Source organism: Nuphar pumila, chromosome 9 (assembly GCF_984573655.1).
Source record: "Nuphar pumila chromosome 9, dmNupPumi1.hap1.1, whole genome shotgun sequence".
Taxonomy (NCBI): domain Eukaryota; kingdom Viridiplantae; phylum Streptophyta; class Magnoliopsida; order Nymphaeales; family Nymphaeaceae; genus Nuphar; species Nuphar pumila.
Genome location: NC_143257.1, coordinates 104,084,580 through 104,228,758, shown reverse-complemented (window position 1 = coordinate 104,228,758; position 144,179 = coordinate 104,084,580). Strand labels below are relative to the sequence as shown.

The 144,179-nt window shown below is 36.0% G+C and overlaps 3 protein-coding genes across 13 annotated transcripts; 1 reads left to right on the top strand and 2 right to left on the bottom strand.

Moving 5' to 3' along the window:
- Positions 1–20,172: 20,172 nt before the first annotated feature.
- LOC149828777 (uncharacterized) lies at positions 20,173–20,933 on the bottom strand. Its single transcript, XM_090016967.1, has one exon. It carries the CDS (start codon positions 20,921–20,923, stop codon positions 20,504–20,506), a length of 420 nt encoding a protein of 139 aa, XP_089873093.1. The 5' UTR covers positions 20,924–20,933; the 3' UTR covers positions 20,173–20,503.
- Positions 20,934–65,398: 44,465 nt separating this feature from the next.
- Positions 65,399–66,253, bottom strand: LOC149828776 (uncharacterized). The gene is made up of 2 exons (XM_090017138.1): positions 65,792–66,253; positions 65,399–65,683 (listed from the first exon to the last, which is right to left on the bottom strand). The coding sequence occupies exons 1-2, from the start codon at positions 66,251–66,253 to the stop codon at positions 65,399–65,401; spliced, it is 747 nt and encodes a 248-aa protein (XP_089873264.1).
- An 8,742-nt stretch (positions 66,254–74,995) lies between these two features.
- LOC149828775 (casein kinase 1-like protein 4) lies at positions 74,996–133,988 on the top strand. Of its 11 annotated transcripts, XR_016434326.1 has the most exons (20): positions 74,996–75,240; positions 75,337–75,377; positions 76,432–76,501; positions 76,588–76,736; positions 77,150–77,245; positions 77,350–77,420; positions 78,467–78,528; positions 78,620–78,683; positions 81,049–81,133; positions 81,230–81,356; positions 82,561–82,643; positions 82,772–82,829; positions 83,002–83,144; positions 84,199–84,381; positions 84,502–84,615; positions 84,891–84,994; positions 85,126–85,347; positions 89,380–89,430; positions 97,025–97,104; positions 133,825–133,988. XR_016434326.1 is itself a non-coding variant. In XM_090017719.1 (15 exons), the coding sequence occupies exons 1-15, from the start codon at positions 75,165–75,167 to the stop codon at positions 84,505–84,507; spliced, it is 1,314 nt and encodes a 437-aa protein (XP_089873845.1). In that variant the 5' UTR covers positions 74,996–75,164; the 3' UTR covers positions 84,508–84,815. The 11 variants fall into 11 exon arrangements, 1 of the variants encoding a protein (XP_089873845.1); XR_016434332.1 differs by lacking the exon at positions 97,025–97,104 and having other exon boundaries at positions 84,910–84,994; positions 85,126–85,170; XR_016434327.1 differs by lacking the exon at positions 97,025–97,104.
- The last annotated feature ends 10,191 nt before the right edge of the window (positions 133,989–144,179 follow it).

Here is a 144,179-nt window from a genome sequence, read left to right as displayed (position 1 = left end):
ACTGACTAGGAATAACTAACTCGGAGACAATTGACTTGGATTTGAGTGAGAAATGAGCTCATTTCTGAAGAAATGATCCCATTTTGGCAGGAATGATCAGAAATAGAAATTGTATGTTTATTGTGAGCTCAGATGAGCTTGAAATGACTGATATTCTAACTGTTCTGAACTGACCAATGAGCTTGGTTGACTCCGACTGACTGGGGTCTGGGATGACCTAGGGGTAAAGTGGTAACTTTCCTAATAAAAGTGGGTAAAATGGTAGTTTTTTTACACAAACTTGGGGTTGGACTCCTACACAGATCTAACAGGGTTGGCACTGCACGAGGGGGATTGTCTGAGAATGGATGAGAAAAAATTGAGGTGTTTAGAGATTCCCCTCTTTGCTACTAAGCCGGTTTAGGGCCAAGCTTAGTGGCAAAGGAAAACACACCAAATTTGGGCTATAAAAATGCCCCAGTTAGAAGGATCTGACTGAGTATAAAGAAATTAACCCTGATGAAAATGGTAGGTGTGAAATTGAGAATGAGGAAGAAAGATTTACTTCAAAGAAGTGAGATTCAGGTTTTACCCTTAACCTGGATGGGACAAGAAATACCTCATGTAGAAATGAGGCTCAGGTGTAACCCTTAACCTGATTGAGAAGTGGAAATGGTAAGTTGGATGGTAAATAAGTCAATTTTCTTGAAAAGGTATAAGGTGACTTTTTTGACAACGTGAAAGATAAATTCTTTCGACCACGCGAAAGATAACAAAGGTGATCCAAAGGAGCAAGGCGATTCTTTCGACAACGCAAAAGATGAATAAGGTGATCCAAAGGTGCAAGGCGATTCTTTTGACAACACAAAAGATGAATAAGGTGATCCAAAAGAGCAAGGCGATTCTTTTGACAACGTAAAAAATGAATTCTTTCGACAACGTGAAAGATGACAAAGGAGATCCAAAGGAACAAGGTGATTCTTTTAACAACGCGAAAGATGACAAGGCGATCCAAAGGAACAAGGTGATTCTTTTGACAACGCGAAAGATGAATTCTTTTGACAACGCGAAAGATGAACAAGGCGATTCTTTCGACAATGCAAAAGATGACAAAGACGATCCAAGAGAACAAGGTGATTCTTTCGACAACGTGAAAGATGAATTCTTTCGACAACGCGAAAGATGACAAAGGCTATCCTTTCGAAGAGAAGGCTAATCTTTCAACAACGCAAAAGATGACAAAGGCTATTCTTTCGAAGAGAAGGCTAATCTTTTAACAACGCAAAAGATGACAAAGGCTATCATTTTGGAGAGAAGGCTAATATTTCAACAACGCGAAAGACGACAAAGGCTATCCTTTCGGGGAGAAGGCTAATATTTCAACAATACGAAAGATGACAAAGGCTATCCTTTCAGAGAGAAGGCTAATCTTTCAAAAACGCGAAAGACGACAAAGGCTATTCTTTCGGAGAGAAGGCTAATCTTTCAACAACGCGAAAGACGACAAAGGCTATCCTTTCGGAGAGAAGGCTAATCATTCAACAACGCGAAAGACGACAAAGACTACTCTTCCAAGGAGGCAAAAGGTGATGCCAGAATGTGTCAAGATGGACATCGAGCTCTTCACTTCATGTCAAAATAGTAAGAAAATATTGCCAAAATGTTAAAAATTGTTTCTTGATTCAAAATACTCAAAAATGATGTATATCGGTACGAAAATATTTCCTCTTTTCTACCCAAAGTATTACCTCCAATTAGGCTAACTCTGTAGAATCAAGATTCAAATTCAAATTGCTTGCGATTGGCTTTCTTTCAATGAAGCTATCAATTTCCTTGATATGAACAAAAAAGAAGATATTCTTGATATTATGAAAGTGATTGGTGAAAGGACATTGATAAAAGAATTTCACATAATTAAAGAAGATTCTTGGCAGATTCGGCAGTTTGATATCCTAAGATTCTTTTCTCATGATGATCTTTCTGCACTCTTTTTTTTGTGATAGAATTGAAGCTTTCTTGGGTTTTTGGGGATTATATCATCCTTCATTTTAGAGATGTCCTGACTTTTCTCTCTTTTTGGGGAAGGGTACGTCACAAACTCCTTCAACTTGGAGATGTTCTGATCCTTCTTTGCCTCAAGGATTATCTTGATGGTATTGGCTCATTGGTTGGGAATCTCTTGATGATTGCAGAAATTAAATATCTTTTAGGGTTTGTCAGGAGGTCCATCGCATTCGCCTTCAACTTGGCGGTGATCTGAACTTTCCCTAGAAGGATCTGTCACAAACTCCTTCATCTTGGAGATTATCCAAATCTTCTTTGGCCCCGGGGGTCTAACTCGCATAATTTGTCTTCAACTTGACGACAATTGAGAGATCTCTTTTGCAGATATTTAATTGCAGCTTAAATAATCGAGGAGATATGGAAATTGAGTGGATTTTCTTTCTTACCCAGGATATTTTCACTACCTTATTTTCCACAAGAATGTTCTTTAAAAATGTGTCATTGACTACGATCAATATCAATCACTTACATCTTTGCAACAACATTGAACTTTATTTGTTGTCCATATTGGGGATCTATTCTTCATCCTTTTGGTTGGCTCATAGAAAGATTTTAAATTTTGAATCTTTTTTTGCAAAAGCTTTGTCCTTTTGGAAGTAATACTGAAGGTAATTTTGAGGTAATTCTTTGTGCAATAAAGGTTTTGAGATCGACAACTGTTCTTCATGACAAATTGGCAAAATATTCTTGAAATCTTTGGTGAAAGAAATTGCTTGATAATCGAGTTGACACATCAGTGGGATTCTGGATGAAAGCCCAACACGAACCTGAACTTTGAAGGTAAATTGAACATGAAATTGGAATTCTGAAGGTAAGTCCTAGCACAATGCAAGATTTTGAAGGTAAGTCCAACTCAGAGGTTGATTTTGAAAGAATGAGCGAGTCGAAACTCAGATCCTGTAAGGAAAACTGAAAAGTTTGAGTCAAAACCTGAGCCTTCAACGAAAAACTAGAAAGTTTGGTTTTGAAAGAAAGAAAATTTGAATCGGAACTCAAATCTTTGAAGGAAAAAATAGACCCATTTAGATTTTAAAGGAGAGGAAATTCGAGTATAAACTCGAATTCTAAAGGAAAGACTGGGAAATTCAAAAGAAAAGAAAATTTGAGTCAAAACTCGTACCCTAAAGAAAAAACTAGACCAATTTGGTTTTAAGGAAAAGAAATTCGAGTCAGAACTCGAATCCTGAAGGAAAACTAGATCAATTTGGAAGAAAAAGAAATTCGAGTCGGAACTCGAATCCTGAAGGAAAAGTAGATCAATTTGGAAGAAAAAGAAATTTGAGTCAGAACTCAAATCCTGAAGGAAAACTAGATCAGTTAGAAGGAAAGAAAATTCAAGTCCGAACTCGAATCCTGAAGAAAAACTAGATCAGTGCGGACTAGGTTTAGAAGGACCAATTCAAAGATTGGACTTTGGGAAGGACCGATGCTAAACCAGATTTGGAAGGACCTGTGCTAAGTTGGGTTTAAAAGGACCAATTCAAAGATTAGACTTTGGGAAGGACCGATGCTAAACCGAATTTGGAAGGACCAATTCGAAGATTGCTTTTTGGAAAGGACTGATTGCTAAACCGGATTTGGAAGGACCAGTGCTAAGCTTGGTTTAGAAGGACCAAGTGCTAAACTGGGTTTAGAATGACCAGTGCTAAACTGAGTTTGGAAGGACCAGGTGCTAAACTGGGTTTAGAAGGACCAGTGCTAAACTGGGTTTGGAAGGACCAAGTGCTAAAATGGGTTTAGAAGGACCAATTCAAATATTGGACTTTGGGAAGGACCGATGCTAAACCGGATTTGGAAGGACCAGGTGCTAAACTGGGTTTATAAGGAAGATTCGAATCGGAATTCAAATCTTCAAGGAAAAACTAAATGAATTGGATTTTGAAAGAAAATTTGAGTCGGAACTTGGATCTTCTAGATCAATTACTAAAATGCAGAAAGTTTAAGTAGAAACTCAAACCTCTAAAGGAAAGCTAAGCGAATTAGATTTGGAAGAAAATTCAAGTCGGAACTTTAATCTTCTAGACTGATTCTAGACATTTAAATTAGATTTGAAAAAAAATTCGAGTCGAAACTCTAATTTTCTAGACCGATTCTAGATATTTGAATTGGATTTGAAAGAATATTTGAGTCGAAACTCTAATTTTCTAGACCGATTCTAGACATTTGAATTGGATTTGGAAGAAAATTCAAGTCGAAACTTGGATCTTCTAGACCAATTACTAAATTGTAGAAAAGTTTGAGTAGAAACTCAAACCTCTAAAGGAAAGCTAAGCAAATTGGATTTGGAAGAAAATTCAAGTCGAAACTCTTATCTTCTAGACCAATTCTAGACATTTTAATTGGATTTGGAAGAAAATTTGAGTCGGAACTCTAATTTTCTAGACCAAATCTAGACATTTGAATTGGATTTAGAAGAAAATTCAAGTCACAACTCTAATTTTCTAGACCAATTCAGAAGGAAAAGAAATTTGGGTCGAAACTCGAATCCTGAAGGAGAATTAAACCGAATTAAGGTTTTAAGGAAAGAATATTTGAATCGGAACTTGAATTTCGAAGGAAAAACTAAACCAGTATGGATTGGATTTTGTTTTGACAGACCAGCTCAAAAGCAGGACTTTGATTTGACTGACCGGCTCGAAACCAGGATTTTATTTTGAGAGGTTTGAAAAATGATTGATGAAGTTGTAACCCGAAGGCTGGAAAATGACTGATATTGGTAGGATTGTAACCGAAGGTTTTGACAGAATTGGTCGACCCGGAGGTCTGTTTGTAGAAATTTGGCATTATATTGAACCATTATAGAGGATTGTGTTACTTCTATGAATGGTCTCAGGATTATCCCCTTATCCTGAATGGGAAGTTCAGGTTTATCCCTTAACCTGAAGAGGAAATGAATTTGATGCATATGGATGCAAATGAATGTGGATGAATGCATGCAAATGCAAATGAATGCAAAATGATGTAAATGGATGCACATGCGTGCAAAATGAGAGATTTATTTGATCCCATCTGCATACAGGATGTTTTGAAGATAATTTTCAAAATAGTGCCCTAGTATAATAGGGGAAGAAAATTTGGATAAAAGGAAGATAATTGATGTTCGAAGAATGCTCTTCGAAGATAACAAAGCAACTGACTTTTGATTGATTCATGAGGGACTCTGAAGAGGATCAATTCTCATGAAAGAATATTTTGCAAGGGAGGAGAACAAGCTTATGAGGAAAATTCATAATTTTATTGAATCATTGAAGGGAAAAAATGATAAATTAAGGAAAGACGAACGAGATTACATCATCCCTTTAAAATGATAAAGCAAGATGAGAAATGAGAAAATGCTAGTGTTGTCAGCTTCTTGAGAGAAAAGCTCAGTCAGGATGACTGGTCCTTCTTTTTATCTTCAACGAGGAGATTCTTATCAATGCAATCTTGAACGATGTTCTTAAAGACGAAACAGTGGTCAGTATCGTATCCTACTGCCAGATGGAATTTGCAGAACTAATCCATGAATCTTCCCATGATCGTGGAAGGATCTGTGGCTCTTGGGAGCTTTACCATTTCTTTGGTCAACATATATTCAAGGATTTCATCGAGAGGCTACTCAAGAGGAGTAAATTGACGATCGTCACCCCAACCATCTCGCTTTATCTTCTCTTTCTGTTGACTCAATTTTTCATTCTTCTTTGAAGACTTTTCTTTATGCCCCGTATGATTGCCTTTGCTATTTTTGTTGTCACTGCAGCCAACATTGGTGGAGAAGGTGAAATTTGCCTTCTTCTTTGAATCTTGATTATTCTTGACGAGGGTGATGCCATCATAGACCCCATTCTCCATTCTCATCTCGAGCCACTCAGCCCATTCAGTAAGCTCAGTGAAAGATTTGGAAGGCGAGGTGAAGATAAGACCTCTCAAAGGCTGTGAGAAATTGTTCAGAATAATTTGGAGTGTGTGCTCCTCTAAGATGGGATTTCTCATTTTATTGCAAGTGCTTCTCCATCTGCAGATGAAGTTTCTAGCTTTCTCATTATCTCTTTGCTTTGTATTGTAGAGATGGTTCAGTGTTAGCAGCGCTTCGGTGTTAAAAAGGAATCGTTCAATGAACAAATTGACCACCTTATTGAATTCCTTTAACTCGATGGGATTGATGTGTTCTGAGTACCATTTAGCAGTCGTTCCCTCCAGGCTGCGAGGGAAACAAAGGAAGAGAGCTCGATTATCCTGCTTGAATCGATTGCATTCAGCAAAGAACATAGCCAGGTGGGCCTTGGGATCGCCAGTCTCATCAAATTTGACAAATTTACGGGAGAAATCCTCCAGGCTGTCATCCTCATCTAAACCATCATAAAAATCTTCGCTTGTGAAAATCCTTTTGCCCTTGTCGCGAGCTTACAGATCCTTAACCATTTTAACCACGTCTCTGAGTTGTGGCTGGTCAGGGTTATTAACAGACTGATCCTTGGAATCGATGGCTAACCTCTGCCCCTGAGTTATCTTCTGAAAAGTTTGTTGAACTTCACACTCTTTATTGGTGTCACCAACCGATTCTGACTCATCAGATGTATCTTCATGCTGGATACGCTTCTTGGATATCTTCAATTATTTCTTCAATGTTCGGCCCTTGATCTTTTTCTTAGTAGGAATCTTGCCAGAACTGGCCCCTGCTTGCTCTGCCATCATCTTACTCATCATCTTTTGAAACATGACATGCATCTGAGGATCAACATCATCATTGGCTTGTTGATTCTGTTTCCTGACAGATCATGGTGAATCCAGTTCTTGCTCGTTGTTACTGCTAAGGTGTTGAAGCGACGCTGTTTTCTTCCTGGATCTGGTATGAATCACTCCACAATGCCAAAATTCTTTGTAGGACAAAGGAATGGTTTTAGATTAAAGGATTTTTGGGAGAAATCAAGATAAGAAGGAGATATTGAGGATGATGAAAGAGATAGAAATTTTGGATAGAATTTGGAAGACAAAATTTAAACATTTGAATAATTGCAGGCAGGATAAAGCTGGAAATTCGAGATCCAGAGGAAAGGTAGGAAAAGGAAAATCGCCTGGACTTTTTGAGGAAAAATATGAGGTTTTTGAAAATCATTCAAGGTTTGATAAAACTGTTGAAAAAATAGATGAAATTTGGAAAATGATGTCAAAGGGAAATAAAAGAGAAATGAGAAATAAAGGAAAATGTATTCAATCACATCCTGCACAAACAATTATACACATACAACATTCCCTAAGAAGCTGATTCTAAATGCATCATTTTTAAAAATGGTTGTAGGACCCTAATCCTAACTCTAGGCTCAGATCAACTGTGTGCAATCATGTTATGCCGATATACTCGAGTCGAGTCTCGATGTACGTGGCATAAAAATTTATCTCCAGTTTTAAGCTTGTATTTTCCCAACATCCTTGAGCGCCTGCTGATATACGTTGGACTATGGCCCTTGGTACGTGGCAGGGAGCGTTAGCCCAAATAAGTGACCCAGTTGTGAGGCTCTGTCCCGAACTATGGTTCTGAAAGAGAGCCCAGCAACGTAAAGACCGGGTAGAGATAGGTGGGATGGTTTTTTGAAAAATGAGCACATGCAAGCAAACTGAGGACTCTAAATCCTAAAGAGATAGAATTTTGAAAATTTTGAAGAAAGAAACATTGTTTTCATACAAATCCTAGATTAAGGAGTGTTGTATTTCAGACCTAAGTCTAAGTGAGCATGCATAATTCTCCTCAATTGGTCCTACCAAACCATACCTAGTCTATATGCAATCCATGTCAGCTGGGTTCAAGCCTAGGCTCCTAGGTTCACATGATATCAGAAAGTAAAAGCTGACATTCCATAAAATACAATTTTGATAATTGAGCTAAGTCAAAGCACATAATTGATCAGACGAAGACAGGTCCCATCTCGGTCGCCAAACCTGTTATCATCGCAAAAATTTTCCCCCTCCCTCTGCGAGAGAGAGAAACGATTTTGTGAGTCAAACTCGACCAAAGTATGAAAATTGGTTCTAAAAATTACTCGCCTTCGTTTTAAAAATTTGTGAGAAAATTCCATGGAATGGAATCCGCCTATCGGTACGAGGTTCAACTGTTCCTGGCGCCTTTACTAGGGGTAATTGAACCAAGGATCAAATGTGTGCTTTGACTAAGTTTAATTATATAAATCATGCTCTATTTTTCTAGAATGCACAAAAAATCAGGCATGTGCTATAAAATTTTAAAAAGATGCAAGTTTGAGAAATATGATGTTTGCTTTAAAAAATTGAGGAAAATGACTGGAAAAGTGTTTGAAAAGGGAATTCTTGAGAAAACCTTTGAATTTCATTGGAAAATAGAAATTTGCATTGAAAAATAGATTCTAGGGAAAACTTAGACTTTGAGAAAATCGATTTTGAGATTTGGATTGCTTTTCTGAGGAAATGGATTTGAGAATTCTGAGAAAATCAGGAAGTTCATTGGAAAATGACTTTTGAAATGGAAAATGGATTCTCAAGAAAATCAGATCTTTGAGAAAATTAATTTTTGAACTTTAAAAATAACATTGAGAATGTCAAAACATTGGAAAATCATGATTTGAACTTGGGAAATACTTTGAAATGTCATTTGAAAACTCAGTGTTCTGAGAAAATCACTTCCTGAGAAAGACTTAGAAAGTTCTGAGAAAATCGATTTCTCTAAAATGGAATTGGGAAATGAGTTTGAAAATGATGCAAATTGAATAAATGAATATAAATTTGAAAGAGAATTCTTTGAGGAATTGAGAAAATTCTTTTGAGTTTTGAGAGATGCAGTGCAGTTTTGAAGTTAGCTTAAGAGTGTAGGCTGAATGTGGCTAATACGAAGATCACAAATCTGGGTTTTCTTCGTATTCTGATTATGGCCATAAATATGAATTTCACCAAGTTTGTCAACTCCCTATGAGCTTGTGCACGTGTCATTCGTATCAATCATAGTGGATTTGAAAAAATATGCATGAATGATACATCAGATATTGAAATTTGCAGAAATTAAACTATATGCAATGCAGTCCTATTCTAAGCAGAAAATATAAATCTTATTTCAAATATTACAACTTTGATATTATATTGAATTGAATAATAAATAAAATAGCTAAGTCTTCTTCTTGAATGTTCCTGCAAAACTAGAAAACATGTTAGCACAGAAATATAGGTTTATCTGGATTTATCTGAAAATATTAGAAATTATCGGATATTATTTAGATATAAACCCAATTCATACCCACTTTGATATAAACATAATAAATAAGTAATCAAATTCGAAAATAAACTTGGAAATTTGAAATTGGAGTAAAAATGACCAAAATACCCCTGATGACCTTAAAATCAGGGTTTTCTGAGAGAATTTTTGTAAAATTTGGAAATTTAAAAATAAAATGAAATAAAATTAAACACAATATAATGCAATATGATGATATGTATGAAAACTTAGAGAATTAAAGGTTGAAATTTTGAAATTGAGGTCAAAATGACCGAAATGCCCCTAATAGCAAGACTATGGCCTTGAAACCAGGGTTTTCTAAAATAAATTTTGCAAAAAGTTGAAATATGAGATACAAATGATATTAAAATTGACCCTAATATGATACTATATGCTTATTCACATGATAAAAACCTTAAAATGGCAAAAATATCTCAAAATATTGAATTTAACTTTATTTTCGCTTGATTTTTTACTTTAAATTTAAAAATAAACTAACACACAAGGCAAATAAACTTGAAATTAAGCCAAATTTTCCATGGACACCTAGACTAACACTAAAAACAGAATGAAGCTCGAAAATATATATTTTTGATATTTTTTTAATATAGAAAATTAACTAAAAATTCTAAAAATCAAAATTTTGCCTAAAATTTTAAATCTAAACTGAATTTTTTGTACTAAACTACCATATAAATTTCTCAAATTTTATAGGGTGACAGAGGACAAATAGGCAAAGATTTTTGCCTTTTACAGATTCTGGTTTTGACCTATGGTCGGGGCTTGACAGCTCCGGCAAGTCGAATCAGAATCCGGTGAGTCTAGGACTTAGGGCAGACTGACAAGTTTTGAGAACAATTATGCGAAAAATAACAAACAGTGAAGAAAATGACTGAAATTTTGGGAGAGTGTTCCTGACAAACAGAGAAACAATTCCTCTTTTTACAGTATTAGGATTCGAGCTATGGTTTGGAAAGGAGCAGAGGATTATCAGAGATCTAAATCTCTGTAATTCTCACACACTGGAATTTGACAGATAGGGAGTTTAATTCTGGAAAAAATACCTAAAATGCTCTTAAAATTCTCAAATTTTGAGGAATGACATAAGGAATAATGAGAAACAATTCCTATGTTAAAAGTTTTGGCATCCAACCTACAGATTGAAGTATCACAGTGGATTAAGATCGGTCTAGACCCTGACAAGGAGAAATTAAGATTTTCACAAGTGTCTGGAAAATCTGATTTTTGACTGAGGTCAAATCTATTTCTAAAAATCCCAAAAAATACAGGAAGTTAGTATATTCCACTGTGGATCTACTATAATTTGTTTAGAGTGAATCGGATCTCCAACGAGGGAGATCTCAGGCCGACGAGACAGATAAAATGAAATCTGAAATTTCCAGAAGGGTAAAATCTTAGTTTGTGATTCGATTTATTCAGTGGGGTTTAGGAACTCCATTTTACTTAAAAATTTTGGCAGAATATCAATAACATGTAAACCTAAATAATATAAAAATTTTAATATTTTTTTGACGAAGATTTTTGCATGAAATAACGATCGGACTCTATGCTTAAAATCAAAACCTATAACAATAGATAAAATTTTAATGGGCTAAACTAAATGAATGAAATAGGCATGAAATCTACATAAATATAATGATACAATTAAAGAAAATGATCAGAGATACAATTTGGATTTAGTGTTAGCCATTGTAAGGGGGGATTCAATCCATCGAAAGGATGAATCGCCTCTTTACGTAGCCTTTTACAATCAAATAAAAACTAATGATAGATTAAAAAAAAAAGAATAGGAAGAGTATGAACCTTACCTTAGGGATCCAGCTACCACGATTGAGGATGAAGATTGCTGCCGGATGGGGGTGCTTCAAGCAATGGCAGCAACAACTGCTATTGAGGGTGTTGAAGGGAGGGCTACGACTGTTGGAGTTATTTGAAGATGGCTTTGGAGGGGCAACTATGGTTGGAGCCAAGGAGGGCGTGCTATGGATTAGAGGAGGTTGGTGTTGCTTCCAGGTGGGCAGCTGCACTTAATGGAGGTGGAAGGTGGCTGGAAGTGGGTAGACCGGTTGAATGAGGAAGGTGGCTGGAGGCACTCCTGTGGTGCTGCAAATGTGGGAGTGGCTGGAGGTGGAGGAGGCCTTTATAGGGCTGAGAGTGGGAAAAGGAGAGAGGGTGAGAGAGACAATGGAGAGAAGGTCTTGAGCTGAGAGGGTTGTCCAAGGGAGAGAGTCTAACATGTCCTCCTTTTTTGGGGAAATAGAAAGGGTTGGGGTCTTATGGTGGCTGGACCAAGGAAAGGGGAAAGAAAGAAAGGAGGGAAAGGAAGAAGGAAAGAAAGGGAAGAGAAGAAAGGAAAGAAGGAAGAAAAGGGAAAAGGAAGAGGAGAAGAAAAAGGTTGTACGTGAATGAGAAGGAGAGGGAGAAAAGAGAAGGAAGAAAGAAAGAAAGAAAGAGCGAAAAAGAAAGAAAGAAAGAAAAGAAGAAAAAAGGGAAAGAAAGAAAAGAAGAAAAGAAAGAAGAGGAAGAGAAGAAAAAGGGAGAAAGGAAAGAAAAGGAGGGAATAAAAGGAAAGAGAGGAGAGGGCTGGTTGACCCCTTTGTGGGTCTCATCTCTCTAAAAACATAAAATAAAAAAAATAAATAAAAAGAAAATAAAAAGAGAATAAAAGAAACACATTTTTTTTTAATAAAAAGGAAATGGAAATGGATAAGCCATCTCAGAGTGAGCCCATTTTTTCAATTTTGAAATTCATTTTGAGGATCATAGGGGTAGAATAGTCTTTTTAGAAAGTTTCTGGATAAAATGAGTTATTTTTGGCAGTTTTTAAAATGAGTTCTGAATTTGAAGTTTCATACCTCGTTGCAAAGCAAATCCAGTTTAAAATTTGAAAATTTTAGTTTGAAAAGAATCCAAATTGTTTTTCTCGGAAAAATATTTCCAAATTTAGAATCTTGTGGGTAAAAATGTCAATTTTAAAAACCAAGGGTTTGAAATTAATTTCTGAAAACTTTTAAAACTCAATCTGGATTGGAATTTATAAAATTGGAGTTCTGGATCTTGAAAATGAAATGGAATGTGATGAAATGTTATGAAATGTTATGAAATGATGAGAAATGACATGAAATGTTATGCGAAATGCAGACCCTGGATGGAGATATTTGGATATTGGACCTTGATTGACACTTGCACCAATTCAAAAAGTGATAATTTTGATAAAAATCATAAAATAGTTCAAGAAATGGTTTTTAGGCTCTATCGTGCTAGAATGACACTGAAAATTAGGGTTTAAGCTGGATTGAATTAAAATGAACTGGATTGAGCTGGGTTTTAGGGTTTCAAAACTCGAACGGACTGACAAGACATTGACTCGACTGAACTCCCAAACTGAATTATCAAGAAAAGCTGTCATTTTTAGAGAAATTGTCACTGGAGTGAAGTGAATCACAGACCAGAGCTAGGTCCGAGCTAGAACAAAGATCAGTAATACTGAAATGAACTAAAACTGAAGCTCGAACACTAGCTCAACTGACTGGACTCAGCTCAATTTCAGCTAAATGAGCTGAAATGGGCTAAAATAGGCTCCTGGACAATTGAAAGTGGTTTTGAACTAGAACTGGAGCACTTAAACTCTTGATGAGCTCAAGCTAGACTCAGAAGAATATGACTGACTGGGAATAACTGACTCAGAGACAATTGACTTGGATTTGAGTGAGAAATGAGCTCATTTCTGAAGAAATGATCCCATTTTGGCAGGAATGATCAGAAATAGAAATTGTATGTTCATTGTGAGCTCAGATGAGCTTGAAATGACTGATATTCTAACTGTTCTGAACTGACCAATGAGCTTGGTTGACTCTGACTGACTAGGGTCTGGGATGACCTAGGGGTAAAGTGGTAACTTTCCTAATAAAAGTGGGTAAAATGGTAGTTTTTTTACACAAACTTGGGGTTACACAGATCTAACAGGGTTGGCACAACACGAGGGGGATTGTTTGAGAATGGATGAGAAATTTTTGGGGTGTTTAGAGTGTATTTGGTGCCGATGAATGCAAAAATTGAGTATCTTTGGAGCTCGATCCTAGACCTTTCTAGTCTTGAGAATGTTGTGTATTTTGAGACTTTCACGTATTCTGAATTTTGACATTTTGTATCTGCGTATTTATAGTTGATCAGATTTTATAAATGGATTGTATATGGATAAACTTTCTTTTGAATTATAAAGAAAAGGTAATTGGTTTTGAATCTTGAGTTTAGTTGAATGTTAAGAATGTTTTTTCTTGATTCAATTTTCACAATCTAAGTTTTCTTTCACTAATTTTTTATATTATTTAAGATAAAATTTCAAAAAAAATAGTCAAAATTTTTGCAAATTTTAGAGCGTCACACAAACAGTGGGCTTGTAGTCGTCCAACCCATCTTCCTTGTCTGAATAGCTACACCTAGTGTCGTCCCATCATGGGATGATGGGTGGTCTAGTTGTCCTACCTTTGGGATGACAGTTTGTTTGGTCGTCCCAATCAGGAATGGCCAAACCGCTTTGTCATCCTGTATATGAGATAGAGGATAAGTCATTTGGCTTATCCTCATCTTATCTGGTGTAAGTTTTATGAAATAGATTTTTAAAATATATTTTTAATAAAACTGGTTTTGTGAAAGACAAACACCAAATAATAAAAACCGGCTCACACTAGGGTGAGATCCGGGTCAAACTCAAGGAACAAGAGAAAACTTTGTGTTTCACACAATAATAAGCTTTATTGCCTTTAAAATAAAAATAAATGAAAATAACTAACTATTACAATTTGTTACCCTCTTGCAGAGGGCTCAAAAAGAATAATAAATGGTTTTATTATAAACCCCAAATTAATGAATTAAATAAACCTAATCTAAAAGAAAAAGAGAAAAAGGGTCTTCAATGCTTGAGCTCTAGTCCCTTTTATCTTCATTGCTTCCTTCTTTTGCTTATTGTTCTTAGACTTTATTGATTGAGGGCTCGAAGGGCCTTTTGAGGAGACCTTTTGGGGACCTCAGAGGGCTCTTTAGGGGTACTTTTGAGGGGCCTAACGCACGTCCGAGCGCTTCCCTGCAAAACAAAAATACAAACCGAGCAGAACAATGTAAAGAAACAATACCAAAATCTAATATTTTAAACAAGAAAAATCAAGAACTAATCTAACAAACTAACTAATAAACTTGTAACAAATAACTAACATGTAACAAACTATGTAACTGACATGTAACAACTAAACTAACTAAATAACAAACTATGTAATCTTGAAATGAATCAAAATAAACAAACTAAGAAAGCAAGAAAACAAGCTAACCGAATTCAAGAAACTCAACTAATTAGTGAACTAACAAACAAGAAAGGAATAAAGACTGACTAAATTTACTTTCAAGAAGTCAAACATACAAACAGCTAACTAATTCAAGAAATTTAATTTACTTAACAAGAAACACTCTAACCGACTAATCAAAGAATTCAAGAGTTTTAAAAATATAACTAACGTGACTACTAACTAATAGAATTAGCTAAGCTACTGTACGGATTGTAAAGCTAACTTTAACTAAATCTAAAACTAAATAATAATAAAAACTAACCTATGCTATCTACCACTAACTAATTAATAATGAATTAAAAGAAACAAGAATTGACGCTAGGTGTTTAATTAACAACTATTCAAACAAGCAAACATCACATCTATGCTAAATCTAAGTGACGTGAATTCAATTAAAACCACACTAACCAATACCTTAATCTAACCCTAATCTGCAGAAAATACGATAAAAATTTTTTAATATTGATTAAACTAAGCAAATCCTCAATTGGTTAAGAAAAGGAAATCAGCTAACTAATTGAGCTAAACTAATGTCAATTAATCTAATGAAATTAACTAAATTAATTTTGATATAATTAACGTGAAAACAGGAATTAAAATGTGAAATTAAAATTGCTAATAAAAGAATATAATTAAAAACTATCTAAATCAGCTAGAATTAAATACGCTAAATATGAAATATTGATTATCAATTAAAATAACTAAATTATAAGTTAAATACTAGAATTTAAAATAAACTTAACTAACTACTACTTAACAGAAATTTAAACTATCGTATTCAGCTAAAAAATTTAAAATAATCAAATAACTAATTATTCTATCTACTGATTATCTAATTTAAGCTATTAATTGAATAACTAATTAAAATAATCAAGAAAATGAATTAAAAATTAACTAACTAACCTAATACTGAAAATAAATAGAAAGTATTCAGATCTACTTATGAAAATTAAAAAGAACTAAAAGAAACTGCAAAAACCCTAATTAGGTTATTAACAAACTAATTAATTAATATAATAAATACTAAATTACCAAAAACCTAATCTAAATTAAATCTATGCTAAATCTGAATCTAAACTAGCTTAAAATCACGAAAATCATAAAAATAAACTACTTTAAACCTAACGATCTATGTTAATTCACATGCGATGACATGACAAAAACTAAACTACACTATACGCGATGCTAGTTATGCGATCTATTTTTCTTTTCTTTTCTTTTTTGCAATGAATGAAAGCACACAATCTAAACTAAATGCAATGAGTATACGAAGATTAAACTATTCTATATGCCATGATAAAATATGATGCATATATTCTACAAGATAAATAAAAACTAAATAATAATAATCTATGGAGAGACAGGGGGAAGAAGCAAACCTCATGATTTACCTTCGATTGAGGGGTTGAGAAGAAGAACGTGGTCTTCCTCTGGACTGCACGTAGCTCTGACGATGGGGACAATAAGAAGCCAATGAAAGCAAAGATTAGAAGCAAGATGAAACAAGGAGGGAAAGAAGAACCGAGGGAGGAACCAGCCAAGAGTGAAACAAGGAAATAAGAGAAGAGGGGGAGGGAGATAGAGGTTGTGTAAAATCCAAGGGGAAAGATGCCCTTTATGGCTAAAAATTAGGTTTTTATATTACAAATTTTAGGTCACATGATTTTCTGAAGAAGTTCAATTAAATTTTGAAAAGCCTCCTTCTGGAAAAATGTCTTTCCCTAAAGAGCACTTCTAAACAAACTAAAAAAAATCATTATTAAAACTCTTAATTTAATTAAACTACATATTAAAAAGTTCTAAACTAAGCAAAACACTGAAAAATACAGAGAAGAGCTTAAAATATGTGATTTTACCTTTATTTTTTAATTTAAAGTATTTTCTCAAAAATAATGATAAGAATGGGTTTTTAATACAATTTTTCGACGGATCATGCATAAAAATATATGTATAAAATGCAAAATATATGCATGATCATAATTTTCATGAGAGGAAGATTATTTTGGATGAGTCTTATCCCCATTTGGGATAGACTTTGATCCATTTGGACTGGATCCAAATCTGAAAGAACCCGATGAACCATGACCCATTTGAAAAACTATAAATAGAGGTCTCCCTTTAGAACCTGATCATCTGAAATTTTCCTGTTCGAGCCTTGACACTAGGGATAATGAACCAAGTCTTCTTCCTCTCTCAAATTGTCGTACCTACACTGATGTGCTTTCAAAGCTGCAATCATTTCCATGCCCGTGCAGGAGCATTGTCAGGATAAAAGAAAAACTAAAAGCTAAACGGACCCTCAAGTTTGAGAAAGGTAAATTTTTCAGATCATTCATTTGTATTCATTTATTTATTTCGATTTTCATTATTCTAAGAATGGATATTAATACACTTTGATCTTTATTGCATATTCGAGCGTCTTGATGGTGCAATTCGGGATACAAAGATTGGAGAACTTGCCTGGATCCTACATTTTCGTCAGGCGAAGGATGATCAAGGCTCATATATGGCATCCCCATAATTTCAAAAAGTATTTTAACATATCCGAGTAAATCCCCTCTTTCCCACATTAAAAAAATCTATTAACTATATATACACATTTAATAAAATTTTTGCGATGTTATGCCAGGTTTCAGTTAGAGGAAGTTCGTGAATTTTGTTATGCAAATTTCAAACTATATATGCAAATTTAGTGAAATATTTGTGAAGTTTTGATAGGTTTCAATTACAGAATGTTTGTTAATTTGGTTATACAAACATCGTACTATATATGCGAATTTAGTGAAATATTTACGAAGTATTGACAGGTTTGAATTACAAAAAGTTGACAGATTTGGTTATGCAAACTTCATACTATATATATAAAATTAGTAAAATATTTGCGTAGTTTTGACGGGTTTTAATTACAAAAAACTCATAAATTTGGTTATGCAAACTTCATACTATATGTGTGAATTTAGTGAAATATGTGCAAAGTTTTGACAAGTTTTAGTTATAGGAAGTTCATAGATTTGGTTATGCGAATTTCATAAGTTCATAGATTTGGTTATGTGTGAATCTACCTTCTAGGCGAAATTACTCTTTACTGATCAAATATGTAGTTTCATTAACGTCTAACATCACTACCTTTAGCTCCATTATATTGATAATCATTGAACTCATATTGTTGATATATTTAACATTAATGTGGACGTTTCCCTGGTATCTCCCATTGCCATGGTGGCCTATGACTTTCAAGAATCTTTTAAGGAATGTGATATCTTCTATAGGGTATTCAGTGTATTTTTTTCTATTGTCAGATGTTGAAAATTTTAGATTTTTATTTAGGAAGACTCAACATCCTTTGTTTTTTCTCCTCTTAATATCATGGCATAACATGAGTATTGAACTTCTGAAACTTTTTCTCCCCTTCTGTTTCTTCTGCATGAATTGATTCAGTGGTAAACAGTTATAGGTGTTTCCAGTGGGCTGAGGGAAAGGAATGTTATAACAAATTAGTAGTGCTTATGTGTTCTTTCCTTTGTTGGTTGGAACATGTTCCAACTTGATGGGTTACATGATGTTCTTTTAAGGCATATCTTTAACAGTTATATCATCATGGTAGTTGATGTTAGTTTGGGTTTGCATAAACATTATCTTGTTGCACTCTCTTGTTGTATCGGCTTATGCTTAGTTGTACCCATTATACTGTAATAATAAGCCGGTCTGCATTATAAACATATTTAGGCTGCTCATTTGGTCATGTTGGTGTTCTTTGAGTCTTTTTAGAATGAAAGCAAACTAAATGGGCACCCTTTTGTTTTGAACCTTGTTCTTCACAATCATCGTAGCGACAATAAGAAAATGAGCTTGTGTTGGATGCACTCATTTGCAGTTTCGGGCGAGATGAATGGTCTGCACATTTTTCTTGTTTTTCTTCTTCTATAGATACTTTACTTTAGTGTATTACTGTTTATTAATGAATCTCTTACCCATACTAATTGTAGTTTGAGACAACGCATCATTGTCTAAAATTGGCAAGAGAACAAAACTCTAGCTTCTTTAATTATGGTTTCTTTAGTTATGTCTGTTTTGTTTGACTTTGTAAGAAGGATAGTAGTTTGCATCTTCATTTTTGTTTGTGCCAATTTCAAGTCTCTGTTTTGTAGATTATGGTGACTAGTTTGTATCGCTTTATTTACAAATACAGGTAGTTAAGTCAGCTGTCGTCCTGAACAAATTGCACAGGCAGCTGCTTGATTGGCCTTATACCAAGATACTCTGTTTTGTAGATGTATATGGTTACTAGTTTGTACCACTTTATTTACAAATACAGGTAGTTCAGTCAGCTGTCGTCACTGAACAAATTGCACAGGCAGCTGCTTGATTGGCCTTATACCAAGGTACTGGTTATCAATTGCCTGCACATTGATGTTCATGGGTTTGCAATGGACAAACACTTCTAGACAAAAAAATGCATAGAAGGATTGCTTTAGAGATGGATCCACAGTCAACACAACCTTGTTTATTTCTATCATGAGTTTGGCACATGTGAATTGTAGTACAGCAAGGATGGGCCCATTGGTTAGTCTTGTTAGTCGCACAGGGGAGAGTCGATTATGGTGGAGTGATTTTCCACAGCCTGCTAATCTGTAGTTGCATTTATATATCAATTCGAGGGGGAGCTCTAATCCCCCAGCTTTTTCTTCTAAAAAAAAAAAAGGATGGGCCCATTGGAGATTGTTTTCTATGCAGATATCACTATGATTGTGTTGACACACAAGCAATTATTTTGGTTATAAGAATTAGTTCTCTCAGGTGATGATTGGTTATTTAATTGTTTTTCTTTTACCAGATTATCAGATGGGCAGTTGATCCAGTCTACATGGTTTATTAATAAGAAAAAAAACATGTTTTGGATTGTTCGATTATGTTGTGTAAGCAGGCTTTTTAAGAGCTTCAGAAATTAAAGGTTGACAATGCACCAAAATTTTACTGGCTAAAGGAGTTCATACTTTTAGTCAAAACCAACTGCATTATGTGTGGTCTTTAATAAGCAAACCAAGTTGAACGCATCTATGGGTGAGATTAACCAGATAAGGTGCGCACCTATAAAATTTCTACTAGAGAGTACCATAAAGTCGAGCGCCACAAAATATCCACACACAAACACACAAATTCCAATAAAAAATATGCATCGACCCATCAAGAGTGGACTCATTGAGTCTAAAGTGTTGGATCAAGGCTCCAACAATGTCCGATTCTTCCATAAGAAAAGAAGTATGTTATTGGCATTTTGGCTTGTTCAGTTCAGGAGACAAAACCACGGGATGTAGTCTTCTGTTTCTTTTCTTTTTGGTTCTTTTTTTATGACCGTCAACGAAGATTGATTACATAAACGTGTCTGATTTTCCTTCGAGATCATATTCACAGGAAACACTTTCAAAATCTGCTTAAATGCAAACCATTTTATCATGAGAAAATGAATGATTCACTCGTTTGATTAATGGTAAATACCATTAAGTTTTCCATATCTCACAGGAGAAATAGCATGCATTCCCAACAAAATACGAATTCTGGATTTCATACAATATTGTATAACAAAATTGTGCATGGAATAGGCTTTCAAAATCCAGAAACCAACTTATTCAAGTTTTCTGGATAACTGGGTCATTTTGTAATATTGAGTTGCTAAGCACAAGACATCATATCCCAACTTATCCCGGTGTAAGTGAGTACAGGAAAGTAAGAAACAGCCTTTTGTTCATGACATTTCTTCCCAAAACCCCAAACCAGATCGAACAAGAACAGAAACCATGAACAACATCCAAAACAACATCAATTAAATGAAAATTCAGAACAAAGAGAAAGAAAAGGGAACGTGGGAGAAGGAGTGGGATCAAGATTATGCAGAGGGTAATGAGGAATGGATGCAAACCCAAACACCGAGGGCAACGAGGGAGGTGCCGAGGAGGGCGGGGGCTAGGCGGGTGCGCTCGCCGAGGAGGGCGGCGAAGAGGGCGGTGGAGGCGAAGGTGACGGCGTTGGTGACGGGGACAGCGAGAGAGATGGGGGCGCGGCCGAGGGCCACGAAGAATGCGGCGGAGGCAGAGAGGTTGATGAGGAAGGGCAGGGTGTACTGCCACACCAGCAGGAGGGCCGCCCACTCCCTTGCCGTGTCGACGATCGATGGGTGGTGGTGGTGGAGTTGGGATCGGCGGCGGTCCCAGACCAGAGCGCCCTTCCTCATGAGGGCGTTGGTGGCGCCCCAGATCAGGCCCACCCCCAACATCTTCTCGATGCCTCCCGCCATCGGACTTCGCATAAGGAAGAAGAAGTCGAGGAGAATGGGGATCTCTCTCTCGCTCGCTCGTGGACATTTGATTGGGCCTGCCCTTTTCTGGAGCCGGAGCCGGAGCCGGATTCGGACTCGGGTCTCCCGCGTGTTTGTTTTATACTTTTATGCATACAAGCCTGGTTCAAGCCGAGCTTGGGCTGGGCTGGCTCGGCTCGGTTGGAATCGAGCTGAGCTTGAACAGCCTATGCCCAGGATCGGTTCGAGCTGAATACATTTATAAAAAATATTTTAAAGTTTTTTTTTAATTTGTATAAAAACACTTTTCTCAACAACATAACAAGCCAAAAAAAAAAGGTCATCTGTAATTCAGTCCGTGCCCTATCAGATATTCATATTTTGCACATGGTTTTTTGCCTTTTCTGCAATTAATGTAGAATAGTCTCTTTTTTATATAAGTATAATTGTCTTGGGCCCATCTTTCATAATGGGGCATGTGCAGTGCGAAGCTCTACTGAGTGAAAAATGCATCAAATATAGGAACGTGCGGTATGTGTTAGCTTGATTGGTGATGTGTGGTGGTAGCATGACATGTGATAGACATCGGTATCGTCGTTAGTGCATCGTTGTGTGGCGGCATAGACATGGAGTATTGTTCAGTTAAGCAGTACCAGCGGATCAGAGGATGTTGCCTTTGGAGATTTGGTTAAGGACCTCTCGGCTTGCAAGATTTCTCATGTGTAGCGGTTAGACGCACGAGGGTGCGTGTGGGTTAAGGCTAATTTCCCCAGAAATCACCTTAGGTGGTTTCAACCGAGTATGGTGACTTAGGGCTAGGCGAGTGAATGCCTAGGCACCACCGAATGAGTCTAGCTAGTGCTCTTTGCTATGGTGTTCAATCATCAACTGGTCTTTGGACTGGGGGGCACAAAGTCTTGTTCCTTCAGTGACGAGATTTTGCTATGTCGTGTGCATGAAATCGTAATATGTTCCATGACACACAAAGCTAAGACAAAGTTTATTCTTCTTTCGAAAGTGATAGCTAGTATGGGATGACTATACACTATGCAGCATAGACTACATGGAATGCGCATTTTGAAATGTGCTTGATCAACTTTCGCTAGGCAGCTACGCACGAGGTGGTGCGCAGGGCCAATAAAAATGATTCAGCATATAGAAACGTGTTGGTACGCGGCCTTTGGCCATTAGGCTGGTCAGCTTGGCGCATCGCGGGTTTGTGAAGCATTCAATGCCTATGACAGAGTGATAGATAGGCTTACGGTGGTAAGGAAGGACCGTCGTGTTGCACTGGCTTATTGAAAAAGGTAAGCCCGTGACAAATTGGCATCAGAGCAGAAAGATTCATGGAGACCTTGTTCTTTATTATATGCGACAATGAAGAGGACAGCGATGGTTTATCTTGGTTACGTAATTTTGCGTAGCTGAAGTGTGGTTGGCCGAGCACAGAAGCAAGATGTTGGCAGGATGGTAAGGAACATCTTGTTGATGAAAAGCGGAAGTGTAAGGTTGTTGTTCAGTTGGCTAAGAGAACGTAGATAAGCCAAAGATTCCTACCAGTTGTACGTTAGGCTCACAGATGGAGCGTGACGTTTGCCTTGTGCATGCAAAGAATGCACGTTGGATTCGGCTAGATGGATTTGCACCTTTGAGTATGGGAGACTCAACAAAACTTGTAGATTCTCTCCCAAGATTGTGGGTTAGCGAAGTGCCCACGTTGAGTAGAAGGCTCACTGTTTTGGTCCCTTGAGATGGTAGATCTTCAATAGATTGCGTGTGAAGAAAAAGTTGTTGTTTGTGGCTCGTTGGTTCTTGCAGGAACGTTTTGCTGACTCTAAGAGAGAGTACAACGTGCTGAATTTGGGAGTGGAGTGGAGTGCAGCATTGAGGCAAAGTGCCCTTGTGAGGATGAGTGCCTAGGAAGACACTTAGAAGGACCGCATTGGGATGATACGTAAGCAGGTGTCCCCCACTTGAAGACTAGTTTGGACCATTGGAAAATCGTAAGTTGGTGCTTAAGGGAGTTAATATCCCAGCGGCACGCATTGGTGGTCATCTTTCTCTGTGAGGACCACGAAGGGCTTGGACTTGCCCTTGTTGGAGTTGGAAAGCACCCTAGCCATGAGCATCAAGATGACCAGTTTGTCGTGTGGGCAAGGATGACCCGCTTGTGCATGAGACTACACTGGGGTCTCACGAGAAGAGAATGCTCGATGTTGATAAAGCAAGAAACCGTTGTCTAAGTGATCGAAGTTGCATTAAAAGTATGGGACTTGGCGTGTTAAAGGTTGCGGTGATGGTAGATATAAACCAGAACAAGTTGAGTAGGCTAAAGAAAAAGAGTAAACCAAAGATAAGTACAAAGAGAAACTGACATATCAATGAAGACTGTGTTCTTATCTGCACTAGCATTATCGAGGACGACAATGGTTTTATTACAAGAAAAATGTTAATTAGCGACAGAAATTTACTACAGAAATAATTCATCGAAAATTAGCTAAAGAAAATTAGTCATCCCTAAAATTGAAATTAGTTACGGAATTAGCGACAAAAAAAATTGGTCGCAAAATCTATCACTAATTAGCGACGGATTAGCGACGAAAACATTTTGTCTCAAACTCCATCGCAACTTCACGATGGATGAGCGATAGAATTTTGTCGTCATTAATCCATCGCTATTTAGAAATGGATTTTGAAACAAAAATTTTTTGTCGCTACTTGGGCACGAAATTAACTCCTTCCCCTGCTCTCTCTCTCTCTCTCTCTCTCTCTCTCTCTCTCTCTCTCTCTCTCTCTCTTCCCTTTTCTGCCGACCGCCCCCGTGTTGTTCGCCTTCTTTGCCCCCACTCTCTGGTGACCCCTCATCCGACAACTCCCTCTGGAGACCTCACCGGCCACCTCCCGTTCTCCTCCCTCGCTTGTTCCCTCTTTGTCACCCCTTTTCCTCGGGTGAGCCCTCTCTTTCGCTCGTCGTATTCCAGTCACCCAACACCGACGACCCCCACTCTGTGTCTGGCCCTCGCAGGTGATCTCTTCCCCCCTCTCTGTTGTCTTCTTCTTAATCTTTTTTCTTCTCATCTCTCTTCTCCTTCTCTGACCGTTTGCGGCAGAGGGGAGGGCGCCGTTGCGGGCCCCCTCGCTTTCTCCTTCTTCTCGTTTGATAGGGAAGGGTAGTCAATCGCTTATCTACATATGTTAGGGCTTTGCAGTTTTGATTCGTGGCCCTTTGGTTTTGCATGATCTGGGTCACTCAGTGGCTTTTGTAGCAGGATGTAACTGAATGGAAATTTTTTGCGACTACTGAGTTTATATTTATAAAAAAAATTTGCCTCAACTCTGAGTAAAGTTGCAATGAAGATCTTTTATGGCCTATGTCTTTTGCCTACCTTGTTTTTAAAGTTCATACTATTGCAAGAATGTGCATTTGTTAACTACCTGACATCGAGATATACAGAAGCGTTGCTAGGTAAAATATGTGGATCCCAGCTTCTCCCTGCTTTCATGTGAAAACACATTCACACGTTGGTGTTTCATGTGAAAGCCACGGTGACATCTTTTTTCAGAAATTCCTGCCATTTCATAAGAAAGGGCGTTCCCATCCCCCGCTTTGCAATGAAGGGGCCCTTAGAATTAGGATCTTTTTTTGTTTTCTTGCCAATAAATGAGTAGAGGACTAGAGAGGACTTGGTAGCCTAATTCTTTTTTGTTGTTATATTTGTTGTAGCATGCATCATGCTATCCTCTTGGCTCTGATTTGCTCTTTCTTTTAGCATTTGAGTCCCTTATGTGCAATGTATATTCTTTTTGTTAAGAAAACCGACTCACCGAGTGAATCAATATCATAAGACTTCACCTCAACTGATAAGGCAACATCCAAACAACCTCATCAAGATCTTGATAAATCTTATCTCCACGCAACGCCCAATAACCTCAACGAGATTTTAGGAGACTAAAGAGGAAATAATTGATGCCACTTTTTATACGTCTTATTTCTTTCCACATTTAACTATTTTTGTATTCATGTTGTATGATAGGAATCTAAATGTTAGAAATTGCATTGTATTGCCTATATAAATGTGCATTGCAGGTGCGTAGCAGAGCAAAATGGGTGATGCTTAATGTTAAGCATCACATGCGGCATAAAATGCCATGCGAAAAGAAACAAGAAAAATGCAAATGCAAAAGCATGCAAAATGGGTAAATACCCGTGGTGAGTAAGTGATGCAAGCACATCACATTTTATTTACTTTCTTGGATGCAACACTTTCCTGCTCACACACTCACTTAGTTGTGGATATCTAGGATTGTTTTGCTGAAGTTTGGAGATCATGCTGAGCATGATTTGAATGTATGGGAATCGAAGTGCTCTTATTTTTATAGTTCAGATTTCATGCTAGTCATGTAGTAGTTAGCGAGATATTAAAGTATGTTTGTTGCAGGTACATGTTTGACATTGTTGTGATATGAATGTATTGCAATGTTTGACATGACTATCCATGCTTGCATAAAGTTATTTTTTATTTGATTATGCATTTCATGTAAAATTGTATCATGAAAACATGCTTAAATTGAATGTATTGTGTTTGTGAATGTGATTTCATCTTTCTAAATATCCTTGTGATGTGTGTAAATATGATGTGATGGTGTTACACATAAAAATATTGAATTATCAATGCATGTATAATAGTTCATAGAATTGCATTTTATGTTAAGTATGTTTGTGGTAGAGAGGGGAAAAAATTTACGCATTAACTGAAACAAAAAAAATTGATCACCAACAATCACCAAACAAGAATGTCTAATAGATTTGTAAACCACAACAAAGTGTTAACCAACTCAACACAAGCAACAAGCAAAATGAAGACTTTATGACCTACAATATGCAAATTATAGCAAACCAATAAGGAGAAATCAGTCATTATATATATATATGTGTGTGTGTGTGTGTGTGATATATATCAAATCATTACATCCACCATCAATACATGATAAATTAGATATTTTCTTTATTATAGCATTATTATGATTCTCTTTTAACTGGTTAAGATAATATCCGTAACATCATAGGACAAAATGGCTGCAAATCGTGAATGAATATACCGTAGGATAGTAGATAATGAGGTGTTGCTTGAATATATGGATGATGTTGATAGTTTTATTGAATTTGCAACGACAAGTGTCAGTACAGTGGATCTCACCGGTCGGATTAAGTGCCCATGCACGATGTGTAAGAACAATCGATTTGTAGAGCCTCATGACGTTAGACATCACCTATACATGAAGGGTTTTGTTAGTAGTTATCAGAATTGGATGCTTCATGATGAAGAATTTTGATGCACGAATGGATGTGGTGCACAATAATCCATATGTGAATTTGATATTTGATGTTGCAAGACCAGAACTGGGTTCTGTTATAGGTCTCAGTGATGTACCAACTAGGGTAGAGGAAGAAGCAGCAAACGATGCAGCTAGTTGATTTTATGACTTACTTAGAGATGCTGATGAGACATTATGAAATGGTTATGAGAATCACACCATCTTGTCTGCAGTTCTTTAACTATTGAATTTGAAGTCAAAGTATAATTTGAGTCAATCATGTTTTGAACTCCGCCTGTGTAGTTATACACTGCCGGTCCCAAGCCCGGATAAAGGAGGAGGGTTGCGGTAGGCCTGTGACAGCCAGCATAAAAACTTTGTCATATCCTATGAAAATGAACCAATATGAGAATTTCGTTGGGGCGTTCCCTACTGAGCGACGCGCTGTACTCTCTAGGCCCGGAGGCAGTGATAAATGTGCAAGGGTTGCTAGGTCGTCGCCCAGAAGCGACGCGTCACACCGGCGCCCGGGTGTGGTGTCAAATAGGCAAGGGTTCCCTCACTTTGTTAGACGGGTGGGGGTAAAGAAGTTAGTCCAAGACCATAAAATTAGGTTAGCCACTTGGAATATAGGGTCTTTAACTGGTAAGTTGGTAGAGTTAGTAGATGTTATGTGTAGGAGAAATATTGATATTTTATGTCTTCAAGAGACCAAATGGGTAGGTGAGAAAGCTAAAGTGATAGAACCTTGGGGATATAAGATTTGGTATGCAGGAATAAATAGGAATAGGAATGGAGTAGGGATTGTTATGAGTCGTCAGTTTATAGATAATGTAGTTGAGGTCCGTAGGAAGGGTGATAGAATTTTACTTATTAAATTAGTATTAGGTACGGATATTATTAATATTATTAGTGTTTATGCACCTCAAGTAGGTTTAGATGATTCCATTAAGCATCAATTTTGGGAAGATTTAGATGGAGTAGTACAAGAGACATCTTATGGAGAAAAGCTTTTCATCGGCGGTGACCTTAATGGACATGTAGGCATTAGTAGGGATGGATTTGAGAATATCCATGGAGGCTATGGTATAGGAGAAAGAAATGAAAGTGGAGAAAGGATTTTAGATTTTTGTTTGTCCTATGATATGATCTTAGCAAACACTTGGTTTAGGAAGAGGGAGTCTCACCTAGTAACATTTAAAAGTGGGGTTAATACGAGTCAGATAGATTTTTTCCTACTTAGAAAGAGAGATAGGGGTTGTTGCATCGATTGTAAGGTTATACCAGGAGAAAGTGTAGCTACACAACATAGAGTCTTAATTTTAGATCTTAGAATTAGACAATGCCGCAAAAGGGATAGACATAGGATAGATCCTAGAATTAAGTGGTGGGCCACTGAAAGGAGCTAAACAAGGAATGTTTGTAGAGCAGGTAGTTAAGGAAGTTGATTGGTGTCTCGAGGAGGATTCAGAATCAATGTGGAATAAGATAGCGGGTGGTATGAGAAAAGTAGCTAAGGAGGTATTGGGTGAGTCTAAAGGCGGTGCACCACTAGGTAAGGATACATCATGGTGGAACGAGGATGTCAAATTCGCTATTAAGGTTAAAAGAGAGTGTTATAGAAATCTAAGTAAGAGTCGTGATAATGAGAATTTGGAGAAGTATATGATAGCAAAGAAGGAAGCTAAAAAAGTTGTTCGAAACGCGAGGGCTAAGGTATATAAGGAGGTTTATGACAAGTTGGATACCAAAGAAGGCGAGAAGGATATTTATAGGCTTGCAAAGATGAGAGATAGGAAATCGAAGGATTTGGGTATGGTTAGATGTATCAAAGATGAAATGCAAAGGGTTTTAGTCAAAGATGAGGAGATTAAGGAGAGATGGAAAGATTATTTTGATAAGCTATTTAATGATAGTCATGCTCAAGATCTTGGAGACTTCTCCATTCCTTTTCATGAGATAAATTGTGACTTCATGCGCAAGATTCAAAAGAAAGAAATTGCAGAGGCTTTGAAGAAAATGAAATCAAGAAGGGCAGTTGGCCCAGATGGTATACCTATCGAGGCTTGGAAATGCTTGTGAGAGAAAGATTTAGAATGGTTGACAAATCTTTTTAACTTGATTTGGCGAACAAATAAGATGCCTAATGAGTGGAGGAAGAGTACTTTGGTGCCTTTATATAAGAATAAGGGTGATATACAAGATTGCACAAACTATCGTGGTATAAAACTCATGAGTCATACTATGAAACTTTGGGAGAGGGTGATTGAGTCTAGGTTGAGGAAGGTTGTCATGATATCGGAGAATCAATTTGGTTTTATGCCTGGAAGATCAACTATGGAAGCTATACATCTTCTTAGACAACTTATTGAAAGATATAGAGAGAGGAACAAAGATTTGCATATGGTTTTTATTGATTTAGAGAAGGCATACGATAGAGTACCTAGGGACGTTCTCTGGTGGACAATGATGAAGAAAGGTGTTTCTCTCAAGTACATTAGTATAATTAAAGATATGTATGAAGGAGTAGTAACCAATGTCCGCACTTGTGGAGGGGTGACAACCAATTTTCCGATAACGGTTGGGTTACATCAAGGATCTGCTTTAAGCCCTTTCCTATTTGCGATAGTGATGGATGAGCTTACGAGATCAATTCAAGAAAATGTACCGTGGTGTATGTTGTTTGCTGATGATATTGTTTTGATTGATGAGTCTAGAGCTGGGGTTAATGCTAAGTTAGAATTATGGAGACAGACATTGGAAGCTAGAGGTTTTAAGTTGAGTAAGAGTAAGACTGAATATATGGAATGTCGGTTTAGTAAGCAACGAAGTAGTGATGGGAGTGTAGTGAAGCTTGGTGAGTAAGATATACCGGTGAATGATTATTTCAAATATTTGGGATCCATCATTCAAAAGTATGGAGAAATTGATGGAGATGTAAATCATAGGATAAAGGTTGGGTGGATGAAATGGAAAAGTGCTACTGGAGTGCTGTGCGATCGTAGAATGCCATTGCGGTTGAAGGGAAAGTTTTATAGGACGACTATTAGACCCGCTTTACTATATGGTACGGAATGTTGGGCTGCCAAGAGACATCATATTCAAAAAATGAGTGTAGCTGAGATGCGGATGCTTAGATGGATGTGTGGAAATACAATAAAAGATAAGATTCAGAACGAAGAGATACGTAAGAAGGTAGGTGTTGCACCCATTGAGAATAAGATGCGAGAGAATCGTTTACGGTGGTTTGGACATATTCGGCGAAGGCCTAATGATGCTCCAGTTAGAAGGTTGGAGAAATGGGAAAATATATTAGTTAAAAGAGGTAGGGGTAGGCCTAGGAAGACTTGGATGGAGATGATAGGAAAGGATATGAATGCTTTGAACCTCACCGAGGACATGGCGTTGGATAGAAATGATTGGAGGAAAAGGATTCATGTGGAAGACCCAAAATGAATTTCTTTTTTGGTTCATATCACTGACCCCAATTGTTTTGGGATGAAGGCGTAGTTGTTGTTGTTGTTGTTGTTGTATGTTTTGATCGTCTGTGCTCTATTGTGAAGAGTATGTTGCCCAAAGATGAGAAATTGCCATAAAATTTCTACTGTGCAAAGGTTATGGTCAACGCTCTAGGTATGGGGTATCAAAAGATAGATGTTTATCCAAATCACTGCATGTTGTATTTCAAAGATCAAGAAAATTGCAGATCATGTCTGTCATGTGGGCATCCTCGGTTCAAGCCAAAGACAAGGGTCAATGCTAGCACGAGGTCAAAAGAAGTGTCATACAAGTCACTCTGATACTTCTTTCTTACCCTTAGATTACAATGACTTTATATGTCTTCGAGGACAACTAAACACATAAGATGACATGCAAATAAAGTTCGACGTTATGAAGACAAGATCACACATCTTGTTGATGTGGAAGCTTGGAAGCACTTTGATCGTACTCATCAGACTTTCGCAATAGAAGTGAGAAATGTTAGGCTCGGTTTATGTACAGATGAATTTAATCCATTTGAGAGTAGAACCCCATACTCGTGTTGGCCGGTTTTGTCACCCCATACAACCTTCTTCCAAACTTGTGTATAAAGCATCAAAATCCTTTCTTGTCTCTATTGATCTCTAGTCCGACGTCGCCGGGTCAAATTCTTGATGTATATTTAAGGTTATTGAGTGATGAACTGAAAATACTGTGGGATGACGGTGTTCTCACGTACGATGCCCAATAAAAACAAAACTTTAATATGAAGGTTGTTGTTCTATGAACAATTAGTAACTTCCCTGCATATAGTATGTTAGTTGGTCAGAGCATACATGGTAGGTTGGCATGTTCGTACTGTATGGAGGATATAAAATCTTTTAGATTGATGCATGAAAGGAAGCCTTGTTGGTTTGATTGTCACTGTTGATTTTTACCCAACGACCATCTGTTCTGATGACAAAGGAATGTGTTCTGAGTAGACATAATTGAAATAGAAGGTTCACCTACATGGTTGTCTTGCATAAAGATTTTAAGATGATTGTGATATTTTCTATATGGACTGACAGATGCCCGTAGTGTGATGCCCTTCCTTGGATTTGGGAAGGATCACAATTGGACAAAGAAATCTATATTTTGAAAACTACCATATTGGCCGACCTTATTGATATGACATAATTTGGATGTGATGCATGTGAAGAAAAATGTGTTTGATAATGTATTCAATACGATAATGAATGCCAAAGAAAAAATGAAGGATAATCTGAAGGCTCGTATGGATTTAAAAGTAATATGTAAAAGACCAGAATTGGAACCCCAAGAGTACAATGACAAAGTATTGAAACCAAAGGCAAGGTACATGATTGAACCAGATCAAGTAAAACAGGTATGTCAGTGGTTGAGACAGTTGAGATTTCCAGATGGATATGTCTCTAACATTGCTTGGGATGTGAAGATAGACGAGGGATAACTATATGGGTTGAAGAGCCATGATTGTCATGTCATTATGCAACGGTTGATTCCTCTAGCATTTCATGATATGTTAGACAAACCTATATGGGGGGTATTATTCAAGTTGATTCAATTTTTTAGAACATTGTGTAGATCGGAAGTTGTAGTAACTGAGGTAAAGAATTTTGAGGATTCTGTCGTCACTACTATTTGTGAGCTGGAAAAGATATTTCTGCCAGCATTTTTCGACGTTATGAAACATGTGATCATACACTTGACATATGAGCTTAGGGTTGGTGGTCTTGTGCAATATCGGTGGATATACTCATTTGAAAGGTATATTTTTATTTATATTTTTCTCTCTAATGCTATTGATAATTTATTGTATTACGATATGTATATTGTTGACAGATGCATGTTTGATCTCAAAAAAAAGGTTTTGAATAAAGCAAGAGTGGAGGGTTGAATTTGTGAGGCATACACTTTATAAGAGATTTCAAATTTCTCATCTATGTACTTTGAGCCTCACATTTCAACATGTTACACTTGCCCACCTCGTAAAGATGATGGAGAACAAGTTATTGTGGCTGACAAACTATCGATATTTAAACCACTTGGGAATGCCTTTGGCAGTGGCCGGTCAAGACTCTTGGAAGATCGAGAGCAAGACACAACATAAATCTATATCCTTTTTAATTGCTCAGAGATCGACCCCTACATCAAGTAAGTATACATAATATGTTACACTAAGTTCTCTACGTACATGGTTTGGTAATATAATTATTTGTTAAGTGCAAATGATTTGATCTAGAGTTGTGAAGAGAACTTTCACATATCACTGATTCAGAAGTATAGAAAGAATATGAAAATAAGTTTGGGGCATGGTTGAAAGAGTTAGTAAGGATGATGACATGCATTCTTTTCATGTAAACAACAATATGTTACTTAATTGGTCATGTTTACAGTCATTGTTTATGCTTGTAGGTCTGTCACGGTGATGTTAATGACCAAGGAATATGTGATTTACAAAATGGTCCGACCAAAGTTGTGCAATGTTACAATAGGTACATTGTAAATGGTTATTGATTTCATACAAAAGACTACGGTGTAAACAAATCAATGATGAATAGTAGCATGTGTGTCAAGGGTAGCAGTTACAGTGAAAATGAACTTGACTACTATGGTGTTATTGAAGAAATAATTGAGTTGACTTAGGCATAAATAACATGGTAACTTTATTCAAGTGTCATTGGTTTGATTCCACAACAACAAGAGTCGACAAAGCCTCAAGCATTGTAGAGGTGGATCATAAATCAAGGTTTGAAACATATGAACCATTCATATTAGCATTGCAAGCTCAATAAGTTTACTATACTTCATATCTGAATACAAGGAAGTCAGATAGAAATGAATGGTGGGCGGTTTGCAAGGTGAAGTCTAAACTATACCCCGAGTATGATCAGTTACAGGAAGATGAGATTGTTGAAGAGGGTGATTACTATCAATCAGATGTTATGTATGACTTCTCTTATGGTCACGATGTCACACATGGTTTGTATGTCACATCTCCATTGTCTAATGACACATGTATGAAAGAATGTGATCCAAATGATATACCAAGTGGATGGCCGCCCAATGAAGAAGATGACGAAGAGGAGGAGGATGATGAAGAAGAATATAAAAGTCAAATAAGTGATGAGAAAGCATACTCGAGCTAGTGAAATACATCTTGTAATACATACCACATCACTTTCTCATATGCACCATCTATTTTAACATTATATCTTGCATATCATGTAAACTTATATTAATAAACATTGTAATATACAAGTTACCATGAATTACATTATCATAAATATTGTAATTCTTAATTATTAATTCATACTATAATCATTACTTTGTAGGAGTCATACGAGCAACAAATGGTAGAGCGATATGGCGATGACTCCACTCAGCATCCGCCTTTTGATCCTACAGCATGGGTGACTGCAACCGGTGAACCCAAAAAAGGTCATGTGTTTGAATTTGGGAGTAATATGTATACCACACCAGTCGTTGCCCCCTGCAGCCAGGGCTCTCAGAGTTCTCCCGCTAGCATCAACTCCCAGCGTCCGATTGACCCTACTATTTCTTGGGATGTTGTCTGCCAGCTTCTTCAAGACACAATGTGTGACTTTTTACATAAAGTCATTCCCAACCTTGTCCATAATGAGTTATGCAACTTTTTTCGGGACAGAGAAACTTTGTCTGCATTCAACATGAGCTCTGATGCTCGTCAAGTATAAAGTTTCATGTCACTAGTTTCATATCGTTAGATTTCAAGCTAGTATATGCATGACTGAATCACTATAAAATTTTATTTATAACATTAAAACACATTTATGCATGATTGAATCACTATAAAAAAATTTGACAGCCTTAGAACACATATATGCATTACTGAATCACTATGATTTTTTTTTACAGCCTTAGAACACATATATAAATGATTGAATCAATATGAATTTTTTTTACAACCTTAGAACACATATGCATGATTGAATCACTATTAAATTTTTTGACTGCCTTATAACATATATATGCATGATTGAATCACTATGAAAGTTTTTTGACAACCTTAGAACACATATAAGCATGATTTCATCACTATGATTTTTTTTTTACAACCTTAGAACACATATATGCATGATTGAATCACTCTAAATTTTTTTTTGACAAAATTAGAACATATATATGCATGATTGAATCACTATAAAAAAAATTTGACAACCTTACAACACATATATGCATGATCAAATCACTATAAACTTTTAGTGATAGCCTTAGAACACATATATGTATGATTGAATCACTATGAATTTTTTTTATAACCTTGAAACACATATATGCATGATTGAATCACTATAAATTTTTTTGACACCTTTTGAACACATATATACATGATTGAATCACTATAAAAATTTTATGACACCCTTAGAATACATATATGCATGATTGAATCACTATTATTTTTTTTTACAACCTTACAACAACCTTACAACACATATATGCATGATCGAAACACTATAAACTTTTATTGACCACCTTAGAATACTTATATGCATGATTGAATCACTATTATTTTTTTTGACAACCTTACAACACATATATGCATGATCGAATCACTATAAACTTTTATTGACCACCTTAGAACATATATATGCATGATTGAATCACTATGAAATTTATTTGATAGCCTTAAAAAAAATATATGTATGCTTGAATCACTATGACATTTTTTTGACAACCTTAGAACACATATCTGCATGATTGAATCATTATAAATTTTTTGTGTCAGCCTTAGAACAAATATATAAATGATTGAATTAGTATAAAAAAATTTTGATAGCCTTATAACACATATATGCATGATTGAATCACTATAAATTTTTTTTTGACAACCTTAGAACACATATATGCATTATTGAATCACTATAAAATTTGTTTGACAACCTTAGAATACATATAAGCATGATTTCATCACTATGAAATTTTTTTACAACCTCTAAATTTTGTTAATGTCCTTCACTTTATTGCTAGTTTATATGTCATTCAACCATGTTACTTTGATTGTCTTAGATTAGGTGCATTGCATATAATTTATTTCATTATATTTTGTTTATCAATACTAACATTTTGGTTCTCTTGTAGGATGCTGGAGATTATCAGCATAGAGGAGCTGATGGAGGCATGGATGGAGGGGCAGATTGAGACAATGAAGAGGATAATGCTCTGAATCTTGGCGAGGATTAGCTTCATGTGTTGAATTTGTTTCACGTACTTGTTGTTTCAAACGAAACTCTTTGGATATGTTCACTTGTAACTAATTAGAACTTGGCGAGGATTATACTGGGTTGTTAAATTTATTTCACTTATAACTTGTGTTAAATTTGTTTCACCTGCTTTGTATATGTATTTTTTATGTGTACTTTGTTTTTTATACACATGTTATATAAATTGTATAACGAGAAATTTTTTCTCAATATATATATTTCAAATAATTTTTTTTTTAAAAAAAATTGCGACGGATATTATTTGTCGCTAATATCCATCATGAATATAATGACGAATTAGGGATGAATATTTATCTGTCTCACAAACTTAATCAGCAGATGTTTTACAACGAAATATATTCCATCGCTAATCTGTCATTAAATTAGCGACGAATATTAGAGACAGATACGTATTTATTGTTAAATTTTAGTGACGGATTATTGATGGATATGTATCTGTCGCAAAACCAAATCAATGCTTATTTAGAAATGGATTGCGAAGGATCATGAAATTCGCTAATCCATCATGAATTAGCGATGAAAGTAATGACAGATTAGTTCTGTCGCTAATTAGTGACCAGGAAATTGCGATGGATGCTATCCATCATTAAGTCGTCATTGATCTGTTACTAAATAATTCAATGATAGATTTATGATGAATTAGTGTCGGATAGCGTATGTCGCTAATCCACAAAATTTTTGTACTGTTTTGGGTGGGGAAAAATGTCTTGGGTTGATCTTTTAGAATGGGGCATGTGCAGTGCTTGGTATGGGACAACTATGCACTAAGCAACATGGACTACATGGAATGCGCATTTTGAAATACGCTTGATCAGCTTTCGCTAGGTAGTTGCTCACGGGGTGGTGCACAGGGCCAATGAAAATGATTCAGCATATGGAAACGTGTTGGTACGCGGCCTTTGGACGTTAGGCTGGTCAGCTTAGGCAGTTTGGCACGTTGTGAGTTTATGAAGCATTTTATGCCTGTGACAGAGTGATAGATAGGCTTGCGGCGGTAAGGAAGGATCATCGCGTTGCACTGACTTATTTTAAATGGTAAGCCCATGACAATAATAGTCTCTATTTTAAGTTGTTGTCCAGAAATCTCAAAATGCCCCATCAACAACCCAAATACGACCTACCCCTCTTCATAATAAGGATGACAGTGGACTGAGGAAAAATGGCTTTGTCTCGCCTCGCTTCGTTTGGATCATGGATGAAGGTGAGTACAAAGGTTAAAATCAAAACCTTTGTCTATGAAACGAGGATATAGGTTAAAATCAAAACCTGTGCAAGGATGGACGGCAGAATTTTGAGATGGAGTGCAGGCAAAAACCTTGTCCCCCACCCTGGTCCACTGCCATCCCTACTTCACAACCTATCCCTCTTTTGTTACCTTCTCTCCATCTATCCACCAAACTAATCTAGGGAAGCATCCCACAACTTTAGGGGATCATTGTCCAACAAGTCTCAACACTTTTTGATAGTTCTCAAGTGGAAATTTGAAAGCCCTACCCTCTCTCTTTCACTAATGTGTTGATTTCTTGTAAATTGATAGCTATTTTTTTTGTTAACAAAACCAGCAAAGAGAACCGCTGGATGTGATTCTCCAAAATAAGCTTTCAAGGTCGCTAATATTCATGGTGTTAATTCTATTACTATTGTTCCATGCGAATGTAATAATTGGGCTTTTTAGTGGGATGAATTAAAACCATAATTAATACTAGTAGTAAAGATATTTGTTTTCTTGCAATTGATATTGAATATAAAATCACAACAATAGCAACTCAGGATATTTGGAAATATGGAAATGTGTGCGGTGATAAAAATGATAAGTCATTTCATTAGGATAAGAACTTGCTAAAATCAATGGAGGGTTTTGCTAAAATCAAGGAAGGCAATAGCTGGACTTAAGGTGTTCATTAGGATAAGAGCTGGCTAAAATCAAGGGAGGATTTAGCTAAAATCAAGGAAGGCAAGACTTACCTAAGATCAAGGGATCAATTTATCTTCTTTTTTGTTTTGCAATTGTCATTGTATACAATATAGGTACAATTATGTTAATGAAACAATTACTTTTTCCTCCAACATTTTCATCTTGTTATTTTGAGTCTCACCACACTATAAAACTAACCCACAACAAAACTCACTTTTGAATGATGAGGATGATGCAAGTCCCTATTATATTCATCATTCGGATAGTCGCAAGTCTTTATTGGTGACATTTTTTTTATATGGAAGATAGTCATGATGATGGCCTTGAATGTCAAGAACAAAATGATATTCATGGATGAATCTATTACTACAAGAAAATTGACCTTTACTTGTAAGACCCACATTTTTTTAGTGTAAATTATGAATAAATCTAAAAGGTATTTTATGTAAAACTATATGAATTTGAAATGCGAAATGAATAAATTTCAATGAACCAATTATACTTATAACATATATATCCTCAGAGATATATGCTCAAACAGTCAGGAAGCCATAACTCTGTCCCTAAACAAAATTAGGAGATTTCAATGAGCCAACTCACATAGTTTTGTCGATACGAAAAAATAGTATAATCATAATTTTTTACAAAAAAAATATCGACGAAACCCCGAAAATACGTGAGACCAACAAAAATATCTAGTGGACCCTACTAAAATATCTCACCAAAAATATCATGTGGGCCTCACACAAATATCTCATGAAATCAGAAGGTGAGCCCTATAGAGATATAGAAGTCTTTTTATTACTTCACCACTAAGTTTGGATCTTTGGACCAAATGGGCATCTAGATCGAATCCAGACCCCATGGGATCCAAGATTTAAACTTTTGCCTATAAATAAGAGGTGACCTCCTCTTAGAAAATTGTCTAACCCTCGCTCTCCTTTTTCTCTCTCTAGCCACTCTCCTCTCTCTTGGTTCTAGCCTAGACCAAGCTCACTTGCAGTGAACTTGGACCTACTTAGCCTAAGTTGAACCTAGTTAGTCAAAACCACTTGACCTACTATGCTAGTTTTTCTCTCTCCTCTCTTGTCTTGGTCTTAGCCTAGGTCAAACCCACTTGACCTAAACTTAACTTACTTAAGGTAAGCTTAGACCCACTTGACCTAGACTGAACCCAGTTAGGATAAAACTCCTTAGCCCTGACTGCTTGACCTCCTCTATCATTTCCTTGACTAGGTCCAACCCATCTGACCTATCTTAGCTCAGTTAAAGTAGGTTTGAACCCAGTTGAACTTAAACTAGGTCCAATCCAATTTTTGGTTTAGACCTCATTGTATCGTTGTTTCATTGAAAGGTGCAAGAGACACCCTCGGTTGTGATCGTACCAGATATAAAGGACGTGTTGACCATGACTTAGGAGTGCCTCAACTACTTCATTGGAGCATCGCCGCCTCGCTTGGGTAGGTTTGCGCACCAAACTGTGCCAAAGTTCTACTCTTCTCAATATATATGTATTTGCTTATGCTTTTGAGATTGTCATTGCGTCAAACAGTGCCAAGGCTAATGCTTTCCATAATATATACGTATTTGGTTATACTTTTGAGATTGTCATTGTCTCGAAGGGTGCAAAGGCTTATGCTTTTCAAAATATATACGTATTTTCTTATGCTTTTGAGATTGTTGTCGCATCGAATGGTGCCAAGGCTCCTGCTTTTCACAATATATATGTATTTTCTTATGCTTTTGAGATTATCGCCGCACTGAATGGTGTCAAGGCTCCTACTTTTCGTAATATATATGTATTTGCTTATGCATTTGAGATTGTCATCACGTCGAATAGTGTCAAGGCTTCTGCTTTTTGTAAATATATACGTATTTGCTTTCTGTAAGTTATTTAATTCGGTTTCACAAGTCGAACCTTACATATGCTTTACTTACGCCATTGTGCTATATTGTGTATAGGCTCCTTCTTATACTATATATAGTTGCGCATACAAATAGAAATCCACTCATATCGCCAAATGTGATTCCATATACTCATCCTCGATCAAGACTATATTTGGTAAAAAAAAACTTATTGGAAAGGTTTCATTCTTTGTGCAAAACCACTTTTACGTAAATACCTAAGTCACTTGCTCATGGCCTAACTAAGGCCTGGGTTTTCAATGAACCATGGTAGATGTAAAGTACGCACATCTATCCCCGATTAAGCATAGTATTTTCTCCATCAAAGAAAGGAAGTGCGATTGAATTTTCTGAAAAGATGCTCACTTAGCTTAAAAGAGCGCAACGCTTTGTCCGTCAAAAAGAGAAGGTGCTATTAAGTTTACTGAAAGATATTCACCGAGCTTAGAAAGAGGGTAGCACTTTCTCCGTTAAACAAAGGAGGTGATGCCAAAATTTTGATAAGTTACTTTCTATAAGTAAAAAAGATTGTCACACTTTTTCCATCAAACAGATGTATTGCTTACAAAATTTCTAGCAAAATACTTGTCTAAGCTAATTTGATTTGCACGATAATGCCCCTATTGTCAAAATCCTGCCTGAATGGCTTGTTCCACCTTCGCCTGTAAGGGCACCATATTTGTAAGGGCCGATGTGTTAGAGTAGCTATTGTGCCTTGACTAGGCCAATGCTCATTGTGGCTACATACACCGAGCAGTCGATCCAAGGTGATCGTTGCCTATGCATGCTTATGTAAAACATTGTTATACAACAAGACTCGTAAGGGCCGTTGTGCCAGAATTTGTTGTTCACCCAAAAGGAGTGAAGCGCTCGTGAAGGCCGTAGATACCAAGAACGAAATCTTGCATGTATATGAATAAAACTTAACGGTAGTCCCTGAACCACATAGGCAGCCCGTGCATCGGAATACTGAATGGGGTTGGGGTACATATTTTTCTTAATGTAGAATGCACTGGTTTTTCTAAGTGGCATTCAAAGTCCTATAAGAATGATTATGTCGCCAAACCCCTTCAAGACTTATGCTCGCCATGGCAGATAGTGATGGAACAACTGCGTGTGACATGAATTATTTATGAACCAAAGAGTTCACGGGACCTCTCGTCATTCTGGAGGTTGGGTTATCCTTAAGATCTAAGGATTTAACCCCACTATTGCAGTAGAAGGATGCATCTGAAATGGCCTAGTGAAGTTATCCTAGTATGAGCTCTGACTACCACCCCACCATAGACAGGGTCATCAGGCCTCTGGGATATATAAAATACATAGTATAATAAACTCTCAAAATATTGCATTGATGCCGAAGTTCAAACTTTTTTTGCGTACCAAAGGGTGAACGGTTAATATTGAAACAATGTATTAGTTATAGGTTTAACGATGAATGAATGAATAAATTTGTGTTGTTCTAATGATTCATGCATAACCTTGTGAGAGGTGTTGAGATCGGTACACTACTAGGTCGATAAGGAAAAAGACCCAAGTTGTATTTGCACTACTAAGCTAAGCTCGAGGAGCTCGTGCTTATATTCATAGGATACTGATATGCTAAGTCATAGAGACTTGAGTTATGATATTCCAATCGTAGCCCTGAAGAGGCTTTCACGATATACGCTAAATCGTGGAGACTTAAATGACATAGTTCCAAATTGCGACCCTAAGTGCCTCGTATTTTCATAGTTTATACTTGCTTTGAATTTGAATGCTTTTCTATCAGACCATCGATGGTCTGACCCTATTTTATGGTATACATGTACTGAACCTACAATACGATATACGGAGCAAGGTGGCATCGAGTTTTAGGGTTTCTCCATATAGTGTTAAACCTTTTTATTTATAAAATTAGTTTCATAAAATATTGTTTTTTCAAGCAGTGATATTTGTAATAAACAACTCATTTTGATAAATAGAATACTTTGGTGGCCAATGAGTACTTGGCCACATACTTGTGACTTGCCCTATAAAATTTGTATTGGATATTATTAATAAATAAATAATTCATCTTTATCTTCGAGTTAGATATGTGCTTTTATCGTTTAAATCTCATTTATTGGTGTTTAAATGCTCAATTACTTATTTCTAGCTAACAAGGGTAAAATTGATATTTTTAAAACTATTTCAGATATTTAATAATCAATTATATTACTTCTGATCATAAACATATTTTTAAGAGTTTTGTAAAATATTGGTGTGATATCATTGAATTTTAGAATTTACTAGATGAATTTAACAAGTTAAAAATCTTAATTTTTAATAAAAGTGCATTTTGGTTATTTTAATCAAAAGTACTATTTAAAATATTTAATCTATGTTTTGCAGTAACCAAATTTGATGAAATGAAAATGTTGGTGTATGCAGCATTTTTTGCTCAGTAGTTAATATTTATTGGTAGTTCACCTTATCTTTCTGAATTTTTTGGGATTTAATATTTTTAGAGCTTTTGGCATTTTCAACCGTGTACCAAGTGTTCGGTGCATCGTTGCTTGAGCGGTCTTTGCGGATTTCAAAACCCCTCAGTCTTTTGGGTTTCGATTTGTTGTTCTTTACATTATTAAAATGAGTTTCCTTAACTGAACTTGTAGAGAGCATGTTTAGGCACTAATTGTGTAAGCATGATGTTGTGCTAAATACTTCACTGAATTGCAAATACAATTTATGTGCACACACCACACGTATTTGTGAATATCTAGGGGTGCTATGGTTGCCTATATGTTTAATTGATTTGAGTGCAGGATATACAAAAAATATGATACTTATGCTATGTATCAAAATAACTATAAGCCAATGTACATTGAATGCAATGTGAAATGCAAATCGGGTAAATGCCCGTGGTGAGTATATTGTGCAAATGCATTACCCAATACATTTATTTTTATTGTATGCAACACTTTTTTGCCTGCACACACTACTTAGTTGTAGATACAATAAAAATTATGAATAGTGTTGTGATTGTAGTTTGGAGATCATGCTGAGCATGATTTGAATGTATAGAAATAGAAGTGATTCTTTTTTAGTAGTTTGGAGATCATGCTCATCATGATTTTAGATAGTGAAATATTGAGTGTGTTTGTTGCAGGTACATGTTTGAGCATGCATTTATATAAACAAATGTTGCATAAATTGATGTATTTGACATGACCATATTGAATGCTAGTATAAAATAATAATTATGTAATCATGCAGGAAAGCATGAGCAATAGACTCGTGTTCATGATAGGATTATGCAAATGCCATTATGCATGGACTAATATGTCCCATGCTCTCATGAATGAACCATGATTTGTGTGAATGCTATTAATATATATATATATACTATGTGTAAGACACATTATGCATAAAATGCTTGCTTTGCATATTGATTCATGTGGTGAAACAATGCATATATGACTTGAATCATGTGTGCATAACTTGAACTATATAAGAGTTACATATACTGAGGTTTAGTTGCTTCATATTATGAAATATGCATGTTTATGTATACATGCATAGAACTCATATTTTGTTTATGCATGCTTCGAGGTTCAATTTATGAAATGCAATGTTTCTTGTGGCGATGATATGATGTGTATGATAATATGCTTCTATATGATATGATTTAAATGTCACATGATATGAAATTATGAATGCATGCGATAAATGTTTAAGTTTAATAGTAAACTATGGTTCATGAAACCTTATTGGTTAAATGTGTGATTTTATGATTTAAGTGCAATATGAAGTGATGTATGATATGATGCATATTGATTATATACATGCTTGTGCCCATGTTGGTGGCTATCGACCCTGAGAGTGGTCAATTGTGTTGATGCATGTATCATAATAGTTTTCACTAGATATGGTACCCATTAAGGAACTATTCCCAATGGATTCTTTGTGGGGGTGTGCATGACCAGATCAGGTAATTCAGCTATAGTGGTAAGTTTCTATGAGGAATTGCATTGTCCAAGAGCTGGTAGCCCGCAAAGACGGTATATTCTTGTGAGAAAGTGTATTGTCCAAGACTAGGCAGACCATCCATCTAGAATGGTAACTCTTTGTGAGGTTGTAAATTTCTCAGACCAGGCGATCCGGCGTAGATCTTGTAAATATTTATATGATTAAATGAAATGTTATGATGAATTGTGATGATCTTCTGAGTTGATTGAGATTGTCAGTTATGAATCTATATATTTGGCTTTTTTGTTGTAACATGATTATATATTAAACTCAGATGTGAGAATCATATCTTTATTGATTTTAGATCTTAATATGAGGTTATTATTGTGATGCTTATATTAGCGTATAAGTGAATGACACATCATACCTACAAATAACTAGTTTTGACTTATTTACATTGTGCCTATATAGTTTCATTGCAAATTATTGCATTATGATTGTCTGAGTGAATATATCACACCTATGTATCATAAATGATGTGTATCATAAATATCTAACTAAATTACTTAAAAGGTATATGCGTGTGTTTCACATTGGAATGGTCAAATGTGATTTGACTTATTCTTTATAAGAATTATAAATGCATATGAAAATGACAATGATCTGAATGTTTTAGATGCAAATATATTTATGCAATGACTTATATGTCTTGAATGCAGATTATGCTTTATTGTGTGAGTTAAGGTTGAATAAAATATTAAGTGATAAAATACTTTCAAATGCTTTATGTTTGAATGCTTGAAATGAATGACTCATAGGACGTTATTTCATTGTCTATCATATGACGATTGATGAATAATATATCATGTCTTTACCTTTAAATGCTTGATATGTTTTATTTAAGTTTGAGTTTGGGTAGCTTTACCAGACTTTAGCAAGTCTGACCCTGTTTTATGAGAGATATGTAATGTAGGTAAAGTATGATGAGTAGTTGGAGTGAAGGATTGGTCGAGCTGCATCCTCGGGGGTCCACTCTTACATTGCAATCTTGTTATTCATGATCTTTTCATTTTAAGTACTTGATCATATAGAGACTGAAGTATTGTTTTTATATTCTATTTTGAAATAAAATTAAAACTCTTCGTATTTCAGTCTTATATTGTACATGGTTTGAAATGTGTATATCTCGTACACTTTGATTTGATTATTATCTTTAGTGTAACCTCGCCCAAAGTCTTAACCATTTTTTAAAATCGTTTCCACATTATAAGATCTGATTTACTTATACTTATTAAAAAAAAAACAGTCTCAAAAATTCATTATTTGAACAATAATTAAGGTTAAAATTTTGTAGGCATTACATGCCCAATATTTTTTAAAACCGACGATTAATTATCGTCTGTTTTCGCTGCTAAAAATGTTTTCTAATTTTCACTTCAAAGAAAAAATAATTCATGAATTTTTGACCAAGTATTGTTTTGGAAATCTAAGGCATTATATTACTCGTGATAACATAGCATCAGTAAAGGTCCTCTATGAGCCAGTAAAAGACCTTTATTGGCTCTAAAATAACACCAATATATGGTGTTGCCAATAAAGGTTTTATTCACATAGTTTTTTAGCGACAGTAAATAGGCCTTTTTGGCGCTAATTTTTGTAACGCCCCGGATTTTCAAAACAAAGCTAAGTTAAAATTTTCATGAATTTCTTTTTTTTTCTTTGCAGCGAAACTTAGAAAAGCTTTTAGCAGCGGAATCATACGATAATGAGTCGTCAGTTTTAGAAAACTCCGAGCACGTTGCAGGTATGTGGCCAAACAACTCATTGACCACCGAAGTGTTCCATTTTATCGAAAACCACATGTTTATTACAACATCACTGCTTGGAAATGCAGTATAGGTTCAATAAAAGGAAGCAGTACAACTCTGTCTAGAGAAACCCTGGAACTTGATGCTGCTTTGCTCTGCATATCGCTACGTAGGTACAACACCTGAAATCCCCATTAAACGGGGTCAAAACCACTGATGGTCTGGTAAGCAAGCAAGCGTATAACCATTTAACTCAAGCAACGCGTTGACCACTCAGCGTCGCAGTTCGTAATAACGACGCTCAAGCCTCCAAGACTTAGCGTATATCGCAAGAGCCTCCTCAGGGCTATGATTTGAACATCTGCTCAAGTCTCCACGACTTAGCCTTGACCTCTTTTGGGTCCCAAAGGACGTCTAGCTCAAGTTTTTATACTTGGCACATCTGTATCCCACGCATCTAAGGACAGCTCCTCGAGCTTCGCTTAGCCGTGCGGATACAACACGGGTCTTTGCCCAGTCGGTCCAGTCGTATACCGATCATGACACCTTCACAAAGGTTATGCAGGACTGACTCAACACGTCCATCCACTCATACATTCAAGCATCGTTGTACCAAAGCTAATCATTGTTTCGATATTTAACCTCTTCCACCCTTGGTACGCGGGCGAAGCAATTGTCCGGGTATCAACTTGACGTTCTGGGGGTTGATTATTCTATGTATTTTAGATACCCCAGAGGCCTGTGTACCCTATCCATAGTAGGGCTGTGTGTTTCAACTGAGAGAATCCTACTAGGCCCATATTCGGATGCATCCTCTACTTGCAGTAGTTGGGTTCAATCCTTACATCTTAAGGATAACCACGACCTCAAAACCCATGAGTGACCGAGGCCATCGTGGACTCTATCAGGTCCAAAGTAAAATATGTGTCACTCAAGATTGTACCATCACTGTCATTCCACCAATAAGCATAATTCCTGAAGGGGTCTGTCAGTCTTACAATTACTTGGACAGATATTTGCAAGCCATTTAGGCAGCCCGTGCCTCAGCACTACGGGAGTATGTACCCGACCCCATTTAGTCCGCCCCAACACAGTCATTAACTGAGGTGGTACCCCTAACACGATTTTCAACCACAGAGTATGTGCGACCTTAAGTCTTATTCATATGCATACAGAACACCACTCTTGGCATTGCGGCCACCACGAGCATCACACCTCTTTGGGTGGAAACAATACACTCTGGCTCTTTGGCGCTTACGAGTCTGGTTGAGTAACCGTTCTCAATGAGCATGCATATGACTCGGTCTAAATAAATCGGCTACTCGACGTATTTTTATGCAACGAGTCCAAACCTAGCCAAGGCGCAACCTCTACTCTGGCTCAGCGGCCCTTACGAGTAAGGTGTTTTTGCAGGCACAAGGATACGAGTCGTTCTTGCATCATTCCATCAACAAACATCATTATGCCATTCAACTGGTTTCAGCAGCTCTTCTGTCAACCATTTCATCAGCACCTCCCCTGCTCTATCGGCAGCGGTGCGACAAACTCTTCTACGTTGTAGAAGGCATTCCATGAACTGGGTAGCACTCTGTTGTATGACAGAGTATCCTGCTACGTTCTTTCTGAGCCATTCTTGGCTTCTTCAAAAATTTTAGCAGCACTTCCTCTCTTTAATGGAGAAAGCGTGCGTTTCTTTTATCCATTTCAGCGGCATCTCCCCTCTTTGGCGGGAAATCGCTACGCTTAACTCGGGAAATAGATGTGCACCATTGTGCGTACTTTGCATCCATCAAGGTTGCAGGAACCCTGAGTCATAGCTAGGCCATACGTAATTGACTTAGTCTTTACGTAAGGAGCATTTTGCCAAAAAGCGAAGCCTTTTCAATAGGAGCTTTATTCGTCAAGCAGAATCTTGAACGAGGAGCAGTAAGGGAATCACATTGGCAATTTGGAGTTGGTCTCCATTTGAACGCTCATTTACGCGCCATATAAGTAGTATAAGCAGAAGCCTATGCTTTATACAACGGCGGCGTAAAGAAATGCGTATACTATTATTCAGGGTGTGTAACTGAACGAAATATTCTACATATATATTTGCAGAAAGCAGGAGTAAGTAAATGCATAATCGAAAGTGCAGTAATCGAAAATTGCAGAAAGCATGAGCCTTAGCATCATACGATGCGACGGCAAAGGTAAATTATATAGCCTGTGCGATATAGGATGCGTCATCAGAATCATCAGATATACACCTAGATCTGCATTCAACGATAGTTACGAGGTGAGCGGGTGAACACCGAAGTGTTCTAAAGGGATCAACCAAGAACTAAGGCAAGATACCATTTTGAAGAACGCATATACTGCGTATTTGAACATATATATCCGATGATAGTTACGAGACGAGCGGGTGAACACCGAAGTGTCCAAAAAGGGCTTAGTCAAGAACTAAAGCAAGATACTACTTCAGAAAGTATATGCTATATACAAACAATCAAATACTTGAGAGAGATGTATCAACGAAGCGAACTTACTTCGATTTGAGGAAGAAACGACTCTGGGGTGCTTCGATGCTTCGAACGAGGCTCAACTTCGAAAAGGATCAACTTCGGACTTCGGATGAAAAAAGACTTGGACTTTGACTTTGAACCAAACCAGGTTCAAGTCAAGTCAATTGGGTTTGAGCTAGGTCAGGTGGGTTCAGACCTAGGTCAGGTGGGTTAGGACCAGGTCAGGCAGGCTGAGACCAGATCAGGCAGGCTCAGACCAGGTCAGGTGGGCTCAGGTGGGCTAGGCTAGGTAGGGGAGGTTTAGAAAAGGAGGAGAGAGACAGGGCTAGATGATTTTTCAAAGGAGAGGGTCTCCTCTATTTATAGATTCTGAAACTTGAGCCCCAAGTTTCAGAATTTCCATTTTAGTCCATAGTTTTTTCAAAAATTTCCTTTGATCTTATCCAGATGAGTCACTGATATTATCCATCTGACTGTTTAATCTTATCCAAAAAGAATATTCCATGGATTATTCCCTAGAAGGTGCTGGAAGATCCTGGAAGGCTCTGAAATATTCTAGAATATTTTTTTTGAGAAATATTTATGTGGGTCCTACAAATATTTTCGCGGGTCCCGCAAAAAAGTCGAGTTTTCGGCATTTTTTTCCAAAAAATTCTGAGTAGGTCATTATCTTCGTATTGACGTAACTAAGAAAGTTGGCTCGTACAAATCTCTTGATTTCATTTAGGTAGGAAGTTATGGCTTCTAGAGTGTTTGAGCATATATTCGTGAAGATACGAATATCCTAAGTATATTTGGGTTACAGTAATCGGTTTGATTCGCTTTACGGTAAAAACGCTATTTTTCACCAAAAAATGCCTCGAGAATTTATTCAGAGTTTGAACTGAAAAATTACGGGTCTTACATCATTTCTCCCTTAAAGGAATTTCGTCCGCGAAATTCAATTAAGAGTACTAAGTGTGTAACTCGGGATATTTCTCTCATATGTTAGATTCATAATGTTATTCACTTAGTTCAACATCGTATTCATTCCAATCATAACCTCATATCATTATTCATGGTCGATGAGGTATGCTTCTCATATCTGAGTTCAAATTACGCTACAACCACGATAGTTTTGTTAAATGAATGTTCTTCCAACCGGCTATCAACATAGCCATCTTGTGTAACTATTTCATACACACAGATCATTCTTCTAAAGATCAACCATATTGGAATAAGTCTTCCGTCAGACTACCTGGTATTGAAAATGTACCTTCTCACAGGTTTGCCCTCGTCAGACTTACCTGATATTGGATCAATATACCCTCACAGAATCATACTAGCCAAGCTACTGGTTTTGGAACATATACACTCGCACGGAGCTGTATACCCTCACAGGCTCGCTTTGGCTAGACGATCTGATCTTGAATATGTAAAACCTCACATGACTCTCTTCTTGTGAACAATTCCTCGATGGTTTATTTTATTAAGTGACTTTTAGCATTCTAATTACGTGGACTTAATTTCTTAATCATGGGGTCTATAGCCATAAATTTTGGGCATAAGCACTTAAGATTTAATTTGACAAATCCAAAATTACTTTAGAAAGCAAGGATACATATCGATCTAGATGATCGTACACAAAGTCATACGCCTCTTGTCTCAAGCATTCATTGGATCTTGTCTTTCAATTGATCCTTACCCAACATAACTCTATCTATCAAGGTATTCAGATTCCTTGATACGGTCATTATCCATGAGTTGTTCGGCTGTCACCACATAGACACGACCTGTCGTAGGTTTTTTCTCTACCCTGGGTAGCGACAGTCTTTGTTGTTGTTGAGAGCGTCCTTCAGATCCCATACTTTTTCATTGAAGATCAGATTCCTTTTTACGACATTCACTTATACGATGCCCTGGTTTGCCATAATACAGGCATCCTCCCGTATCGCGAGGACAAACCCCTCTGGGATGATCTGAGCTAAACCTTGGGCATCGAAAATTAGGTTGTTGGTAGGGCCGATTGGCTTCTACCATTTGCAATGGCCGCTCGGTCTGTGGAGTAAAGTTTTGCTCTTGGAAATCTCTCTTATAAAAAGGTGGTCGTGATTCCTGGCCACTTGGGAACGTTCTCTTACGGTTCCCACCATCAACTACAGGCCTTTTTGCTACGATCACTTTAGATCGCGCCCAATCCTCGCTAATCTTTGAAGATGCTGCCACAGCAGCTTGAAAAGTCGAGGGCATGCTTGTTATCACACGAGATCGCAACTCTCTTTGCAATCCATTTATATATTTATTGTCCCTCTTCTGGTCAGTATCGAATAACGTGGAGCAATATCGTTCAAGATTTTGAAATTTGGTGGTACAGTCCATCAGACTCATAACACCTTGCTCCAATTCCAGAAACTTCATCTTTTTCTTATTTCTGGAGTGTATCGGGAAGTAATTATCCAAGAAAGTTCTCCGAAAATCATCCCAAGGGATGACTTCAAGCTGAGAGAACTGGATTATCTTAGTGGTATCCCACCACTTCCGTGCGTTGTCTTTCAGCCTATATGTGCCGAAGTTTGTCTTTTTCCCTTCTGGTACTCCCAGTACATGGAAAATGCGCTCTATCTCCTCGATTCAGCTTTCTGCAAGCTCTGAATTGGCACTACCAACGAAAACTGGTGGGTCTACTTTGAGGAAATTCTCATAAGTTATTCCTCACAGGTTCTCGTTGGGAGGCGGGGTTGGTGCTTGCCTTGATTCATGAATGGCAGATACAATCCTGTTGAGTGTCTCCAGCAGAAAGTCCTGCGTATGGGACTCCTCGCTCGGCATGGTTCTCGTCGTCCTAGGAGCCATTTATCTATTCACGCAAATACACCAAAATTAGAAAAAGTATAAGATTTATACTTACAATGTGATATCGCAAACATGACGAATCTTGAACCAGGTTTCTCAGACAGATGCTCTGATACCAATTCTGTAACGCCCTAGATTTCCAAAATAAAGCTAAGTTAAAATTTTCATGAATTTCTTTTTTTTTTCTTTGCAGCGGAACTTAGAAAAGCTTTTAGCAGCGGAATCAGACGATAATGAGTCGTTAGTTTTAGAAAACTCGGAACACGTTGCAGGTATGTGGTCAAGCAACTCATTGACCACCGAAGTGTTCCATTTTATTGAAAACCACATGTTTATTACAACATCACTGCTTGGAAATGCAATATAGGTTCAATAAAGGAAGCAATATAACTCTGTCTAGAGAAACTCTAGAACTTGATGTCGTCTTGCTCCGCATATTGCTACGCAGGTACAACACCTAAAATCCCCATTAAATGGGGTCAGAACCACTGATGGTCTGGTAAGCAAGCAAGTGTATAACCATTCAACTCAAGCAATGCGTTGACCACTCGGGGTCGCAGTTCGTAATAACGATGCTCAAGCCTCCAAGACTTAGCGTATATCGCAAGAGCCTCCTCAGGGCTATGAGTTGAACATCTGCTCAAGTCTTCACGACTTAGCCTTGACCTCTTTCGGGTCCCAAAGGATGTCTAGCACAAGTCTTCATACTTGGCACATCCGTATCCTACGCATCTAAGGACAACTCATCGAGCTTCGCTTAGCCGTGCGGATACAACACGGGTCTTTGCTCAGTCGGTCCAGTCGTATGCCGATCATGACACCTTCACAAAGGTTATGCAGGACTGACTCAACACGTCCATCCACTCATACATTGAAGCATCGTTGTACCTAAGCTAATGCATTGTTTCGATATTTAACCTCTTCCACCCTTGGTACGCGGGCGAAGCAATTGTCCGGGTATCAACTTGACGTTCTGGGGGTTGATTATTCTATGTATTTTAGATACCCCAGAGGCCTGTGTACCCTATCCATAGTAGGGCTGTGTGTTTCAACTGAGAGAATCCTACTAGGCCCATATTCGGATGCATCCTCTACTTGCAGTAGTTGGGTTCAATCCTTACATCTTAAGGATAACCACGACCTCAAAACCCATGAGTGACCGAGGCCATCGTGGACTCTATCAGGTCCAAAGTAAAATATGTGTCACTCAAGATTGTACCATCACTGTCATTCCACCAATAAGCATAATTCCTGAAGGGGTCTGTCAGTCTTACAATTACTTGGACAGATATTTGCATGTCATTTAGGTAGCCCGTGCCTCAGCACTATGGGAGTATGTACCCGACTCCATTCAGTTCATCCCAACACAGTCATTAACTGAGGGGGTACCCCTAACACAATTTTCAACCACGGGGTATGTGCGACCTTAAGTCTTATTCATATGCATGCAGAACACCGCTCTTGGCATTGCAGCCACCACGAGCATCACACCTCTTTGGGTGGAAACAATACACTCTGGCTCTTCGGCCCTTACGAGTCTGGTTGAGTAACCGTTCTCAATGAGCATGCATATGACTCGGTCTAAATAGATCGGCTACTCGACGTATTTTTATGCAACGAGTCCAAACCTAGCCAAGGCACAACCTCTACTCTGGCTCAGCGGCCCTTACGAGTAAGGTGCTTTTGCAGGCACAAGGATACGAGTCGTTCTTGCATCATTCCATCAACAAACATCATTATGTTGTTCAACTGGTTCCACCAGCTCTTCTGCCAACCATTTCGTCAGCACCTCCTCTGCTCTATCGGCAGCGGTGTGACGAACCCTTCTACGTTGTAGAAGGCATTCGATGAACTGGGTAGCACTCTGTTGTATGATAGAGTATCTTGATACGTTCTTTCTAGGCCATTCTTAGCTTCTTCAGAAATTTCAACAGCGCTTCCTCTCTTTAACGGAGAAAGCGTATGTTTCTTTTATCCATTTCAGTGGCATCTCCCCTCTTTGGCAGAAAATCGCTACGCTTAACTCGAGAAATAGATGTGCATTGTTGTGCGTACTTTGCATCCATCAAGGTTGCAGGAACCCTAGGCCATAGCCAAGCCATACGTAATTGATTTAGTCTTTACGTAAAGAGCATTTTGCCAAAAAGCGAAGCCTTTCTAATAGGGGCTTCATTCGTCAAGCAGAATCTTGAACGAGGAGCGGTAAGAGAATCGCATTGGCGATTTGGAGTTGGTATCCATTTGAATGCTCATTTATGCGACATATAAGTAGTATAAGCATAAGCCTATGCTTTATACAACGGCGGCGTAAAGAAATGCATATATTATTATTCAGGGTGTGTAACTGAATGAAATATTCTACATATATAATTGCAGAAAACAGGAGCCTTGGTGTCATTTAACACAACAGAGTAAGTAAATGCACAATCGGAAGTGCAGTAATCGGAAATTGCAGAAAGCATGAGCCTTGGCATCATACGACGCGACGGTAAAGGTAAATTACATAGCCTGTGCGATATACGACGCGTCGGCAGAATCAACAGATATACACCTAGATCCGCATCCAACGATAGTTACGAGGCGAGCGGGTGAACATCGAAGTGTTCTAAAGGGCTCAACCAAGAACTAAGGCGAGATACCATTTTGAAGAACGCATATACTGCGTATTTGAACATATATATCCGACGCTAGTTACGAGACGAGCGGGTGAACATCGAAGTGTCCAAAAAGGGCTCAGTCAAGAACTAAAGCAAGATACTACTTTAGAAAGTATATGCTATATATAAACAATCAAATACTTGAGAGAGATGGATCAACGAAGCGAACTTACTTCGATTTGAGGAAGAAACCACTCCAGGGTGCTTAAGTGCTTCGAACGAGACTCGACTTCGAAAAGGATCAACTCCGGACTTCGGACAAAAAAGGACTTGGACTTTGACTTTGAACCAAACCAGGTTCAAATCAAGTCAACTGGGTTTGAGCTAGATCAGGTGGGTTCAGACCTAGGTCAGGTGGGTTAGGACCAGGTCAGGCAGGCTGAGACCAGGTTAGGTGGGCTAGGCTAGGTAGGGGAGGTTTGGAAAAGGAGGAGAGAGAGAGGGCTAGACGATTTTTTAAAGGAGAGGGTCTCCTCTATTTATAGATTCTGAAACTTGAGCCCCAAGTTTCAGAATTTCTATTTTAGTCTATAGCTTTTTTAAAAATTCCCTTTGATCTTATCCAGATGAGTCACTGATCTTATCCATCTGACTGTTTGATCTTATCTAGAAGGAATATTCCATGGAATATTCTCTGGAAGGTGTTGGACGATCTTGGAAGGCTCTGAAATATTCTAGAATATTTTTTTGAGAAATATTTATGTGGGTCCCACAAATATTTTTGCGGGTCCCGCAAAAATATCGAGTTTTCGGCATTTTTTTTCAAAAAATTCTGAGTAGGTCATTATCTTCGTATTGACGTAACTAAGAAAGTTGGCTCTTACAAATCTCTTGATTTCATTTAGGTAGGAAGTTATGGCTTCCAGAGTGTTTGAGCATATATTCGTGAAGATACGAATATCCTAAGTATATTTGGGTCGCAAGAATCGGTTTGATTCGCTTTACGGTAAAAACGCTATTTTCCACCGAAAAATGCCTCAAGAATTTATTCAGAGTTTGAACTAAAAAATTATGGGTCTTACAATTTTAGTGCCAGAAAAGGCTTTTTCTGGGTCTTTGAACAACCAGAAAAACGTTTTTTTGTGATAATTTAGCACCAGAGAAAACATTTTTTTACTAATTTATTTTTTCATATAACTTGCTCATACATTCATTCAATAATAAATCTACTTATATAAATATACATTATTCATTACATTAATTCAAAATGAACCTGCTTATTCATTCATAAATGAATTTACTTATGCATACATTCTTTTTTGCATTCAATATGAACCAACTCTTACAATCATTCTGATGCAGAGCATTCGGATCATCAATTCATTGCAGATGAGTTGGATCTAAATCCAATTCACCAAACCTGATCTGAGATGAGTTACCATATAGATCCAATGACATGCAGAACTATCTTAGTCCAATTGGATCTCCATTTCAATTACTAAAACTGTAAATTTTTTTATTCTATTTTGTCAAATTGAGGAATCATATTCGATATTTTTTTTTATTTTTTTTATTTTTAGTTTTAGTTTTTTAGGTACCAGATTCTATGAATCCGAATAGTTCTATTGTTCTGTAGAATCTCTTTATGACACTAGAGGGTGTATGAGGATTAATTGTAGTTTTCTTTTTTTATCATATTTAATTTAATGCATTTTTGTTTTGGGTCTGGATCTTAAGGTTATTTTGGATCTTACCCAAGATCCAAATCAATTGGACCCCTATGGATGGTGCCACTTCATGTGGACATCCATAGGCCTCATTTGAATTCTGTTTAACTTTGAAGTCAATAGGGCTGTTGGAGACTTATTAATGCCTTATTCAAAATTAGCCTATTCTTGGCCTTGGGAGAGCTCCAACTTGGGGAAGGGCTCTCTCTCTTTATGAGGCCCCTTCCCTATGTTTTAAGAAGCTAAGGAGGTGGGGGGGTCGACCAGGATAGTTTTGGACTTTTGATTCTGAGAAAAATTTTAGAGAGGTCATGGAAGTGTGGTAGCCATTGTTGGCTGATTCATCAAAGGAAGCCGACTTTCGGTTGAAGATCGGTTTGGTTATATTTGTGGTTTCAAGTGTGTGCTACTATTGAAGATCTGTTTTAGAGATCCCTTGGTGTTGCGTGGTTGCTGCTCTTGTCTATCGTGATCAATCAAAGTTGTGGTTGAAGTCTACTTTCATTATTGTTGGTTGCAACAGCTAAACCATTATGCAACTTGCTTATCATTTCCTGTTTTGCATGATTGTTATCATTGACTGCTGGAAATCATTGTTGAAGACTATGTATTTAATTTCAAGTTATTATTCTTGTTGTTTACGTAATTCTATCTTGTCAAAACTTGGGTTGTTTGAGTTTGTATTTGATATTGAAACTTGCATTCCTCTAAAGATAAAAAAACTGGATTTCTTTGTGTTGGATGATCATGTGTATTTCGTTATTCAAGATTGTCAGACATTGTCTTTGTATTTTGACCATATGTATCTAGATACTGGTTCGATTTGGGAAATCTTTAGCTCGTTGGAAAGCTGGGATCTGCCTCTATAACTGTACTGTTTATCATTTTCCCTAAATCATTTTTGTTAGGCCTTCAAAATTCTTCAAAAATTTTAGTCGTTTGGACGAGACCAAAGTTCTATTTTATTAATTGCATCTCTGCTAGTATTTTGTATTTTAATCATATCTTCTTATATGCTAAATGAAAATTTGCGAGCCACAGCTTCATGGAAAGTTAACATCTGGATCTAAAAGTTTTTTATTTAGCATTTTGACTGATTCATTCTCGTTGAGCATCAAAAATCCCTGACAAAGTTTCTCTATTGCATGTGGTCTAAGTTAGCCTCTATTATTTAAAATTTTTGACAGAGTTTTGTATTTCAATCACAACTTGTTCATTTCAGCATTGTTTGTTGACCTAATTAAAGTTCTGAATTAGTAACATCTTGATGCATATCTTTTATGTTTTAAGGATTATCTGAATTAATTGTTTGAATGCTTCAAATTACAGTTTGTTTGTGCATGCTAAAATTTTCCACACTGAAATTTGAACAGTTAGTTGTGAAAGCATCTCAACATATTTTTCTCATATCTGCTTGAATAAAGATTCAAAAGTTACAAACTTTGGCTTTCTGAAAAAACAAAATAATTATACACAATTTTGTTGTTCTGAGTTTTTCCAAACTCAGTCATCAAAGAGGCCAAAAATCCTTTCAAAGTTGTTGGACTGGTCACTAGTCTGTTGTGGGTGTCCTATCCATTTGTCTTAGAGATTCTATCGTAACTCAATAATCATAGATCCAAATTCTGTGTTTTTGAATTTGTTGGAAAGATGTGCTCGTTGCACAACTTTTCTATGTTTACAACGTCTATCAAACTAGAGTGTTCAGGCCTTGAATTATAGATTGTTCGAGTCCTGTTCAGACTCATCTGTTATAACTTTTGCTTTCGCACATGGAGATCCATTTGGATCTCGGATCGTGATCGGCTTCTGCACCGAGTCCGACATCACATTCATTCATTTATTCATCATCAAATGAACATGTTTGTACACACACTTATTAAAAAATAAATCTGCTCATGCATACATTCATTTTATTTATTCGAAATGAACATGCTCATTCGTTTCATCTATTTATAAATGAACATACTCATACATACATTCATTTTTTGTATTCAATATGAATCAACTTTTACAATCATTTATTTACCACCAAATGAATATGCTTATGCATATATTCATTCAAAAATAAACTTGTTTATACATACATTCCTTTATTTATTCAAAAATTTTAATCATTAATTTAAAAATTTTAATAATTAATTCAAAAATAAATATACTTTTATGTAAATTTATTCATTTAATAATGAACTTGCAAGAAACACAACATTTAAAGCACACATATACAACTATATATTTTTTCCTTCAACCCTCTATAACTTCAACATTTATATTTAAGAACATGCAAAAAAAGATAATATTTAAAACATGCATACATAAACAACTATATATTTCTTCTTTTAACCCACCATAATGAACCTTCATAACTTCAACATTCATATTTTATAAGAGTTGGAGTGTCATGCCAGTTGAGCTTTGTAGCAGCCCACCTGTGCAATCCATATATTAACTAAAGCGATCGGTCTGCATCACTCATGTCCTTGATGTCTAGCATCACTGAGGTAAACGTCTTAACATAATCATGAATCACCCTCGTCTGATTCAATGCTACCAGCTTGTTGCGGGCTATTTTTTTTTTCATTCTTAGGGAAGAAGTAGTTACGTAGTTCTCTCTTGAGATCCTCCCATGAATCTACCACAATAAGTCCACGTCTAAGATCATCTAAGAGGCGTCTCTACCAAAGGCTAACGTCATCCGCAAGGTACATCATTGCAGTGTGCAAAGTATCTTCTATAATCCCTGCAAATTTTTTTTAGCTATTAATTATATAAAGAATAAAGGCAAAATACCCAGAATTTATTCAATGTGTAACCCTAACAAAAGTTAAGAGACGAAATTTCATTACACAAAATTTCTTCAATATGATTTTCAAACTATAAAAGAAAAATTCTCATGATTTTTAGGTTACAATTTTGGGGTGTTACGATTGGCATCAGAGTAGATATAAGATTATTTGAGGATACCAAATTGTCTTAATAAAGACAACTTTGGTATCAGAGCGAAAGAAAATTTTTGGTTCATGACATATCTAGGAGTTCGACATCACTCAGTGAGTAAGTTCTAACTTATTTAAGTGATATAATTTTAGTATTATTATTTAATAAAGATTTATTTGCGTATTTAAGAGCCAATAAATGTTGATAGAAACATCACATAACAGGTTTGACTGTATGACCTAGGAACTTATACGAGAACTTGTCATGATGATTTATTTTTATTTTTTTGTAGTTCTCAAGTTTGATGATTTAATATTGAATTTCAAGAATATGTTTTTTTGAGGGAAGAATATAATACAAAAAAATCTTGTAGCTATTAGATAAAAAATAAAAACAATATACTCATAATTTATTCAGTATGTAATCCTAACTAAATCTTGCAAACATAATTTCTTTAAGGAAGGAAGGATATGACATTTGTGATTTTTAGAATTTACAAAATAATAATAACATCAAAGATCTTTCTAAAAACCTTAAGTTAGATATTTAAAAATAAATTCTAAAGTAAACTAGGAAAAAAATTAGAATAACAACTGAAAAGGTAAGTAAGATTCGAAATTTTGGGAGTTTAAAACTTACCTAGTGGGGTTTGAAACTATTTAAAAAGAGATTACATGCTTTCTTATTGGATTTTTTCTCTCTCTCCCATAACCTCTTTGTAACGCCCCAACTTTTTATAGTAAAAATTTTGGAGTAAAATTTTTTTTTTTTTGAAATAGCGGAAGTGCGTAAAATACAAGTCGAGCGCATTACAGGGTAAAACAGAGAAGTACTAAACATACCATTCATTAATTGAAACATTAATGTCATTAATTACATCCCATAACAGAATTGTAAATCTACTAATCAGAGTTCAAACATAAAATACTGAATAAATGAGATCTTTTGGCTTTATCCAAAACGACACCCCGATGCTCCAATTAGTTGCTACCTGAAAAACATTTAAAGCAGAAGGGTCAGACTCCCCTGTCTGCGTAAGAAGCATTATATTTATATGTGGTGCTCAGTGACCTGTGTACAAATATGTGCAAGTACTGCAGATATAACTAGCATGAAAGTTTATAACATTCTAAGAAGATGATTATGCTTTCTAATTCATGATACAGTGCAAACGATGACTGAACTAGAGATATATTTATCCACATTAATACAAGCTATAGATTCCACAAGTTTTACTAAAGTCAACTCAACAGAATGTAATTCTTCAGAGATAAGTTTCTAGTCAACTTAATTTATTTAATGCTTATCTTACTCTTACCCTGTGGGTACGCACAGGCATAGACCTCATAGCGGACCGAGACCATACGGGGGTCTATTATTTAATAACCCGTATGACTAGCCGTACGGATATCCAAAGGGGACGGTCAGTGACCGAGAGAGAACTCCCCAGTGGCTAGAACAAAAATTAGGATGCACCCTGTACTTCTGCAGAAGACTTGGATCTACCACCTAGGACATACTGGTAGTCCTGGTCCCCTAACTTCGTGGACTGGGGACCGGGTGAGACGCCTAGCTCTCACAAGAACAAGAATGTCCACGAAGCTTGTACCACCTACCCTCTCCAAGGTAGACCATGGATCCAGTAACATACATCATCTTTCAGGTGTACCCAGAGCCCTGGGAAACCAGTAACATATATCATTTTCAGGTATACCCAGAATCCAACATATTTAATTTATATGTGTATAAATTTTCATTCTTGCTTGTTTGGATCCAGTAACATACATCTTCTTTCAGATGTACCCAGAACCCTAGGAAACCAGTAACATATACCATCTTTCAGGTATACCCAGAATCCCATATTTAATGTGTATTTATTCTTATATGCAAGTCTTTGCACCACAGGGGACTTTCACAACCCCAATTCGTACTAAAGTTGATCTTAGTATATGCACATTACCCATCGAATGCCTCAAAGGCACCGACCACAATTTCTCATAATTCTGTTTCAACTTTGTGTCGAGTACTTAAACATTCGGCATTTTCAGTTTTGTTTATGAGCTCGAGTGTACGTTTCGTACCCCCACTGGTTATGCCGCAACATGGCAATATCCAACTTTATCATGTGTGTTTCATGTATTGGACATAATATTAAAGTCCATATGTGAATCACTTATTTAGTTTACCATCAAAACTATTTTTTTCATAGATATTTCAGTTGCATTTCACATAAAAAGTCTTTAGAAAACTTTTCTAAAAGAACCCTTCATGAAAAATCCTTTTAGAAAACTCTTTACTCAAATTTTCATGTTTATTAGTCGACCAATAGGCTCACCGGTCGACCAACCCTTTTGGCTTCAAATCTTCTAAGCAAAACGTTATTATATATATATATTTTAAAATTAGTCGACCGAAGAATTCATCAGTCGACCGGACAGAATGTCTGTTTTCTGGAAAAGTTTAGCAGCAGTCGACTGAAGGGTTTATCAGTCGACTCATCATAAAATTAGTCGACCGAAAGTTTTATCAGTCGACCGGACAGAATGTCTGTTTTTTTTTAAAATTTAGCAGCAGTCGACTGAGGGGTTTATCAGTCGACTGAACAGAATATCAATTTTCTGAAAATTTTAGCATTAGTCGACTGAAGGTTTTATCAGTCGACTGATCAGAATATCTGTTTTCTGGAAAAAATTTAGCATCAGTCGACTGAAGGTTTTATCAGTTGACTGATCAGAATGCCTGTTTTCTGGAAAAATTTAGCATCAGTCGACTGAAGGTTTTATCAGTCGACTGAACAGAATGTCTGTTTCCTGGAAATTTTAGCAGTAGTCAACTGAAGGTTTTATCAGTCGACTGAACATATTATCAGTCGACTAACTATTGTTCCAGTCGACTAATTTTACCGTTTTTCTGTAACTTTTAAAAGGGTGTATCTTTTTATTTTTCAAACAATTTGATCATTCTAAATGGACTGTTTTGCCACCCCTTTCATCCTCAATGTATGGAATCTTTCAACTATAAATATGAGTGCATTCCATACTCAAAAACATCGAATTCAATCGAATTACCAATAGGAATGATATATCTTTATTTTACCATGATGTGAAATAGCAATCACGTATACATAACTTCAGACTTGATTAAAACCATTCAATCTACAAAGTAGGAAAGGTGTATTGAACAAGAAAATACAACCAAACAATAATTTCATGAATAATAATCCAAGATACTTAAGGTTTCATGCCATTTGCCTACTTTATTTTTGTTTCGATCTTGAATCCGTCATGGCTAACACCCACACCAAAAATATATGCATTTTCCTACATAGATTTGAACTGTAGGTTTTGATATGAGTACTACATATTACCAGGCACACATATAGGAACAAAATGCCCTTACAAAGAACACCACAGTGCCCCAACGTTGGCCAAGGGTGAGAACCCTTGGCTGAACCGCTACATATTGACCTATTGGCGAGTAGGTGTTTCAACTCATGCCACCTGGGTCTCAAGGCCCTAAACATACCTACATATAGGTGGTGCTTATCACGTAACCTCTATGTTATTGCAACATAGATGTGCAACAAGGCATCAAGCACTTACATATAAATAACAATGCTCCTTACCTCTTTGGAGTCTCACGACGGCAAGGCTGCAACCCCTTCTCTTCGTTAGAGCGGCACTTCTCGTCGATAATGAATATTCATGCGTTCAGCAAGGGAGGTCCACACCGTCCACCAATGGAGGTCGACCACCACCGTGAGAGAGAGAGAGAGATAGAAAATCGTGTTTCACGATTTTTAAAAGAAAAACTTCTTGATTTGTCTCCTCTTTCTTAGGTGGAGTTTCAAAACTCAACCCTAAAAAAATCTCCTCCAAATCCCGCGATTTTTGTTGGGATAGCATCTCTTCCGATTTTGCCCTTTACTCCATGTGTCATTTTTTTCACTTCCACTCTCTTTTTTCCTTATTGTGGTACCCCTCATCCCCTGATGCATGGGATTCCCCTCTATTTTTTGGTAAGGTGAGAGGAGTTGCTCACGTTTTTGGTGGAGAAAGACCAAAAAGGTAGGGTTTAATTTGAGCCCACGTTTTTACCCTTTTCACCAAGGTAGAAATCATCACTTTCTTGAAAAAATAATTTGTGCACAGGGGGTTTTGAACTTGGGTGGTGGCCCTACAACCCTATGTGTCCTACCATAACTCCACTTCACCACTTATTGTTTACTTTTGCGAAAATATTCTTTTTATGTCATATCGGGACGTTTTTCCTTGTTGATGGATTTCTTCCATTTCAAGTAGATTTTTCACCCGTTGGTTTTAAACTTGCACTTGCTTACTTTAAATGTGCTTCGGATCTCACGCTATTATCCCGAAACCATCGGGTTTCCTTACTTGGACTCGTAAACCGGGTCGGATCATCGGATCTCGCCAAGATCCGGATCCAAAACCACTTGTGAGAGTTTGTTCTCGGTTTCGTTCTAGAAACCACAAGTCATAAAATTTGTACTGTCTAACTTAAAATCTTACTATTTCACATAACTGATCCCTTTTATTCATTTAGAATTTCATAAATTTCACGGGTTTTACATCCTTCCCCTCTAAAAAGAAATTTCATCCGCGAAATTTGTAATACATATCAATCAAACAATTGTGGGTATTTGTCATTCATTGCTGCTTCTGGTTCCCACGTGCATTCTTCTAAGCCATGATGTCTCCATCTCACTTTGACTAATGGGATGATCTTATTTCGTATCACCCGTTCACTGCGATCCACGATTTCAATCGGTCTCTCTTCCTTGGTCAGATCTTCTTGCACACTGATGTCCTCGAACTGAATCACGTGTGACGGATCTTGAATGTATTTTCTCAACATTGATACGTGAAATACATTATGAATCTTGGCAAGTTGAGATGGTAACTCTACTCGATAAGCAGTTTCGCCGATCCGCTCCAATATCGGGAAAGGTCTGACATATCTAGGACTCAACTTTCCCTTCTTTCCGAATCTGAAAACACTCTTGGTCGGCGATACCTTGACAAACACTGCATCTCCCACCTCGAAACTAAGCTCTCTGCGTCGCTGATCCGCATAGCTTTTCTGTCGACTCTGTGCTGCTCTAAGTCGATCTCGTATCTTTTGTATTTGTTCAGTGTAATGTTGAAGTACCATTGGTGACTCAACTGTTCTTTCGCCAACTTCATTCCAATATACTGGTGACCTACAAGGCCGCCCATACAGTGCTTCGAAGGGCGCCATGCCAATACTCGCATGGTAGCTATTATTGTAAGCGAATTCTGCTAGTACCACGTGAGTGTCCCATTCGCCCTTCCAATCCAATATACAGGCATGTAGCATGTCCTCCAGTGTCTGTATGGTCCTTTCTGACTGTCCATCGGTTTGTGGATGAAAGGCAGTGCTGAACTTCAACTTAGTTCCCAATGCCTTTTGTAACTGCCCCCACAGTCGTGAGGTAAACCGAGGGTCTCTATCGGATATGATCGAGACAGGCACCCCATGTAGTCGTACTATCTCCTGGATATATAGGTCGGTCAAGCTCTCAAGTGACTGATTCTTCCTCATTGGTAGGAAATGCGCTGACTTAGTGAGTTGGTCAACCACTACCCAAATAGAGTCATGGTTCTTTCGGGTTCGCGGTAACCACATCACAAAATCCATTGTGATATATTCCCATTTCCATTAAGGAATTTCCATCAACTGCATCGTTCCTCCTGGCCTTTGATGTTCGATCTTGATTTGTTGACATGTCAAGCACTTTGCGACGTATCTAGAATGATAGCAAAAATTAGCATAATTCCGATCTTATATCACAAAAAGAACAACCTAATTAGAACACATAAATTTTTCTCGTGAATTGGTTACCTTGCCACACGTCGCTTCATACCATTCCACCAGTACCAGTATTGAAGATCTTTGAACATCTTGGTACTGCCGGATGAATGGTATACTTGCTCTTATGTGCCTCTCCCAATAACTCTTCTCTGGTCTCTGGATCACTCGGTACCCATAGTCGATCCTTAAACCATATACTTCCATCCTCCTTGCGCTGGAAAGCAGTGTCTTCTTGCAACGCCAATGCCTCCATCTTCCCGTACTGTGAGTCTTCTTTTTGCTTAATCATGATCCGCTCTCGTAGTTCTGATCATACAGTCAGGCTAGACAACCTAAGTACGCCTTGATCATCGAAGAAAGGTTTCCATTCTGTGAACTCAGAAATCATTTTCCATCCAAGATTTACCAGGCTAGAAAGATTTCCCCCAGCCTTACGACTAAGGGTATCAGCAACAACATTTGCTTTCCCTGGATGGTACGATATTGTAAATTCGTAGTCCTTGATGAACTCGAGCCACCTTCTTTGTCGCATATTAAGTTCCTTCTGAGAAAACAGATACTTCAAGCTCTTGTGATCAGTGAAGACTTCGAACTGCTCCCCATATAAATAATGTCTCCAAACCTTCAAAGCAAAAACCACGGCCGCCAACTCCAGGTCGTGAGTGGGGTAGTTCCTCTCATGAATCTTCAGTTGTTGTGATGCATAGGCAATGACCTTGCCGTGCTGCATCAGTACACATCCCAACCCAGTACCAGAAGCGTCTGTGTACACCACGAATCCTCTGCTCCCAGACGGTAAGGCTAACACCGGAGTTGTGGTAAGCTTAGCTTTAAGGGTTTGAAAACTTTCTTCACTTTTCTCATTCCATTCAAACTTTACCCCTTTTTGTAGAAGCTTTGTCATTGGCATAGCAATTCGGGAGAAGTCTTGGATGAATCGCCTATAGTAGCCGGCTAATCCTAGGAAGCTTCGGATTTCGCTGGCATTCTTTGGTTGTGACCAATTCATCACAGCTTCCACTTTGGCAGGATCTACTGAAACTCCATCTTTCGAGATCACATGTCCAAGGAACATGACTTCTTCAAGCCAGAATTCGCATTTCGAGAACTTTGCGTATAACTGATGTGTCCGGAGGGTTTCTAAAACGATTTTCAGATGTTCTTTGTGTTCCTCCATATTTTCCGAGTATATCAGTATGTCATCAATGAAGATGATGATAAAGGAGTCTAAGTATGACCTGAATACCCGATTCATCAGGTCCATGAATGCCGCTGGGGCATTAGTGAGTGCAAATGGCATTACCACAAACTCAAAATGCTCATATCTGGTTCGAAATGCTGACTTTGGGATATATTCATCTTTTATTCTCAACTGGTGATAACCTGACCTCAAATCAATCTTAGAAAAGACTTTTGCTCTTTTCAATTGATCAAATAGGTCCTCGATACGGGGTAGAGGATATTTGTTCTTCACAGTTGCTTGGTTCAGCATTCTATAGTCTATGCATAGTCTCATAGACCCGTCCTTCTTTTTCACGAACAGGACTGGTGCTCCCCATGGAGACGTACTCGGTCGTACAAAACCACGCTCCATCAGTTCTTGCAACTGCTTCTTCAGTTCTTCCAACTCTGCTGGTGCCATCCGATAAGGTGCTCTTGATATTGGCTTTGTACCCGGCATTAGTTCAATCCCAAACTCGACTTCCTGCTGAGGAGGAAGTCCAGGAAGTTCTTTTGGGAATACATCGGCAAAATCGCGGACAATTTCCAAATCCTCTAGCCGAGTTAGTTTTGTTTCACCTCCGATCATACTAACCAGAAAAGCCATATCTCCCCGATGGAGATACTTTTGGGCTTTGAGGGTCGAAATAACCCTTTTCTTGATTCCAGGCCTTGCTAATCGAAATTCAACTTCAGGCATATCCGGTCGAGAAAGAATTACTTTTCCTTCTCTACAGAGGACTCTAGCATAGTGTTCAAAGAGCCAATCCATACCCAGTATGACATCGTATTCGGTCATATCAAGTATGATTAGGTTGGCAGGTAAGTTGTGTTCTCCTAAAATAACTTCTACTTCTGGCATATAGTTCACACAAACTTCATTGAATCCTATAGGGTTATACACTACTAGTTCTTGATTCAATGATTCTGTGGGGATTCTAAGTTGTTTTGCAAAATATAAAGAAATGAAGGAATGAGAAGCTCCACAGTCAAATAAGACAAGGGCAGCTTGACCCGAAACAAGCACGGTACCTTGCACAAGGTCCCCCTTCTCCAGTTGGTCAGCTGTAGTAGCATACACACGTCCCGCTACGCGTTGTGGAGCTACCCGAGGCTGTGGTGGTGCACGATGTTGCTGAGGTTGTTGTCCTCCAGTGCCGCGCCGTGCATCATTGGTCTACTTCTTCCGACACTCCTTGATATAATGCCCCATTTTTCCATAGTAGAGACAACCTCCTGTCTCACGGGGACACTGTTGTCCGGGGTGAAAGCGATTGCACTTCTGACACCTTTGATTTTGTCCTGGCATGTGTCGGGTACCTCCGTCATGCCTTGGTTTCTTAGTTTGATGGTTGAAACGTTTTCCACCAAACCTCTTCTTGAACTCGGGTTTCGGAACCCCCGTTTTGTTCTTTTGCGACTTTTGCCCCTCCTTCCAGTCGTCATCAAGGAGAGTCGCAACCTGAATAACAAGGATAGTTGATAACTAGTCAACGTTTCTTGCTAGTCTAAGTGTTAATTTTGATAACTTAAAATAAGACTTGTATCACAAGGAATATAGTGATTTTACCTGAATGGCTTCGTCAAGGTTCTTTGGCCCTCGAGTATACAGACGGTTTCTCAAGCCCGTCTTCAAGCCTCGAGCAAACTTCATTGCTCGATCTTCATCCGATGTATACACATTTGGGCAATAGCGTTCCAAACTGTGGAACTTAGTGATGTACTCGGCGAGGGACATCTCACCCTGCTGTAGGTCCAAGAACTTCTGCATCTTCTTCGCCCTCTCGTGCTTTGGAAAGTAGGCAACGTTAAAAACCTCTACGAACTCCGTCCAAGATATAGGACCATCCTGGAACTTGACTACCCTGGTGGTTTTCCACCATTTTTCAACATGATCTTTGAGACGATAAGTCCCAAAGTCCACCCAACGCTCCTCGGGCACTTCCAGTACACGGAAGATACGTTCGATCTCCCGGATCCAACTCTCAGCAGTTTCTGGATCCGTCTTTCCAGAGAAAGCAGGAGGATCCATGTCCATGAATTTCTTGTAGGACATAGTCCCACCGTTTGTACTCTTCTCATGGGCCACATGTTGTAGGTTGTCACCCATCTGCTGCATTGTTGTAGCTTGCTGGCCTACTACTTCGGCCAGGTTATGTAGAGTTTCCATAATATTGTTGCAACGATTTGCCCACGCCATCTATTTGAGCAAATAAAATTCATTATAACCTGAGTTATGATTTTTGTGAATTAATCGTACACACTCATATGTTTCTTGTTTCTACATTACAAAACAACTTTCTACATACTTACAGAGTCATCGCGGTCGCTGGAAGAGCCAAGATCTCAAATTATTCAGTCCTGCTCTGATACCAAAGCTGTAACGCCCCAACTTTTTATAGTAAAAATTTTGGAGTAAATTTTTTTTTTTTTTGAAATAGCGGAAGTGCGTAAAATACAAGTCGGGCGCATTATAGGGTAAAACAAAGAAGTACTAAACATACCATTCATTAATTGAAACATTAATGTCATTAATTACATCCCATAACAGAATTGTAAATCTACTAATCAGAGTTCAAACATAAAATACTGAATAAATGAGATCTCTTGGCTTTATCCAAAACGACACCCCGATGCTCCAATTAGTTGCTACCTGAAAAACATTTAAAGCAGAAGGGTCAGACTCCCCTGTCTGCGTAAGAAGCATTATATTTATATGTGGTGCTCAGTGACCTGTGTACAAATATGTGCAAGTACTGCAGATATAACTAGCATGAAAGTTTATAACATTCTAAGAAGATGATTATGCTTTCTAATTCATGATACAGTGCAAAGGATGACTGAACTAGAGGTATATTTATCCACATTAATACAAGCTGTAGATTCCACAAGTTTTACTAAAGTCAACTCAGCAGAATGTAATTCTTCAGAGATAAGTTTCTAGTCAACTTAATTTATTTAATGCTTATCTTACTCTTACCCTGTGGGTACGCACAGGCATAGACCTCGTAGCGGACCGAGACCATACGGGGGTCTATTATTTAATAACCCGTATGACTAGCCATACGGATATCCAAAGGGGACGGTCAGTGACCGAGAGAGAACTCCCCAGTGGCTAGAACAAAAATTAGGATGCACCCTGTACTTCTACAGAAGACTTGGATCTACCACCTAGGACATACTGGTAGTCCTGGTCCCCTAACTTCGTGGACTGAGGACCGGGTGAGACGCCTAGCTCTCAGAAGAACAAGAATGTCCACGAAGCTTGTACCACCTACCCTCTCCAAGGTAGACCATGGGTCCAGTAACATACACCATCTTTCAGGTGTACCCAGAGCCCTGGGAAACCAGTAACATATACCATTTTCAGGTATACCCAGAATCCAACATATTTAATTTATATGTGTATAAATTTTCATTCTTGCTTGTTTGGATCCAGTAACATACATCTTCTTTCAGATGTACCCAGAACCCTAGGAAACCAGTAACATATACCATCTTTCAGGTATACCCAGAATCCCATATTTAATGTGTATTTATTCTTATATGCAAGTCTTTGCACCACAGGGGACTTTCACAACCCCAATTCGTACTCAAGTTGATCTTAGTATATGCACATTACCCATCGAATGCCTCAAAGGCACCGACCACAATTTCTCATAATTCTGGTTCAACTTTGTGTCGAGTACTTAAACATTCGGCATTTTCAGTTTTGTTTATGAGCTCGAGTGTACGTTTCGTACCCCCACTGGTTATGCCGCAACATGGCAATATCCAACTTTATCATGTGTGTTTCATGTATTGGACATAATCTTAAAGTCCATATGTGAATCACTTATTTAGTTTACCATCAAAACTATTTTTTTCATAGATATTTCAGTTGCATTTCACCTAAAAAGTCTTTAGAAAACTTTTCTAAAAGAACCCTTCATGAAAAATCCTTTTAGAAAACTCTTTACTCAAATTTTCATGTTTATTAGTCGACCAATAGGCTCACCGGTCGACCAACCCTTTTGGCTTCAAATCTTCTAAGCAAAACGTTATTATATATATATATATATATATATATTAAAATTAGTCGACCAAAGAATTTATCAGTCGACCGGACAGAATGTCTGTTTTCTGGAAAAGTTTAGCAGCAGTCGACTGAAGGGTTTATCAGTCGACTGATCATAAAATTAGTCGACCGAAAGTTTTATCAGTCGACCGGACAGAATGTCCGTTTTTTTTTAAAATTTAGCAGCAGTCGACTGAGGGGTTTATCAGTTGACTGAACAGAATATCAATTTTCTGAAAATTTTAGCATTAGTCGACTGATCAGAATATCTGTTTTCTGGAAAAATTTTAGCATCAGTCGACTGAAGGTTTTATCAGTTGACTGATCAGAATGCCTGTTTTTTGGAAAAATTTAGCATCAGTCGACTGAAGGTTTTATCAGTCGACTGAACAAAATGTCTGTTTCTTGGAAATTTTAGCAGTAGTCGACTGAAGGTTTTATCAGTCGACTGAACATATTATTAGTCGACTAACTATTGTTCCAGTCGACTAATTTTGCCGTTTTTCTGTAACTTTTAAAAGGGTGTATCGTTTTATTTTTCAAACAATTTGATCATTCTAAATTGACTGTTTTGCCACCCCTTTCATCCTCAATGTATGGAATCTTTCAACTATAAATATGAGTGCATTCCACACTCAAAAACATTGAATCCAATCGAATTACCCAATAGGAATGATATATCTTTATTTTACCATGATGTGAAATAGAAATCACGTATACATAACTTCAGACTTGATTAAAACCATTCAATCTACAAAGTAGGAAAGGTGTATTGAACAAGAAAATACAACCAAACACTAATTTCATGAATAATAATCCAAGATACTTAAGGTTCCACTCCATTTGCCTACTTTATTTTTGTTTCGATCTTGAATCTGTCATGGCTAACACCCACACCAAAAATATATGCATTTTCCTACATAGATTCGAACTGTAGGTTTTGATATGAGTACTATATATTACCAGACACACATATAGGAACAAAATGCCCTTACAAAGAACACCACAGTGCCCCAACGTTGGCCAAGGGTGAGAACCATTGGCTGAACCACTACATATTGACCTATTGGCGAGTAGGTGTTTCAACTCATGTCACCTGGGTCTCAAGGCCCTAAACATACCTACATATAGGTGGTGCTTGTCACGTAACCTCTATGTTATTGCAACATAGATGTGCAACAAGGCATCAAACACTTACATATAAATAACAATGCTCCTTACCTCTTTGGAGTCTCACGACGGCAAGGCTGCAACCCCTTCTCTTCGTTAGAGCGGCACCCCTCGTCGATAATGAATATTCACACGTTCAGCAAGGGAGGTCCACACCGTCCACCAATGGAGGTCGACCACCACCATGAGAGAGAGAGAGAGATAGAAAATCGTGTTTCACGATTTCTAAAAGAAAAACTTCTTGATTTGTCTCCTCTTTCTTAGGTGGAGTTTCAAAACTCAACCCGAAAAAAATCTCCTCCAAATCCCACGATTTTTGTTGGGATAGCATCTCTTCCGATTTTGCCCTTTACTCCATGTGTCATTTTTTTCACTTCCACTCTCTTTTTTCCTTATTGTGGTACCCCTCATCCCCTGATGCATGGGATTCCCCTCTATTTTTTGGTAAGGTGAGAGGAGTTGCTCACGTTTTTGGTGGAGAAAGACCAAAAAGGTAGGGTTTAATTTGAGCCCACGTTTTTACCCTTTTCACCAAGGTAGAAATCATCACTTTCTTGAAAAAATAATTTGTGCACAGGGGGTTTTGAACTTGGGTGGTGGCCCTACAACCCTATGTGTCCTACCATAACTCCACTTCACCACTTATTGTTTACTTTTGCGAAAATATTTTTTTTTATGTTATATCGGGACGTTTTTCCTTGTTGATGGATTTCTTCCATTTCAAGTGGATTTTTCACCCGTTGGTTTTAAACTTGCACTTGCTTACTTTAAATGTGCTTCGGATCTCACACTATTATTCCGAAACCATCGGGTTTCCTTACTTGGACTCGTAAACCGGGTCGGATCATCGGATCTCGCCAAGATTCGGATCCAAAACCACTTGTGAGAGTTTGTTCTCGGTTTCGTTCTAGAAACCACAAGTCATAAAATTTGTACTGTCTAACTTAAAATCTTACTATTTCACATAACTGATCCCTTTTATTCATTTAGAATTTCATAAATTTCACGGGTTTTACACTCACTCTCTATTCTCTCTCCCCTCTCTTATTCTTCTCTCCCTTTTTTCTTTTCTCCCTTTTTATCAACTCCTTCCTCCATACGTTTGGAGGTCTAATGCTTTATGGTGGTGTTGCTAGGCAAGGAAAAACAACCACAATCTGGCGGAGGTGTTTGGTTCAAAACTACGATTAGTGGGTTCGGTATTCACAATTTTGACGATTAAGGTAGGGGTTCTAAACTGATATGGGTGGATTCAGATCCATATGCATGAGTATACTTTGTCTAAACTACCATTATTGAACACATACATCAATCAGTCCTAACAAAGTTAGGACTGATATTGGTTCAGATTTAAATAAACCCCAAGAACAAGTTTTTGGATAAAAACCTTGGTTTCATTATGAAAATTAGGTTTTTCTCAAAAATAGTTTGGGGATACTTAGTGCTAAGATTGAAATGAGTTTCAAACCATAATATAAACCAAAATAATTCCAAAAAAAATAAATATAAACTTTTATATGGGACATTTTGGGTATAGGTGTGGCTCGGTTTCTTGAGATCGATATTAAAGTGATTCAAGGAACTGATCCACATATGGATCAATTCTGAACCACCATTAGAAACAAGTTAGACTAGTCCTTTAGTAGATTGGGCTTATTTAGTTTCGATAAAACCATTGAAAAAATAAGATATATATATTTTTATGATTGGATAATCGTATGTGTGTGGGATGTCTTTTGAATACTTGTGAAACCTTTTTGAGGGATTGATCCACTCGTGGGTCAGTGCTGGTCAAGGTCTATAGAGACCCAGATCAGTCTTTTTCAAGGTTGGGATTGATCAGTCTCAGTTAAAGCTCTAAACAAAAAAAAAATGTTATCCGGGTGAATTACAAGGTATGGGTATTTTAGATGAAATATGGTTTTTAAGCTATTTGATTAAGTTGAAGGGAAGTGTTTTATGTTGTAGGCTTTCTTTTTTTATCTCTCAATTTTTTGTAAGTTTTTCATTATATTCAGCATTTTTTTATATATTTGAATGTGATACTAGGTATACACACTAATTCATCATTCACAAAAACATGAATAACATTTCCATTCAAATATAGTGTTTTGTGTTTTTTTTAGTAACATTATTTGCTTTGCTCATGATTTTTATAACAATGCAATTCAATTTGAATGAAGTTATTTATAAATTGTAAAGAAGCCAAGCAAATATAAGTTGAATGGCAAGCCTTTGTGATTACTATATAGATTCTTATTGATAATTGCTTAATAGTTTTTTTTGATAGGCCAATTGCTTAATAGTTAGTAATTTCACATACCTCTTGAATTAATCTTGAATTATAAACCATAGTCAGTATACTTTGTTTTAACTTTTAACCGTGTTATAACTTTTTACCTTGGAAGAATACTTCTCTCTCATACATGCACGTATGTGCACACATGTTAGTTATGGTGTTCATTTTTTTGTCAGTATATAGACCTGATTGCACCCGTGTAGGTGCTGCAAATTGGGGTCATCCAGACCCCAACCCACATAACAACATAGGTGACCAACAAGGTGCGACCTTGCTGGCGTACCTCCACCAGACTGTAGCGAGCTACAAGTCTGGCCAAGGCTTGCTGCAGCTCAGCTGCAGTCCTGACACACAAAAAATATTAATATTTTTTACTGTTATAATGTATGCATGGGAACTAAAAAAAAATGCATATATTAGTTGGTACCTACCCGTTTATTTGTCATTACCTACGTAAATGTAGAACCGACCATTACCTGGTAAAACATTTATAACTCTGACTCTATGTAGAGTTTTTATGAACGATTTGTGGTGTCTGAAAACTGGCAAATGAGAGCATTTCTGACAAAAAGGTGAGCTTAGATATCATGTCTACAACATGATGGTTGCTATAACAGCAGTGTGAATCTCGCCTAATCGGGTCCCTAACCGAATACGGGTCGATTACGTTATGCAAAGTATGAATTTTTAATGTTAATGAATTGATTGTGATGACATATTAACATGCAATTGTATCGTGTAATGTTGTTTAAAATAATGTTTTAAATTCCTATCAAACATGTCATCGGATGAATTATTATTGCATGCAACTGAATGAACATTTTTACAGAATTGCAAATGCATGTACATTGAAAGGTGTGACATGTGACTATGCAAAGATGTATAATGTTAATCATATTTAATGCCTAAGAATGAGTATATAAATGAATGTGAATGTGTTACAATTAGCATATATGACATGAAAGTGATAGTGACATTAAGGCATGCATCTAGGTGCCCAAAATTAATGGAGGCACGAATCTTTAAAATAGACCCATTATGTGTGTGCATGAAAAATAATAGAATTGATGTAAATAAAATAATAATATATAGACATTAATTCTATTAATGATTGCTTACAATGAGAGGGTAAGCGATACTCTAAACTTTGTGAGACCAAGTTTTAAACATGAAAGGTTGCTTCTCTCCAACCACGAAGATAGAGAAAACCTCTATAGTAATCATATAGTAGGAAAATAACTCATGAGTGAAGTCTGCTGCATCAGGATAGAGGTGTTGAGAGCTCGCTCTCGACAAAGTTATCCCTCACTCAAGACTGGTGAAAGGTAGCCAGTTGGGGTGAAGCCACAACTTGTTTGAAAATACCCCTTCTGAGTCATTGCTTTGATCCATGTTAAGCCTCTATTTGTATCTATAAGACTAAAAAGTGAAACAATAAGTGTATGTGCATTAGCTTAGTCATAACATGCATCATTTAAAAAGAAAACTTAAATAAAGAAAATTAAAGTCACTCATGCATGAAAGAAAACTTAAATAAAAGAAATTAAAGTTACTCATGCATGAAAGAGCTACTATTTCGTATTGGTAAGTGCATGCATTATCAATCTGTTCACGTATAAAGTTAGTATTTGCATATAATTTTTTTTGTGTTATGCAATTATGATAATGTATAAATTTAGTATTCGTTTTTGAATCAATTCATGATATGCAATGGGTGTTGAAAGCACGTGTAAAATGTTTGTCTACTTAAATGATTAGTTGTAAAGTAAATGAAGCATGTTTATGTATATTGATTTAGTTTACTTATTTTGGTTTAGTACCTTCTACTGGGACTTGGTCAGTCTGACCCCAATCTTACGTACAAGTACTGAATAATGATGCCTTGCGATGGTGAGGTGCTGCGGTGGGTCGAAAGCCAACTTTTTTCCTTTCAAAGTATTTTTGGAATTGACATTAATTTGTTAGTTTGAACATTTTATGGACTTTGATGTTAATTTAAATTCATGGGACTGAATTTATCTATTTGATGCAAATGACAAACTTGATTTAATTCAGTATATGGTTTGATAGTTTTGTAACCTGCTCAATTTCTTTAACCGAATTTATTCATAAATAATTTTTTAATGTGATTTTCAAACTATAAAAAAGTTTCTCATGTTTTTTGGGTTAAAATTTTGGGGTATTACATCTGCACCTTCCACAATGCATACAACCTTAAGGTACTGGTCCATTAAGTAAATAAAGTTCTCAGGATTTCTCGAGTTTCAAGTGTCCTTTTACTTTGCAAGTTCAAATAACATGATACATGACTTATCCACATGTGTTGCTGCTCCACCAACTCGAACAATCCTCACTGTTGCTTTAATTGGCCATTTTTCTGTTAGACAATATCCATTCTTGCAATCATGATGTTGAACCTTTCTAACAGTCGAACATAGTAACAATACTCTTTATAGAGTCTTCGAATTTGGTGGCAAGACTTTTCATATAGTCTTTCATTCCTTCTACTACAATCTTGATCTCTTGATTAAGCGTTTCAAATGCAATATTAATATCATTAATCAATTTCTTCATATTGGTCACAATATCTATCAACTCAATGATAGCACAAAAGAGCTACCACATGGCAGTCAACCATGAATTCATCTTCGAGAGAAACCTGACTACATGAAGGAATATGCATTTTTTGGCGGCATTATCAATTCCAACATCGAAAATGCTCTGATACCAACTTGTCATTGGCTAAAAAGCTAATGTCTTCTTAATGTGCTATGGTGGACTTCAATACAGAAATTATCTTTCAAGCACACAACAAAAATTAAGCTAAACGTTGCTCCTCAAGTGTGCAGGTGCAATAGCACAATAGCTAGTAGAACGTAAAAGAAAGCAAAAAAAAGTTGAGATTTCTATTCGCAAGTTAACCAGTACAAAAGAATCTCAAATTTAACTCGTACTTGAGGTTCTTAAGTGACATGCACTTAAAAAAGCAAAAGAAATAACTAAAAAACTTTACCTCCAGCACATTATCATACTATAAATACCGATCAGATAGGGTTGGACATCTCTGAAACGAGACCGAGTTAGAACTCCCAACCATTTACCCGTGAAATTACAGTTTATGACTAAACTGATCCGGGTAACATCACTAGAACATGGACGTCGGCTACATGATCCGTTTACCTAATTTAGAAAACGTCCACATGGTGAGGACTATAAATAGGCCAGATAAAGGTTCTTCCCCTACTCGTCCAGGTCTGTGTGCGGCTTCGAATTCTTCAACATCCCTTTCCCCTTTCTTCTTCTTCTTTTCTTCCGAGAGTTCCCTTCTTCCTTTGGGCCTGACTCTCTCTCTGGTTGAAGAAAAAAAGGAAGGACCTAATTTTGGCTTTGAATTTGATGATATTCGGCGTCTGATCGATGGAAAGGATCGTAGGGGAGAAATTCAAGCTAGGTCGGAAGATTGGGAGCGGATCCTTTGGAGAAATATACCTTGGTGACGTTTGTTTCTCTAGTTTTTGGATCGATTGTTTCGTGCTTCTCTGACCTTCGTCTTCTTCTTTCTTTTTTTTCCCACTTTAATTTGTTTCAGCGGCGCATACTGAAACAAACGAGGTCGTCGCGGTGAAGCTTGTGAGTTTTTTGGGCTTGGTTCTTGTTCTAGGGTTTGTTTTGGGTGTGAATTTGATGGGTTTTTTGGTTGATTTCATCGTGGTTGTGCTCTGTGGTTGGGAATTGAGGGTAAATATGAGACCTTGTTGGTTTTATGTTGGTCATGATAGTATGTATGAGATAGATTTGGTGTTTGGCTTGATCTTTTTTGCTCAGTTTTGATGAATTTGGAACATTCATGGATTTCCTCTTGTTGAATCGTTGAAAGATTTCAAAAGATTGATTTTTTCTTTGAGTGGAGGGTTCATGCCGTGAAAATTTCCTTCTCTGTTATCAACTTGATTTCTTTTTGAAATTTGTTACATCCCCTAAAGAAATTGTATAATAGCATCTGGTTTTTACAGTCGTGTACTCGTAACCATGTTCTCATGCCTCCCATGTTGGTCATCCCGGAAGCAGATCAGGTCATGCTGAAAATGAGCGTTTTTGCTCATGCTGACATCGTGGCCATCCGATTTGCATTTTAAAAAGCTCAAAAGTCAACAAAACCACGTGGCATTCATCCAAAATGCAAACAGACGGCCACGATGTCCGCATGAGCAAAAACGCTCATTTTCAGCATGACCTGATCTGCTTCCGGTCATCCCTCGCATACTGGTCTGTGAATGACGGCTCTTGCATGTGGTCGTATCTGGTTTGCTAATTATGACTGAAATTTATTTGCACATTGTCATGATTATGTGTGTTAGAATTGTGCAAATTGGTGACCTTTGAGACAGTGGTTTGAAATCTTTTAACCCTGGATTTAGCTGATCCAGTGTGGAACATTTCCTTGATATAATAATAATTACTTGGGTTTTCTCTAAAATTGTAAACTGGAGCCAATTAGTTCTTTGTGTACGTTGGTTTTCTGCAAAATATTGCATGACGATCTCCTACCTAAGCGTTATCGGATATGTTCCGCATGTGAAAAGGTCAGATCAAAGTTTGTCGATGTTGAAGTAGATAAAGTTGTGTATCTATCTAATGATTGTGTTTCTAAGATCATGATCTGCCTGTATCTTCTGGGTTTCAGGAAAATAGCAAGACCAAGCACCCGCAATTGTTTTATGAAGGGAAGCTCTATAAGCTTCTCCAGGGCGGAAGTATGTATTCCGAAGCATGTCTTAGGCACTTCTCTTTTCCTCTGTCATGAATTTCAGAAGCCCATTTTGTTGTATCCTTTTTGCAGGTGGTATCGCTAACATCAGATGGTGTGGGGTTGATGGGGAGGACAACGCTCTTGTCCTTGATTTGCTGGGACCAAGTTTAGAGGATCTGTTTGTCTACTGTGGAAGAAAATTTTCTTTGAAGACTGTCTTAATGTTGGCAGATCAAATGGTAAATATAGATGCTGATTAAAGGATTTCAATGTTTCTAAAATTTTTGTTTGGGAACTATTTATGTTCAACAATTTCCCCTTTTTACTGGCAGCCTGGTGCTTCCCCCCATTTTTTATTCTTTTTAGGAGCCATTTTTTGGTTTTTACTGAGCTTGTGACAGGAATAATTTGTATTCATCTGCTATCTGCTTGTTAGCACACTTCCTCTTTGACCTGTCTTTCTCCTACCAATAATGCTAAATTGACACTTATGAGTGCATTCTTTAGGTGGTCTGCATGTATGACTTGAGATGAACTGTGTAAGTGGTCTAGAAGGTTACTTGAGTTGTCTAACTACTAAGCCATGAGTATTCTTACTTCATTAGCACTGGCTGACGATCCCCTCTAAGAGGTCCTTTTTATTGCTTTTCAGATAACTAGAATAGAGTACACACACTCAAAGGGATTCTTACATAGAGATATCAAGCCTGATAATTTCCTTATGGGTCTTGGTAAGAAGGCAAACCAGGTAATAATACTTCAGTTGTTTCTGTGTTTATGGGCAACATGGGAACCCGGGAACTTTTTTTATTTTTCTTCCTATCATTTTTGATATTTTGTGTTATATTCTAGGTCTATATCATTGATTTTGGTCTTGCAAAACGATATCGAGATTCCACAACCAATCGCCACATTCCTTATAGGTAAGCAAGCTCTCTGCAGATTGTACAGTCATCAGTAGCACAAATGTGAAAGTCTGTTTTTTATTCTTTACATTTAAACATTTGAGAAAAAATCAAGTACTATGTGGGATTTACTTGATGGCATGAATAAACAATGCAGAGCAAAACAAGGAAGCCCATTTTATTTCATGTTTCCTTAATATTTAAGCATTTAAGGGAAAATCAAGTATTATGTGGGATTTTTTGGCTTCTATATGAGAAAAACTGCAGAGAAATTGTCCTCACAAAATTGATCCACTGGAGGAGATAATGACTATACCCCATGAAAAGGAAAAAAAAAAACAAGAAAGAAAATGTGCCATAAGAATGTGTTCACAGAAAGTATCTTCTTTCTCTACTTTTCTCTGATAAAAAGTGAGCCTTTAAGATCAGAGTATGTGACAGTTATTTTAGTAAAGAATCCCAAGCACCATACCATTTTAAGTATTTGCTTAGTAGAATTAACTATTATTGTAATGCTAGTTTACAAAGATCATTTGATTTTTGCCGTCCCTCCACCAACTTCAGATGCCACTTAGAGTCTTGCAAATGCTGAATCGTGGAAGATTTCCATACAGTTGTGGAACCATTTCACTGAATTGTGGTCAATGTTTTAGTTTTGATGCATTATGTGACCATATCACATAGGATGGATTTGTAGTCAATTTCTTAGTTTTCATGCATTACATGCCCATATCATATAGGATTGACTTATTGCTCTTATTGACTTTTCCCTCTAGCTGCCATCATTGTTATTCTCGATTGTATGTATCATTCTTTAATGAATTTGCATCAATTCATCTATCACTCGTTTGGACTCAAGGATTGGTGGTTGTCATACATTATTTTATTTTGGTAAAACAATATTTCATATGTTCTATTTAGTTCTAAGTTGTTTCGTGGTAAATTCATGGAAGAAACTTCTTCCGTGACTTCCTAATTCTTTAGGTTTACCCTCTTTAGTTTTTTTTGTGTGGATATTATGTCATTTTGAACTTCTAACTTGTGCTATTTTTCATCTCTTGCAGGGAGAACAAAAGCCTAACTGGCACTGCACGATATGCAAGTTGCAACACTCATCTGGGCATTGGTGATCATTGAATTCTTTGCTGCTGCTTGTTTACCTCTATTTCATCATCAAAATATCATACCAAATTTTGTGTCCTTGTCTCTGATTCTAGAGCAAAGTCGACGGGATGATTTGGAGTCTCTTGGATATGTTCTCCTCTACTTTTTGGGAGGAAGGTAAAGCTTTTCTTTTGGGTGAAGGTTTTTCTTATCCATATCTTATTTTTAGTACTTTATGGAGCTTCCGTTAGTGGATTGCACAGTGTTGCTTATTTTATTATGGGTCTATGTCACATGGGTGCCGGTGCAGTTATGCATGGTACAACATGGCGATTTCAAAATTTGTGGGTATGGGGACACAACTATATCTATATATATATATATATATATATATATATATATATATATATATATATATATATATATATATATATATATATATATATATATAATTTGTTTGGAATTTGGATCGGTTTGGATCCAATCCATTATATATATAGATTAAGAGGATGATATTTTGGAAAGATTGGGGTGTGGAGGAAATTTTTTTAAGAGGGGCCAGTTTGATATATTGTTTTATAAAAAGAAAAGCAAAAAAGGGGTTGGGGGGGGGTTGTCACCTCTCTCTCTCTCTCTGGCACCTTCTGCAGAAGAAGAGGAAGAAGGAGTGAGGGAGGCCCAGGTATGCCTTCTCTCTCTCTCATCCCCTGCCACTGTCTTCCTCTCTCTCTCTCTCTCTGAGGGGGGTAGGGTTTGACCCTTGGTCAAATGACACAAAAAGTTTTTGGATTGTGTTGAGTTAGGTCAGGGTTGGATCCGATCCGATCCAACACCTACCTGTGCTGGGCCGTGTCGACACAGGTACAACCACTGGTTTGCCATGTCTATGTAATATAGATTATGGTGCATATGCACTTCAAGTTCTATAAACCATGGTTGCCAGTTGAGGAAGCGGGAGCGGGAAGCGATATGGGAAGCGGGAGCGGGAAGCGAGGCACTTTCAAAATTTTAGGAAGCGGGGAAGCGTGGGACCACTTAGGACCGATTCGGGAAGTGTCTCGGAAGCGTCTCGGAAGCGACCTAGGAAGCGTCTCGGAAGCGACTTAGGAAGCATCTCGGAAGCGAGGGGGAAGCGAAAAAATAAAAATAAAAAATACAAAAAAATTGAAAAAAACAGGGAAAGCGAGGGGGAAGCGTGGGGGAAGCGAGGGGAAGCGTGGGGGAAGCGTGATGGGAAGCGCACTTCCCATTAAAGGGAAGCGCGTCCCCCATTAAAGGGAAACACGTCCCCCATTAAAGGGAAGCGCGCTTCCCAAAAAAGGGGGATGCTTCCCCCACGCTTCGGAAGCGCGACGTTTCGCGCTTCCGAAGTGCGCTTCCCCTTTTAGCTAGGCGCTTCCGGTAACCCTGCTATAAACTATGAGAAATTAAAAAGTTAGCTTTTAGAAGTTTTGCTGTATCCAAAGGGTTGAGACTTTGATTCAGTGTGTTCACTGTTATTACAATTGGAAAGTTTGCTTTCCATGTGTGCTATGTTTTGTAAAAAGTGGATTTAGCCTGGCTTGTTGCATATAGTTATTGTCAAATCTTTGTGTGCTGGTTTGCAAATATATACTTAAAGATGTGGTTATTAGGGATGCATGTTGCAGCGGTATAAGTAGTTTTCTTTTAACTCAAATACTCAATTATTTCTTTATTTATTTTTAAGGGAAAAAACTGCCATGTTGTTGATTCTGGGAGTGAAGTGAAGGCTTTAGGATATATAGAGTTTTTTCATGCATGACGACTAATCTAGGAATTCCTCGTCTGAGTGCTATGTTACTACATCTTGATAGTTGGATAGCAAACCATTTTATTAGATTGGATCCGTTTGTAATAGGCGAGTAATTAAGTGAGATTTTGGGTCCCCTCATGTCATATATTGGATCCAAAACCCAGTTATAATGGTATTTGACCATAGGAGTACTTGTTGGTCGTCCTTTCTTGTTTTGGGTCTCGTCTTGTATGGGGCAGGTCTTGCATAGCCTCTCACATCTTTGTATTTGGATCCAAGGATCCATGGAGGGTGTATGGGGTTACATGGAGATTAGTGAGGTCTATTTTAGTCTTTAGGGCTGCATGGGGTCTCTGTATATACCCATGCTAGGCTTTATCATACTTTTTTTTATTGAGAATTACTCTCTTTTGGTCTCTCTAATTCTAGAGTGGATTTGGCTATTGCCTTCAAGGCCTGACATAGGCTCATTAGAGTTCCCTAGTGAGAATTCTCCTTTCATTTTCATCATTCTCCCTTCTTTTCCGTAGCCGATCCACCCATTCCTCTTAGACGACCTCCATCTTCTCCCTCATTTTCCTTCATTTCCATCATCCTCACCATTACTAGCTACCATAGTTCTTCCAGCAAAGTAGGATTTTTTGTTTCCTTTGATTGTTTATGATAAAGCCTGTCATCTTGTACAGAGGATAATTTCTTATCAAGTGACAGAATCATGTGTATCTAGCCTTCATGTATAGGTTGCTGATATGGCATTGTTTCATGTAGCCTTCCTTGGCAGGGCTTGAAGGCTGCTACAAAGAAGCAAAAATATGACAAGATATGCGAGAAGAAGGTGTCAACCCCTATTGAAGTATGTTGCTTGCACATGCTAATTTCTTTTTCCTGTATGCTGCTTATGTATTATTCTTAGCTTTAATTGCTAATTTGTATTATACTATTCTAACAGGTTCTATGCAAGTCCTACCCAGTGGAGTTTGCATCATACTTGCACTACTGTCATTCACTGACATTTGATCAACGACCCGATTATGGGTTCTTGAAGCGCTTATTCCGGGAACTGTTTACTCGTGAAGGTTGAGTTTTGCTAAATTATTGTTCGTGACTGCTTTAGTTGAAATATGCTGCTAAAAAGTCTTGTCTGGAAACTCATTTCTGGAAAGTAGATATAGTGCCTTAGGAGGTTAATCAATTGCTTTTTGTTAAATGGTGTACTTCAATGACATTTCTGTCAGCACTGCCTGTCTTTAGAAGCAAAGACCATTGTTGTTGACCTGCTTATTCTTGACATGCTCTTTTTGATATCTGGATTATCTGTGCATTATGCTGGTATGGAATTCCTTTGTTTCTATTAAGGTACTTGAGCCACGACTACTTGTTTTCTCTATGCAGTTTTCTTGTATATGAGTCGTGGAAAATTGTAAATCGATGATGACTGCCATCAGGTTGTTGCAGGCTCGATTACGTGGTCAGCTAGTCTTCATCGTTGTTTATGTTCAAAGGATGTTTTATATATATAAATTTTCCAATAAGATATTTTTGATTTCAAAGATGAAATTGCAAACCCTAAAGTAAGGGTCACTATAGTGTTGCAACACCTGCAACTCCTCCCAAATTCTATCTTTGGAGCATGTAAATTATTCTGTGTTATATCTGTTAGTTTTCCGTTTGGCAGCTGCTATCTCCCTTGTGGTTGGACTGCCAAGTTAACAAACTATCCAATTCAAATCTCACATCCGGTGCTGATTTATTTTTCTTTTTCTTTTTTCTTGATCAAACCACTTTAAAGGTTGTGTGGTACTTAATTTCGAAGAGAAAACAGGTTATGCTGTACTATTATAATAAAACCTCATTTAAGATGCAGATGGAGCTGCCAAATTTATGTTTAACATGTTTTTTTTGTAATTTCTTTAGAAGGATTCTATTTCTGATAAATATAAGATCATAGCTTTTGAGGCTCTTTCCATTTTTAACAGTTTATTTCCTTCCTTTTTGCCGGCTATCTTTTTATTTTAAGATCAATATTTGGTGAATATTATTTTTTTTTCAAATCCTTTTTAACATTTAAATGAAGATTTGATTATCATGGTGTTAAATTTTGTGTTCTGAAATTCCGATGTTAGTCAAGTTGCGATGCTTTGGTTAAAATCCTTGTGAGATGTATTCACTGAAGTTTCTTTGAATTGATAATATGTACTTTTGCACGGAATTTTTTGGAATGAATCCCCATGAATATGTCATTTACTTCTCTCATTGGATTTTTTGTTCAATGGTCAACAGGTTATGAGTTTGATTATATATTTGATTGGACCATCTTAAAATATCAACAATCCCAACGGACGAAATCTCACCAGCGTGCTTCTGTTAGTTTTCGTACTTCTGCCTGTTTCTTTATTTTTGTGCAAAAATTAAAGTTTGTGATATGTATAAATGTGATAATCTTTTATTAAGTATTGCAATTTGATGATGAAGCATATGGTTTTACTTGCAGCCAGTTTCTGGAGGGAATAGCAATCATGCCATGCCACTGGATCCCGGCAAACATCGAGGTTGGTGTTAAATTCACATTGTACTCAATAAATTCTAACTGAAGGCTTTACTGACTTCACTCTCTGTACTGAAGATCATCTCATTTATTAGATAAACTTGACTTGTTAGTTTAATTTACCTTTTCATTCTATTTAACTTTATGTAGTAACATCTGTCATTGTTACTTTTCAGGAGGAAATGATGTTTCTTATTCAGTTGAAGTTTCTAAAGGCATTGGACCTGTAGATGGTAATGTTGTTCGTCCTGATTTTCGGGTGCAGTTTAGGTCAGCAGCTGACAAGACATTCATTGATGTTCGTGGTCATGAGAAAACTGTGAGTTGAAAAATATATTGAATTTTATAATGCTTTCTACTCTAAAACAAGCAAATTATGTCATTCTGTATGCTAAACTTGATATTATTTTCATGATGGTCAATTAATTGTCTGCATAGCTATTTAGCATTAACTTGTTTTATGGTCTAATGCATCCTGTTGTCGTGCTGAATATGGGAATCAGTTTTGTCATGAATATCATATTTGTCTCTATTGTAGAAGTTGTCTAGTTGTTGTATATTATGGTGATTGCCTATTTTCTTCCACCACAATAAAGGCATGCTATGCTTGCTGATGTGTAGATCCTTGACCTATGACTGTCACATCATGTTGACACCATTCTTTCAGATTGTTGTTTTGTTGAAGCTACCCATTGCTTGCAATTATTTTGTTGTTTGGAGAATCGATCAGGCCAGTATCAAAGCATCCTGATGGCATGTCTTTGAACCACCACCTTAAATCTTGGCAAATTGTAATTCATTGTTGAATTATTTTTTGTGTCCTGCTAGTCCTATGTTGGTTTAAATCAATTGATCCATGTGGATTCATATTTTCGTGGGTCAGGATTTGTCGTCTTCTACGTTTCTTTTTTCTTCTTTTTCTTTCTTTTCAAAATTCATGTGTTCAAAATTCAGTTCTTGCCCACTGAAGAGAAGGAAATGAAAAACATGATTTTCAGTATTTCTTATGTGATTTTCATTCCACAACCTCAACCTGGTTTTGAAGTGAATTTATTATTCTCCATTCAGAAATTGATTTGTGTGATTAGTGAAGCGAAGCAAACCATTATATATATATATATATATATATATATATATATATATATATATATATATATATATATATATATATATATATATATATATATGGATCATGCAAAACCTGTGCCAGCTTTTTCTTGTGTAGAAATAATTTTGGCTCTGGTCGCCATGCCAATGTCACTCGATTGTTGACTGATTTTTTATTGTGTGCAGAGAGTTGGTGGCAATATCACATGAAATAATCTTTCATTATAATTTTTTTTTCATTGTTGACTGATTTTGATTGTGTGCAGAGAGTTGGAGCTCTGGTTGATAAGCTTCAAATGCCATCAACATCCTTTGCGCAACCAAGTACCTCCAGGAGAAATGTCATTACCGGAAAACCATTGGAGCCAAATGAGAGTGCCTATAGTGGAAATATCGGTCCATCAGGTGCCTGGTTATCATCATTACAGCACAATTTTGGAAAAAGAATGGTATGCTTATCCAAGTTGTGTCTATGCATGTGTCTCTTACTGAAGCCATTTACAGTATCAAGTATGCTCCCATTATTTTGTGTTCTTCTTGTGCTTATTGTGGGTTTTCAAATTTCCCAGGAATGATTATATAAAGGAGAAACACCCATCAGAAGTCAACTGTTAATGCTATAAAAGTCCATGACTATCAGGGATTACATTGTGGATATCAGCATACATACTGTAATTTTTAAGGTGACTACAAACAAATTGCATGGTTCTAAAATCGACCTGTTCAAGCTCGATTGCTGTTACATAATTTGTTTCTGCTGTTAATTAACACCATTTTCTGGTTATGGTCCATGTAACATAATGATACATGGCGTGTTCTTTCCTCTTCTTCTGTTGATAGATCATATGATTTTGATTTTGCTTTTGATTTTATTTCTCGTAAATGTATATCTTGGCCAATTTATTTAGTCTCAATTTGCGTGCAAAAGTTATTTTTATGACTTACTACTTTGAATTAGGCTCTTGGCTATTCATCAGGGTCACTCTAATCTTTGGTGACTAAGTTCGTCGGGGTAATGTAGTGACTGCTTCAGGTGCTGCACATCTATTCCATTTTTACCAGGTACTACTTTTCTCTTTAAGTAATGGTTATTTTGTACATCAGTAGTTTCTTTCAATGAAGTATCCACTTTCTCATATTCCAACTCTAATGAATTATCTAGTTTCTCATATTTCGACTCTTTTTGTTGCCAGAATCTGATGCTGCATTATGGAAGGGAGACAGTGATAAACTTGCTTGTATGTAAATAGTTTTAGTACATCTGAATCCGTGCTTATCAAATGGTATCACTTGATCATTCTATTCAGGCAGAATCTCCATTCCTGAGAGTGGTTGAAGGTTACTTATGGGCATTTTTCCGCGGAGAGATGATGACAACTTAGTTAAAGCAGCAAGGGTATTTTTATATTTGTGGGGTATATTGCTCTTATACCGAGTACCTTGCTTCTATTACCAGTTAGGTAGCGCTGGTTTTGTTGCATAGCTATGTAAGTTTGGCACCTGCTATACCGAGTGCATCCTTTAAATCGTCTTAGTTTCTCACTCTGTGTTGTTGCCAACAAAAAATGGACCCATTTCAGTGGCAATAAAAGCATCTTCTTATGAAGTATAGAGGGCAACATTTTAAAGGACAATAGCTTAATAATGAAGTTAGTTGACCCATTTTAAGCGTATATATGATTGCATTTTTGTTGGGGAAAATATCCTTTGATCACATATAATTGGAGGACCAGTGTCGTTTTTTATTCAGGGAATGACTTTTTGGTTGTGCAGGAGTTGGTGGTTGATATTATGTGCATTGAAGTGTTTTTTCTTTGGGATTAATTCTGTATCTGTGGAGCATAAGTGGGAAGGGTGGGAGTAGGAGGTGGGAGGAGAACTCGGTTATGAAGTAGAAAGCTACAATTTCTGGCACTTGAAGGCATGTTAGACTTTGAAAAGTTGGGGTATATTGCTCTTATACCGAGTACCTTGCTTCTATTACCAGTTAGGTAGTGCTGGTTTTGTTGCATAAATATGTAAGTTTGGCACCTGCTATACCGAGTGCATCCTTTAAATCGTCTTAGTTTTCTCTCTCTGTGTTGTTGCCAACCCCATTTCAGTGGCAATAAAAGCATCTTCTTATGAAGTATAGAGAGCGACATTTTAATGGACAATAGCTTAATAATGAAAGCAGTTGACCCATTTTAAGCTTATATATGATTTGCATTTTTGTTGGGGAAAATATCCTTTGATCACATATAATTGAAGGACCAGTGTCGTTTCTGATTCAGGGAATGACTTTTTGGTTGTGTAGGAGTTGGTAGTTGATATTATGTGCATTGTGATGTTTTTTCTTTGGGATTAATTCTGTATCTGTGGAGCATAAGTGGGAAGGGTAGGAGTAGGAGGTGGGAGGAGAACTCGGTTATGAAGTAGAAAGCTACAATTTCTGGCACTTGAAGGCATGTTAGACTTTGAAAAGTTGGAAGTCACCTATGATATTTTGTACATGCAGCCGAGTAGGAACTATCAGTGTTGAAACCAATTTTCAGTATTTGTCCAGGAAAAGCAAGCTATTTGAGGTCTCCAAAGTGTTGCTAAGTTCTGATTTTGTTTCACATCTAAGACGATTTGCAACTTTCATTCTTGTCATCTTCTTTGCTTTATTGCACTTTTCGAAAAGAACTTTTTCTGTGCTTTCACCATTGCCTGCGATTATACATTTCTTCCGTGTTAGCAGTCTGTGTGTGTCTATATATGTATATACTATTTACTTGATAAGAGAATAATATTTGTTGGTTATTGTTGTTTCTGAAGTTGGACTGCTAGATGTTCTGGCGGTTGCTTGTATGGATATTTCAGGAGGAAATGAAGGATTTTGTGTTTTGAATAATGAGTTTCATAAACTGAGTTATTATTTGCACACACACACACAGAGAGAGAGAGAGAGAGAGAGAGAGAGAGAGAGAGAGAGAGAGAGAGAGAGAGAGAGAGAGAGAGAGAGAGAGAGAGAGAGACTTATGCCAGGATTGTTGCACTCTTGGAATTGCTGCTAGAAGCTGCATTACTCTTTTCTTTTTCTTCTTCTGATAAAATTATTATAATTTCATGTTTCCTTTTTAGCTTGTGTTGTTTGTGATAAATGTGTTAGATGTAGCATTCTATCATTGTTTAATGGCCATTCTTGATGTTACCGTTGCAACATTTTTAAGCACTGCACAGACACTTGGTGCAGGAAAGTAGACAGATCTTTGAAATCTTTCTAGAGACAAGAAATGGTTCAGAAAAGAACCATCGTCCTACCCAAGTAGGAGGATACACTACGATGCCAGAGCAGGATGTGGCCATCCCGGTTTTATGAAAGGCAGGATTTGGTATGAGGATGTAATATACGTGAATGGTTCAAGTCAGGACTACCAGGGGGCAGGCAGTGTGCCAAACGGTTGATTGCATATGAATGCAGTTGCACAAATTTAGAGGAATTATTAAGAAGCTTCTAGTTTGAGCTTTTAGAGAGGGGTTTGTCTGGGCTGTCTGTGCTACAGTATAGCTATGTAGCTGATATAGGTGTATGGAATCATTCATCCCTTGACCCTTGGCTTGAAATCATGGTACCTATGGTGATTACTACTGACACATCGCTGGTATCTGTTCATCTTGGATGAAGCGCTACTGCTGATCTTGATGGTTAAAGGAGTTCGGAAGTTGCAAACTTGCCTTTGCCCAAGTCAATGGCAGTATTACCGTGTTACATTCTATCCTTGATGTTGGTAATTGATGGTGCAACCATATTTTGCTTGATGCCTATAAAAAAAACCATATTTTGCTTGCTTGCTTTGGAGAAGTTTGCACAGGATCACCTGGTCATGGTTCTATGATAAGTTATTTGCTCGCTTCTTGACTTATCATTTGACTATGAAATCCAATCATCTTGTGTTATGCTGCAAAACCATATCTGTAATACTCACACTGCGTCCATGTGATATAGTCATCCATGTGGAAGTCGATGCACTCGATAGCCTATCATCTGTAATTGGCCCTGAACTATCATAACCAACATGTTGGTGCTAGCACTGTCACATGCAGGAGTTCGTTAGGATTAGTCTATGGCAGTGATAGATCATTTAAGACATGCTTTTGCTGAAATACCCAAGCTAATCCGATTGGGGATGGCCACAAGCTACTACATTTTGGAAGGGTGCCTAGGGACTGCATATGCATTAAGGTAATTGTTTATGAGGATCGTATGAGCTTTTCCGGTTTTGTGTTATTTGTGTCGGCATTCGTATTGGTTTCTTGAGGCTTTCGTCAGGTTTTCCTTTATGGGAATTGTTCTGAACGTTGCGTATTCACTTTGAGACAGTTACTAATATCGTGGATATGTTGAAAATATTATGATATTAATATCTCGGTGAGGGTTCCTTGTCATAAAAAAGAAAAAAAGACACATTTTCAGTGCACTCACGAGAGTGCTGCCCAATTTGGTTAGTGTGGGGCTTTTCACGTCTCAAGTTGAAGGGTTTGAAAGCTTGGCTGTAGGAAACGCCGTAGAGGGCTGGTAATCAAGCTGAATGAACTGAATTAGACAAGGAATGTTTGGGCTTTGCTCATTTACCAATTGATTGAGCTTCTGACTCGGTTTGGGCTCGTGTTTAACCGATATGTCCTTAAATAAGACAAGCTGAACACAACCTTGCCCATGTAAATTATTCCATTCATCCTTTCTCTTCACGTATATATTGTATTCATTCTTCTCTCTCTCTCTCTCTCTCTCTCTCTCTATATATATATATATATATATATATAGTTCACCTGAGTCTATCATCCCGTGTTCCGGCTTGACTCGTTTGAGCTACTCGTGCCTGGGCTTGTCAGTTATATTAATTGACCATGAACTAGTTTGTGATGAGCCTAATTGAGACGAGTCATGAGCTGTTCAGTTTGTTTACCAGCCTTAGTTGGAAGCCCAAAGTGCGGTTTTCCTTTTGGTGTGCAAGAGGAACAGGTTTTTACACTAACTGATGCTATAAAAGAACATGGGTCCATTGATTGTACATTTTAATGAACAAAAAAATGACGGTTTCTTTGCGTTGTGAAAAAAAAATTTCATGACAATCAATTGAAATGTGAAGTCATGATATTTAGTCCTTTATTTGTCTGTATTGGTATCTTCTAGGTACAAAATTGTACGAGGCTCTCATTATTAAGATTTTTCTGTTGCTAGTGTGACATGAGGAAATAAGGCTAGAAAAAATGTGAGAGAAAGATTGCATATTCAAAGTATGTTAAGTCTGAAATTGTGCTTCTTCGGTAGGTCAATCTAGCAATGTACAATTGGTCCACAGTTCAAAAGCTTACTCCTATTCGTGCCAATTGCTGGTCTATCGTGCTTTTAAAGGATTTTTTTTTCATGTTTTTCTCAAATCTGACCATATAGATGTGTCCGTACATGCTTAATTTCACAGGAATGGACTCTTTGATCTGTCAATTCCGATGCGTGGGTAGCTTTTCCTAAGGTATGAAAATCGATGGTCTACAATTTTGATAAATATTAAAGATGAAAATTTTACTTTAATTTTCATTGCAAAAAACACGATCCAAGTGTTGTTTTATGGCAAATCAATCATGTTGAATGCATCTGCATGTCAGATTTGCAAAAAAACATCCTGAAGACTGGTGTTCACTTGAGACAGGTTTCTAACTTTTATAGGCACTTATTTCTCATATATATATATATATATATATATATATATATATATATATATATATGAGAGAGAGAGAGAGAGAGAGAGAGAGAGAGAGAGAGAGAGAGAGAGAGAGAGAGAGAGAGACTTCTTACGTCAGACAAGGGTGCGTTGTTGATACCGCCGCTAAAGGTTTTCTTTGGCTGTCCTTTAGCGGTGGTCAAAAACTACTGCTAAAGGTGCTTTTTAATATCACATGGTGCGCGTTTGCATGTTCGATGCTTTCCCCGTCTGCTGTTACTCTCTTTTGTCTCTCTTTATATATATATATATATATATATATATATATATATATATATATATATATATATATAGGGTGTTCCGCAGCACCTACTCTCACTTAATAGAAGCTTTAGATTTTCAAATTTTTTGTTGATCAGACCTTACAGATATGGTAAGCATTATTTACTAGAAAACAAGTTTTGGATCATGTGATTATAGCATATGTGTAGGCTTTTTAAGACCTTTAAAAATCAATGGATCACAATGTATCAAAATGACTTAAAAAAATTCTATATTTATGTCAGAAAAACATGATCCAAAGCATGATTACTATCAACTAAACTATGTTGAGTTTATCCATAAGGACTTATTTGAGAAGATACAACCTACAACTATGATTCTACTATGTGAGAGTAGGTGCTTCTAGAACACTATATATATATATATATATATATATATATATATATATATATATATATATAGATAGATAGAGAGAGAGAGAGAGAGAGAGAGAGAGAGAGAGAGAGAGAGAGAGAGATGAACATCTTAGGCCCCATTTTCTCGTTCTTCCCTGTTCTGCTAGTTTGAAGTGTTTTATAATAGATCTAAACCATTAGATGTGTTTATCATGCTCATTTTGGTGAGAATTGCCTCTTGGATCATGTTTTTTCGATAAAAACATGTGTTTTTATGAGCCGGGGAAACATGATACCTTCATAGCCATTGATTTTGGATCACCGGAAAAACCGTATACAGGTCAGCTTCCGGTGATCCAAAGCCGGTTCCTACTAAACAAAACTTGAGAAAAAATACCAAAAAACTATGATTTTGAAGGGGCAGAACATGGTAGAACGAGAAAGTGGGCAACGGATTACTCATATATATAATCACTAGATTATGTGTACCATGATTTTATGGATTTTTTGTTCTTTTCTCATGAATCTAACCTTTCAGATGTGATCTGCATGCTTGGTTTTATAAGAACCCACTCTTGAATCATCCGATTTTGATATATAAATGAGATTTTTTTAAGACTTTAAAATTAATGGCTCATAATCTTCATAAATATTCAAGCATTCAAAAATCTTTTTTTTTTATCTAAAGTACGTGATCCAATAGTTGATTCTTAGCAAATTCACCATGCCAAGAACATCCACATGGTTGGATTTTGCAAAAAAAGTCTTGGAAATGCTCATATTTCTAGTTCTCATAATTCATTCTCATATTCTAGTGATTATATATATATATATATATATATATATATATATATATATATATATATATATATATATATATATATATATATATATATGTGTGTGTGTGTGTGTGTTTTGTACACTCAAGTTTATAAGAATGGTGATACACTAGCATTTTCTGCCCACATTATACCATGAGATTGGCTGCAACCAGCCAGAGGGTCACACCAGCCAGCCTGATGGTTTTGGGCCTGGAATGATGCAAGTCAAGGATTGAATTGTTTCAGGTCAACTTGGGTCCAAAATTGTCTCAACTATAGTAGTAAAGGGCGTTCATGAGACTAAACATTTTATGCCAATTACGGGCTGTGATAAGACCGAATATGGGTAGAGGGCATCACACTCTTTAAAATCGTATTCACTTTGCCAGTTTTTGACAACAATATGATTAGAAAATGGTAAGTATATAGGGCTTCCTATACACATGGGTATAGAGAACCAACCCCTATATATATATATATATATATATATATATATATATATATATATATATATATATATATATATATATATATATATATATATATATATATATATATATATAGGTCATAACAGTGGTTGACATAAGTTGTCCACTATTAGTGGACGTGCCCTTGTCTCTGATCTTGTGTGCGAAGCCTTTAGCGCAGTTCTCGACCATCGTTAAAGGTGGGTTTTCTGCCCAGGTCCCTAAAACGCAAAACACAAACGAAATCGAATCCACCAAGTGTTGATTTATATATACACACACTTGATTTGCATAGAATCAAGCAAGCTCCAATTGCAAAATCTAACATTTGGATCATGATTAACTATACACACTTGATTTGCATAGAATTAAGCAAGCTCCAATTGCAAAATCTAACCTTTTTATCATGTTCAACATGTCCTATTTACTATCTTCATGTGTTAAAAGCTTATTGAAATATAATGTTTTGTGCCATTTGCAGACCACTTTTATTTTCATGAATTGTGTCCTTGATTTCACTCTAAAAATTTGGATATATATATATATATATATAGGCTTTCAAAAGGGGTTTTTTCATGTTTTACATAAATCTGACCATATGGATGTGTTCGACATAGTTGATTTACTAGGAAAAGATATTGGATCATGTTTTTTTCGATAAAAATATAATTTTTAAGCCCTTAGTATTTAGAAAAATCTTAGACCATCGATCTTTTAAACCTCATAAAAAATTGTGTATCAAAATCAGATGAACCAAGAGTCGGTTCCTATAAAATAAAGCTTGTAGAACGCATTTGTAAGGTTAGATTTGAGGAAAAACATGAAAAAACTTTTCGAAAGCTCGATTAACTAGAAAAGTGGCTAACTATCACCTATATATATATATATATATTGGTTCAAACTTTATCGAATCATTTAACCACATAGATGTGTTCAATAAGGTTAGTTTGTTAAGGCTTACACCTTCGATCATGTTACTTTGAAAAGATTTTTTGTTGAGATGTTTTTGTGTATTGTAGGCCCTTGATTTGTAGGCCCTTGATTTTTAAGGGTGAGCTTGCTCGTGTATCTCATGCATCATGCCGAATATCATGATGATCAAACTTCAGACATGGTGGATGCACCACATTCGTGGAATGGTCAAACCCCTATTATTGTGAAAAGACAGGATGCTCATTAAAAAAAGGTTGCGAGAGAGTTCCCCGTCTCTCTCTCTCTCTTGCATCAATTGGGTGGTGAGGCCACAAGTGAGAGACCGACAATTGACAACCACCTTGGTCTCTCTCTCTCTCTCTCTCTCTCTCTCTCTCTCTCTCTCTCTCTCTCTCTCGTGCAACGGTCCAAAGGCGAGTCCAAGCTGTCGTTGCCTTGCTGCCGGTGATGACACCCTAGTTTCTCTCTCCGCTTGCCTTCTCTTCTTATTCTTTGATTAGTACTCTCGAGCTTTGATTGAGGTTTTGAATAAGAAATTTCTTTTATAGGGCTTTGATTTAGGGTTTTTAATTAATTTTTAGTTAATTTGATTAGGATTTTTTTTTATTAGTTTTTTAAAAATTTTATTTGATGAGGGGTTTGAATCAAATTTCTTAAATTAGGGCCCTTTATGGTTAATTGATTTTCTTTGATTAAGGCATTTTATTGTTAATTTGATTAGGATTTTCTTTGATTTGATTAAAGTTTTTTCTTTGATTAGGGTTGTGAATCAAATTTTTTTATTAAGGTTTTTTATAGTTAATTTGATTAGCTTTTTTTATTTTTTTATTATTTAAATTTATAGTTTATTTTTCTTGTAGTTTAGGGTTTTTGGTTTATTTATGACTTATTTTCTTGGATTTTAAGGTTTTATCATTTACTTATGGTTTTTGCATTTGTATATAAAAAATATGATTTTTTCCCTTAAATTACCTAAAATTTAAACATTGTTTGGTACTTTGATCTAGTTTAAGATCTATATTTAGGGCTAAAATCCATAAATTTTTTATAAACATTCATAATTAGATCTAATATGACATTGATTAACGTATTTATATATAAAAAATATCAATTTTTATTTTTTTTTAAAATTATTCAATTATTTTTTATATTTAGATCCAAGATCCATATTCGAGATTAAAATCTAACATGTTAAAACACTCATGTGGTTCGTCAGGTCAAATCGTATGATCCAAAAAGAAGTTATCTGACTCATTATCCATATTTGTTCAAATTGTTCGCACAAATTGTTCGCACAATGTTATAATCAAATGCTGAACACAAGAAACACTTCTAATTTAGTTGAAACAAACACTGGACGTAGTATTATTATTATAGAACAAACATAACATGTGTTCTGTTTGTTATGTTATAATATTTCGTTTAATCTTGAATGCGCCATCAAACATACCTTAAAGCCCTTGAAAAACTTGCCTCCACCCTCCCTTTAACTCTTCTTGTCCTCTCCTCCCATCCCCTTATTCTCCTTACCGCTTGCATCACAACCCCTATCCCTTGCTCTTCCTCTTGTCGCCCTCACCACTTGTGCTACACCCACTATCCTTCACACCTTACACTTACTTTTGGTCACCTTGTTCCCTCATCCCACACTCACCATTTAGTGCATCCTTGGCATAGGTTATCACCCCATCGCTTCTGAGATGCCTCCCTGGTTGGAAATTCTCCTTGCATCATTTCCTCCCTACTCTGCTATTCAATGATATCCTTCTCAGGGGAAGGGACTTTTGGATGAGGCTTAGGGGATTTCACCTCTAATATTGGTCGATATGAACTTGATGGCATTGGACAAACTCATCAAGGCTCTCAACTCATGGTCTTTGTTTTATCGCTTTGGCTAACTTAAGCGATTATTGAAGCAACTGATTACACCTTCGAAGGATTTTATCCTTTGGCTAGTCACAACTTTGTTGAAATGTGTTTGAACCATGGCTCTTACGATTCTCGCAATTGCTGCCTTCTTAAGGAAGCTTTGATGGGAGTTTCTAATTGTTTTCGACATTCTCACCTCCCCTAGACCACATTTGTAACATGGATTTTCAAAATAAGGATAAAATTTATGTTTCAAATTTCAATTTGAGATTAATTTTAATTTGGAGTCAAATTTTAATTTGAGATTTAATTTCAATTTGGATTTGAATTTTAATTTTAGATTTAATTTTAATTTCTATTTTGAATTTCTATTTTAGATGGGTTTGAATTTCTATTTTGAATGAATTTCAATTTGGATTTAATTTGGTAAATTAGACCCATAGGATGGGATGTCCCCACCTATTTTCTCAAAATTCGTAATTAGTTCAAGTCAACTAGTTATTAGTTTCTTTATAATATTAAGAGACCTAGTTAGCTAATGTACCTAATGATTTCTTATTATGTGGGAATCCTAATAAGCTAGGATTTATAAATGAACATGAAATTTAGATGAAAATCAAATGAAATTTACATTTAATAAGAATTAGGGAGTTTCCTTAATCAAATTGGAAACTTAGGAAAATTATAAAAGGGAGCTTCCTTCCTCCTTCCTATCACACACTCTCTAGTTTTCCTTAAATTTTTTTTTTAAAGTTTTTCATATTCCTTATTCCTTATTCCTTATTCTCTCTTTCTCGTCCTTCTTCTCATATGCCCCTCCTTAGATAAGGTGTTGGTTTTGTATGGTTGAATGTACTTGGTGGTATACATCATAAGAAGGATCCGTTGATGAATATGATTTTGAGAGAATTTTTTGGTAGATCTAATGGTTTTGAGGTAGGTATACCATAACTTTGTACGTGTGTATAGTATTAAGATACATGAGCATATCATGGGATGATCCCTGGATGCATATCATGCACATTAACTTATAATCATATAGGCACTGATATGGTTTTGAGCATGAAGGTTTTTAATAACCCAAATCTTCTTTTGAATATCGGTTTTGTGAAAACATGTTCTGTTTGGAGAAACGATGGATTTCAAATGTATATTGATGATTATGTATTGTGTTTCTAAGGTTACAACATGATTAATTGTTTGTACGCATGAATCTCATGTGTTTTTGATGGATCAAAATCGCTGGATGCATTTTTTCTTTATGTTTTTGTTGAAAATTATGTTCTTGTTTGTTTATTTATAACTATATGCTCTTCTATGTATTTTGATCTCATCAGTCATAATAATAATAATTTTGGTTCTCTCAAACTGTGAATCCATCATTCCTAGATAATTATGATGATGTTTCATACATATGAAAGTAATTTTAGTTTAAATCCTAGACATAGATGAGTCGTAGATTGTGAGATATGCTCTCAACAAGTTGACACAAAACCTATTCTGACAGAGAGTTTGTGGAGACATCATATTTTTATAAACATCATATCTCTCAGAATATCCAGGATCCGGGGTTAAGATTTTAAGGTCTATTAGCATGAATATGTAAGAACATATTATTAAAATCTTAGAGTTTTATTCTTGTTTGTTTGAAAATAAAAAATCGAAAAAGTTGCTCTAGAATCTGTGATTTTCTAGAACACGTTTTGTTAAATAACAATAACAACATATATTATTTTATTTTTAGCTCTTTGCTAAAATCAAATTTAATTCTAGGTTTTTGTCGACGTGAATCAGACATAAAAAGCCACCTACTGTAAAGATCTTAATATTTAATTCATTATATATGATTTATAATTTTTTTTTTCATTGGAAAGACATAATTGGATAAGACTGTTATGTAAACAGAAAACAGTCTATACTTATGTAATTTTTAATTCCTGTTATGTAAAGTGATAAGTTTTACGTTTTTGCATGTAACATATGTGAAAATCTTCTATGCAAATCCTAGAGTCTAAATCATTCTCGATGATTTATTGCACAATCACAAATAAATTTTGTGTTAACAATCCCAAATTTGAGAATTGTGTTTGAATGCATGTCATGGTTCCAAAAGTGAACCAGATATGATTCTAGAAGTGAACCAGATATACATATGACATATAGATGTACAATATGTGGGCCTATTGAGGTAATGTGATTGTGCCATCACTTGTGAACATATGATGAAATTTTTTGTCATGCAGTATAATGTGTTAATATACAAATATGATGTTTTGATATGTAATATGATGTTATGATGTGCTATAAGATATAAAAAGTATGCATGCATATGCATATGTGGATGCTCACAATTGGGCTTGTGGTTTAAAGAATCATGACAGTGGCATAAGTGTACAAATATGTTGTGGCATATGATGATAATATGCTATAAGAAATAAAAAACATCCATCAATGAATAAGTAGTTGAAAAGAATCAATGGGTGCTAAAAGTGCACCAAGTTATGAAAAGAATATACATGCATACATAACATAATAAATGCTGAATTGGTTCAAAGGAAATAGGGCTTATGGATTGTAATGCCCCGAATTTTCAAAACAAAACTTGGTAAAAAATTCATGATTTTTTTTTTCTTTGCAGCGAAATTCAGAGAATGACTTTAACAGTGGAAATAGTCGATAGTCAGTCGCCGATTTTAAAAGATGTCGAGCAAGTCACAGGTATGTGGCAAAGCACTCATTGTCCACCAAAGTATTTTATTTAAGCAAATAAAAATGAGTTATTTATTACAAACAGTACTGCTTGGTAAAACAATACTAAATAAAACTAGGTTTGTAAATGAAATGTCATAGTTTGGAGAAACCCTGGATCTTGATGTCGCCATGCTCTATATATCACACCGCAGGTTTAGTACTTGTACCCCCCATAAAACTGGGTCAGAACCATTGCTGGTCTTGTAGAAAAATATTTCAATTATTACAAGTATAATACTTGAAAACATGAGAAGCCACTTCATGGCCGTAGTTGAAATATCGTACCTCAAGTCTCTACGACTTAGCGTATCGGTATCTCATGAATCAAAGCAAGAGCTCCTCAAGCTTAGCTTAGACATGTGGATACAATTTGGGTCCCTTGACCGATCGGTTCAACAGTGTATCAATATCAATACCTTGCACGAGGTGATGTATGAGTAACACTAAAGCATATTCATTCATTCATCGCTGTACATATAGCTAATGTATTATTTCAATATTAATCGTTCACCTCCTGGTACGCAGTAGAAGCTTGACTTCAACATCGACACAACCATCTGAGGGTTTATTAGGCTGTGTATTTTTGTATACCCTAGAGGCTTAATAACTCTATCCATAGTGAGGTGATATATTTATGTTAGGATAAACCCCACTCGTCTGGTTTAGATGCATCCTTTTACTGCAGTAGTGGGGTTAAATCTCTAGATCTTAAGGATAACCCGACCTCCTAACCTTCGAGTAACAGGAGACTGTTTGAACTCTTTGGTTCATAATAACATACATGTCACTCGAGGTGGTACCATCATCGTCTCTCTCGATGAGCGTAAAGTCTTGAAGGGGTTTGATGGCAAAATCTTTCTTATTAGGATGTCGAGTGTCACATAGTAAATCCAGTGCATTTTGCACAAAGGGAATATGAACCCAACCCCACTTAGTTTTTGAAGCATGGGCCGATTTTCGTGTGGTTAGGGACTACCATTATGTTTGTTTATATGCATGTAGAACCCCACTCTTGGCATTTATGACCTTCATGAGTACTTCACCCATTGCGGGTGGACAACCAACTCCAGCACAACGATGCTTAAGAGTGTTTATTGTAGTACAATGTTTCACAGGGGCATGCATAGACAAGGATCTCTTTCAATCGATTGCTTAACATATTTAGCTGCATCGAGCACTGACTTAACAAGGTGCAACGACTATTCGAGCGCATCAACCCTTACGAGTACGGTGTCCTTGAAGGAAAAAATAAAACAAGCCATCCAGGAAGGGTTCTAATAATAGGAGCATCATCGTGCCATTCATATTAGCTCAAGTGAGTAATTTGTCAGAAATTTTGGCAGCACCTTCTCTTTTTGACGGAGAAAGCATGATGTTCTTTTTTGCCTTTGAGGGTATCTTGTAAGAAATTTTGGCAGCATCTTTCTTGTTTAACGGAGAAATTGCTACGCTCCTTTAAACTTGAAGAGCATCTTCATCTTCTCTATTTAACGGAGAAATTGTTATGTTTGTTTTTGGATAGATGCGCACCATTGTGCATACTTTGCATCTTCCATGGTTTATTGAAAACTCAGGCCTTAGTTAGGCCATGTGCTGGTGACGAGATGTTATGATGGTAACGAGATATTTACGTAAAAACGGTTTTGCGTAAATTCGAAACCTTTTCAATATGAGTTTCTTTGCCAAACAATATTTTGAATGAGACAAGGCATTTGGAATCACTTTAACGATAGGAATTAGTCACCATTTATGCACTATAATACACTTATTATAGTGGATCTACATTTAGCAAAAGCAGTAGCATGCGCACATAACAACACGATGATAAAGTAAAGTGTGTATGTAAGGTCTGATGAATCAAACCACGTATCAGTCTAAGTAAATTGCGTAAAGCAGGAGCCTGTGCATATAATGACATAATGGTAAAGTGCGTGAGCAATGCCCGATGAATGAAACAACACATTAGGTTAAGTAAATTGCTTAAAGCAAAGCATATATATTATAGTAAATAAAAAAATTAGTCACAAGGATACACACATGAACACTGAATCAAGCTTGCGGTGCCCTAGAGGGCATAATCCAAGGACTAAGACCCTATCACACTTAGTTCATCATAAATATCGAGCGATAGTCGCAAGGGTATGCACATGGACTTCTAAGCAAGCTTGCGGTGCCCAACAGGGCCTAAACCATGGAGTAGGACCCGATATTATTTTAGAAAGGTGTACGAAAAGAAAAATCCCATCATACACTAATTATTTCACTAAATAACTTAAAAGAGAAAGAATAACGTGCAAACCTACCGAGATTTAGCGATGGTGACTCAACACATCGTTTGAGGCGCTCTTAGGTTGTGGTCGACACATACTTATGTTTGCTACGATCACAACCAAGATTGCCTCTTGTAGAACTTGTTGGCGCAGCAAAACAATGATATTTAGGTAAAAAATGGATTGGACCTAGTTTATGTCCAATTAGGTTGAAACTTATGTCAAGTGGGCTAGGCTAGGTTTGATGAGTTGAACTTAGTCAAGGAAAAGGTAGAGGAGGCCAAGCAATTAGAGCCAAGGGATCCTGACCCAACTGGGTTCAATCTAGGTCATGTGGGTCGAAGCTCACCTCAAGCAGGCTCAGTCTAGGTCAAGTGGGCTTCACATAGGCTAAGACCAAAATAAAGGAAGAGAGATAAAGACTAACCTAGTAGGTCAACTAGGCTCAGGCTAGGCCAAGTAGGTCCAAACTCCCAGTGGGCTTGGTCTAGGCTAGAACCAAGACAAAGGAGAGATGCTAGAGAGAGAAAGTGGAGAGAGTGACGGGGGGATGATTTCTAAGGGGGGATCTCCTCCTATTTATAGAAAAAAATAATGATCTTGGATTCATGTGTGGTTTGGTTCTGATCCAGTTGGTCCACCTGATCCAAGATCCAAACTTAAGGCCAAAGTAACATAATTACATCCATGTCCTTGTAGGGCCCACTTGATATTTTCATGAGATATTTATGTAGGGTGCATAAGATATTTTTGTGAGATATTTATGTGGGGCCCGCATATTTTTGGGGTTTTGCCAATAGTTTTTGCAAAAAAATGACCACTATTTTCTTGGTCTCGATGAGACTAAGCAAATTTGTTTTGTGAAATTTTTTAATTATAGGGAGTGATGATTTCTTAACTGTTTGAGCATATATCCCTAAGGATATCATAAGTATAATTGACTGCAAAATTCATTCATTTTGCATTCCAGGTTAATCTGATAAATTTACATAAAATACCTCTTAGTTTTATTCAAAATTTTTACTAAAAAATTGTGGGTCTTATCACATTACTCCCTTAAAAGAATTTTTTCCTTGAAATTTCATTGCGAGAATTTCGTGAATAGCTCAGGGTATTTCTTTTGCATATTGGATTGATAATGCCATCGGCAACAAGATTAAGTAGGCGTGACATTTTTTCACTAGTATATCAACATATCCATCATAGTTAGATATCAAATAAACAAATATGCAATCATTTGCAAGGTGTCTAAGTGGGTGTGGTGTGTCATTCACCTAGTTCGTTATCATATTTGTTTCAATTATGACATCATATCATAATCTATAATCGATAAGGGTATGATTTTTATATATGAGTTCGGTATCAAATCATGCTATAAGAATGACAATAATGACGAATCCATAGTCTTCCAATTGACTATCAATTATAGTCATTGCATGCAACTATTTTATATAACCTCATCATTCTCATACAAATTTTTACCATATTGAAATAAGTCCCTCGTCAGATTACCCGATCTTAGAAACGTACCTCTTCAAAGGCTTATTTCGTCAGACTTACTTGATATTGGAACACTAAACCTTCACATAATTCTCTTAGCCAAGCTACTAGTATTGGACATGTACACTCGTACCTGGCCTCTCAGGACTGCTTGGTCGTGGAGCTGTCCATCCTCAGAGGCTCGCCTTGACAAGACTATCCAATATTGAATATGTAAAATCCTCCTCTTAGGAATAATTTCTCAATGGTTTTTGGATTTTATCAAGTAACTTCTAGTGTCATTATTGCACAAACACAATTACCCACTCATAGGGTCAATGGTTACCAATTTGGGCAAAAACATATATAAATTTAATTGAAAAGTTATAAGATTATCGACGACCATTTTAGGGGCAAAAAAGGCATATCGATTTAGATCATACACAAGGTTATGAACCACTAGTCTGGGCTCGCGCATTCAATTGATCTTATGTTATTTCCTGGTTGCTTTCTACCCAACACAACTTCTACCTATCAAGGGTATTCAAGTTTCTCGATAAGGTTGCTATTTGCGAGTTGTTGAGTTGATACAATGTAGGTATAACCTACCATGGGTTTTTGCTCTATCTTTGATGGTATCAGCTGCAAGAATGGAGGATTCTGCTGCATTTATTGAGAGGGTGCTACAGATTTCATTTTTCTTTGTTGATTGTCCAAGGCCTTCTTGTGACATTCTCTTATACAATGGCGTTGCTTGCCACAATATAGGCAACCACCTGTATCACAAAGGCAAACCTATCTAGGGTGTTGTGCGCTACACCTTGGGCAACTAAAATTGGACTGCTGGTAGCGCTAAATAGTTTCCTCTATCTGCGATTGCCCCTTAGTTGGTGGAGCGAAGTTCTTTCCTCAGAACTTCCTCTTACAAAAAAGTGGTCGTGATTCTTACCCATCTGAAAATGTTCTCTTCTTGTTCTCATCACTTGTTGTTGGTCTTTTTTCGATGATCCCCTTGGATCATTCTCAATTCATATTTATCCTTGAAGTTGCCACTATGACAACTTAGAATGTCTAAAACATGTTGGTTATCATGTGAGATCACCATTCTTCTGTCAATCCATTGATGTATTTGTCAACCCTCTCCTGGCCAGTCTCAAATAACCTGAAACAAAACTGTTCAAGGTTCTGAAATTTGGTAGTATAGTCGATGAGACTCATTCCACCTTGTTTTAATTTTAAGTACTGCATATTATTTTGGTAAATAGAGTGAATGAGGAAGTAGTTATCAAGGAAGACCCTTCAAAAATTACCCCAAGAGATGACTTCGTGCTCTAAAAATTAGATAATCTTGGTAGTGTCTTACCACTTTCATGCATTCTCCTTCAATTGGTATGTGCCAAAAATTAGTTTTTCGTTTCTCTAGCACTAGAAACACACATTTAGTTTTCTTGATCTAGCTTTCTGCAAGTTTTGGGTAAGCTTTATCGGTGAAGATCAACATGTCTTGCTTGAGGAATTTCTCATAGGTGATTCCTCTAACGTTCTCATTACGAGGCATGATCGGTTTTTGCCTTGTCTCACATATGGCGGTAATTAGGTTATTGAGAGTTTTCAACAGAAACCTCCGAGTGTGTGACTCCTCGCTAGACACAATTCTTCTTATCGTAGGAGCTATTCATCTATTTAGACATAATTAACGTGATCAAATTCTTTGATTGTATATAAAGAAGCAAAAGTTTACTTTGTACATGTATTGCAAAGCAAGCAAACACATATCACCGTAAACCTTTGAGTCATGAGTTGCCATCTATATTTGACAAAATATTTTTTCGATATTAGATATTGAAAGTAATACTTACAGTGCGATATTGCGAGCATGATGGATCTCAAACCAGGTTTCCTAGACTTAAGTTTTGATACTAATTCTTGAACGCCCCGAATTTTCAAAACACTACTTGGTAAAAAATTCATAGATTTTTTTTCTTTGCAATGGAATTTGAAAAAGGATTTTAGCAACGAAAATAGATGATAGTTAGTCGTCAGTTTTAGAAGATGCCAAACAAGTCACAAGTATGTGGCCAACACTCATTGTCCACTAAAGTATTTCATTTAAGCAAACCAAAAAAAGTTATTTATTATAAATAATATTGCTTGGTAAAATAATACTAAATAAAATTGGCTTTGTAAACGAACTCTTCAACACACTCTAGAGAAACCCTGGATCTTGATGCCGCCCTGCACCATATATCACACCATATGTTCAATACCTGTATCGCCCATACAACGGGGTCATAACCATTGTTGGTATGGTAGAAAAACATTCTAATTCTAGCAAGTATAATACTTGAAAACTGGGAAAGGCATTTCAGGGCTACAGTTGAAACATTATAGCCCAAGTCTCCACGACTTAGCGTATCGGTATCCTATGAATTGAAGCAAGAGATCCTCAAACTTAACTTAGCCATGTTGATATACTTTGAGTCCTTTACCCGATTAGTCCAATAGTGTATCAATATTAATACCTTGCATAAGGCGATACATGAATAACACCAACACACATTCATTCATCGTTGTACCTGTAGTTAATGCATTGTTTTGATATTAACCGTTCACTCCTTGGTATACAGTAGAAGCTTGACTTCGGTATCGATGCGACCATCTAGGTCATTTATTATGTTATATATTTTTGTATACCCTAGAGGCCCGATGACTCTGTCTATAGTGGGGCAACAATTTTCATGTTGCGATAAACCCTACTTGGTCGGTTCAGATGCATCCTTCTACTACAGTATTGAGGTTAAATCCCTAGATATTAAGGATAATCGAACCTCCTAACCTTCGAGTGATGGGAGATTGCCTGAACTCTTTGGTTTATAATAACGTACATGTCACTCGAGGTGGTACCATTATCATCTTCCTCGATGAGCATAAAGTCTTGAAGGGGTTCGATGACAAAATCTTTTTTATTACGACGTCGAATGCCACATAGGCAATCCAGTGCATTGTGCATGAAGAGAATATGAATCCAACCCTCAATTTTTTGAAGCACGACCCAGTTTCTGTGTGGTCAGGGACTACCGTTATGTTTGTTTATATGCATGCAAAATCTCACTCTGGCCATCTACGACCTTCATGAGCTCTTCACCCCTTGTAGGTGGACGACCAACTCCGGCACAATGGTGCTTATAAGTGTTTATTGTATTACGTCAATTTATAGGGGCATGCATAGACAAATATCTCTTTAAATCGACTGTTCAACATATTTAACCGCATTGAGCGTTGGCCTAACAAGGTGCAATGACTACTTTGGCACATCGGTCTTTATGAGTACGGTGCCCTTGAAGGCAGAAATGGAACGAGCCATCCAGGAAGTGTTCAAACAATGGGGGAATCATCGTGCCATTCAAACTATTTTTGGTGAGTAATTTGCCAAAAATTTTGGCAGCACCTCCTCCATTTGACGGAGAAAGCATGACATTCCTTTTTGCTTTGAAGGGTATCTTGTCAAAATTTTTGGCAGCATCTTTCTTGTTTAACAGGAAAATCGCTATGCTTCTTTAAACTTAGAGAACATCTTTTCAGAAATTGCGACATCTTTCATATTTAACAAAAAAATTGTTATATTTATTTTTTGATAGATGCGTACCATTTTGTGTACTTTGCATCTTCTATGGTTTATTGCAAACTCAAGCCTTAGTTAGGCCTTACACCAATGACTTAGATGTTTACATAAAAACAGTTTAGTGCAAATCTGAAACCTTTTCAACAGAGGTTTCTTCGCCAAACAATATTTTGAACGAGGCAAGGCATTTGAAAATGTTTTTGCGATATGGATCAATCATAATTTGTACGCTTATTATAGCATAATTATATTTAGTAAAAATAGGAGTTTGTGCACATAATAGCGTGACGACAAAGTAAAGTGCATAAGCATGGCTCGATGAATAAAACCACGCATCAGGCTAAGTAAATTGCGTAAAGCAGGTGCCTATGCTCATAATGGCATGATAGCAAAGTAAAGTACATGAGCAATGCTCGGTGAATGAAACCACGTGTCAGGTTAACTAAATTACGTAAAGCATATATATATATATATATATATATATATATATATATATATAGAGAGAGAGAGAGAGAGAGAGAGAGAGAGAGAGAGAGGCCCTGAATCAAGTTTGTAGTGCCCTAAAGGGCATAATTCAAGGACTAAGACCTTACGACACTTAGTTCATCATAAATATCAAGCGATAGTCGTAAGGGTACGTACATGGACATCGAAGCAAGCTTACGGTGCCCAAGAGAGCGTAAACTAAAGAGTAGGACCAAATATTATTTTAGAAAGGTGTACGAGAAGAAAAATTCTATCATACATAATAATTATTTCAACAAATAACTTGAAAGAGAGAGAACAACATGCAAACCTACCAAGATTTAGCAACGGTGGCGCAACAAAGTGTTTGAGGCGCTTCTAGGTCATGGTTGTCACGTCCTTACATTTGGTACGATCAAAACTAAGAGCATTTCTTGTAGAACCGGTTGGCGTATCAAAATGTTGAGATTTAGGTTAAAAATTTATTGGACCTAGTTTAGGTCCAACTAGGTTCAAACTTATCTCAAGTGGGCTAGGCTAGGTTAGATGGGTTGGACCTAGTCAAGGAAAAGGTAGAGGAGGCCAAGCAGTCAGGGCCAAGGGGTCCTGACCCAATTGGGTTCAGTCTAGATCATGTAGGTCAAAACTCACCTCAAGCAGGCTTAGTATAGGTCAAGTGAGCTTGACCTAGGCTAAGACCAAAATAAAGGAAGAGAGAGAAAGGATAACCTAGTATGCCAATTAGGCTCACACTAGGCCAGGTAGGTCAAAACTCCCAGTGGGCTTGGTCTAGGCTAGAACTAAGACAAAGGAGAGAGGCTAGAGAAAGATAGTGGAGAGAGAGAGTGGGGGATGATTTCTAAGGAGGGATATCGTCCTATTTATAAAAAAAATAAAGATCTTGGATCCATGTGTGGTTTGATTCTGATCCAATTAGTCCACCTGATCCAAGATCTTAACTTAAGGCCAAAGTAATATAATGACATCCATGTCCCTATGGGGTCCACTTGATATTTTCATGAGATATTTATGTAGGGTCCATAAGATATTTTTGTGAGATATTTATGTGGAGCTCATGCATTTTTAGGGTTTCACCAATATTTTTTGCGAAAAAAGTGAGTATACTATTTTTTTTGTCTCAACGAGATGAGGTAAATTGGCTTTGTGAAATTTTATAATTTTATCTAGGGAGTGACTTATGGTTTTTTGACTGTTTGAGCATATATCTCTGAGGATATATACGTCATAAGTATAATTGACTCTGCAAAATTCATTTGTTTTGCATTCTGGGTTAATACGATAAATTTATATAAAATACCTCTAAGTTTTATTCAAAATTTTTACTAAAAAATTGCGGGTCTTAAAACATTACCTCCTTAAAAGAATTTTCTCCTTGAAATTTCATTGTGAGTACTTCGTGAATAGCTCAGGATATTTCTTCTGCATATTAGATTGACAATGCTATCAACAACCAGACTAAGTAGGTGTGACATTTCTTTCACTAGTATGTCAACATATTTATCCTAGGCAGATATCAAAATAACAAATATGCAATCATTTGCAAGGTGTCTAAGTAGGTGTGTCATTCACCTAGTTCATTATCACATTTGTTTCAACTATGACCTCATATCACAATCTACAATCAATGAGGGTATGATTTTCATGTCTGAGTTCAATATCAAATCATGCTATAAGAATGACAATAATGTCGAATCCATAGTCTTCCAACTGACTATCAATAATAGTCATTGCATGTAACTATTTCCTATAACCTGATCATTCTCATAAAATTTTTTACCATATTGGAATAAGTCCCTTGTCAGATTATTTGGTCTTGGAAATGTACCTCCTCACAGGCTCATCCTCGTCGGACTTACCTGATATTAGAACACTATACCCTCATAGAATCGTCCTAGCCAAGCTACTAGTATTGAACATGTACAATAGTACAAGGTCTCTTAGGACTGCATGGTCATGGAGTTGTACATCCTCACAGGCTTACCTTGGCCAGACTTTCTGATATTGGATATATAAAATCTTCTTTTTAAGAATAATTTCTCATTGATTTTTTGGATTTTATCAAGTGACTTTTAGTGTCATAATTGCACAAACAGAGTTACCCACTCATAGGGTCAATGGTTACCAATTTGAGCATAAACACGTATAAATTCAATTGAAAAGTCATATGATTATCGACAACCATTTTGGGAAAAAAAGACATCCATTCATATGACTATACACAAGGTCATGAACCACCAGTTTGGACTCGAGCATTTAATTAATCTTATGTTATTTCCTAGTTACTTTCTACTCAACACAACTTTTACCTATCAAGGGTATTCGAGTTCCTCGATAAGGTTGCTATTTGTGAGTTGTTCAGTTGATACAACGTAGACACAACCTACCATGAGTTTCTGCTCTATCTTTGGTAGTATCAGCTGTTGGAATAGGGGATGTTGCTGCGTTTGTTGGGAGGGTCCTGCAGATCTCATATTTCTTTGTTGATTGTTTGAGGCATTCTTGTGACATTCTCTTATATGATGGCTTTGCTTGCTACAATATAGGTAACCACCTGTATTGCGGGGAGAGACCTGTTCAAGGTATTGTGCACTACACTTTGGGCAACTAAAATTGAATTGTTGGTAGGGCTGAATGATTCTCTCCATCTATGGTGGCCCCTCAGCTATTTGAGCAAAGTTCTTTTCTCGGAACTTTGTCTTACGAAAAAGTGGTTGTGATTCCTACTCACCTAAGAATGTTCTCTTCTTGTTCTCGTCACTTGTTGTTGGTCTTTTTCCTATGATTTCCTTAGATTGTTTCTAGTTTATATTTATCCTTGAAGCTGCCACTACGATGACTTGGAATGTTTGAAACATACTGGTTATCATGTGAGACTACAACCCTTTTCACAATCCATTGCTGTATTTGTCGGCCATTTACTGATCAGTCTCGAATAACCTTGAGCAACATTGCTCAAGGTTCTGGAACTTGGTAGTATAGTTGATGAGACTTATACCACCTTGTTTCAATTTCAAGTACTTCATATTCTTTTGGTTCTTGGAGTGTATGAAAAAGTAGTTATCAAGGAAGACCCTTCAAAAATTACCCCAAGGGATGACCTCATGTTCTAAAAACTGGATAATCTTAGTAGTGTTTCACCACTTTCGTGCATTCACCTTCACTAAAAACACACATTCAGTTTTCTCGATTTAGCTTTCTGCATGTTCGGCTTTACCGGTGAAGACCGGTGGGTCTAGCTTGCAGAATTTCTCATAGGTGATTGATCATACATATATTTTGCATTTTATACATATATTTTTATGCATGATCCATCAAAAAATCTTATTAAAAACTCATTTTTATCAGTGTTTTTGAGAAACTGCTTTAAATTCAAAAATAAAGGTAAAATCACATATTTCAAGTTCTTTTATGCGTTTTTCAATATTTTGTTTAGTTTTGAACTTTTTAATTATTAGTCTAATTAGTTTAGACTAGTGTTTTATTTAGTTTAAAAGTGTCTTTTATGGAAACACATTTTTTAGGAGGCTTTTCAAATTTTTTAAAAATTAATTAGACTATTTTTGAAAAACAATGCATGACTTAATTTTTGCAATATAAAAACTCATATTCCAGCTATAGAGTTGCATTTTTCTCTTAGATTTCACGTAGCTCCTCCTTCTCCTCTCTCTTCTCATCATCCTCCTCGTTCCCAACCGGTTCTCTCTATTTTCTTCCTCTTCCTCCCTCATTCTTGTCTTGCTTCTAATCTCTTCTGGCACCGGTTCTTCTTGTCCCTATCGTCGGAGCTATGTGCAGCCCGGAGGAAGACCATATTCTTCTTTTCAACCCCTTCATCGAAAACAGATCATGAGGTACGTTTCTTCTCTCTTATTTCTCTGTATATTATTAGTTAGATTAATTACATCACATTACATCATGGCATATAACATAGGTTAATCTTCGTTCATGTGTTGCATTTAGTTTCGATTACTTGTTTTTATTCATTGCAAAAGAAAATAAATAAATAAATAAAATAGCTTAATTTAGTTTAGCCATTTTATTTTATTTTTATGTAGATTAATATTATTTTATTTAAATCAGTAGAGTTAGCATAGAGTATTTTTTTATATTCTAGTAATTTTTAATTCAGTTCATGTTGGATCTAGGTTAGATTTAGTCTAGATTAAGTTTCTAATTTTTGGTATTAATTAGATTTAATTTATTTATATTTCTAAAATAGCCGATTTAGGACTTTTGCAGTTTATTTTAATTATTTTTAATTTTTGTAAGTAGATCTGAATACTTTCTGTTTATTTTCAATATAAGGTTAGTTTAGTTATTGTTAATTCATGTTCTTGATTGTTTTTTTAATTGCTTGAGATAGTTTTTATTTAATTAAAAGATAAATTAGAAATTAGTAAATAAATAGATTAGTTATTTTAATTTTTATTATTTCAATCGAATAGATAGTTTTATTTACTGTCTTTATTAGTTAGTTAAATTATTTTTTACTTCCAAAAATTAATTTGTACTTCTTAGATTAGAAAATAGTGTTCTAGTTCAAATATCATTTTTAGTTAAATAGATTAATTAGCCGATTTAGATAGTTTGTAGTTATTCTTTGTAATTAGTTATTTTAATTTCAAATCTTATTTCCGGTTTCATGTTAAGTAGACCAGTAGTAATTAGTTTTAATTTCATTAGATTCAATTAGTTTAGTATAATTAAATTAGACTAGATAAAATATATTAGTCGAATTTTCTTTGCTTTAATTCAATTATTGATTTCTAGCATAGTATATATTATTATTATCTTAATTCATGTTTTGTTTTAGATTAATATTAGTTTAGTTTAGTTATTTAGTTTAGATTCATGTTAATTTATTAGTTTTTGTTTGTCAATTTAATATTATGAATCTTGCAAATTAGTTAGTTTGTCAAACATTAGCCGATTCTTTATTTTATCCATGATCAATTAGTTAGGTTAGCTATTATTATTGTTTTATGTTTTACATTTTGTTAATACAGTACATCTGAGTTAGATAGGTTAGTTTATTAAATAGATATTCTTGTTAGTTATTAAGTAGTTTAAATAATTAGTTCATATCTTGTTATTTGGTTAGATTGATTTCTTGATTTTTTAGTTAGTTTTTTTTTTGTGTTTCTCATTTAGTCAGTTCATTATTCTAGTTAGTTAATGCATGATTCGGTTCTTGTTTCTTGTCATTTAGTAATTAACTAGTTAGTTAGCAAATTAATACTTGATTTCTTGATTCTTTATTAATAGTTAGATCTTGAAGTTAGTTTCAGCATGTTAGTTATAAATTAAATTAGTTAATTTGTTAGTTTGTTACTTATTCTTGTTAATTAGTTATTCATTAATAGTTAGTTTTAGTCAAGTCTTGATTCTCGACTAGTATAGTTTTCTTGTGTTCTTAGTTAATTTGTTATTAGTTTGTTATAAATTAATTTCTTTATTGCTCTTGAGTTAGTTACTTTGTTCTTTTGTCTTTTAGTAAATTAGTTTGTTACATGTCATTTAGTTTGTTATAGGTTAGTTAGATTCTTATTTTTTGATTTTTGATCAAACTAATATTGAATTTTTGTCGACTCTTTCTTGGTTTTATTTTTATTTTGTGTTTTTATTTTGCAGGGAAGCAATGGGACGTGCGGTAGGCTCTCAAAAGTATCCCTGAAGAGCCCTCTGAGGTCCCCTCAAAAGGCCCTTCGAGCTCTCAAAAGATCCCTCAATCAATAAATAAAGTCTGAGAATAATAAGCAAAAGAGGAAAACAGTGAAGATAAAAGAGACTAGAGCTTAAGCACTGGATACTCTTTTTTTCTTTTCTTTTAGATTATATTTATTTAATTCATTAATTTGGGTCTAATAAAATCATTTATTATTCTTTTTGGGCCCTCTGCAGGAGGGTAACATATTGTAATATTTAGTTATTTTTATTTTAAAGGCAATAATGCTTGTTATTGTGTGGAATACAAAGTTTTCTCCCGTTCCTTGAGTTTGACTCGGATTTCACCCTAGTGTGAGCTGATTTTTATTATTTGGTGTCTGACTTTCACAAACCGTTTTTATTAAAAATATCTTTTTAAAATATCATTTCATAAAACTTACAACAATGATTCTTCTAGCATTTACATTATGAGGCGGGACCAATTTTTGCATTGTCTCACAGATGGCAGTAACTAGATTGTTGAGAGTTTTCAATAGAAACCCCTGAGTGTGTGACTCCTCGCTTGACATAATTTTTCTTGTCGTAGGAGCCATTCGTCTATTTAGACATAATTAACGTGATTCAGTTCTTCGATTGTATATAAGAAAACAAAAGTTTACTTTGTACATATATTGCAAAGCAAGTAAACACACATCGCCGTAAAACCTTGAGTCGTGAGTTGCCATTTATATTTGACAAAATATTTTTCCGAGGTTAAATCTTAAAAGTAATACCTACAATATGATATCATGAGCATGATGGATCTCAAACCAGGTTTTCTAGACTTAAGCTTTGATACTAATTCTCTAACGCCCAAAAATTTTAAAACATACCTTGGTAAAAAATTCATGGATGTTTTTTCTTTGCAACGAAAATTAAAAAAAGTTTTTAGCAGCGAAAATAGAAGATAGTTAGTTGTTCATTTTAGAAGATGCCAAGTAAGTCACAAGTATGTGGCCAAACACTCATTGTCTACCAAAGTATTTTATTTAAGCAAACCAAAATGAGTTATTTATTACAAACAATATTGCTTGGTAAAACAATACTAAATAAAATTGGGTTTGTAAATGAAATATCCAACATAGTCTAGAGAAACCCTGGATCTCGATGATGCCCTACTTCGCATATAACACCACAGGTTTTGTACCTGTATTTCTCATAAAACAGGGTCCGACCCATTGCTGGTATGGTAGAAAAACATTCTAATTCTAACAAGTATAATATTTGAAAACATGGGAAGCCATTTCAGGGCCGAAGTTGAAACATTGTAGTTCAAGTATCCACCACTTAGCGTATCAGTATCTCATGAATCAAAGCAAGATCTCCTCGAGCTTAACTTAGCCATGTAGATATAATTTGAGTCCCTTACCCGATCGGTCTAACAGTGTATTGATATCAATACCTTGCACAAGGTGATGCATGAATAACACTAACGCACATTCATTCATTTATCACTGTACCTGTAATTAATACATTGTTTCGATATTAACCAGCACTCTTTGGTACGCTGTAAAAGCTTGACTTCGGCATCGATGCGACCATTTAGGAGGTTTATTATGCTATGTATTTTTGTATACCCCAAAGGCCTGATGACCCTATCTATAGTGAGACAGTAGTTTTCATGTCGGGATAAACCCCACTAGGCCGGTTTAGATGCATCCTTCTACTGTAGTAGTAGGGTTAAATCCCTAGATCTTAAGGATAATCTAGCCTCCTAACTTGCGAGTGATAGAAGATTGCCTGAACTCTTTGGTTCATAATAATGTACATGTCACTCGAGGTGGTATCATCATCGTCTTCCTTGATGAGCATAAAGTCTTGAAGGGGTTCAATGACAAAATCTTTCTTATTACGACATCGAGTGCCATATAGTCAATTCATTGCATTCTGCATGAAGGGAATATGAACTAAACCCCACTCAGTTTTTCAAAGCATGACCTGATTTTTGTGTAGTTAGGGACTACTTTTATGTTTGTTTATTTGCATGCAAAATCTCACTCTTTTCATCTATAACCTTCATGAGCGCTTCACCCCTTACAGGTGGACAACCAACTTCGACACAATGGTGCTTACGAGTGTTTATTGTAGTACACCACTTTACACGGGCATGCATAGACAAAGATCTCTTTGGATCGATTGTTCAACATATTTAGCCGCATTGAGCATTGACCTAACAAGGCGCAACAACTTTTCTGGCACATCGACCTTTACGAGTATGGTGCCCTTGAAGGCAGAAATGAAACAAGCCATCCAGGTAGGGTTCAAACAATGGGGGCATCATCGTGCCATTCATACTAGCTCTGGTGAGTAATTTGGCAGAAATTTTGGCAGCTGTCAAAAATTTTGGCAGGATCTTCCCTGTTTAACAGGAAAATCGCTACACTCCTTTAAGCTCGGAGAGCATCTTTTAAGAAATTTTGGTAGCATCTTTCATGTTTAACGAGAAAATTGCTACATTTATTTTTTGATAGATGTGTACCATTGTGCATACTTTATATCTTCTATAGTTTATTGGAAACCCAAGCCTTAGTTAGGCCATACACCGATGACTTAGATGTTTACATAAAAGTGGTTTTGCATAAATTTGAAACCTTTTTCATAGGGGTTTATTCGCCCAACAATATTTTGAATGAGGTAGGGCATTTGAAATCGCTTTTACAATAGGGATCAGTCACAATTGGTACATTTATTCTAGCATAATTATATTTAGTAAAAATGAGAGCCTGTGCACATAACAACATGACAACAAAGTAAAGTGCATAAGCAAAACTCAGTAAATGAAACTGCGCATTAGGCTAAGTAAATTGTGTAAAGTAGCAACTTATGCAGATAACAATGCGATGGCAAAGTAAAGTGCGTAAGCAAGGCCCGATGAATGAAACCACGTATCAGGTTAAGTATATTGTGTAAAGTAAAGTATATATATATAGTAAATAGAGAATTAGTCATAAGGATATGTGCATGGATATCGAAGCAAACTTGCGGTGCCCTAGAGGGCGTAATCCATGGAGTAAGACCCTATGGCACTTAGTTCACTGTAAATATTGAGCGATAGTAGCAAGGGTACATGCGTATATACTGAAGTAAGCTTGCGGTACCCTAGAGGATGTAAAGCAAGTTCTAGGATCGTATATTATTTTAAAAAGGTGTGCGGAAAGAAAAATCTTATCATACATGATAATTATTTCAAAAAATAACTTGAAAGAGAAAGAACGACATGAAAACCTATCAAGATTCAACGGTGGTGGCTCAATGCAGTGTTTGAGGCGCTCCTAGGTCATGGCCGACACATCCTTATATTTGGTACGATCACAATCAAGAGCGTCTCTTGCAAAACTTGTCAGCGCAACAAAACGATGAGGTTTAGGTAAAAAACAGATTGGACCTAGTTTAGTCAAACTGGGTTCAAACCTACCTCAAGTGAGCTAGGCTAGGTTAGACAGGTTGAACTTAGTCAAGAAAAAGGTAGAGAAGGCTAAACAGTCAGGGCCAAGGGGTCTTGACCCAACTGAGTTTAGTCTAGGTCAGGTGGGTCGAAACTCACCTCAAGTAGGCTTAGTCTTGGTCAAGTGAGATTGACCTAGGCTAAGACCAAAATAAAAAAAGAGAGAGAAAGGCTAACCTAGTAGGTCAAGTTGACTTGACCCAACTGGCTTAAGCTAGGCCAGGCATGTCCAAGCTCACTCAAGTGGGCTTGGTTTAGGCTAGAACCAAGAGAGAGAAGAGAGGGGGGAGAGGTTAGAGAGAGAAAGTGGAGAGAAAGAGGGGGGACGATTTTTAAGGAGGGGTCTCCTCCTATTTATAGAAAAAAATATAGATCTTGGATCAATGTGTGGTCTGGTTCTGATCCAGTTAGTCTACCTCATTCAAGATTTAAACTTAAGCCCAAAGTAACATAATGACATCCATGTCCCTATGGGGCCTACTTGATATTTTTATAAGACATTTATGTGGGGCCCATAAGATATTTTTGTGAGATATTTATGTGGGGCCCGCCAAATATTTTTGTGAGGCCCGCACATATTCGGGCTTTCACTGATATTTTTTGCAAAAAAAAATAAGTACATCATTTTCTTCGTCTCGATGAGACAAAGCGGATGGGCTCAACAAAATTTTCTAATTTTGTTTAGGGAGTGAGTTATGGCTCCTTTATTGTTTTTGCATATATCCTTGAGGATATATAAGTCCTAAGTATAATGGGCTCTTCGAAATTCATCTGTTTCGCATTCTGGGTTAATACAATAAATTTATATAAAATACCTCTTAGTTTTATTCAAAAAATTTTATTGAAAAGTTATGGGTCTTATATGGATGCATGATTGATTTAAAGACACTGAAGCATACTAAATGTGTTATCAATATGAATGAGCAAATAAAATGTGTAACTACCATAAATGGGTAGTATGATGTTCATGCCATAAATGGCAATGCGAAAAGCTACCATAGTGGGGTATTTGGGCCATATAGCCATGAAGTGATGAATGCTATATTGTACATATGATAAAAATGCAATGAACCCTTGCTTTAATAAAAATACTCAATAACCCATTGAGGCTCGGGCTTACCTTTGAGAGGGTAGATGATACAAAACTTCGTTGGACCATTATGTTTGTTTTTGTGATAGGTAGGCATCTCACTTGGTCCTCAGTACTCGGAGTTAGGAGTTCAAACTATCAATGTGTCATAGGTGGTAGGTCCATGTCTTTTGTATAAGTTTAGGATTCATCATGGTTTTCAGTGGCCACTGAAGGGATCTCTCTTGGTCATGGACCATCCTTAATGGATTCGTTTTAGAAAGTCACTCAAGTTATTAAAATACATAGCATAATAAACCCCAATTGGTCTCCTATGACTCAACGATACTGACCTATGAGTACCCATAGAAAGGTAAACAAGAGAAACAAAAACTTTACACTTGAACATATTCACTTTGTGTTAAGCTTGTATTAAAAACATGCCATATTAATGCAAATATTGAATCATGTATATGTTTATGTTTTGTAACATGTTGCATGTATTTTCCATAATTACCATGTTAAATGTATGAATTTAATTGTTGTAGTTATCTATTGGAATGCATTATGAGATGATGATTGCATTGCACGTGTTATAAAGAATGTATGTTTTCATGTATGCTTAGTTTTGTACATACATGCATGGTTATTGTGTTCTTACTGAGACTTGATGAGTCTGACCCCAATATCATACACCTTCAGGTAATGAGTAGAGAGCTCTAGCGATGATGAAATATTGTGGGTGGTGCAAAAAACTAACAATCTAGATCTAAGATTTATTTTAGAAATAATTTATTATTTATTAAAACTTATTATTTTTATTAATCATGTTTTCAAATAATTTAATTCATGAATTATAATGCCTTATAGCTATGTTGGATTTCAGATTTCTAATTTAGACCAATTTATGATTTAGACATAAACCCAAGTCCAAAACGAGAATTAGATCCAGTCTCACCCATCAAAAATTCTAACTAAAACCAAAATAAATATTTTTTGCGGTATTTTTATTTTTAATAAAGGATTCTTGTCCTTGATTGTCTCTTTCACGAATTTAGTTCTAGTGTGCTAATATACTCAAGTGCTTGCACACAAGCGAGCTCCCTAGTGCTTAGTTCGGTTGGAGTAATGCTATAGATAAGGTCTTGCATCATTTTAAAAAAGATTGGCTATATTTTTGGGTTAAAATTTTGGGGTGTTACAAACTTGGTATCAAAACATATGATAAGATTTTTGGTTTATGATCTGTCCAGCAATTTGGCATTGCCAAATATATATGGCACAACTTAATTGTTTGATATGTATATTGTGCTATTGCTTTATGAAAACTTTTGTGTGCAATTGAGAATTTAGAAAAAAATTCTAAGGACATCACACAACAAGCATGACTATAGGATGTAGGAACTTATATTGATTTTGTTTGGATAGATGGCATAAGTGGATAGGTGCAACAATATTATGTACACACTGACCTAACTGAAATTATGTCCCAATGTTGCTGTGATTATTGAATCTTATGCTAGAGGCATGGATTATGACCTAATGATATTGTGATTCTTGGATACTGCTGTGATCTTGATTTGTGTCTTTAAGATTAATGGATTTGTTACCCGATCTTGTTTTAATTCATGGTTTTGTGCTAAGAGACACTAATGTAGATTGTGTGGGTCCAAATGAGAACCATATTGGTGCAAGAGTGCACTAGATGCATGCATGGTGTTTTGTTATGCTATTTGTATTAGGAGTTTGTTGAGTATGATAATGGATTGTGTTGCATGATCCATGGGTAGGATAGCGCATTTGCGTGTGTTAACCAGTGTGTGTATGATTTATGGGTGTTGACCCAATATACCTAGAAAGGTGGTACCATGTTATGGAACAATGAGTGTGCATATGAGGACATTCATACTCTTGTATCTTGCATTCCATATCATATATGCTGCACTTGGAATTCTAACATTACAACTAGCATGATGACCACTCTTCTGCTCAGTTGAGGATAATCAGGATTGAAACATGAAATCAATTTTGGATGATGAAGCATGCTTAAAAGTTTTTTAATATGATTCATGCTTGATAATAAATGAGAGCAACTGAAGAATGTTTAAGACATTAGGAGTTTCCTTAATTTGAAAGGATATTATCGATGATTTATACAAGACTTTTCATGAATTGCCTTGCCAATGACAAAGCTCCTAAGGAAGGTAGTCAAATTCGAGTGGAATGATAAGTGCGAGGAAAGCTTTTCGATGTTGAAAGATAAGCTCACAAGTGCTTGATAATGCATGAAATGTATATCATATTATCATAAATTCATGCCATTAATGCATGAAATGCATATCATATTATCATAAATTCATGCTATTATATGAACTTTTATAGCTTAAGTACCCGTGTTTATGCTGTTTTTGGTATGAAGGAGCTTCGGTTCGAATTTCATTAGAATCTTAATTAAAACGAAAAAATTAGATCATTTTCTAAGAAATCAGATTTGTACCGATGCGAAGTGGATCCAGACCTCATCCAAAACTGTACAAAATGGAGTCAAATCTGATTCACATTCTACCTAAACCTAGCTCCAAAGATTTACATTAGAAAAATATCCAAAAAGCCCCTCTGAAAGTGGCGCATGGTAGTTTTTAATAATTTTAGGAAGTTTAGGTACTGCTTTAGAAATAGTTATAAATTAGGCCTTCTTTTATAATTTTTATAAAAGTTTATTATAAATAGGAGATGTCCAAAATTGTTTCAGCTATCTTCTACCTAGGGTTTCACGCCCCTTTCCATACCTCCTTTCACACTTTCTTCCTCCTTGTCTCTCCCTATTTTGCTGCCTCTCTTCTTTATGCTATTTTGCTTCTCCTTTTCATCATGTTTTCCATTGTTCTTCTTTTTCTTTATTTATTTTTAGTATTTGTTATAGGTACCCATGGCTGGAATCTTTCAACTTGGATTTCATGTGAACCATCATCTACCGCCATGTTCGATAGCCGAGAAATCTCCCCTGCAACCGATCAATCTTTTTCTTCCATCATCGATCTCTCCATTCGACAACTCGGCTTTCAATCATGCTGCGGCCAAGAACAAATTACAGCAACAAAAAGATGTTCGTGGCATGCAATATGAGGTATAAGTTTGCTCTTTTCTAACCCCAAACTCGTCAGGCAGCCCTTGAAGTGCGCCTTCCTCTCCCTCTACTTTTTAGTTTTTATTTTACAAAAAAGAAATAAAGAAAATAAATCTTGACCATTTTTACTTTGAGTTTTGTGTTAGGTTTTTGATATGTCATGTTATTTGTCATCTAGAGTCATTTTCTAAGGTCTGATCATTTTTTTGTCGGAGTTTTTGTCAAGTTTTAAGTTGTTCGGGTCAAAAAACTTAGCCAAAAAGGCTCGTCGGGTATGTTTAGATTTATAAAACCTGTCTGTATTAGTTAGTTTAATAGTTTATTTTTATATTTTCATTGATTAAATATTGTTTTTGTTTGTTATTTATGTTTAGTAGGTGAATTATATTCTCTGTTTAATCATGGTTTTCTTTTAAGCAATTTAGTTGGTTTATTAATTTTAATTGTCATCAATTGTTGTTTATTTGATTAATAGCTTGAATTAGGTTAATCGATAGATTAAAGAGTTAATTAGACTAGCTTTTATTTCAGCCTTATAGATTATTTATTTTTTCTGTTCTTTATGATTAGTTAATTGTTAGTTTTAATTCCAGAAGTTAATTTTTGCATTTAAATCAGAAAATAATAATGTTTATCGTTAATTATCATTTTTAATTAGATTTTTAATTTTTAGTCGAATTAGATAGTTGTAGATTTTCTGTTTAATTAGTAATATTAATTCACATTAATCCTTTTTTACATTAGTTAGATTAGTATTGTTTTTTTGTTTAACGTCATTAGATTAGATTAATGAAAATTAGCTTAGTTAAATTTAATTAGCCGAGTTGTTCCTTTTACTTAATTATCAGTTTTCTATTTAATATTTTCGTTCAATCATGTTTTGCTACAAAGGATTTTTGTTTAGTTCAATTAGTCAGATTTAGTTTTAAATTTAGTCACATCAATTTTAGTTTAGTTGTTAATTTTGATCTTTCAATTAAAATAGATTAGTTAATCAATAGCCGATTTTCTGTTTTTATTTTTCTTTGCATCGATAATTAGATAAGATTAGATGGTTTAGTTCTTTATTATTTACAGATTTATTAATTGTTATTAGTTTAGCTTTAAAGTCCATACAACAAAATTAGTCAATTATTAGATAGGTTAGTCTGTTAGTAGTTGTTCTTGTTATCTACTTAGTTAGCATGTTAGTTTTAAACTCTTGAATCTTGAATTTCGGTTAGCTTTCTTGAGTAGTTAATTTAGTTAATTGATTGTTTTGAGTTTTTTATTTAGTTATTGTTTCTTGATTAGTTTTTAAGTTAGTTAGTTCCTTTTTTTTATTCATTGAAGTCACACTAGATTAGTTATTTTAATTATTAATCATTAATTGCATGAGTTAATTTTAATAGTTTATTCTTATTCTTTCTCAGCCGATAGATAGGTAGTTTAGATAATTAACTTCCTTTTAGTTGATTATTGTAGTTTGTTTCATAGTTGAGATTAATTAGATAATTACATTCTTGTATTGTCGTTAATTTTAGTTATTTATTTTGATTAGTTAGATTATTTAATTTGTTTATTTGATATCTGGTGTGAGTTTTATGAAAACGCTTTTTAAAACAATATTTTTATTCAAAATCAAGTGAAAGCCAAACACCAAAAGTATAAAAACCAGCTAGCATGAGTGGTGGAGTCCCGGTCGAACTCAGGGAACGGGAAATACTTGTCTTCAAATACACAACTATACTATTCTTTATTACCAAAAAGAAAAAAAAGAAAAAATTAAAAAATACTAAAAGAGTACTGCCCTACACAAAGGGCTTAAATAAAATAAATAAATGGCTTATTACAGACCCAATTAAATGAATAAATATCAGAAATAAAACCCTACTCTAAAAAGAAAAGAAAAGAAAAGAAAAGGCTTCAGTGCTTCGAGTCTTTTTGTCTCTATTTAATTGATTTGCTTCCCTTTATCGTTCTCTCTGTGTACCTTTTAGGTACTTAGGTTCAACACTTTTGTATGGTTTACTAAAGAGCTCTTTGAGGACCCTTCTGGGAGCTTGACGGGACCTCAGAGGGTACTTTGAGGGCACAAAAAGGGCTCTACCATATGTCCAACGCTTCTCTACAAAACACAAAACACAATAGACAAAGAAATCTATGAGAAAATCAAATGCAAACATGCAAAAAAATCACAAAAACATGAACTAATTATCATGAACTAAACTATAAACATGAACGAATCAAATAACAAACTAATCACAAAATAAACAAAATGTGATCAACGTTAGCTAACTACAATCTAACTCACAAACTACTTAATATTAATCCAAGAAAGAGAGCGTACACTAAAATTAGTTATTTAACACTCTACCCAAATTCAACTACTAAAATAATTGCTCGGTGGCTAACTTAAAAAAAATTGGCTGAATGTAAAACCACTCAAGGATGATAACATAAACCTAGTCAATCAATGTAATATAAATACCTAAGTATATTGAATGCACTAAACATGGACCGGTTGAATACTATTTCTAATGGGAAATAGACGTGAATAACAAAGAAAGTACTAATTGACTCTATTCAATAAAAAAAACTCTAATTTAACTAAAAATCTAGAAATCAATTGGACTAATAAAAACAAATACTAAAACAATCACGTCGAATGAAGCACAACTGAACACGGTTGCAAAAAGTATTATAATGATAAAATAATCTAAAAAAAATATTAACAAAACAATTAACTTTGGTGAAATAAACTAATGAACTACCATAGATGAAATTAATTAGTCAACTAATATAAAAAAACCATTAATAAATAAACTACAACAAACGTCAATCTGAATAACGAATTCAGCTATGTGCTACCAAACAACAAAAAAACTTTAAACTATGACACTCTAACGTACTGCTGATGAATGCAGGTATAAATTAAATCACTAACTATGGGACAGATCAGCTAATGAAAACATCAATAATGAGAAAAAAACTAAGATTTAACGTAGAAAAAGAAGGAACAAAAAAATGACTTCACAATAGACCTAATAAATCTATCTAACTAAATTAATCAAAGCATAAAGATCTAACTTATGATAAAATATGGACTCATTATATTCCTTAATTAACTAGGTATCTATGAGACATAAAAATCTAAACTCACTAAACGGAAAAGAAGAATTATTCACCTAGCTATATAGTGCAGCATACACATAACGTTGAGTGAAAACCGACTAATAAAAAAAACTAAAATGTTGTTGTGATACTAAATAACAAAAGGCATTGCTATGATACTAAATAACAAAAGACGTTTAGGTCTTGTCTAGCTACAAACCACTAAAATAAGAACACATGTTGTAAAATACTAAGCTATCAACCCTTGTTTGCTGTCAACACAAAAAAAACAGTAATTCATTAACATCAATACTGCTGGTGCATGATTGACCTTAATGAGTTGCTCTATGAACACCTAGTGTGCGTGTGTGTGACAAATCCAGTAATATTGGCAAACCAAAATCGAACTGCAACTTCCAGAAAAGATTCTGGGTTGTAACACGGCTCGACTGCAGAGTGAACTTCATGTTAAGATGATCAATGACTAGATCTGTCGATAATGGCAGATTTGGTTCTTATCTCACACCAACGGGACAACAATACAATATGCTCAAAACACTAAAACGACAAACCAATCTATGCTATACGCAATAAAATCATATTTAATCTATGCTATAAAAGTATTTAAACCTAACTTTATGCAAAAATAAGTAAAAAAACCGAGAAGAAGAAACAAACCATGTGATTTGCCTTTGATGAAAGGGTTGAGAAGAGAAAGTGGTCAATTCAGCTGCATACACGCCTCCTCGATGAAGAAGGTAAGAAAAGCCGATGAAGATGGGGTTTAGATGATCGATAAAATAAAGAATAAGAAGAGGAAGAAGAAGAAGAAATAGAAGGAGAAAAGAAATCGGCCAAGAATGAAGAAGAAGAAGGGAGAATGGAAGATGGAGGCAAGAGGCAAGAGGGTGGCTGGAAAAAATATTTTTTCAGCCCTCAAAACTACTATTTATAATCCTAATTAGGTTAAAACCAAAGTTTTCAAAAGGAGTTCAAAATATTTTTTAATTTCCAAAACAGTTTCCCTCTTAAAAACGTGTTTTTCAAAGGGGTATTTTCTAAAACTAATTCAAAGTAATAAATTAAGTCCTAATCTAACTAAATTATGAATTAGAAAAATTCTATCTAATAAAATTACCGAAAAACACAGGGCCAAATTAAAAAATATGATTTTTTTTGAAAATTGGGTTTCGAAGCAATTTCTCGAAAACAACAATAAAGATAGGTTTTTAATGCGATTTTACACTGGATCATGCATAGAATAAGATGAATAAATATGTAAAATGTATGCATAATCAAATACCCCCATGCTTATTGTTTGCTAGTCCTCGAGCAAACTGAAGCAAAACTAAAATATACTAAACTACTCAAAACAAATGCTAACTCACTTTCGTAGGAATCACAGTTGCATTTAGCATATGCAACAAGCCCTTTCAACCCATAGGTTACCCCAGTGGATGAGTATGGTCTCGTGAGGGTTTGCAGTGATGCTACCCACAAACATCTCTACCATGTATACATTAAAATTTCAACCTCAAAAAGCATTAGACAATTATGGAGTTCATTTTTACAAATATTTCATGTCATTACATTATCAAAACATGATTGTTACTTTTCTAAATAGCATAATCATTTATGCTTTATTCTCAGAAAATCAAATATATACATGTCATTATTTACTTATCCTCACTCATATATTTTTTGCACAGGTTTTCTCAATCTTGCTTCTAAGCAATGAACTTTTCTCTTTTATGCTCTTTTTTTTTTCTTGATTTTTATTTTTTGACACTTTTTCTTTCTTTTGAGCACTATTTCAAATTTTTAGTTTTATCACCTGTGTAACGAGCTTTAGGTCACTAACTCTTAAGCCAGACGACCTTAGGGTACCAGATACAAAGTATCCCTCAAACTTAATTGCTGAAGTCACTAGCATAAATTTTTTTATAGTTTTACGTGTAGTCTCTGTCATATGCAATGTCAACATCCATTAGGCTTTCTATAAAGTCCATATAACGAGCTTTTGGGCTGGTGGCTCCCAAACTAGATGGCTTTAGGGCACCAGGTGTAAACACCCCTCAGGCTCTATTTGCTCGAACCAAATAGGCCACAGATATCAACTAGACAAAGAAGTGATTTTCTTCATTATCCTTTTCGACATGGAACTCAAACACTTCAACTTGTGTCTGAGCCCAGCTACTAGAGAATACAAAGATACCAAACACCTAAACGCATGCTCTTTTCACTTTTGAGCTTATAATTGCAATGTTGTTCATTTGCTTAATTTTTCAAAAAAACAACACTATGCATATTCATATTTATGATTCAAACTAAATTCTAATATGCATCTATCAACATTTCTTTGAAATCCACGTAAACAACCATGATTTTCAAGATTCATGTTAGAATTTTTTTTCTGTGAGGCTTAAAAATTCTTTAAAAATATTAATTTTTTCAAAGCATTCATATAAGATCAAACTCATTCCTTAAAAGCTCAACTTTTTATAAGTTGTTATCAAAAGTGCAAGTACAAAGACAAAAAAAAATTTGGGTGTGCAAACTACACCATCTCCCATGCTTGAATGACACTGTCCTCAGTGGTACTTCCCCATGCTTGCATGAAACTATATAAATGCACATGAGAACAAAAGAAAGGAAGAAACATAGTAGAAGTCACCTGATCCATACTGTGGAACTTTACTTGATACAACATGTGAATGGGTCTGCAAAGGTTTTACTTGTCTAACAGTTTGCAACTCATAAAAACAGCACCACAAAAGGAAATGCATACATAATCTATCATTTGTGCTCATGAAAAAAAAAACTACCTAAAAAATAGAAAAACTACTAAAGCTACTAATAATACATCACAAATATAGTCTGCCTCTCATAAAGCACTAAGTTTGACATCCTCAGTCAGGCGGATCTCTGGTGGCCCTTCATCATCCATGATATCAATGGATGTGGAGTCATGCTCAATCAGAGGTTCTAAGGAAAAGAGTGTCATCTGTGACACTGCGCACTATATGTCCTTCAACTCTACCCCTATGGACCCTATGATGACTCTCTAGACTGGAAGAAAGGAACTTAGTCTCTACGTGAAGACTATTCTCAAATGGTGGTGAGCCAAGAACCAAACATCTATCAATATAAGCAACATCAGGCAAGAAAGGGCTGATATAATCCTACTTGAGTATATCAAGCATTTCATGCATGCATGCCCCCTGCTTATCAAAATCATGCGATTTGGCCAAGGTCTGAGGAAAAGGGGTTAGGAGAATATACGAAGAAGGCACAGGTTGTGGGCTCTACCCATTCTTCTTGGGCCAAGTAGAGGAGATCGACGGGTCAGTGGATATGACAGTGGGCTCGTCAGTCGATTCTTGAGTAGGGTGGAATGCCTTCCCACTCCGAAGAGACATAACAGAGTTGACCTGCTCATGGTGGGACTCTGTGGGGTGCAGGTCGTGATACATGGGTTCCTTACCTTTCGGGTTGACTATTGATTGACTCGGGAGGCTTTCCTCGCTTTGCCTGCTCAAGGCCTCAGCCAACTGTCCCATCTACATCTCTAGCTTCGCTATTGACTGCGTGTGAGAACAGAGGGTGTCCTTAATGTCAGAAATGATCTATAACTTCTCCTAAAAAGATGAGCTCGATGTGGGCTCCTGAGAAGAAGGCAAGCTAAGCGTAGGGTGAACCGGTGGCAATATGGGACGCGAGTAACCTTGTGAAAGGTTACTATGTCTGTGTTGTGTTTGGGAGGGAAGATGGGGTGGATCTCTCCACACGAATTTGGAATGATTTCACCATCCCGGGTTATAGGTGGGTCCATAAGGATCGTGCATCGGTCTGGCGAAACCTTGAGCATTATTCACTTGCTCCTGAATGAATTTAGAATAGAGTGGTGCTGCCGGACATTCAGAAACAAAGTATGCAGGGCTAGCGCATAGCTCACACACTTTTTCTATTGAATTTATCGAAGCTGGGTTGGCCAGTAATTGATCTACTTTCCTAGTCAACTAGTTAACTGATCCACTTTGATTTGCAAATCATGTCCGGACCCAACTTCATAAATTCCTTCCTTCTTAGGACCACTAGGAACATGTGTGGTCCTATCAAGCCACGAGGACATAGCATGATGCATAGCATTTTCGCTCAATGTTTTAAATAGGGCTCATACCTTGTCCTCGCTCTTGAGCATGAACGTGCCCCCACACAAAGAATCAACTATTTGTCTGTCCTTCTCGGTTAGGCCATCGTAAAAGTACTGCACCAGTTGTCAACAGGGCACCTAATGGTGGAGGCACTTCCAAAGAAGATCTTTCATCCTCTCCAAAGTCTCATAAAACTATTCTCCCTCAATCTGAGAGAAACTGGTAATGGCTTTACGAAACTGGTTCGTCTTACCAATTGAAAAATATTTCTTGAGGAACTCACGCTGCATATGTTCTCAAGTGATAATCTCAACCGTATCGAGGGCCTTCAACCAATGCTTGGTTTTATCTTGAGGGAGAACGAGAACAACCTCAACCTCAACCTCAACGCATCATCCCCAAAATTATTGATTCGCACCATGGAGCAGATCTCAAGAGACTCATCGAGATGACGGTAGGGGTCTTTGTTGTTTAGGCCATAGAAAGATAGAAGCATCTGGATTATGTTGGCCTTAATCTCAAACTGCGGTGCTCCTATAACAGGTCTCGCGATGCAGAATGCCAGAGTATAAGCATTAGGAGTAAAATACTCCATAAGATTATGGGTCAACTACTGATCTTGGGCCATGGGTCCGGATCGACGGGCTTTCCTAATAAGGGACTCGAGATCCTCTACTAAGTCAACAAGCTTAGGGTCAAGCGAGCATCGCCCTTGCATGCACCTCAGGGTAGACCGGTGCAACAAGTGTCCTAAGACACTGGTTTTCTACCTACCTAACATGCAAAACGACCAAGCCACAAAGCATGTAAAAGAAAAATAAGACAAAACCGTAAATAAACGAGCACCACACACTTGCACCCAACATATATTTTGTGAAAATTCAAACTATAGGCATGGTACCAATCGTACACAGTCACCTCTAAGGGTATCCTAATAGGTGGGCTGTGCAAGAAAGGTAAGCTGGTATCTAGGGTTTGCAAGCAATCTGGTTCTAAGCCTAAATGCAGAAAAGAAACTAAACAATCCTAAGTAATGAACAAAAAGTAAACTAACACCCTAACAAAACATGAACAAATAATGACAATAAAGTGAATACTCGTATCAATCGTCGTTCTCCGGCAACAATGCCAAAATTTAGTGTGAGTTTTATGAAAACACTTTTTCAAACAATATTTTTATTCAAAATCAAGTGAAAGCTAGACACAAAAAATATAAAAACTGGCTCACACGAGTGGTGGAGTCCGGGTTGAACTCAGGGAACGAAAAATACTTGTATTCAAACACACAACTACACTACTCTTTATTGCAAAAAGAAAAAAAATAATTAAATAAAAATATATTAAGAGTACTGCCTTACACAAAGGGTTTAAACAAAATAAATAAATGGCTTATTACAGACCCAATTAAATGAATAAATATTAGAAATAAAACTCTAATCTAAAAAGAAAAGAAAATGCTTCAGTGCTTCGAGTCTTCTTGTCCCTTCTTAATTGATTTGCTTCCCTTTATCCTTCACTCAGTGTACCTTTTAGGTACTTAGGTTGAACACTTTTGTATGGTTTACTAAAGGGCTCTCTGAGGGCACTTCTGAGGGCTTGAGGAAACCTCAGAGGGTACTTTGAGGGCACAAAAAAGGCTCTACCGCACGTCCAATGCTTCAATACAAAACACAAAAATATAGTAGACAAAGAAATCTACGAGAAAATCAAATGCAAATATGCAGAAAAATCATATAAACATGAACTAATTATCATGAACTAAACTATAAACATGAACGAATCAAATAACAAACTAATCATAAAATAAACAAAATGTGATCAGCAATAGCTAACTACAATCTAACTCACAAACTACTTAATATTAATCCAAGAAAGAGAGAGTACACTAAAATTGGTTATTTAACACTCTACCCAAATTCAACCACTAAAATAATTGCTCGGTGGCTAACTTAAAAAAAATTGGCTGAATGTAAAACCACTCAAGGATGATAACATAAACCTAGTCAATCAATGTAATATAAATACCTAAGTCTATTGAATGCACTAAACAAGGACTGGTTGAATACTATTTCTAATGGGAAATAGACGTGAATAACAAAGAAAGTACTAATTGTCTCTATTCAATAAAAAAAAACTCTAATCTAACTAAAGAATCTATAAATCAATTGGACTAATAAAAAGAAATACTAAAACAATCACGTCGAATGAAGCACAACTGAACATGGTTGCAAAAAGTATTATAATGATAAAACTAACCTAAAAAAAATGTTAACAAAACAATTAACTTTGGTGAAATAAACTAATGAACTAACATAGATGAAATCAATTAGTCAACTAACCTAAGAAAAACCATTAATAAGTAAACTACAACAAACACCAATCTGAATAACGAATTCAGCTATGTGCTACCAAATAACAAAAAAACTTTAAACTATGATACTCTAACGTACTTCTGATGAATGCGGGTATAAATTAAATCACTAACTACGGGACTGATCAACTAATGAAAACATCAATAATGAGAAAAAAAAAAACTAAGATTTAACATAGAAAAAGAAAGGACAAAAAAATGACTTCACAATAGACCTAATAAATCTATCTAACTAAATTAATCAAAGCATAAAGATCTAACTTATGATAAAATATGGACTCATTATATTCCTTAAATAACTACGTATCTATGAGACATAAAAATCTAAACTCACTAAAAGAATGAAAAAGAAGAATTATTTACCTAGCTATATACTGCAGCATACACATAACATTGATTGAAAATAGACTAATAAAAAAAATTAAAAAATACTAAATAACAAAAGATTAATAGTAGGAGTTCTGGGGCAGCGCCTCAGATTTTTTTTAAAGAATCAAAATAACAATAAAATGGGCTCCTAAAATTTTTATGGGGAGCTCAAGCTTAAAAATGGGCCCCTAAATTTTTTTTGTGCCTAGAGGCCTTGAGGCCCAAGCCTCATTGGCCTCTTTACAGGTGCTCTGAACAAAAGACATTGCTATGATACTAAATAACAAGACGTTTAGGTCTTGTCTAGCTACAAACCACTAAAATAAGAACACATGTTGTAAAAATACTAAGCTATCAACCCTTGATTAATGTTTGCTGTCAACAGAAAAAAAAATAGTCATTCATTAACACCAATATCGTTGGTGCATGATTGACCTTAATGAGTTGCGCTATGAACACCCAGTGTGCGTGTGTTTGACAAATCCAATAGTATTGGCAAAACGAAACCGAACTGCAACTTGTAGAAAAGATTCTGGGTTGCAACACGGCTCGGCTGCAGAGTGAGCTTCACGTCAAGACGATCGATGGCCAGATCTGGTCCTTATCTCACACCAATGGGACAACAATGCAATACAATATGCTCAAAACAAATACATTTTACTCTATCCTATGCTAAAACAACAAACCAATCTACGTTATACATAATAAAATCATATTTAATCTATGCTATAAAAGTATTTAAACCTAACTTTATGCAAAAATAAGTAAAGAAACAGAGAAGAAGAAACAAACCGTGTGATTTGCCTTCGATGGAAGGGTTGAGAAGAGAAAGTGGTCAATCCAACTCCATACATGCCTCCCCGACGAAGAAGGTAAGAAAAGCTGATGAAGACAGGGTTTAGAGGATCGATGAAATAAAGAATAAGAAGAGGAAGAAGGATAAATAAAAGGAGAAAAGAAATCGGCCAAGAATGAAGAAGAAGAAGAAGAAGAAGAGAGAAGGAATAATGGAAGCAGGAGGCAAGAGGGCTGCTGAAAAAATGTTTTTTCAACCCTCAAAACTACTATTTATAAGCCTAATTAGGTTAAAAACAAAATTTTCAAGAGGAGTCCAAAACATTTCTTAATTTCCAAAACAGGTTCCCTCTTAAAAACATGTTTTTCAAAGGAGTATTTTCTAAAACTAATTCAAAGTAATAAATTAAGTCTTAATCCAACTAAATTATAAATTAAAAAAATTTTATCTAATAAAATTACCAAAAAACAGAGGGCCGAATCGAAAAATATAATTTTTTTTCGAAAATTGGGTGTCGAAGCAATTTTTCAAAAACAATGATAAAGATGGGTTTTTAATGCGATTTTACATTAGATCATGAATAAAATAAGATGAATAAACATGCAAAATGTATGCATGATCAATATTCATTTGCTTAATTGCATAGACTAGGTTAATAGTTTTTCTTGATTTTATTTTACAGGTTTCCCTATATCTGCATTAGAATAAGGAGGAGGGTGGGCTGAGGTGGTCAGAATATTCTCTTAATGCTCTTTGAATTTTGCTAGAGGGTTCGAGGCTTAGTTAGAATATTTATTTTCTTTTACTATTTGTGTCTCTTTTATTTTAATTAGCATTGTAATTAAGAAATATTGTAATTATTCTTTTCTTTTTTAGTTATTAATAAAGTTCTTTTGTGAATTGTGTTGCCTAAGTTTCGTTCCTTGAGGAGGTGATCCAACTTGCTACTTTGTAACGAGTGCAAGGGGTGGTTTTAAATTATTATTTGGTGCACAGTTTTTGGTTTAAAATATTGTTTTCAAAATCGCATCAGTGCCCCTATACTAATTGTAACACCTCTGATTTTAATGTAGCTTAAGTTTTAAATTCAAGCAAAAAATTTAGGCAAAAATTAAGAGTCAAAGTTGAACTAAGACTCTAGTTAGATCCGTTACTATCTGTAGGTCTCGTTGGAGATTCAATTCGACGATTTTAGATTTTAGTTGGTTAAAAAAATGCAATTTTGAAATTGATCAGCCATTTTTTTGCGTTTTTCAACTTGGATGAGGTTATGAATTAGTTTGTTTAAAGTTGATTGGGTTGTGTTTCAGACTCAAACTAGGTTCTATGTGAGGCACGGGGGGTCATGCTCAATGCAGTGGGGTGCCAGATGTTGCTATGGTAGCTCACAAGGGTTCAGGGGTGACTTAGAGTTCTTTGGATCCTGGATGAGTCATATTCAGATCTAAACCTAAGTTTTGGATCCAATATTGATTTGGATTTCATGTATGGATATGGATATTTAATTTAAGTTTTAGATTTGGATTCTTATTTGGTTCTTAGATCCAACCCAACTGGTTTGGATACAGATCAAAATTTGTGGATCTAGATCACTTGGATCTAGACCCAAGTGGGCAGCCATCTAGGTGAGACTCACTTTGGTTTTCTAGAGAACCTCTAACTAATTAATTTATTTAATTAACCAAATAATAGAGGGTTCAAGAGAGGCTCGGATGCCCCCCCTCTTTACTAGTGGACCTCATGTAGTTAATAGAAGAATATTGTTTTTAGAAGTATTCTTAAGAGTCCTTAGAGAGTTTGTAGTCTTCTAGAAGAAGAGGTTGATTATTGTTAGAAGTCTTTAGGAGAGACTTTTAGTGGGATGCCCCACCTAGAAGTTTGTTGAGATATAATTCTCTCTCATATGGACTTTAGAGAGACCCATAAGAGGGGACGCCCCCCCTTACGGTGGCTTTTTAAGCCTCTCCCTCCCCTAATTCTTCTATATTTCTTCTATCTTTTCTTTTTTTTCTTTTATTCTATATTCTTCTTCCTTTTTCCTTCTTTTTGGAGCTTTTCCAACAGACATTGAAGCTACTCCAAGGTTTGAAGATAAGAGACAAAGGTTGTACCTCATTTGAGAACCTGATTAAGGTAGGTACATTAATCGTGTAAACATAGATCTATCTAAATGCATGAGATATGCATAGGGACAATTTTTATATCTGAACCAATGGGAATCAGATCTAGAAACACCTTTCTAATATTGGTTTTCAATTTAAAAAGCACGTTTTGGTGGATCCATGTCACCATGTAATTAAAGAGAAAAAACAGTTTTCAAAACAGGACTGTTTTAGGTTTCCAATATGAAAAAGATTTATGACGGCTTGTTTTCTTGTCATTTGTTAGATCTTATTTGTTCAAGCATGATTAGATATTAATATTAGATTATATTGATAAAATACAAGTTCTAAAAGTTATGGAAATTTGATATATGCTTGAATCCAAGTTCATGTATGCAAAATTATTTTTAAAGAAGGATTTGACAAAAAAATTTTAGGGTTTTAATGCTTTATGATAAAGAAAGGTTAATTTGAGCATGCATGATAGTTTAGTTCATATTTAACATATTATTGCATAAATAAACCATGATTTGATGTTGTTTAAGATTTTTTTTTATTCTTGAGTAGATAAAATTATATTTGAGATATTTCATAAAGGTATTGTGATTCTTCGAGGATGAATGTTAATGTTTTTCTTAAGTTTATCATAAATATATTTAAAGATATGTTGTATGATGCGATAAATATGTTTAAAGCATTGAAAATCATGATTGAATAAATTATAACATGATTCTTAATCTTGCTTAATGGATTTTTCATGAGTTTGAAATCTTGGATATTTTGTCTTCTTTTTTGTTCCAATCAGTTTCAGATACAAATCGATATCTTTGTGAAAACAAAGTCAATAAATAAAAGGCAAAATATTGGAGTGTTCTCCATATTTGGGGCTTGAATTTAAAATCTTGTTGTGTTCCATTTGAGTCAGTTGTGAGGCCAAAATGTCTCTTGCTAAAAAGCATAAGTTTTTTGCCTTGTTAGCAGGTCGGTTTCGACCGAAGATTTTGAAAGTTATAAAAAATCATTCAAACCTAATCAAAATAAATTATAAAAAATCTGGGTGAACGCTAACATGTATAAGAAGATCCTGTAAAAAGGTTTTTGTTAAAAGAGTTTTTTGTATATCTTGAAAAATTCCCCAATTTAGGATGAATTTTTGTAATTGACATGATTTGTCTTATATTTTTCATGAACAAGGTTTAGTCCCAAAATTTTTATAATTTTATTACAACTATTTTTTGTGATTATATCTTTTGGACTATGTTCTTGAGATGTTGGGGTAATATCGGTAAAGTTGTGAGATCGATATTTGATTTCTTTGATTTTTGGTGGGTTTTCTAAAATCAGATTATTAGGGATCCGAACTGCACAATATGATATGTGTTGATGTTTAGTGGCTTTCTACTTTATATAACATGATTATTGATGCTTAAATTGAAATTTATCACCATATCATATGCATGTTAATTGAATGCATTCAATGCTATTATTGATTTATAACCATTTATAAGACAACTATGTTAATAAGCATTATGTTGTCATAAAGCATGATTAGTGAAAAATATTTGGTTATTCATGTTGTTTTGCTTATTGAAGCATGCTTATAATTGCATGTGTGTGCAACCCTTATGTATGCATGTGGGCATATGATATGATGATAAAGATGTGTGATATGAGCGTGTATGTGGCTTAAGAGTGAGCCTAGGTTCGGTAGAACCTATGGGTGCCTCTGGTGCACCAAGATTTTTTTTTTATCCATGCACATAATCACATAATTGCCTTGTGGAGGCCGTTCTCAAGGTCACCCAGTGATGGGGTGTGAACTGCGAGCTGTTTGAATAGGTTAGAACAACCTTATGTTATGGAATAGCTGGTATGGAGATTGGGCTTGTGAGCCCGTGTGTATATGTTGTGAGCACATAAAATTAATTAATGATCTTAATAATTAAATAACACCCATGACCCATTCTAACCCGAGACCACTTTAGAGAGAGTTGTGGTACACATGACCGGTTGACCGTTGTTGCTTTTTTTAGAGTGCGGCATCTCCTTTGGTCTTCAGTCTCTGATCATACGGGGCCAGACTATTTTGTGTCCTAGGTGGTATGTCCCGAATCTCTATAAAGTAAGAATTGATTTCGTACTAGACCACTAAGAGATTCTCTCGATCATAAACCATTCAAGTAGAAAATGGGAGTTCGTAGATTCTTCTAATCAATGAGACTAATAAAATACATGGCATAACAGTCACCCCATTGGATTTGTTGAATCAGAGTTAGGAACCTTAGAGCGTACCTTTAGGATAGGAAAAGAGAAACAAAAGATTAAGAATAAAATTATTGCATTGTTTCAGTCTGTGCATGAATTGTTATTACATTGTCATAATGCATTATAACATGTTATTCTGAAAATATGAATGCAAGCATGATTGATTGTAAAATTATAAATTATGCTTATTTTGAGATATTGTGTTGCATGATTTAGAGGTTTATCTGAAAATGTGCTAATACTTATTTATGTGATTGAAATATATTGGTGTTTATGTGTTTTGGTGTAACCTACTAAGGTTGTGGACTTATACCTCTACTTTTAATATTTCAGGTAACGAGTAAGCTAAAGGGTGATGACAAGAGGCCTGACAAGGCACCAAGATGGTCATACTTCTTTAGGCGGTTGAGAGGACTTGATATATTTTATTATTTAATTATTTTATTAAGCCCTGTAAACTTTGATAATTTATGAGACTAGTGTTTGATTCGTTTTAATGCTAATGATGGCTTGATTCAGTTATTCTAGTCTTACATGTGTGTTGTAAACTGTAACCCGCCCAAGGTTTTAACCGTACTTAAAAAGAGTTTTCACTGTTTTCTTGAAAATCATGTATAGGGATTTATATAAAAAAACCATTTCGCTAAAATTTTAGTTTAAAAATTTGGGGCGTTAGAGATTTGGTATCAGAGCCTAAGTTAAAGAATTTGTGGCTCTTGAATCGCCTAGCATTCAGTCATCACTGTAAGTATTGTCCAACTTAATTTTGATTGTTTAATTTTATTGTTACTTAAAAATATGTAGTGTAATGTGAGAACCTAGACACATGCTAGGGACACTACTCGATGATTTGATTGGAAATTCATTTGGTTATTCTTATTTTGGTTAGATGGCATGGGCAAACCGTTGCAATGACATCATCGACACCTTGAATAATCCCATAGGGGTTGTGGGCCAGCAGGGTGAGGTCATGCAGGATATGAGAGCTAACCTGTAGTAGGTGACTGAGGACAGGTAGGTCGCTCGGGTGTCAACATGTCTTATAAGAAATTTGTGGACATGGCTCCACCTACGTTCGCAGAAAAGATGGACTTCGAGGTGGCTTAAAACTGGATCAGGGAGATTAAGAAAATCTTTTGTGTTTTTTAGGTTCTAAAAGGTCGGAAGGTGGACTTTGGAACCTATAGGCTGACAGATGATGCAGGGAGGTGGTGGGAGACCACCCATGCAGTTTGATTTCAGAACAGACCAGTGACTTGCCCATAGTTCTGTGACTTCTTTAATGCAGCATACTTCCCTAAGTATGCGAGGGGCAAGAAGATGCAAGAGTTCCCCAACCTGAAGTAAATTGATACTCTAGCAGAGTACATTATGAAGTTCAATAGTTTGAAGTGATTTTGCCTCAATCTATACACTAAGGATCAAGAACAAGCCATGAAGTTCGCCTATGGTTTGAGACCAGCTCTAAGGATCAAGGTTTATACACGAGGATTAAGGTTACTAGATGAGGCCATTAAGGTGGCCACTTTGTTGGAGGACGATTGAGCAAAGGTACAAAAGTTCCAAAGGAGACAGTCTGGGCAGTACTTTGGCAGTCAGAAGAAGCATTTTGGTAGGAAGAAACCTACCAAGAAGGATAAACAACATCAATGTCAGGACCAAGCGCAATATGCCTTAAGTGTTGTCGTCATCATCTAGGGAATCCATGTCCTTTTGACACATATGTGTGCCTACAGTGTAGGCAGATGGGTCACTTCATGGAAGAGTCCCCAACGGAGGATCAACAACAAAAGACGGATAGCAGGAGGCCAGCCTCAGCCTCAGCAGCAACAACATCGCCAACATCAGGGGCATAAGAAGGCTAGTGGCCAAGTATACACTACTACAACAACCGAGTTGGAGTAGGATGCCAGTGTCATCGAAGGTACTATTCCTATTGTCGACTTTAGTGCTAGAGTGTTATTTGATACAGGAGCAACACACTCTTTTATTGCCATACGTTTTTCTTCTTTGTTGAATCTATCGTCTACTACTCTGGGCTACACACTATAGATAGTTACACCTTCAAGTGGTAGGATCGTCGCTTGGAAACACCTATCGGAGGTAGAGGTTTTGATTATAAGGCAAAATTTATCTGCCAAATAATTTTGGATATGATTGGTTACAATATGATTTTGGGGTTGGATTGGTTGCACGAGAATTACACTTGTATGGTGTATCGTAAATATATTTTGTTCACCCGGACCAACTCATCTTCGAATACAAAGTGGGTAAACTGATGGAGAAGGAAAATTTGCTTTCAACAATAACGGTCCAACATCTGGTCGGATGTCGTAGTGAGGCCTTCCTCGCTAGTGTATCTTTGGTTGATCTCAACCCAACCTCAATAGAGGAGCTAGATGTCAAGAGAGAGTTTGCAAATATTTTTTTCAAGGAGTTACCTGGGTTACCCCTTAGACGAGAAATGAACTTTGCTATTGAATTGGTCCCTGGAACGACCCCAATCTCCAAAGCTCCATTCAGGATGGCGTCAGCTGAGCTCGAGGAGCTCAAAAAGCAGTTGTAGGAATTGACAGACAAAAGCTTCATTTGATTGAGTGTGTCACTTTAGAGATCACCAATGTTTGTAAAAAAAAAGGATGATTTCATGCGATTATGCATCAGCTATAGGATGTTGAACTAAGTTACGATCAATAACAAATACCCTTTGTCGAGGACTTGTTTGATCAACTTTAGAAGGCTAAGGTAAATCCTGACTTATAATTTGGGGATGTGAGGAATCACAAGGACAAAGTTTTTAACGTGAATTGCGATTTGATTGTAGATATTTCTAAGATTGACCTGATATCAAGTTATCATCAGCTCAAGATTAGGGATGAAGACATCCCTAAGACAATGTTCAGGACCCGATATGGGTATTATGAGTTCATGGTTATGCCCTTTGGACCTACAAATGCCGTAGCAACATTCATGGACCTCATGAATAGAATATTCAGATTGCACTTAGACATGCTCGTGATTGTCTTTATTGATGATATTCTTATCTATTCTAAGAGTAAGAAAGAACATAAGGAGCACCTGAGGATCATTTTGAGAACCCTTAAAGAACATCAGATATATGCGAAATTCTCTAAATATGAGTTTTGGCTCAATCAAATGATGTTTTTTGGGCCATGTCATCTCTAAGGATGGAGTTTCGGTGGATCCTTCTAAGGTGAGTGATTTTTCTGATGAGTATTAGTATAAAATTTCTGAAATTCTTGAATCCTAATAGATAATTTTTTGGTATTCTAACAGGTGGAGGCAATGTTGAAGTGAGAGCAACCCAAGAATGTTGATGATATTAGGAGTTTTCTTAGACTAGTTGAATACTATAGACATTTTATATAGGATTTCTCACGGATTGCACTGTCGATAACAAAACTTCTTTGTAAGGGAGTGAAGTTTGTATGGGACGCCAAATGTGAGGAGAGTTTTCAGGTCTGAAAAGGGAAGCTTAAGACTGCACCTGTGTTGACGTTGTCGTCAGGGTAAGGTATGCCTTGGGCACTGGTCTGGGGTGCGTTCTGATGCAATACGAGAAATTTATTGCTTACGCATCTTGTCAGTTGAAAGTTTATAAGAGAAACTACCCTACTCATGACCTAAAATTGGTGGTAGTGGTCTTTGCTTTGAAGATTTGGAGGCATTATCTGTATCATGAGAAATTTGAGGTTTTCATAGACTATAAGAGCCTCAAGAACCTATTTGTTCAGAAAGACTTAAACATGAGACAGAGAAGGTGGCTTGAGTGCATAAATAATTATGAGTTCATGATCGCTTATCATCCAGAGAATGTGAACGTCATAACAAATGCTCATGAGAAGTTTTAGTAGGCCTATGGAGTTTGACTCAAGATTTTATTGAGTGGAGATCTTTTGGAGCTGAGAACGGTAAGATCAGCATCACCAGTATGACTGTGATGACAGAGATCATTGAGTAGATCATAGAAAAGTAGAAGGATAATCCCAAGTTTACTCAGATGGTAGCTGCATGCCAGGATGATGAGTCAACTCTACACCTTCAGGAAGATGAAAGCATCTGGTATGGGCAAAGGTTATGGGTACCTAACGACCCTTAAATTAGGGAAGAAGTGCTTAGTGATACACATAAGAGCAAGTTTAACATACACCCTGGTACTACAAAAATGTTAAAGACTTGCAAAGGAGTTGTTGGTGGAGCAGAATGAAGCATAATATAGCATAATATGTTTCGAAATGCTTAACTTGTCAGTAGGTGAAGATAGAATATCACAGGCCTGGAGGATTACTACAACAGATAGAGACCCCTTAATAGAAATGGAAATGAATCACAATGGATTTTATGATTCGTCTACATAGAACCCGCAGGGGTAAGGACGCGATTTGGGTGATTGTGGATCGACTCACCAAGTCAGCCCATTTTCTTCCGATCAGTATCAACCAATTTTTGGAGAGTTTAGCATATTTATATGTGTAGGAGATCGTGCGACTATATGGAGTACCTCTATCGATCATCTCTGATTGAGACCTGTATTTTATATCAAAGTTTTGGGGAAAGTTGCAGAAGGAATTGGGGACTCAGTCGAAGTTCAATACAGCCTTTCATCCTCAGAATGATGGTCAGTCAGAGAGAACGATTGTATCGCCCCAAAATTTTAACCCTAAAATTTCATAAAAAAACTTTTTTTTTAAAACAACGAAAACAACATTTTTCTTTAGGTTAAACATTCTGGGTGGGTTACAGTACAATCAATTATCATAACTTATTCAAAATATGAACATTAAGAATTAATTCAGTGTCAATAATTTAAAATACATATCAGAGTATTTTGATAGAAATAATTATTTTTTCAAAACTATTCCCAAGAAATGAAAAGACTGCCTCTCGACGCCGCCTAAGCATTCTGCATCCGCTCCATAGTTTCTCATCATAATCTACCTGAAACCCTATAAATTGAGTTAGACTTGTGAAAGACTGGTAGAAAATAACATACTTACATAATGTATGATATCAAAATATATTCAAACACAACCTCAGATATATCAATCATGTCATATACATTTTAGCAAATTATAACATAAAAATCATGCTAACAATTAAAATAATAGATCAGTTATATGCACATCTATTCATGCTAAGTTTTGCATCAACACAATAAATTATGCATATGCATGAATATTTACAAAATGCATGAACATATATACAATATGCGTGAATTTACCATTTCACTGCTGTGAGTACTTCACACATGAATAACTTCTTATCTTCACTGATTGTTTTCTTGCTCTAATAATACATGTCATGTTCTATCTATATGCAATTCAAAATCTTATTTTACTTGCCAATATCTATTTGTGGGTATAACACAAACTCTCCTAGATAGAGGTACGACCCAGGTTTGTATTTTTAAACAATTGTGTCTTATTAACCTGCATAACGCCTCAACTGTGCATACTTCAGAGAGAGAATATAATTTTATAGAGAGAGTTCTCAACTCCTGCAATCTTGATATATCATATTTTTCTCATGAGTCTTAACTACCACACCGTGGATAAATCATGATAGTTCCCCTGATTACTAGTCCTGTGGATGAGGAACAAAAACAACCTTCCGTGCTAAGCCAAATATCTCACAGAACCGTCAGTACCGTGCTTACTCTCTCAATAAGCCCTAAGAGAATTAATTTTATTTTGATTTTTTTAATTAACTCTCTTATTAATCGTGTCAATGCAAACCTGCAACCACATTTAGGGTCCAAATGCAATAATATTAATGACACTTTATGCATGCTTTTGATTAGTCACTGCCATAAAATTAATACAATAATGCAATCATTATGCATTTACATAGTTAAGATAAACTAATCATTGATATTTATGCATGCTTAATTCAATCAATAGTGAAATGCATTCATTTAACATGTGTATCAGTCCAATATCCCATTTAAGCATCAACAAACATGCTGCAAAAAGTAAAATACAACTCGACATTAACATATGCAATACTGTGCAGTTTTGATCCCTGTTAACTCGATTTTAAAAAACCCACTAAATATCATAGGTACCGAATTTAACTCTTAACATTTTACTGGGATTGCCCCATCATCTTAGGAACTCAGTTTAAGAAACAGAATTGCAAAATTCATTGTAATAAAATCAGAAAAAGTTTGAGACTCCTATTCAGAAAATATATCAGACAGATCCTGTTAACTGTAGAAATTTAATCCAGTTTGAGGAATTTCTCAAGATTTATAGAAAACTCTTTTGACAAAATACTTTTTACAAAATATTTTTATACATGTCTCCTTTCACCCACATTTTTCATAATTTATTTTGATAAGTTTTAATTAGGGTTTTAGAGCTTTCAAAATCTTTGGTCAGAATAGTCATGCTGACAGGGTAGAAAATCTATGCTCTGTTGCAATAGACGTTTCAGCCTTTAAACTGAACCAAACAGAATAAAACAAGATTCTAAGTTCAACCTGAATGTGTAGAACACGTCAGTATTTTTATTTGTATTTATTGACCTCATTTTCATAGAGATAGCAATTTTCTTCTGATACTGGTTAGAACAAAAAAACGATGACAAAATAACCAAGATCCAAAATCATGCAAGATCTATTAAGCAAAAACAAGAAACATGGTGAAACTCATACAATCATGATTTTTAGATACTCTAAACACATTTACAATATCATACAATGCATCTTTGATTATATTTAGGCTAATCTTGCTAAAACATTAACAAACATAATAAAAAAATTACAAAACCTTCATGGAATATCTCAAATACGGTTTCATCTATCCAAGAATTATAAAAAACATAAAAATAACATGAAATCATGAATTATTTATTTAATAACATATTGTTTAATCATGCTATACATGTCCTAATAAGATATAACATGAAATCAGATTAATTTTCTTTATCATAAAACATCAAAACTCTAAAACATTTTTCACAAAACCTTTTTCAAAAGGATTTTTGCATATTTTTAATCAAGATCTATATAAAAGACATATTTATAACATCAAGATCCTTGAAAAAATCACTCAAAAATATGCTTTTACATTCATTATTCAAGTTAAACACTAAAATAAAATACAGATCTATCTATTGGGTTTTGATATTAGTTTGTGATCCATTTAATTATATAGTAGTGAATCAGGTCTATATGGGTTAAGATCTAAGAGTCGTCCACAACACTTGTTATACATTGTGAAAGATGTCCCAAGATTCGTCTTTCAAATTTAAGATCCCACATCACACCCCATAGAGGCAATTTAAGCTTCTATGGGGTCCATTGTATTGATGTGAAAGTTTATGTAGTTGAATATAGTGTTAAAAAGTTAAAAGACACATGTTTTCTTCATATTCAAGAAAGGAAGGAGAATATGAATCCAACAAGAAAAACATATGACACAAAAGGAGAGCTCTTTACAAGAAAATAAATTTTTCTAACCCGTGAGGATACTTGGCACACGAAGGAAGAAAGAGAAAAAGTAACAAAATTATTGGAGCCACAAAGTCAATAAGTGGGGGCCACCTTGTAAAGGAGAAAGGAAAGAAATGAAAAGATGAGGGAGCCCTCCACCTTCCAAATTATGTGGGGAGGAGGTGGGGGCGTCTCCCCCCCTCTCTTATTCTTTCTTATTTTATGAAAGGGGTCTAGCATAATATGTTGCCTTTTTATTAATGCATTGTTTTTTATAATTATGGGGTATGGGGTTATGGGTGAGATCTTCTAATTTGGATTAGTGCTGAATCAAACCAACCCAAACATTATATATGGTGGCCTGGGATTTTATTATGAGGTTTTATGTATTTTATGAAATTGAATTGAGTTTTTCTATCGTCTCTGCTTCTCCTCTCTCTCTCTATGATGGTCATGACCTACTCTCAGAGTCGTACCTGTGTTTTATGGGGCCTGAGGCGGAGGGGAAAAATGGGACCCTATGAATGGTAGGAGTTCGGGGGCAGCGCCTCCGAATTTTTTTTAAAGAATCAAAATAACTATAGAATTTGCATTCACATTAAATAAATATAATATTCCAAATATTTATATTATATTAAATAAAAATATATAAAATATTTATATAAACTACCTAAACAATACTCATTGGCCTTAAAAATGGGCCCCTAATTTTTTTTGGGGCCTAGGGGCCCTGAGGCCCAAGCCTCATTGGCCTCTTTACAGGTCCGGCTCTGCCTACTCCTCCCTGGAGGTCTGGTTGTCTCTCTCCAAGGGCCCAAGCCCTTAACACACATTGTCTCCAAGAACAGAGTAATATTGAACTGCCACTACAACAAAGCAGTAGATTAGTGACAACCACATTCCGTCGCTAATCCGTCGCTACTTCGTCGCTAACATGGTTAGCGACGGATTAGCGACAACGAGGCGACAGTATGCTTACGTCACGAATATTTCGACGCTAACTGGCGACGGAATTATTCCGTCGCCAGGTCCGTCGCTAATTGCGACGGAATAACGAGCGCTATATAACGTCACCAATCCGCCGGTACTAAACGGCGACCACGGCCGTCGCTAGATTAATATAAATAGCGATGGATGGTTCCGTCGCTAATCCGTCGCAAACACGAAAAAAATTTAAAAAAAATTTATTTGAAAATTAAATACCGAGCAATTTCTATTTCCTGTACAATTTATATTTCCTGTAAATAAAAAACAAACCACACAAAAAATTTCATATAACAAGATTCTACAACAATTAATCATTCCACCTTAAAATTAAGAAGTTTAATTATTTACAATTCAACAATTACAATTAGGAAACATAAAAAAAATAGAACTTCTTCAACACAGTCCTCTAATCATCGCCAAGATTTTGTGCATCTTCTTGTTCATTGTCTTTATCTGTCCCTTCAGCTCCACTACGCTGATTATCGCTAGCAGCCTACACAAGAAAAGAACAGTCAGTATTGATAAACAAAATATAATGAAATAAATTACACACTATATGTGATTCTATCATGTGCTCATGTGTGATCTAAGGCAATAAAAAAACTCTATATATGATTCTATCATGCTCATATGTGCTCTAAGGCAGACAAAAAGTTATATATATATGTGATTCTATCATGCTCATATGTGTGCTAAGGCAGTCAAAAAATTGAATATGTGATTATAGCATGATCATATGTGTTCTAAGGCATCTAGAAAAACTCTATATGTGATTCTACCATGCTCAGATGTGCTTTAAGGCAGGCAACAAACTATATATGTGATTCGATCATGCTCGTATGTGTGCTAAGGCAGTAAAAAAATTGAATATGTGAATATAGCATGCTCATATGTGCTCTAAGGCAGGCAAAGCAAAAAATTTTATATGTGATTCTATCATAAATGATATATAGCATGTTCATATGTGTTCTAAGGCAGTAAAAAAACTCTATATGTTATTATAGCATGCTCATATGTGTGCTAAGGCAGTCAAAAAACTGAATATGTGATTATAATATGCTCATATGTGTTCTTAGGCAGTCAAAAAACTGAATATGTGATTATAGCATGCTCATATGTGTTCTAATGCAGTCAAAAAAACTTTATATGTGATTCTATCATGCTCATATGTGCTCTAAGGCAGACAAAAAGTTATATATATATATGTAATTCTATCATGCTCATATGTGTGCTAAGGCAGTCAAAAAATTGAATATGTGATTATAGCATGTTCATATGTGTTCTAAGGCATCTAGAAAAATGCTATATGTGATTTTACCATGCTCAGATGTGCTTTAAGGCAGGCAAAAAACTATATATGTGATTCGATCATGCTGGTATGTGTGCTAAGGCAGTCAAAAAATTGAATATGTGATTATAGCATGTTCATATGTGTTCTAAGGCATCTAGAAAAACTCTATATGTGATTTTACCATGCTCAGATGTGCTTTAAGGCAGGCAAAAAACTATATAAGTGATTCGATCATGCTCGTATGTGTGCTAAGGCAGTCAAAAAATTGAATATGTGATTATAGCATGTTCATATGTGTTCTAAGGCATCTAGAAAAACTTTATATGTGATTCTACCATGCTCATATGTGCTTTAAGGCAGGCAAAAAACTATATATGTGATTCGATCATGCTTGTATGTGTGCTAAGGCAGTCAAAAAATTGAATATGTGATTATAGCATGCTCATATGTGCTCTAAGGCAGGCAAAGCAAAAAAATTTATATGTGATTCTATCATAAATGATATATAGCATGTTCATATGTGTTCTAAGGCAGTAAAAAAACTCTATATGTTATTATAGCATGCTCATATGTGTGCTAAGGCAGTCAAAAAACTGAATATGTGATTATAATATGCTCATATGTGTTCTTAGGCAGTCAAAAAACTATATATGTGATTCTAGCATGCTCATATGTGTTCTAATGCAGTCAAAAAAACTTTATATGTGATTCTATCATGCTCATATGTGTTCTTAGGCAAGCAAAAAAACTTTATATGTGATTATAGCATGCTCATATGTGCTCTAATGCAATAAAAAAACTCTATATGTTATTATAGCATGCTCATATGTGCTCTAAGGCAGTCAAAAAACTGAATATGTGATTATAACATGCTCATATGTGTTCTTAGGCAGGCAAAAAGTTATATATGTGATTCGATTATGCTCATATGTGTTCTAAGGCAGACAAAAAACT

What these genes read in the sequence shown, in the direction of transcription:
- LOC149828777 (XM_090016967.1), bottom strand. Translation starts at nt 20,923, where the DNA reads ATGCGAAGTCCGATGGCGGGAGGCATCGAGAAGATGTTGGGGGTGGGC.
- LOC149828776 (XM_090017138.1), bottom strand. Translation starts at nt 66,253, where the DNA reads ATGGATCCTCCTGCTTTCTCTGGAAAGACGGATCCAGAAACTGCTGAG. An exon ending in ACCTTGACGAAGCCATTCAG is followed by an intron (nt 65,684 to 65,791) that starts GTAAAATCACTA and finishes CTTGTTATTCAG; the next exon opens with GTTGCGACTCTCCTTGATGA.
- LOC149828775 (XM_090017719.1), top strand. Translation starts at nt 75,165, where the DNA reads ATGGAAAGGATCGTAGGGGAGAAATTCAAGCTAGGTCGGAAGATTGGG. An exon ending in CAACACTCATCTGGGCATTG is followed by an intron (nt 78,529 to 78,619) that starts GTGATCATTGAA and finishes CTCTGATTCTAG; the next exon opens with AGCAAAGTCGACGGGATGAT. An exon ending in GGAACTGTTTACTCGTGAAG is followed by an intron (nt 81,357 to 82,560) that starts GTTGAGTTTTGC and finishes AATGGTCAACAG; the next exon opens with GTTATGAGTTTGATTATATA.